This window comes from Wolffia australiana, chromosome 1 (genome assembly GCF_029677425.1).
Source record: "Wolffia australiana isolate 7733 chromosome 1, ASM2967742v1".
NCBI classification, from domain to species: Eukaryota; Viridiplantae; Streptophyta; class Magnoliopsida; order Alismatales; family Araceae; genus Wolffia; species Wolffia australiana.
The window spans coordinates 17,063,298-17,185,000 of record NC_135835.1 but is presented as its reverse complement, the minus strand read 5'-3'; the positions used below and the strand labels follow the sequence as shown (position 1 = coordinate 17,185,000).

At 39.1% G+C, this 121,703-nt stretch overlaps 9 protein-coding genes across 16 annotated transcripts; 5 read left to right on the top strand and 4 right to left on the bottom strand.

The window, feature by feature from the left end:
- Positions 1-17,055: 17,055 nt before the first annotated feature.
- On the top strand, positions 17,056-20,334 carry LOC144708977 (calcium-dependent protein kinase 34-like). The gene is made up of 8 exons (XM_078582439.1): positions 17,056-17,933; positions 18,546-18,689; positions 18,761-18,913; positions 19,032-19,144; positions 19,361-19,528; positions 19,736-19,863; positions 19,938-20,037; positions 20,121-20,334. The coding sequence occupies exons 1-8, from the start codon at positions 17,267-17,269 to the stop codon at positions 20,211-20,213; spliced, it is 1,566 nt and encodes a 521-aa protein (XP_078438565.1). The 5' UTR covers positions 17,056-17,266; the 3' UTR covers positions 20,214-20,334.
- A 2,708-nt stretch (positions 20,335-23,042) lies between these two features.
- On the top strand, positions 23,043-27,195 carry LOC144708960 (transcription factor TGA2.3-like). 2 transcript variants are annotated; one of them, XM_078582434.1, is made up of 12 exons: positions 23,043-23,336; positions 23,448-23,585; positions 23,804-23,907; positions 24,353-24,423; positions 24,514-24,711; positions 24,988-25,053; positions 25,149-25,208; positions 25,462-25,539; positions 25,630-25,681; positions 25,839-26,110; positions 26,177-26,425; positions 26,805-27,195. In XM_078582434.1, exons 2-12 carry the CDS (start codon positions 23,488-23,490, stop codon positions 26,949-26,951), a joined length of 1,395 nt encoding a protein of 464 aa, XP_078438560.1. In that variant the 5' UTR covers positions 23,043-23,336; positions 23,448-23,487; the 3' UTR covers positions 26,952-27,195. The 2 variants fall into 2 exon arrangements, with proteins under 2 accessions (XP_078438560.1, XP_078438552.1); XM_078582426.1 differs by having other exon boundaries at positions 23,044-23,336; positions 23,459-23,585.
- A 232-nt stretch (positions 27,196-27,427) lies between these two features.
- Positions 27,428-38,022, bottom strand: PYD2 (pyrimidine 2). Of its 2 annotated transcripts, none has more exons than XM_078582413.1 (14): positions 37,867-38,022; positions 35,466-35,617; positions 35,219-35,374; positions 33,615-33,675; positions 33,264-33,533; positions 32,967-33,178; positions 31,804-31,924; positions 29,269-29,356; positions 29,107-29,185; positions 28,723-28,810; positions 28,577-28,617; positions 28,431-28,483; positions 28,195-28,351; positions 27,428-27,741 (listed from the first exon to the last, which is right to left on the bottom strand). In XM_078582413.1, exons 2-14 carry the CDS (start codon positions 35,601-35,603, stop codon positions 27,556-27,558), a joined length of 1,650 nt encoding a protein of 549 aa, XP_078438539.1. In that variant the 5' UTR covers positions 35,604-35,617; positions 37,867-38,022; the 3' UTR covers positions 27,428-27,555. The 2 variants fall into 2 exon arrangements, with proteins under 2 accessions (XP_078438539.1, XP_078438543.1); XM_078582417.1 differs by having other exon boundaries at positions 33,624-33,675; positions 37,867-38,021.
- Positions 38,023-45,732: 7,710 nt separating this feature from the next.
- Positions 45,733-50,613, bottom strand: LOC144708930 (uncharacterized). Its single transcript, XM_078582383.1, has 5 exons — positions 50,476-50,613; positions 50,261-50,350; positions 49,130-49,755; positions 48,063-48,238; positions 45,733-46,383 (listed from the first exon to the last, which is right to left on the bottom strand). Exons 2-5 carry the CDS (start codon positions 50,286-50,288, stop codon positions 45,954-45,956), a joined length of 1,260 nt encoding a protein of 419 aa, XP_078438509.1. The 5' UTR covers positions 50,289-50,350; positions 50,476-50,613; the 3' UTR covers positions 45,733-45,953.
- A 1,951-nt stretch (positions 50,614-52,564) lies between these two features.
- Positions 52,565-54,833, bottom strand: LOC144708938 (Translin family protein). Of its 2 annotated transcripts, none has more exons than XM_078582393.1 (7): positions 54,653-54,833; positions 54,418-54,542; positions 54,099-54,178; positions 53,460-53,601; positions 53,215-53,364; positions 52,927-53,128; positions 52,565-52,754 (listed from the first exon to the last, which is right to left on the bottom strand). In XM_078582393.1, the coding sequence occupies exons 1-7, from the start codon at positions 54,816-54,818 to the stop codon at positions 52,654-52,656; spliced, it is 966 nt and encodes a 321-aa protein (XP_078438519.1). In that variant the 5' UTR covers positions 54,819-54,833; the 3' UTR covers positions 52,565-52,653. The 2 variants fall into 2 exon arrangements, with proteins under 2 accessions (XP_078438519.1, XP_078438527.1); XM_078582401.1 differs by having other exon boundaries at positions 54,676-54,809.
- Positions 54,834-72,278: 17,445 nt separating this feature from the next.
- On the top strand, positions 72,279-76,012 carry PRMT3 (protein arginine methyltransferase 3). 2 transcript variants are annotated; one of them, XR_013582901.1, is made up of 8 exons: positions 72,279-72,670; positions 72,828-73,304; positions 73,400-73,497; positions 73,639-73,717; positions 73,784-74,044; positions 74,119-74,286; positions 74,993-75,506; positions 75,848-76,012. XR_013582901.1 is itself a non-coding variant. In XM_078582371.1 (7 exons), the coding sequence occupies exons 1-7, from the start codon at positions 72,359-72,361 to the stop codon at positions 75,440-75,442; spliced, it is 1,845 nt and encodes a 614-aa protein (XP_078438497.1). In that variant the 5' UTR covers positions 72,279-72,358; the 3' UTR covers positions 75,443-75,613. The 2 variants fall into 2 exon arrangements, 1 of the variants encoding a protein (XP_078438497.1); XM_078582371.1 differs by lacking the exon at positions 75,848-76,012 and having other exon boundaries at positions 74,993-75,613.
- Positions 76,013-88,220: 12,208 nt separating this feature from the next.
- LOC144708908 (protein SEMI-ROLLED LEAF 2) lies at positions 88,221-93,795 on the top strand. The gene is made up of 19 exons (XM_078582366.1): positions 88,221-88,639; positions 88,777-88,851; positions 88,931-89,046; positions 89,152-89,266; positions 89,351-89,479; positions 89,578-89,625; positions 89,705-89,907; positions 90,129-90,325; positions 90,409-90,680; positions 90,754-90,900; positions 90,978-91,307; positions 91,398-91,547; positions 91,614-91,689; positions 91,775-91,896; positions 91,973-92,164; positions 92,708-92,848; positions 92,911-93,048; positions 93,139-93,342; positions 93,512-93,795. The coding sequence occupies exons 1-19, from the start codon at positions 88,517-88,519 to the stop codon at positions 93,629-93,631; spliced, it is 2,898 nt and encodes a 965-aa protein (XP_078438492.1). The 5' UTR covers positions 88,221-88,516; the 3' UTR covers positions 93,632-93,795.
- An 18,267-nt stretch (positions 93,796-112,062) lies between these two features.
- Positions 112,063-114,747, bottom strand: PPR596 (pentatricopeptide repeat 596). The gene is made up of 3 exons (XM_078582326.1): positions 114,588-114,747; positions 113,720-114,290; positions 112,063-113,465 (listed from the first exon to the last, which is right to left on the bottom strand). The coding sequence occupies exons 1-3, from the start codon at positions 114,623-114,625 to the stop codon at positions 112,218-112,220; spliced, it is 1,857 nt and encodes a 618-aa protein (XP_078438452.1). The 5' UTR covers positions 114,626-114,747; the 3' UTR covers positions 112,063-112,217.
- Positions 114,748-115,002: 255 nt separating this feature from the next.
- Positions 115,003-120,455, top strand: LOC144708884 (pre-mRNA-splicing factor). 4 transcript variants are annotated; one of them, XM_078582336.1, is made up of 7 exons: positions 115,003-115,146; positions 116,853-117,002; positions 117,822-118,337; positions 118,408-118,518; positions 119,721-119,812; positions 119,880-119,954; positions 120,040-120,455. In XM_078582336.1, the coding sequence occupies exons 2-7, from the start codon at positions 116,864-116,866 to the stop codon at positions 120,364-120,366; spliced, it is 1,260 nt and encodes a 419-aa protein (XP_078438462.1). In that variant the 5' UTR covers positions 115,003-115,146; positions 116,853-116,863; the 3' UTR covers positions 120,367-120,455. The 4 variants fall into 4 exon arrangements, with proteins under 4 accessions (XP_078438462.1, XP_078438471.1, XP_078438485.1 ...); XM_078582345.1 differs by having other exon boundaries at positions 119,883-119,954; positions 120,040-120,381; XM_078582359.1 differs by having other exon boundaries at positions 119,883-119,954; positions 120,068-120,331.
- The last annotated feature ends 1,248 nt before the right edge of the window (positions 120,456-121,703 follow it).

Genomic DNA, 121,703 nt, shown 5'->3' with positions numbered 1-121,703 from the left:
CTCCAGTATCCTCACTACCCTGGCCAGGGATTTTTCTACATCATTTTCCTTAAGTCAATCTCCTCTTATACCAAGGGTGAATGATCTTGTCTTGACCACTCAATCATCTCCGTGAGCTTCTTACTACATCCATGCTATGACTTGTTTGAATCCCATGATTAGAGGCTTTTAAGTGGTATTCAAACTGTAGTCGTCCATTCACGAGATGTCCTTGGCGTCTCAGGTTAGTGGATCACTTATAAAACCGTGTCATGAGTCAACCTGATTGACGTTTAGGTATAATACCATTTAGTGATTCCTACACATCAAGTTAGTGAAATATTTCTCCAAAGAGCACCCACTATCTGTCCTTAGTGTCGCCACACTAATAGCCACATGATTAGCTAGCGCTATTCTATCTGGATAATTCAGTGTCCGTCTCGACTATCCCTCAAAAAAGAATATTTAGAATACATGTTTAAGAAATAATGATCACTGTATTATGATCTCATCATAATTCACTATGTCATTGCATGTATTCATGGACTTCATTATAAACAACATATTGGAATAATAGTGAACATAAATATCTTATTCAATAAACTTAAATAAACATGGTGTTGTGATTGGCTTGACGACCACATAATATCCATCACAAAATTTGTCAAAATATCTTAATTTTAATATAATTACTTAAACATTAGTGCAACATAAATGCGTAGTATCATGATGATGATGGGGATACAACCGATTCCATGATATACTACAAACCTCTCCCTTCTTATCGCAAAAAGAAAATTGTTCTCTCTTTTCCGGCGATAATGGCAAAAAAGATATTTCCATTTCAACTTCTGCCACAAATGGAACTTTTTTTTGTAAATGATCGCTGTTATACAACTTTCAATCTGTCAATGAGCTCCTCATATATGACTTGTATCATGATCATTCCTATCTGTATATAAACATCACAATGTTCTTTTCTTGGTTTTATAATTTAATTAGAACACAATTTTTTCAAGAGGACACCCTATGTCAAAAAAGAGAACAAGGAAACCTTGAGCGAGAGCTTCAAACCTTTCGCAATATTATGATGGTCATCCTCCAATTGATAGAAATAATATCATGAGTTTATAAATTAAATGAATGATAATTATTAGGATAATACAAGAATATGATTAAGCTCATTTATTTGACAACCCTCACAATATGTGTGGCCCTTTCTAAATTATTACAAAATACCTCCTGAATCTTGGTGTGAGTGATTTGGAGACCATATAATCCCATCAACTTGGAGGTACTCACTAATTACCAAGACTCAGGGGGCATTATGACTTCATAATATTGCAAAAGATAATAAATATAAGATTTACTCTTATTCATGTGTGATGTTTATAATAAAGTTCAGTATAATAAATTCCAAATAACTTCATGAGTAAAAAAGTTTATTATTCATGTGTGCTACCTTTTGAACATTATAAACATCACACATGAATAATAATGAATATTAAAACCAAATACCTTCTGAGTCTTGGTAATTACTGAGCACCTCAAAGTTAATGGGATTATATGGTCTCCAAGTCAATCACACCTTCCACATCTCATTCAGACTTCATTAATAAATATATTATTCATTCTTATACACGTGTGATGTTTATAATGATGTCCAAGGATATGTGTAATGATGAGTGAATTATGATGAGATCATTGAACTTTGATTACTTATCTTTAAATAGGAATACTAAACATTCCTATTCATCTGATGTTTGAGAAGGACATAAAAATATACAATAGAATATCTGTTGTTAATCATATTATGAGGATTTTTTGTCCCTTAAACTATTTGTATAGAGACATGAGGGGGAGAAAATGTGGGTGCTTTAAGGAAATATTTCACTAAGTTAATCCTTATGAAGCCCTATATATTGTTTAGGGAATGGCACGTTCGGGACGTGATGCCTCGGACATGCGGGAATGGATGACGGAACATCCCACCATAGGGCATCACGTGTCCCATCATATACATAAAAAAACAGTCATGTTCCATTACACATCCCACCATAGGACATCCCGTCACATCCACATCACCGTGACGGTGCCACCATCATTGGTGACGTGAAAAAACCCTACATTAAAAAAAAATTGCAGGCTGCGATCTTGCGACAAACATTTTTTTGTAAGTTTTGCCTTGCAGAATCTTGTTGGCTACAGCTGGGTCTGGCTTATCGCCACCAGGAGGGCACCCCATCTCCCCCTTTGGACTGTAAGTTTCATGATTTCTTCTTGCTTTCCATCGAGATCTCCTTCGATTCCTCGTCAATTTACCTTGTGATTTTGTTTTTGACGTGATCAGCGGCAAGATTAGGTTCTTGAACAGTATTCCACTGAATATTGAATCTGAATTTTGTGATTGATTAGTCCCAATAGCTCGTGCTTTCCTTTTTATTCATGTTCGCATCAAGACTAGCTCCCAAACGGTATTTTGATGAAAATCAAAATTTAATTTTTGCGGTTTGATTTGGGGTTTTCACTTTTAACTTCTTCATTTCATCTCAAACTGAGCTGAAGCCTATTTCATTGGATTCAGAAGGCCAAACCTTTGAAAGCAACCCTAGATCGCAACATATCAATATAATCTCTGTTCTAAGGCAAGTTTTTTATTGTCTTCATCTAGCGTTCAGACCAAATGACTCCATGAATTTGTGTTGATGCTTCAGATATAATGGGTAAACATAGGACACATATCTCTTTTTCCCAAATAATTATTACTGTGTAATTTATTTATGATTTATAATTTTCAGTTTTCAATAGATTTATGACACATAATTGAGTTATATGGCTTGATTTATCTGGTTTTTTGTCATTTCATATTCATTTTTCTTATTGTAGTAAACCATAAGTTGGTATAATTGGAAAAATTAGAGTTGACAGATTCTTTTAGTATATTTGACGTACTTTATCTTCTTCTTGCATAAAACCTTATTTCATTGCTCATTTCGGTCATAACATAGCAACCGGTGTCATATTCTATTTATGCCTTAATTGTAGGATCATTATATGTTGCATTCTATTTGTGCTAATGGATTGCAAATGTTTTAAATGAGGCATATGATTTAGGGCATTGGGAGGGAAATAATATTCATGTGTTAAATTATCAATCTCATTATTTGTGTGATATACTCGACTAAGTATTATAATACTTCGTTTGATTAGAAATCTCTCTTTGAAGATGTTATCCCATTATGGCATTTTTAGTGCATAATATTAACTAAATAACAACATAATAGTGTCATCCTCATCTACATGCATCCATCAATTACTTCAATATCATAAGACTACTCGTGGTCAGAGCATATTATTTTCTTCAGATGTTCATATTCTGATGACATTGAGAGTCTGACACCTTTCTTCATAATTCACTGCAGATTACTTTACATTCAATTCATAATTTCTTGTTTTGATTCACCTAAAAGATAGTCAGTGCATTATCATTAAGGACAGAAGAAGACAATCTTCTCATATCAACTGCAACAAAGAATATGATTACTGGAATCATCATGGCTTTCGCACATCATTTTCCTCAGGAACATATTTCTTGTGTGTGTTTTTAATGGTCGTTACTGCAACTATTTTTTTACTTTTTATGGTTTACGTTACTTTCCAATAACCCAATCAGTAACTTACTTTTTAAAAATTTTCCAGAGTTGTCGTCCTTGCAGATGGGTGGATAGCATTTTCGCAGCTTTTCTCCCAGTGCATTTCTTGATGAGTGAACGTAGCATTTGAAGCAGTTTTGAAGGGTGCTATGCACCCATCTGCAAGGACAACTCTGGAAAGTTTAATTGAGGAAAGTCTTTGGATAAATGGCTAAAACTACTGAAAACAATTACAAAATTCTTTGAAAAATTTCTACAAATCTGGCATATGTGTTGATGTGAACATACTACGTGATAATTTTAAATATATACTTTACAAAACTGGCAAAATAACCAGTTAAATATCAAATTTAAACTTATTTTAATACATGGCCCAATCCTTTACTTTAGGTTCACCCAAGTTTCAAAATTATTTTAATGTTAATTAATATCAGAATGGGTCTCTGAATTTTTTATAATTTTTCTGGAAGTTTATTGATTTTTATGGATTTTTTTCCTCGAAGAAAAAGGTTTTAATGTAAAATAGATATACTTATCAAGAAAATAGGACATTACGATAATTTCTAAACTTAGTGATATAATTGTTAAAATTTCCTATGGTTTTTACTAGGTAAAATTTAGAGGACAGAAAATTTGAGGGATATATCTCCAATTATTTATAGGTGGCGTCGGTTTGCGCACGCAAAAAAATCAGGGACTTCTGTGCAAAATGCCTAAATATCAAAATGTTTTAAAACAATTATTTTTAAATGTATTTTCTGACCATTAAAACTATTCAAAAATAACCTCATGACCATCATCTGTGACGGTCATTCCGTCACGCCACGCATCTTGGGCACCCCGTCACCATCAAGTCCTCATCACGCCAAATTCATCATTTGTGACCGTCACCATCACGAACCCCTAAAACCATCACTGTCACCATCACGTCATCCATCACTTTTTTGTCACGGTGACGTGTGACGTGACGGATGACGCTCGCTGATCCCTAATATTTTTATGCAAGACTATCAGCCAAATCAATTCATGTCACAGTTGTGTAAGTGGTCCATTTATATGATTATCCAATGGCATCTTGTGGATGAACTATTGTTTTTTGACTATGACCTATGAATCTGTAGTCAAGAGAGTTAAAATAAGCTTATTTCAAGTGCATAAAGAATTTTATTTAGGTGATATTTAGTAAAAATGATATCATCTACTCTTGATCTAAGAGGAAAAAAATCAATGAAGACAATATAATGAAGCCTTTGCCGAGGCAGTAGAATTATCATAACATGAACTTTGTAATGATTTCCAAATCCATAAATACTAGACATGACGACCAATTAGGATTTAAAAGTTGACCACACCCTAAGCCATTCTAGGAGTGTCCCAAACATGAAGGATTGTATGTGCAATGTACCTAATGACAGATAAGTGTCATGAAAGAGCTGATTTGACCTCTTGTACCTTGATTCCTAACATGTAGCTTGACTCCTCATGTGCAGGGAAGGTTGTGATGTCTGGTCCAAATATTCGACCACGTGCAAATTTTTGGTCACAGGGGAAGCCCTGTTTGATGCCAAGTGCAAATTTGTGCAAAAAATTGTATACCACAAATTCACACAGTTGAAGGTCCATCATTGTGATTTTAAAAAAAAATTAAGTACATAAATATTTCAACAACCATAATTGGACGTCACCCCACATGGTTAAGGTAAATGTGAAATAAATTTCTTAATTTTGTAATTATTAGATAATAATATTAGTGTAAAGTCCAAGTTAGGGGCATTATGTTTAATATTGTGAGAACATTAGGTTTTGTGTGGGGTTGTGCGCGTCTAGTATTTTATAACTTTTTAATGAGTCAAAAACTAAATTTATAATCATTGGATTCCACCTCTAACTAGGTAACCATTATAATTTTATTCAAACTTTGGGTATTATGTTTAATATTTTAAGATTATTAAGTTTTATGGTTGGCTTGTAGTATTCTATAAATTTTTATGAGTCACAAATTAACTTTATAATTATTGGGTTCCATCTCTGATGCCAGACGTCATCAGTGACGTCGTCTAATGGGTAATAACCTACGGTAATGAAACTGCGTGATGTAGTGGCCCTAGGCAGGTGTACGTGCAGACCCTAACTCGTGGGATTTTATCGAGCTCCAACCTCTGGGACGGGTGATAAGCCGAAAATAGGGTTGGAATTTACGCAATTTTTAGCCCTTGTCGTTGTGAATTTTGGCTTATGCAATAAAATTTATAAAAACCCTACTTAAAATGTATAGTGATAAGTATGAGTGTCGTCCAAGGGAGGCAAGTAGGAAGTTCAATTTAATTTTCTTTTTGGTGTTTTAAATCCTAATTAGAGTGAATTTGATCTTCAATAAGGATCAAGTCACCCTAATTAGATGAGAATTTAGAGAGGGGGATAGAAGAGGTGAGAAGAGTAGAAGAATTAAGGGCTCAAAATTTGCTTCCGTGATCCTAATTAAAGGATCCGAGAAGTCAATTAGAGAGGTTTAAAGAGGGTTCTTAAAGTGAGTTTGGGTTATTTTTGCAAACAGATAATTCAGAACTAAAATGGGAAATTGAGTATCCTAAGAATTAAAACTAATTTTTTTTTAGAGTTTTCTTTTGGAATGCAATTGAATGCCCAGGTAAATTCCTTAATTTCTCCTCTCAATCCTAATCAGGGCTTGTACATGCCGCTCAAGCCAAGTGATTTAGAAATTCAGATCAGAATGGAGATGAAGAAACAAACAACTTAACCTATTTCATTCAAAATGCATAAAAGTTTGAATACAATGAAAAAAAAAAATACCAAAACTGTTGATCCAGGCTGGGACTCCTCTCTGTCTTGCAGCTGTGATGAAGCACCCTCCAGAATGAGCTCCCCCTCTCGAAATTCAGCTTTTATACCTAGGTCACATGGTGAAAATCACCATTTTACCCCTGTTTAGTATTTAATATTTATCTATCAATATAGATTAGATCTGAATGATCCAACCATACAGATAGAAAGAGGGGATCAAGACGAGCAAATCCATAAAAAAATCATCTCAATCGGACTTCAGGATCAAAAGTTATTAATAAATCAATTTTAACCAATTTTAGCCATTGGATTAAAGTTTGATTTATTTAATAATACACGCCATGACTTGTCGATAGCCCATTGGCTGCGACGTTTTAAATTCTTTTGGCGGGCGCTCTCTCGTGGCGCCACGTACCCCCTGCGAAAAAAAAAGAAAACATAAGAAAAATCGAAAGTGCGGAAAATGCATACGTATCGCTGTGCGCCTTTGCGTGCGTCTGGTCGCAGGAAGACCCGCTGAGAAGTCGCCACGTCACCCCCCGTGCGAGCGCTTCGCATGCGCCGCACGGGCGGTGAACTTACCGTCTGCACCTTCTCTTTCTTCAAAATCCATTCGATCCGCATCCGACGGCCACCGATGCGCCACGTCGCCCTCGCCAAGCTTCTTTCTGACTTTTTGCGCGAAACCCCTTACAAATCATTCTTTTGCAAATAAACGCCGCTCAAATGTATTTATACATATATCCTTTTTCGCCTTCTCTCTCCTCCGATTTTCTCTAAAATATTAAAACAATTAATAATGGAATTGCAATAAAACCCTGAATGATTTTAAATAGGATCTTTACGCCTGCAATAGCGACCGAGAGCCGTTTTCAGGGTCTTTTTGCAATGAAACGTTGCAAAAAGGCCCCGAAAAGTCTAGAAATTGTATAAATACATTTTTTCTCTTATAAATATGCCCTTTTTAATAGAATAAATGCATTTCTTCTTGAAATAAATCCCAAAAAAATCCTAAAAATTCGTTAAAAAATCTAGAAATTTCCAGAAAAATCACTGATTCATTCCCATGCTAATAAATGTCAAAATAAAATATTAAATATGCCATTTTGATCCCAAAATAATTATTTTGAGCTTCAACAAATCCTTAAAAATTCATATAATTAACATAAAATTAAGGAAAAATCAGAAATTACTTGAAAACATTATTTTCGTGTAAATGTATGATAACAACCCAATTTTAAGCTCTTTAAATGCATAAAATCATGCTAATAACATGAAATAAAGACCGAAATTAGGGTGTTATCAACGGGCGACCGTTGACAATGTCGGTGACCTCCTGACCCTCTTAGGAGCAACGAAAGTGACTATGGTGCCAAGTGAAATAATTCTATTGGCGATCACATGTAACGGACGGGCTCAACCCGTACCCGTGAACTCACTCAAGATGTAAATTTCAGAATATAAAATCTCACCTAATCTCGCCTGAGTGCAGTCGAGTGCAGCCAAAAATATACTGAAGAAGATAATATAACTAACGAGCGAGGAGAATGACGTAGCTTGTTGGTGGTGTCGCTCGTCGTCGATGTCTTCGTCGGTGCGAGGGCCAATGCGGACGTGTGCGGTGGGAGAGTGTCGGAGGTGGATAGATGTCATTTGACTAGCGGGGGGAGGCGGCAGAGAGGGCGACGTTGGAGGTCGTAGGCGAGGAGGAGAAAAAAGTGGCAATGAAGTGGCACGAGCGGACGGTTGAAGCTCGACATGTGTGCTCGTATCGGTGAGTCGATGCGGCCGGAGTTGTTGGATGGCGTTCGATGGTGCGATGCGGTCATTGCGTAAAGATCAGGCACGAGCAGTGGCAATGGCGGTGGCGATGACATTGGGTGCGGCGTGGGCGTAGAAGTGATAGTAGCTGTTGCAAGCGACGACATCATCGAATGTGAGCGGTGCGGGTTGTCGTGCGGGCGCGGAGTGCGCTGCAGTGGTGTGGGCGCCAGAAAAATGGCGCAAGGCACAAAGCAGACACAATCGTGGGCGCGCACGGGCACGAGCGCAAATGATGTGCAGCATGCTGGCTGCGGCGAGGCGGCGCATGCAGTGGCACGTGGATGGTGCAGGGCAGACAGCGACTCAGTAAAGGCATTGGTCGACACGGTTTGCAGGCAACAGTTGATGGCTGTGACATGGTCGAGCAGTCATGCAACGACTCGGCGGTGCACAACGGTGGCACTAGGGCATCAGTCTCACAGCAGTGCGCAGCCAACACGATGCGACACGAGGCACGTGCACTAAGAGTGATGCTGGGAGACGATCACGTATTATCGCATGGGCGGCGCGCGAAGCAACGCGTCATGCGTTGACTTGGAGTGGTAGTTGGTCGTCGCGAGCATGCCCGTGTCGGGTGACTAGACAACGCAGGCTTAGGGCACCCTCGACGGTGCAATCGACGGTGCTCGACAGGGCTACCGACAGTGTGGCTGGGGCAGCTGGTGGCGCTCACGGGAGCTCTGGGCGGTGTGACTTGCAGCAATTGACAGCGCTCGATGGGCGGCAGACAGTGCGACTAGGGAACTGGCGGTGCTCGGTCGGGTTAGGGATGGTGCGATTTGCGACAACCGGTAGTGTTTCCTCCTTCTATCACCTTCCCTTTCCTCTTCTCTCTCTTCTTCCCCTTCTCCTTTCTCTCCTCATTTGTTCGTGAGACCAAAGTGGAACAAAAGCTTTCAAAATGATAACATGGTCTAAATGGTTAGGGCACCATCGTGTCCCTTATATAGGGGCACGATGGCCCTTACCAAAGGCACACATTCCCTTGGTAAATGTCCTAGTGCCCTTACCACTGGGGTCTTATACATAGGGAACCCCCTTTGTTTTTAAAACAAAATAACAACAAAGACAACCATACTTGACGACACAAAAAACACAACACATGATGAACACAAATAGACACGACGGACATGGATATGACGACCACGAACACACAGACGTGATAAATGACAAACAGAACAGCACATGCCAGCAAAAATCAAAACATCTGAATGCGCGGACGTGCGTTCAGCTGGGGTATTTGAACCCGAGTGTTTTCACCTTCGCCTTGGCGTGCCGATCAGGCTGGACGCGAACCAGGGGGGCCGTCGATGATGATGATGGGGGCTCCGAAGACATCTCCAATGGAGTGGGCTGGCACGCTCCATCAATCTCTAATTATATAATAGTTGAAATGTTATTCAAACTTAGGGCATTATTTAATATTTTAAGCACATTAGGTTTTACGTAGGCTTGCAATATTCTATAAAATATTAATGAGTAAAACATTTGGAGATAATAGAAGTGAATGGTGAAATGTAGCTTAAGAAAACATTTGGAGATAAAGATGAATTATCTTGACGTGCCATCCAACAAAATAGAAAACATTTTTTAAAACATTCAACATACTAGAGCAAAGAAAAGAGGGTCATCCTAATCAACCCGTGGTCCTCTTCGCTATCTTCATCATCTTTCTTGCAATCCTTGTTGATATAGACATCCGCTCGCCACCAAGACTTCAATGTCATGAGAAGCTCGATGCTCTCAGATGTCAACCTTGATCACTTGTAGTTGATGATGGCATGTCTGGTAGAGAAAAATATCTGCTGTCATCTTTATTGCAGACCTGTCGCCGAGAATGAAAGAAATTCATTTTCAAACTACTGCTAATAATGTAGACATCTAACTCATGCATGAGATCAGCAGTCGGGGTATGCTCATTATCTGGCAGCCACTTGTCAAATGCTTCACTGAAAATAAAGATGTAGTTGTCCAAACCAGAAAAAACATCCAAAAGAAATTGAATCTGCCATGTTTTGATTATTGGTGACCCCATGTCTAGTTAAGAAATTCAGCACATAATGTATGACTTCATCCCGACAATCATGGGTCAATTAACTGTACCTTTATGGATGGATCAATGAGTGAAACAATGTTGAAGGCTGTTAGGTTAAAGAGGTACTGATCTAGATGAAGACAAGGATTTCACTCAACGTAAGACACATAATGGAATCATAACGACATCATTAAAATCATGAAATGAAGAATCTGTGCACGGATTGCATCTGTGATATCTTGGATCTCAGAGCGAGACGAGTCAAGCTGCTCAAGTGAGCAACCTCTAGATGTATCCATGTGATCCCCGTCACATCGAATCTTCTCCTTCACCCTTGCATACTCTGTTCACCCTCCATCGTCGTCCTTACATTGTCCTGACCACATCGAGAGTGGAGAGTAGGTATGGGGAGAAGGAAGAATATGGGGAAGGCCCTTGAACAGTTCTGGACTGGGTAAATTTCATTCAAGGCCTTCCCCTATTTATACTAAATGGATATTTTCATAAAAAACCCCAAAACTTAAGCATATATTCCAATGTCCAAGAGACATTTGGGTATGACCCTCTAGACCCATGTATCAGTCTAGTTAATAACTCCAATGGCCCAATAACCTTTATTGGCCTTCCAAATTAATTAACTATATCATCACGTAGATTAATTAATGTTGGATCGATTTAAGCCAATCGATAGTTGAGTCTCCAACACGTGGGGTGCCAAGCTACACCTCATGCTCTAGAAGATACAAAGGAGTCTAGTATAGTCCCTCCTTCACTTGACAATCCTAGGACGACTTAGGGTATTTCAATTGTTAAACCCTAATCGATCATCCGTGTTAGTTCTGACGTGTTTAGAAATCATCACTGCTTTTAACGAGGACTTGAGCGCATCGTCTTCCTTGAGCAGTCACTTCTTGTACCTAGGTTGGACGATCACATCTTAACCACTAAATCATCTTCATGAACATCTTGATGCACCCAAACTAAGATAGTTTAGAATCCCATTATTAGGGACTCGTAGGTCATAGTCAAAGTACAATTGTTCGTGCACTAAACATCTTTGGTGTCTTAGGTCTAAGGACCACTTACACAACCACGATGTGATTCAACCTGATTGACAATTTGGTACAATACCATCCGGGGATTCATACAGAACAATTCATTAAACTCTTTCCACTATAGAGCACCCACTATCTATCCTTAGTGTCTCCACATTGTTGGCTACAGGACTAGCCATACTCATCATATGAGTAAGGCCAGATAGTGTTATTCAATCAGGACACTTCAATGTACTTCTTGAGTATCCTTAGAATAGGAATATTTAGAACACATGATTAAATACTAGTGATCTCTGTATTACGATTTCAATATAAATTACTAAGTCTGAACATGTATTCATGGACTTCATTATAAGCGTCATATGTGCGCTATAATGAATATGTTCTATTAATGAACATGGAACGAGATATGGAATGTTTGATTGGCTTGTCGTCCACATATATTTCCATCAAAGGCATGGTTGCGAGTAAAGACGATTCCATATTTGGTCATCTTGGTCTTCATTGCTTGACAAGCATTGTAGATAGAAGTTTGTTGTCGTAATGATATGACATTGTTTACTTGAAACATGGTTGAATCTCGATACCCTAGATGACACTTAATGCCATATCTACAATGACTAAATATGCCATATCATCTGCCACTTCTCATCAACCAACATAGGTTTCTTCAACATATTTAATGCCATGTTGTCGAGAGCGTCCCTCTTCCCGATGCTTATAGACACCAGCAGTCAGTAAGTCATGGTAAGAGGGACTCATGAATACCACTAGGCTTTTGATGCCCTAGTAGGCGCGACGGTGGGCACAACGATAGGACATGTCGACAAGCACGACTGAGATTGCGGTTTTGGCTGCGGCTGTCGTGATGGCTGCGGCCGTGGACGGCGGTTGCTGGCGCGATCGCCATTGTTATGGCCGCGGTCTGCTGCTACGACTGCGGCTGTCGCAAGCTCAGCTTGCGGCTGTGGCCGTGGCTTACGGCGCTGACCAGCTGGACCACGAGTTGCGACCGCGGCTTGCAGCTGGGGCCCCGACAACCAGCGACGGGTGAGGCCGTGGCTGGCTGCTCGGCTGTGGCTGGATTGGTGGTACTGGCAATGGCGATGGCGCTCCGGCGAGGGCATGATGAAACCCTAATTTCCCTTCTCTCTACAAAGAGGCATTTCTGTAATTATCTCAAACTCTAAATCTAATAAAAAAACCTAAAATAAACTGGAAAAAACCAAGGGACTACATTTTTTAATCTTTTTCTTCCGTTTTTACGATGGGCACCCCCCCACCCCCTCTTATAGAAGAAACAGTGAAGAAGGCGCAAAAAGTTTAATAGATGGCCCTAATAAGTGAAAGCTCCACATACACGCCCATACACATGCTCGCACATGCACAAAATTGTAGGACCGTACCGGGGTCCTAACAGGTGCAAACAAAAACAAAAAATCTAGTGCATCAGATGATGGGGGAAGGCCCATACAAAGAGAGGGAAGAATAAATTAAATAGAAGTGCTCTAAGGCTCCCTGCCAATGGATTTAATTCCACGGGTTTGAAGGGATAGGATATCCTTATTTCCATCCTAGATCCACGTTCACTCCTTCTCATATTTGAAAAAAGGCCTTTCGAATTCAAATCATGGGTTAGTTCTACAATTCTTTCCTTTAGTTGACCCGGTCCTTAAGGAAGTTTGAATGGGCTTCTAGAGTGGGCTTCATGTGTATTAGGCCTATTCTTAGTATCTAGGAGATGGCTTGAGTTTGTCCTTTCCTCCCATTTGTATCCTAAATTCACCATTATATTTACCTAAGTCCTGTTTGTCAAATAAAAATTCAAGAAGATGTGAGAAATCCACTTGACTCAAAGGAGTAAACTGGGATTAGTCTCAAAAATCAATAATATATATAATAAAGCTTAGGAAAATAAACCATAAAATTTTCATTTATCCTTAAATGGTGAATAACGCTTGTGCAAATCAAAACATAAGTGGTTAAAAAGAAGAATACAAGTGTAATTTTCTTTATCTAATTTGTTGTTGTCAGATCCACGCCATGATTTTTCAGGCGTCCACTCTTATTCTTCCTTCTCTCCTTACCTCTTTTCACTCCTTACGGAAATCGAGCAACGTAATGATGACTATGGAAGGAAAACATACATCATCAAGATGGAGGAGATTTGATGTGATGGGGATTGTGTGGTTACATTAGGAGGCTGGAAACATGAACCACTTAATATGCATCGCTCTAGGATTTTAGGAATCATGAATTCTATCACACCAAGGTGATACGATCACCATGATTTAAAGATTCATTGAATTTTTTTCTCTATATTTTCTACATAAATAATCTTAGGTTTCGGCTCAATCTTCATTCTAGAACCCAACAATTTCAATAGAGTACCAAGTAGGATGATGGTTTTGAAGTACCAAATGTTGTATTTATTTTATGAATCATCATAACAAAATTTTGTATATGGGCTCATAGGGTAATGGAATATTATGTATGTAAATAAATGATTTCTTCAATAAAGTTCAGATTTATCTGGACAATGAAAACATCATAATTTTGAGGTCATTACCATATAGTGACGTTTGGAATAGTGAACTTTCTCCCTTATATAGTATTTTTAGCCAAATAAATATCAAAATTACAACGATATTATTATCATTATCACCAATTTTGTAATAAAGCAGGAAATGATGTTTCATTAAGGTACTATTCAATCATTTATTTTTTTGTTTTTATGATGATGACATGACATGGGTACACAATATTCCTATCTATGTATCAAAATTTAATTATATGAGTATGCATTTGATTTCTTATTTCAAAAGTTGATGATGCTCATACTAGTCTACCCAGATGATAAAATGCCTTAATTTTCTTTGCTATAATGTAATATGGGTATTTTTAAGTTAAAAGATATATTTATAATGTATCATCTGAGATTCTAAAGGCAAAAACATCTCAACTTCATGCCATTTATATTATTTATAAATGACATTCTAACAATGTATGAAGTCAATATTGAATAATAAAAAATATGAGTATTAAACACCATATCAAATAGCTTTTCACATTATATCCACGTCACACATACATTCCACGTTCTTTCTTTGGTATCATATTATTTATTGTCACCTAATTTTAGTTATGTGGACTTCAAAACACTATACACATTTTAAATTGAAATTTAATTCATGCGTGGGCAATATCAAAAATGTTCACTGGATTTTTTGTATATCGTGGTAGGACCTAAAAATATTTGTGATATGAAGCAATCAGATATATGAGAAGCCAAATGTTCATGTGTACGAGATAAATTATCTGATAAATTTCTCCGTGAATTGTCAAATGTTAAGCTAATATGGATGTACTTCATTTAATTATTGTCCCCAACTAATGGGCAATGTGTGACATTTCCCTCTCTCACTCTCTCCCTTTTTCTCTCTCTATCTGTCAATCTATCAATCTGTCTCTCCTATGTCTTTTACTTTGCTTTTTCTCTCTCCTCACTCAGCCACTTTCTTTGACTTTTCTCATCCACCTATTATTTCTCTCTTTCTATGGGCTCTGCCATTCTCTCAACCGCCCACCATTCTTGACTATAATTCTATTCTCCCCTTACTAATTCTTTCTCTTCCTCTCTTCTCTATAACTTCCAAATTTAACTTTTCTCAAAACTCCTCCCCCATAACTTTCTCCCACGATTTTCTTTTACATACACCATCAATCCCATGCTTTCTCTCTGCCACTTTCTCTTAAACCATCCACATTCAGTTAATTCTGTAACTTCACGTTTTCTTTCCCTTGAAGAACAATTTTAGCTTGAGTTTATTGGGAATTCTTATTTATTTGAGAAGAGTAATACTCCTTTGATTACGACAACTGAAGCGACTGTTGTGGCATCTCATCTTTGACAGCGATCAGTTCCTTGTGGGTTCCTCTTTCTCTTTCTTCCATACCTTATCTTCTTCCATCATCTTCTTCATTTGACCTTGACATCATTGACCATGCACCCATGTCTCACCCCCATATTCTCCATCTTGCCTCATTTTTATCCTTTATTCATATATGCATCCCATCTATCTTGTGGGTTCATTTTCAGCACTTCAATTCAACCCTTATCGTCATACACATGGACATCTTCTCTCGTCAACTTGATTCTTTCAACCCCTTTATATCCATTTCCCACACCTCCTTCTCTTCTCTTCTACACCCTTATGTGGACTACAAATCAATATCAATCAAGGCCATTCAACATCAGAACCGTCAAGCTATAGGCTCCCTTCTCCAAGCATTATTTTAACCCTTTAATTTTGAGATAATAGTTGGCTAACAAAAATTGTTGACTTCCTATAAGTGGTTGTGTGATCTTGTGAGTCCATTTGTGTTAAACTTTCATTGGGCAGTGTGAACATTCTACTTCCATTAATTTAGGGATATCATATTCATTTCCTGGTTTATCCTTTGTCTAAGTCCCTACCACACGGATCAAGTCCCCTTTGACAGGATTAAACCCATTCGGATCACCCTCACAGAATATTTTACTGTTATTGCTTTGCATTATTTAACATGCACAAAGTCCTGTTGTGTATCCCACATCACCAACATAATGGTACATTCAACCAAAATATATTTAGTTGATGACTTGGTATCTTGATGAGACTTCGATTCTCATCACGAATATTAGATGGGTTAGATGATTAGATCCCCTACGGTATCATCTGATCCGTCAATAAAGTATAAACCTTGAAATGCTGCTTCAAAAATTCAAGAAAAGTGCCTGGAACATTATTTTGACTATGGAAATTCATATCCTTGTCAAAATACCCAGAAAATTGGAAAAATGTCAGTAAACATGATTAATCTGCATGAACCTTACAAATTGTAGAATATTGAGTTTGATACAATGACATAGTACATAATTACCAAAACCTAAAGTAGAAGTCATTTCAAAATGTATTTTTCTTGGAGCTATAAAGAATATATATTTTATTGTCTTAAGCCATTAGACTAGGAGATATAAAAGCTGGGGACACTTGAGCTAGTGAGGATAAGCGGATGCGCGGTTACCCTTTTTTTAAGGTTTGATTGACCGTCTGGGAATTATTTATTACACGGTTGATTTTTCTAGTTTCGTTGAAGCTTCAACATTCGACAGCCTCCTTCGATAGATCCGAATTTTGGTTTGGAGTTCGTGAATGAAGAACAATTACAATCAACATTTTAGGTCGTGTTCTGCTGGAAAGCATTTAGTCAACACGTGATTAATGCACGATAACGTAACTGTGGGAAAATGAATTAGACTCCGGTTTAATCCTTCCTCAAAAGGTCCATTCAAATCTGTATCTGGACAACGTTTTAAGTCGATCTTCAACTCCGGGAAATTCGTTTCTCTGAATAAGACGGATTAATCATTTTATGAATGATTCATTATAAATCAGCCAAATCATTCCAAGAACACACGCAAATCCACCTTCCCAAACAACTTTTTTTCCTCGCCATACAGTCCTCAAATCTTGTTTCAGGAAAAAACTGTACGCCGATAGAGAGACAGGGAGATGAACTTCAACTCCGGGTATCATTCTTACATCGTATTTAAAAACAACTTCTCCTCCTTACCCATGAAGCGCAACAGGCAACAAGCAAGAACACGCAGGCCGTTCCTCTTCCCCTCGTAACCAGTAGTACCCATCGCATGCCATGCTGTCTTAGACCCGCAGCCAGCCTCGGCAACAAGAGAGACGACAAATAACGAAAGGAGAAACCGAAGCCGAGCTGTTCACAAACCAAGGAAAGAGAAAAGAAAAGAAGGGCCGAGCGCCATTATCGGAATTCCCTTAAATTTCTGACCATGCAGTAAGCTGCAGACCCCTCACGCCATCTCCAGCCGTCCCCTCTCCTCCCTCGCCGGCGCCTCCGTCATGGGCAACTGCTTCTCCCACGGCGCAAAGACGAGATCCTCCAAGACAACGAAGAAGCCCGACGAGCAGGCAGAAGGCTACTCCGCCAATGCACCGTCGTCGAACGCCGCCGGCTGCGGCCTTCCTCGGGCGGCGCCGGCGAAGAGCCCCGCCGCTGTCGGCCCCGTTCTCGGCCGTCCGATGGAGGATGTGCGGCAGACGTACACGATAGGGAAGGAGCTCGGGCGTGGGCAGTTCGGAGTAACCCACCATTGCATTCATCGCGCCACCGGCCAGCACTTCGCGTGCAAGACTATCGCCAAGAGAAAGCTCGTCAACAAGGAGGATATCGAAGACGTGAGGAGAGAGGTACAGATAATGCACCATTTAACGGGGCAGGCGAATATTGTGGAGCTGAAGGGGGCATACGAGGATAAACAGTCTGTGCATTTGGTCATGGAGTTGTGCGCTGGTGGGGAGTTGTTCGATCGGATTATCGCCAAAGGGCATTATACGGAGAGGGCCGCGGCGTCCTTGTTGAGAACCATCGTCCAGATTGTTCATACTTGTCATTCTATGGGCGTTATTCATCGCGATCTCAAGCCTGAGAATTTTCTGCTTCTTAGCGGCGACGAGGATGCCCCTCTCAAAGCCACCGACTTTGGCCTCTCCGTCTTCTTCAAGCAAGGTACGCCTCTATTTATATCTATCTCTCATTAACGGAATCTATTCATCTATCTACCTTTCCATCAGTGTGTGTGTATATTCACCTATCTATGTATCTAACTATCTCTGTCTATCTGCCTATCCATCTGTCAGCCTATCAATCTATCTATCTATTTATCGGTATGTCTGTTTACTGTCTATCTATCAGTCTATCTGTCTATCTATCGGTCTGTCTGTCTATCTATCTATCGGTCTGTCTGTCTTTCTATCTATCTGTCTGTCTTTCTATCTATCTATCTATCTATCTATCTATCTATCTATCTATCTATCTATCTATCTATCTATCTATCTATCTATCTATCTATCTATCTATCTATTAATCTATCTATCTATCTATCTATCCATCTATCTATCTATCTATCGATCTGTCTGTCTGTCTGTCAATCGATATATCTATCTATCTATCTATCTATCTATCTATCTATCTAGGTAGCTAGATACCTTTCCACCTAGCGATCTCTCTATCCATCTGTCTGTCTCTCTCTATATAGCTATCGATGTGTCTTTCTATGTATGCACGTAAGTAGGCATATATCCATCTCTTACCTATTGCATCTGGTTCAAACTCGGGTAGGTGAGGTGTTCAGGGACATTGTGGGGAGCGCGTATTACATAGCGCCGGAGGTACTAAAAAGAAAATATGGCCCGGAAGTCGACATCTGGAGCATAGGAGTGATGCTCTATATTCTCTTGAGCGGAGTTCCTCCTTTCTGGGCTGGTAAGCGCTCCGTTCTCTTGGCCAGAACTCCACAGAATCAAATCAACGGGCGATTGAATTAATCTTTACAGAATCGGAGCACGGAATTTTCAATGCGATTCTGAGAGGCCACGTCGATTTCAGCGGCGATCCTTGGCCCAACATCTCCCCCGGTGCTAAGGATTTGGTCAGGAAGATGCTCAACTCTGACCCCAAACAGCGTCTGACGGCCATCCAAGTTCTCAGTAATCCTCAAAAACTGCATTGCAATCTTTCTCTTTGATATGAAATTAGCGATCAATTCTTAGCAATACCCACATTTTCCCTTCAATTTTGATCTTTCAATGAGATGGGTCTGCGTAGATCACCCTTGGATCAGAGACGGAGAAGCCCCGGATACCCCTCTAGACAACGCTGTGCTGAGCAGGCTGAAGCAGTTCAGAGCCATGAACAAGTTCAAGAAAGTAGCTCTCAGGGTAAACTAATAAACCCTAAAGCTTGAATTTTTCCACGCGGAGCTTGCCTGAATGTTAAGATATCTTAACATGGTATCACCACACAATATGTAACGTTTGAGAATTGAGATCAACGTCCTACCTAAAAATGATTAGATGAGAAGTAGCAGTGACAACAGTGGTAAGAACTCAGATTATAACAGATGAAGTCTTGCTTATTTTTCATTGGTTTTGTAGGTCATAGCCGGGTGTTTATCAGAGGAAGAGATTCAAGGACTTAAAGAGATGTTCAAGGCGATGGACACTGACAACAGTGGCACCATCACCACAGAGGAGCTCCGGCAAGGGCTCTGCAAACAAGGAACAAAGCTGACAGATTACGAGGTCCTTCAGTTGATGGAAGCAGTAAGTTCTCCAGAACATAATTAGGGTTTTGCGTGCAAATCCCAGTTCAAAAAAAGGGAATTCATGCAAGTAAATTCGACAGTCTATTCAAATATTCAATAATACTTGACAATCCATGAAAATGAAAACTTAAGATCAAGTGAAAATATTAACAGATCAACATGTATGAATGAGAATGCAGTATATTATCGAATATGGTTCTTCCAGGCAGACGCGGATGGAAACGGGACGATCGATTACGACGAGTTCATCACGGCGACCATGCACATGAATCGGATGGACAGAGAAGAACATCTCTACACTGCATTTCAGTATTTTGACAAAGACAACAGCGGGTAAGAACAAATTTCTTTTTTCTAATCTCATCGATGAACTAATTGTTTTTTTTTGAATTTTTTTTAATTCCAAGGTACATAACGACGGAGGAGCTAGAACAGGCTCTGAAAGAGTTCGGAATGCACGACGGGAGAGATATCAAGGAAATATTGTCCGAAGTAGACGCCGACAACGTAAGATCACGTGTGATTATGGAAATTTGTCAGAAAAATGTATTTTTTTCTAATTTTAACGGTGTTGTTTGCGGTGGCGGCAGGACGGGAGGATCAACTACGATGAGTTCGTGGCTATGATGCGAAAGGGGAACCCTGAAGTAAACCCTAAGAAGAGGCGCGACATGTTCGTCTGATCCTTGAATCAGTGAAACAAGAACACGGGATGAACTTGATTCTCGATTAATCCCCTTACGTTCTCCTTTACGTTGTATAATTTGCGTAATCTCGTATGAAAAAATTAAGATCATTTTATGCCATGACGATTTTTTTAAAAATTCTTTGATTCGATTGAAGGGGAATCGCGTAGGAATTGCAATCAAACGAACTAACCCCCTGATGAGGGAGAGAGGGCCAGAGAGGGAAGGAGAGAGAGAGAGGCTGGGAGAGACGGAGAGCGAGAGAGCGAGGGAGAGAGGGAGGGACATAGAGAGAGAGGGAGAAAGGGAAGGACATAGAGAGAGAGAGAGAGAATGAGTGAGGGATGGACATCGAGAGAGAGAGAACGGGACATAGAGAGAGGGAGAAGGACAGGGAGGGGCGAAGAGAGAGAGAAGGAGATGGAGAGTGTGCGATAGGTAGAGGGAGAGAGAGAGGGAGCGAGAGGGAAAAGGATGGCCATAGAGAAGAGAGGGAGAGAGAGAAAGAGAAAGGAAAGGAGGGCCATAGAGAGAAAAAGAGAGGGAGATAGAGTGTGAGAAATAGAGGGAGAGAGAGATATGGAAAGGAGGGCCATAGAGAGAAAAAGAGAGGGAGATAAAGTGTGAGAAAGAGAGAGAGAGAGGAACGGAGGGCCATAGAGAGAAGAAAAGAAGATGGAAAGTGAGAGAGAGAGGGATAGAAGAGAGGGAGATGGAGAGAGTGTGAGAGGGATAGAAGAGAGGAATGGAGGAAGGGAATGAGATGGGGAGATAGAGAGAGTGTGAGAGGGATAGAAGAGAGGGATGGAGGGAGGGAATGATATGGGGAGATAGCGAGAGTGTTTGAGAGGGACCGAAGGAAATAGAGAGATTGTGCGTGAGAGGGACCGAGGGAATGAGGGAGATAAAGAGACAGAGAGAGGACGGAGGGAGGAGCGAGAGAGGGAGACAGAGAGAGGACGGAGGGAGGAGCGAGAGAGGGAGACAGAGAGAGAGGTAGAGGGAGAGAGAGAAAGAGAGAGAGGGAGACAAAGAGGGAGGGAGAGGGAGAAAGAGAGAGATGGAAACAGAGAGGGAGGGAGAGAGAGAGAAAGAGAGAGATGGAACAGAGAGGGAGGGAGAGAGAGAGAGAAAGAGAGAGAGGGAGACAGAGAGGGAGGGAGAGGGAGAAAGAGAGGGAGGGAAACAGAGAGGGAGGGAGAGAGAGAGAGAGAGAAAGAGAGAGATGGAGACAGAGAGGGAGGGAGAGGGAGAAAGAGAGGGATGGAAACAGAGAGGGAGGGGGAGAGAGAGAGAGAAAGAGAGGGAGAGAGAGAGAAAGGGAGGGAGAGAGAGAGAGAGAGAGATAGAGACAGAGAGAGAGGGGGAGAGAGAGAGAGAAAGAGAGAGATGGAGACAGAGAGGGAGGGAGAGGGAGAAAGAGAGGGATGGAAACAGAGAGGGAGGGGGAGAGAGAGAGAGAAAGAGAGAGATGGAGACAGAGAGGGAGGGAGAGGGAGAAAGAGAGGGATGGAAACAGAGAGGGAGGGGGAGAGAGAGAGAGAGAGAGAGAGAGGGAGAGGGAGGGGGAGGGAGAGGGAGAAAAAGAGGGATGGAAACAGAGAGGGAGGGAGAGAGAGAGAAAGAGAGAGATGGAGACAGAGAGGCAGGGGGAGAGAGAGGGAGAAAGAGAGAGATGGAAACAGAGAGGGAGAGAGAGAGAGAAAGAGAGAGATGGAACAGAGAGGGAGGGGGGGAGAGAGAGAAAGAGAGAGAAGTAGACAGAGAGGGAGGGAGAGGGAGGAGGAGAAGGAGGGAAACAGAGAGGGAGGGAGAGAGAGAGAGAGAGAGAAAAAGAGAGAGGGAGACAGAGGGAGGGAGAGGGAGAAAAAGAGGGATGGAAACAGAGAGGGAGGGAGAGAGAGAGAAAGAGAGAGATGGAGAGAGAGGGGGAGGGAGAGGGAGAAAGAGAGAGATAGAGAGAGAGAGGGAGGGAGAGGGAGAAAGAGAGATGGAGACAGAGAGGGAGGGAGAGGGAGAAAGAGAGAGATAGAGACAGAGAGGGAGGGAGAGGGAGAAAAGAGAGATGGAGACAGAGAGGGGGAGAGGGAGAAAGAGAGAGATGGAGACAGAGAGGGGGAGAGGGAGAAAGAGAGAGATGGAGACAGAGAGGGGGAGAGGGAGAAAGAGAGAGATGGAAACAGGGAGGGGGAGAGGGAGAAAGAGAGAGATGGAAACAGAGGAGGGATGGAGGGAGAGAGAGAGAGAGAGAGTGAGGGAGAGGGAGAGAGAGGGAGACAGAGGGGGAGGAAGAGGGAGAAAGAGAGAGATAGAGACAGAGACAGAGAGGGAGGGGGAAAAGAGAGAGAGAGAGAGAGAGAGAGAGAGAGAGAGAGAGAGAGATAGAGAGAGATAGAGACAGAGAGAGACAGAGACACAGAGAGGGAAAGAGAGAGAAAGGGGAGGGAAGAGAGAAAATGGGAAATGTGGTCAACGGGGTGGAGTTTTAGGCCACGCGCACCACGCGAAAGAAGAATAGTTGACACACGTTGACCAAACATAACTCGAGATTAAAACCCAAAACGGCAAAACCCATCAATTCCCCCGGCTTATTGATCCTCTAAAGGCTTAATCGGCCGCCACCTGTCCAAACTGGACGGCTCAGATTCCCCAGGATGGCGGCGCACGTGGCGCCTTCTCGGGCCCCACAGGATCTAGATAACGTAAGCCAGCTAAGCAATCGCTCTCAGCTCAACTGGGTTCTCGCCACGTGGCACGCCCAAGGGGAGATAAGGCAAAGAGGGTCAAAGCAGCGTGAGAGGCATTGAGAAGAGAGCTGGAGAGGCGACAAAGAGGTTGTCAGGATCTGGGCGCCAGAAAAATTGGATTTTTCTCATGATTATCGAGTCAAAATAGAAATTGGGGCGGCGGGTAGACATAAAAAAATAATTTGCCCCAACACCCAGCAGAAATTTTCAGAGATGGGTCGAGAGTTGACTATATTTTATACGATTTTGCTAGTTTTCTGCAATTTGTGGTAACGGGTTCGATCGGATCAAAGTCGGGAGAACGGGGGTGGAATAGGGCAGAGGTTGTTCTTCGTCTGTTCGTTCTGCTGGGGGCTTCTCATTGATTCTGCAGGTTAGGTTTCGATCTTTGAATGTTTGTCGAATAGGGTTTCTGGATTTTTTTTTCCTGTTCTTTCTGGATGATGGGTTGATTTTATCTTCGGGGGTTTTTTTATTTCTTGAGGCTTATTTCAGACATTTGGCGATTGTGGTGATGGTATTTGATGGGGAGTAGGAAGTCTGGGATCGCCGTGCAGGATGAGCGGGAAGTGGCAAGCCCCTTATCGAGTTTGGTCCCTCCAATCTCCGTTTTACCTGCTTCGTAAGTAGTTCATACCCGCTTTATTCGTTCTCTAATCGTTTCTTTTATTTTCTTTTCAATTTCTGCTCCAAATCAAACGCATTCGCGCTTGAGTTTGTGCTTTTTATCGCTGTTCTTGTGAAATACTGATTGTGTAGTTTGCAATATTTGTGAACGGATGTTGACCCAGATTTTGAAATTGATAATGTTTATTTGTATGTTTTTCTTGGTTTTATCAGTGGTTCAGAGGACCGAAGTATGCCCAGCTCTCATGTTCCTGACTTTGGAGCGCATGAACGAGCCCTTGGATTCGGTCTACAAAACCCTTGTAACATGAGCCGGGGTATGCTTTCTATGTTGGGATATTGTTGATGAGACTTCATCATCATCATCAATACAGTTTATCAAATGACCAATAATAGTGAGGAGAGGTTTTTTCAAACAAAAAAAATAGATTTTGATCTTCGTTACATTGTAATTCCCAGAGTCTTTCGCTCTATACATCTCAATAAAAGAGTTTTTTAAACTGAACTGTATTTATAGTTTGTCTCTTTAGAGTGGAATATATCCTCTGTTTCAATGGGCATCTGTTCGTTTCATTTAAATCTCTTGGGGAGCAAAATAAACTAAACAGGTGAAAAAAAAAACCTGTCTTTATCTTAAGGTGCAAGAAATGTTGTCTAATTATTACTACTTACATGACAGACAAGGTCGTTACAATTAGTTCTTTTGTGCATTTATGATTTTTCTTATAATCTTGAAATCTGATTTTTTGAATTTCTGCTCAGACATATTCAACTTGAAGTTTAGTGGGCAGTCGGCGGTCTCGAATGCCCTCGGATATGACGCCATGGGTAAAGTGAGTTTTTGAATTCCCCACTATTAATTAATTCTAAGGGGGATTTGGTGTTTCATGTTCTTAGTTTTTGTGATTTATATTAATTTCTAGGCGATACCTTCTCCTGATCCAACAACTCCAGACAGTAGGAGCAGATCTCTTTCCGCATCGCAACAAAAAGGGGTGCAGAGCTTTCCATCGTTGCCCGGCAATCAGTTTGAAAACTGGGGAGATTCCCCGGTGGCAGCTGAAAAGAGCCCAAGAACAGATACTTCGACTGATGTAGATACTGATGAGAGGAGCCAAGGGGTGAGACTTCTGTTATTTTAATTACTAAATTAATTCTTGAATTAATAAGTCATTCACAAACAATGTTTTATGATACGATCTTGAGTAACCACTGCGTTTTTTGGTTGTTGCTAACATATATTAAAGAGTACATTGGGCTTAAACTGAAACTGCCAAACGTTGATTTTGTTCTCTTACTTGGTCATCTTATCTTAATGAATCAAAACCCGTTCTTGAATGAATTTTTCTGTAACTTGTGCTCACTGTATACGTCTTTGTGGCTTAAAATATGAACAGAAAAATGCAATGGTGGCTGTGTCCGATTCTAGTGACAGATCGAAGGACAAGGCAGGGGATCAAAAAGTAATAGGCCTTGTTTGCTTCATTACTTTGGTTTTGATCAAGAAGGCTGCAGGCATCACATTATTTTCTTGTTTTTTTTTCTTTTTATATTTCAGACACTACGCAGGTTGGCTCAGAATCGCGAGGCTGCGAGGAAAAGCCGTTTAAGGAAGAAGGTATGATGCTCATTCGTCCTTCAGTAAGCACATCTAGGTGTACATAGATCATCATGCCTGAATGATGGTATCGCCATAGACATGATTTCTTGGCTGGTGACCAAATAAACTCTGATCATCGCAATTTTTATTAATCAGATTTTAAAAACTACCGTGGCTTCGATGTTTGTTGCATTTTTTTAATTGGGATTGTCTGTTCTTTCAGAAAGAATTTATTCGGTTTATATATCTATTTCCATTTTCATCTCTGAAGGCATACGTCCAGCAGCTGGAAAGCAGCAGGTTGAAGCTCAATCAAATTGAACAGGAGCTGCAAAGAGCTCGTCAGCAGGTCTTTACTCTACTATTCTTACAGGAATTTCATTTCTTTTATCTTGAGAAAAAAGAAGTTATCAAATTTCCTCCGATCCTCTTCATCCAGGGAATGTTCATTTCAAGCTCAGGAGATCAATCCCATTCAACCAACGCAAACGGTGCGCAGCTCACGCAACACTCAGAGAAGAATTATTAAAGAAGCATTATAAATTTGAATAATAATTTTTTTTTTGAAATTAAAAGAGGGAAGCCCACTCGAACTCGGTGGTCAACCCAATAAATTTGATTAATTATAAATTCACCACTTCCTTACAGGCGCCTTGACCTTCGACATGGAGTATGCCCGGTGGCTGGAGGAGCACAACCGCCAGATCAGCGAGCTGAGAGCCGCAGTCAATGCACATGCGAGCGACAACGACCTTCGCAGCATTCTCGACGCTGTTATGGCGCATTACGACGAGATCTTCAGGCTGAAAAGCGTCGCTGCAAAGGCTGATGTGTTCCACATTCTGTCAGGCATGTGGCAGACCCCTGCCGAACGGTGTTTCATGTGGCTGGGCGGCTTCCGGTCCTCTGAACTCCTCAAGGTTTGAGTCAACACTCGGTCTTGAGGCTTATAGAAGCTCCTAATATCTTGATTTTTCGGTGTTCAGCTTCTGGTGAGGCATTTGGAGCCGTTGACAGAGCAGCAGATGGCGGGCATCTGCAACCTGCAGCAGTCATCGCTTCAAGCCGAGGACGCGCTTTCGCAAGGCATGGATGCACTTCAGCAGTCGCTGGCTGAGACTCTGGCTTCTGGGTCCCTTGGCGCCGCTGGCTCTTCCGGCAACGTTGCCAATTACATGGGCCAGATGGCCATGGCTATGGGCAAGCTCGGAACTTTGGAAAACTTCCTCCGCCAGGTACCTCCAAAAACCCTAAACCATGAACCCTAAATCCAAAAACATACGTTGACCCATCGCGTTTTCTCTTAGTCGAATCGAACAAGCTTGAGGGGAGGCCTTTTGGATCAATTGATTTTTCTCCTGAGCATCCCCTCAAGCTTGTTCAGGAAGTCATCCGGTATTGATCAAAAAGATCTCCCCTCAAGCTTGTTCGATTCGACTAAGAGAAGACGCGATGGATCGAAGTATGTTTTACATTGATTTACATTCACGTACGATCTTCATCGTCCTTGAGGATTGGCGGATCCAACAAGTGAACAATAAATACGTAACCTCTCCACCCCTTTTGGCATCTTGGTGCAAACATTTCCTGAAATTGGGTTTGTATTCTTGGTAGGCGGACAATCTGAGACAACAAACGCTGCAGCAGATGCATCGGACGCTCACTATTCGGCAATCAGCACGTGCCCATCTGGCAATTAACGACTACTTCTCCCGCCTCCGGGCACTAAGCTCACTTTGGCTGGCCCGTCCTCGTGAGTGAAGGGTTTGGGGAGCTGAACCCACAACCAAGACCATCTTTCATGCCTCTTGATACATGAAGATCGTTCATTCATCCATCCCCCTTGGGCTTGTGTAACAACCGCAGAGAGTAGATGGTAGTCAGGGTATCAGAAGTGTTGGGGTGACATGCAATTATGATGAAATTTAACTTAATTGTTGGGGAAATCCCAGCTATGTAACAATCTTGCTCGTCTTGTTTTGCGATATGCATTCCCTTTACTAAATATTACAGGATGAAGGTGACCAGCATTTAAGATTTGATGCTTCGGCCGGCTTGATAGGCCACCCACGTCTGGTGATCCAATGATATAATTTTATAAAAAAAAGATAATTCCTGAACAATTTCCATGAAATTTGTATTGATGAAGATGTGAAAAAGTTAAGGAAACCTGAACAATAATGATACATTTTCGAGTTCCTCGCCATGAGATTTACAACTAGGTGGCTTGCCAATGATGATGCTTATCGGGAATATTTATTTCTATCGGTATTCAGTTTATGAAAACAAAGTAGTTCATCTTCAGCTTCCACGGCACCGCATTCTTATGAAAATAAATAAAGGATCTTTTTCAGTTTGCTGGCTACTAGTTATTGACACGTCGCACAGGAGCCCGAAGAGAAGACAGATAGTTCTCATCCATTTTCTTGAGACCATCGAAGAGATAACCAAAGGGTGGCATTTTTATATACCTACCAGAGCCCGGCTCTACCTTAAGCTCGCCATCTTCCCACACGATGCGCCCTTGTGAAATAGTGACCTCTACTTTTCCCTAAAAACAAAATTTACAAATTGTTGTCGTAGATCAGGCAGAAATATCCAAGCACAATATATGTTAGAATACTGAAGTAGCAGTGATTCAATAAAACTGAATAACTGTATTATTGAATCTTAATCAATTGCAGTAAAGCAGAACAGGTTTGATTTCAGGACTCAACCTTGGACTCCATTTTTTAAATAAAGATCAATATGCATAAGTTTTCTTTTGAAACATTGAAAGGGGCGATGGCCCGACGAGTCGGTGACCCTCCCAATCATTATGCATAAGTAATGCGAAATGAGTCATATGTTCAATCTAACGCTTGAAAATCAGATATTCCTTGTCAACTTTCATCCTTAACAGCAGAAAAACAAAATACCCATTTGGGATGAAATGACAGAAATATTGCTGGTGAGGATGGAGTTTGAAGAAAAGATGTACACTAACGGATTCGAGAGAGTTTACCTTGCCACTCTTGCCTTCATAGACATTAGTATCAGATCTGGAGTAGTGTGAGGCGGCTGAGATCTCAAAGCTAGAATTGGGGTTGAGTATGATTAAATCAGCATCAGAACCGGCTAGTATGGCTCCTTTTCTAGGATAGATGTTGAATATTCTAGCGCTTCAAGAGGAAAAGGGAAAAAAAGCATCAAGTATGGCGTAACTCAAGTGACATGAATCACATGGTGATGTATGAGTACCATTCAGTGCTTGTGATTTTAACGTAATCTGTAACTGAGATTTTACCCGTCTCCTGCATCATTAGATAATAATGGGCAGAGCTGATGGTTATTAGAAGAATTTCACTGATTGTGGGTGAAAAAATGTAGCCGTCGACGAGGCTTACCACCATAAGATCCCAAACCAGATGCATCCTTTCCTCAATTCCTAGCGATGTCACAGATGTAGGGGAGAAAAAATGACACAGAAGAACGAAAATAAACTCTTGAAAATATTTCAGTAGGATGATGAAGATAAGAGTAAACCACGCACCGTTCACACCATTGGGAATCTTGCGGAAGTCATCTTTACCAAAACCTTTCTGTGTGGAGTTGAAAGTACAGTGATCTGTTCCTACAAGCTGGAGAGTTGAAGCAAATACATTACAAACTTATTGAAGACATTACTAACTATTCAGTGGTGATGGATCCGATCTTATTCATAACTTATTAAATGAAAATTTAACTGAAAGGACATGCTTCCCTGCTTTCAAGAATGAAAACGAAACTTTGCATTGAAAATTACTTGACACAGAATAGGTCACCTTTAACTTAAATAATTCATGAATTTTTCTCGACGATTGATATATACTATCTTTACTTCCATCTAAAAACAAAAATGATATTTTCTTCAGTGCATAAGGTGTGGAGAAGAAACCTGGAGAGTTCCTGATGACAGGGCAGCTTGAAGAGCTTTATCGTGCCCAGATTTCCTGATTGGAGGGCTCATAACGTACCTGGATGGAAAACAACGTAGAGATGAGGTGATAAATGAGGGATAAGAGGGCATAGAAGTCTCACAAGGGATTTATTTTCTTACTTCGAGGCAGTTTTAAAGTCAGGATCCCACAACCACGAATCGTCAAGGATCAGTCCCGACACGACAGGTTCTCCGATCACTCTTTGCCCTGAAAAATTATAAATTTCAGGGAGTTCAATAGGTTTAATGCCTTGAAAGGAATAATAGAAAACGTGGAGAAATAAACATTTTCAGGACGAATAGATGCATAACTACATTTAAAGGTCAAAGAAAATCAACAGAATAGATAACGCTTAACAGAGCAAAATGTGAAAAAAGCAAAAATCGTGACAGCACTCGCAGCACTCTCAAAAAGGAGGGTTAATACTATTTAGTCGGGAAAGTTAATCGAGGGGAAATCACCAAAACGGTGTTGGATAAGCTTGAGATCATATTGATTGATCATTAAACTAGAAACAGTGAGTGAAAATTAGTTCATCATCCAAATCATCTTTTATGTAATGCGAATCAAGTTCACTGTTATTAATTCTTCATGTTGCACAGGATCATGTGTGATTCTAATCAAAAACTTGTTGCCACACAGCAAGTGAATAGATTTCTTCTAGAAGTACATCTTGAGAACTTCGAGAATTCCTTTGATCCATGTAACATCACATAATCCTTCTAGAATAGCTCGGAGTTATGTGTTGGCAGTTAATGGCTACACCTCCCCAATTCTCGGTCAGACAAGAGAATGTGATATGATCACCAACCCTCCCTCCGTTCCTTGACTGTCCCTCCATCCTCGAGTTTCCCCTTCCCCCCTTGTTTGTTCCTCAGAACTCAATGAACATGGGTTAACCTTTAGAAATACATTTTTTGGTACAGGCTGCCACGGTGTTCTACCAAATACCATGCACATACACCGACATTGTTGAAACAGAGTGCGACCCTTGTTTATTTTCTACAAATAAAATTTCTTCTGGAGAAAAGCATAAATCAAGTTCTAGGAGACTGTTTATTCGAAAAAATGCTCAAGTGTAACCTAGATACTTTAGATTTATTTCAATCTGCTCTAGATCAAAGGGGGTAACTCCATATAAATCCCTTCAATCTGTATTCCATGTAAAAATGCATTTTTAATGTCAAATTACTCAAAAACCAAGCCTCGTTAAGCTGTTATCACTGTAAGAATGCAAAAAAAATTAGCTTGGCAGCTAAAGCGAAAGTTTATATACTCCAATCCTCAACTAGGGATTATCGGGCCTCTCACCAAACCAAGGTGTTAACAAAGGGCCTACACAACATTTTTGAGGAAACATGTCCCTCGCCATACATCCCATTTTTTCGTATATACTTTTGTGTTACCGATGTATCTGTATATAATAAAATCTAAGAAATGAGAAACAAGAATGTGTTTATTTTCTCAATGAAGTATTCTGCTCTTTCGCATGGTATTGATATGATTCACAACAGGATCTGTCAGCGCTCTAATGTAAGAAGACAAGCCTGACTCACTATGGAGGCCCAAAGGCTCAATAACAAGACCTCTGCTTAAGTCCCTTCTACTCATGGAAGGGGCCAGAAGCCAGACATGAGTAGGCCACCTACCCTCCATTATTGTCACCTCTCCCTGGTCGTAACTCTCTCTTCCCCTTGCTCTGCAGCCAGAAAATCCAGCGACATTCCTCCAGCAATCTTTCCTCACAACCTGTTTTACCCGTTTTTCTCTCTTCAACTGCAGGAACATCTTTATTCTCTTCTTTACCCTCCTGAACTTCCAAATTCTCTTAGATCGTTGGACGTTCAATCCCATATTTGAGATTATTTTGGAAATCATTGAGCAAGAGTACAAAGTTACAATACATACCCATCTAAGTTGTATCAGGTATCAAGATAGTCAATCCCTCAGGTGCTCAAATCAGAAGGAAACATATATATCTGAAAAGAAGGTTGTCCCAATGGATGAGCCTTCTCTGTGCTTCACCAGGTCCGGGAGGAGTTGATAAAGGTATGACTGGACCAGATGAAACCCAATTGACAATTAGGAGATGGTACAACCCTAGTTGGACTTTAGAGAGAAATCATATGCTCATAAACCTACCGACATAAAAAAGAACTCATCCCAGCAAATATGATATCATAATCAGTCAAGTTTGCTGTGGATTGAACAGAAATTAAGTTGACCATTTATTTGGTACGTGAACTAGTAATATAAACCTAAGGATTCAACTAGGATGGTGCAGGATCCAATTGATGCTTGTGAAAGAAACCCTTGAGCTAAGGCAATTGATAAAGTGCCCCTTAAAATACGGGTTCTTAGTTCTAAAGCTGGTCCATTAATGAGACATTGTTCCATTCCTGTGCTGTTCCAATCCAGCTAGCCCCATCTCTCTAATCTCTTGCCCCTCTTCTATCCATACTTTTTTTCATCCCTCCTAAGTTGTTCCACAACCGACCCGATTCTTAAAAAACTTTATCCATTGGAATTCCAGAAGGAAATAACTGATTTACTCACATTTCCGATCGGAGTCTTATCAAAACCATTGACTACCATAAGTTCTGTGCCAGTATGAACATTTATAAATAAAGGATTTCGAAAAATACAAGACTGACCTGATTTTCGAGCCTTTGCTATCTCTTCCATGGCATCAATGCTCATGACATGAACTACGTATAATGGTGTATTCACAAATTTAGCCAAACGAATGGCCCTAGCAGTCGCCTCTCCTTCCAGCTGTAAGAGAAAAAAACATCAATGAAATATGAAGATAAATATATCGGAGAAACTCAAACCAAAACAGCCAAATACAATTATCTGATAAATGGTTGTTGAGGACAAATATCAAATGTATATAAAAAACTTAACGGAAAATATCATTAAAAAAGCATGTGCCGTTATTAAACAGAACCTGAAACTATATCACAGATGAGAGAGTCCTCTTTAAGTGATTTCAATACTTTGCATCAATTACAAAATAAATACCTATTATGTTTAGTACTTTGATAAGATTCTTGATTTTTTCCACTGAAAGAAACCAGAACCTCCAAGGAAGAATTCTTCTTGAAAACCTCGAATCGAACAAGATACCCTTGGATCAATGAAGAAAAAGTAGCTGAATGCGAGAATAGATGTCTAGAGAGAAGGTGGAGGAAGGAGGAACAGAAAATGAAAAGGAGACAATCAAGAGCAAGCCCGAATCAGTTCTTGCTCGTCAAGCGAGGAGGATCTCCCGCTGGCCTGATCACCAGAGCAACGTCCAAGAATTGATGACCCCCTTTCTTGGCTTCAGCCTTTATTTATATCCTTATTGTCCCGCTCTTTTTATTCAAATCTCCACACGTGCATCTATTAGATCGCACGTCTGACGTCTCTTCTCTTGTTCTTTCTTTGATATGTCTTCATGAAGCTCTTATCATACGTCAGGTACTTCTGTGGCATTGATTAATCATTTCTTGGTATTCCCATATATATTTTGAGTTGACCAACACTGGAATATTGATATTCTTTGAAAAATGAAAATTTGGAATCATCCTCTCTGTTTTAAGGAATTGATATGAGGCTTCCTCAAGTGATCGAATCTAATAAATTAGATTACACATGAAATGGCATGTTTATGATCTATGGAGGTTATTAATGGCCTTTGATCTCGTAAATATTTTTTTTGGAAAACATTTGGTCTCAAAAATTTAAGCCAAAAATGTTCAGATCAAGTGGTCTAATCAATGTAATGCTTTTTAGAAAGTATATGACATAAGGATATAAGTTGAGAATTTACCACGGGTGGCCTTGAAAGGGCATGCCCTTCTGGTCCTGAAATACCAAGTTCAATCATCTTTCTTTGCCCTTCAGCTACGGCGTCACCATTTTCAGCATGTACCATAGCCAGTGCGCCAAGAGACTTGCACTTTTCAAACCCTTGCAGGAGAAGCTCATCATGAATCATAAGTGAACCCTTGTATGCCATGAAAAATTTGAAAGAGTTGATCCCTTGAACAGGAAAAATGAGAAGTAAGAATCAGAAAGGAGTGATTAATTTTGACCAGAAAAAAAAATTGATGGAGAATGTAGGAACCTTTTTCCTTGACCATAGTCTCCATCTCTTTTGAAATAGCATCATCCCACTTTGTAATGGCCATGTGGAGGCCATAATCCATGACTGAGTTCCTCGTTTTCTTAACATATGCATCAAATCCAGCTGTCAGGTTCCCATTTACAGGTATAACAAAGTCAATATGCATGGTCGTTCCCCCTGCAAGTGCTGCTGCCTGGCCACTATAGAAGTCATCCACTGTTTCTGTTCCCATGAATTCCATGGCTAGGTGGGTGTGAGGGTCAATGCCACCTATAAATTCAAAAATTGATAAAGGAATCCTCGGTAAGAAACCAAAAACTAAGCTTTTTAATACCAATATTGTGTTATTACTTTTCTCACCCGGCATGACATACTTCCCCGAGGCATCAAGAACCGTCACATCACAAGGAGCCTAAATAAGATATTTAAATCCATAAGAAATTGGCTAAACCTCATAAACATTTGACACATCATAGTAAAAAAAAAATTAAGAAAGCCATTTCCCATATCAATGTAGACTCAGCTTCTAATGGAGAATATTTTAGACATAGATAAATATTTCTAGCCACTCTCTCTGGTCGTGGTCGTCATTTTCTGAGGTAATCTGATACAGTTCCCATTAGAGTATATGAGAAAAGAGAAAGAAGGGGGAGCCAAATAAAGAACATTGACCGGTCAACATGCACCTAGGGACCTGATGCCCCATGTGGTGCTGACATGGCCACTAACTCCCAGTCTTGACTGGGAGTGGTAAGGGAATAAATGATGCCTATTTTTTTTGAAATTAAAATGATGCCTATAAATAAGAGGTGAGACCTCAAAGAAAGGAGCGGCTGGCAGTTGACTTCTTGGAGGATGTGGGAGATCTTGGAGAGACCAGCTGTATGCAGCAAGGGTCTTCTGCCAACCAGAGGAGCTAGCTACAAGAGGACCGGCGTCCACTGGTATTTCTATAGAAGGATCTGGCTTGGAATTGCGATATTACTCTGTAAGTTACATTTCGTGATTGTTTTTCTTATCAATTCGATACAGATCCTATCACAATCCCGATCCTCCATAGATTGAACGCTAAGAGAGTGGATCTGATATAAGAGCGCTCCAAGAATTTCCAGAAATATCAGAAATCTTTGAGTCAGAGAGTTCAAGAATGGGAGAGATCAATGATAGAGTACACGGAGATTCAATGAGGAGGAATATGCCAAGACCAGCCAGATCGGGCGAGTCTTCCTCTGGACAGGGTAGATCTCCCATTCACCAGAGCATGGTGCACTGCAGTAAAAAAATCCACAAAGTGTCCTCACATTGTCGCCGTCCCCTCTTATTTATAGAGATCAATGTCTGCCTAGCTTTACTTATCACATGCTGCTTGAATCAAAACGTGTGGAATTTTCACGCTTCTTCCTTCACATATTAGTTAGAGGAAGAGTCATATTACAATGTCATCAAGAAGTAAGAATAAGCAGTGATTCAATATGGTTTTAGGTTTAGTACAGATGTCATCTTTACATTTTTAATATTTAATGATCATATTTGGGTAAAATGGAGATGATATATGATATTAATGGATGCATTATAAATATCATCTCTACAATTGATCTTGTACTATCAAAATGTTGGGAGAACGATGACTGAAGATTTATTCAAAAGTTGCAATTACTCTTTGAGAAAGCAAAATGGATGTAAACTAACTGACAGTACTCTTTGAGAAAGCAAGTCCATCACTTGTGGAGCTAATCATCACTACCACGAAAGCTTTTCAAGATTTGGTATAGTTAGGAATATTCTTAGACAAAGGAGTTTCACAAGAAAACATGGCAAAAATGTTGGAATTTGTAAAAAGATTAGCACTTTTTTCCATTTGTAACAGATTGATGAATTAAAATATGTAGATTCCTTAAGATTATGTGGGTATTAATGTTATCTAGTGGATAATTAATTTTGCTTCCTGTGCTTACCTCAATATTAGGTCTTACAGAGACAATTAAGCCATCTTCAATGTAGACGTCTGCTAGCTCCTGGTGATGGGCATTTACCACGGTACCTCCCTTTATTAGGATCTTAGATGGAGAAAAAGTTCCTGGATTTACATCCTGGGATTTGAGCTTGCAGAACTTCAAACACAAAGTCAGATCAAGTAAGAACTCAAGATTCATCATCATAGAATTGGCACATTGAATCTTAGATGTGTCACAAGCTGCTTACTCCATGGTCCTCACGTGTCTCCTTTGAATAAGTAGCCTGCATCATTATGGAAAGTACAATAAAGATGGTAATGAGGATACACGGGGAGAAATAACATTTCTCTTGGTAGTGACCAAACCGAAGTCTTGACAATGCCATAGCAAAATGGAAATCTGCAAGAGAGAAAGAACCGCACAGATGCATTAAAGGTCCTATGCTTGGATGCAATGAAACTATCAATTGCTTCCAAAAGTATATTTGGAGTTGACAGAAAATCTGCGTGAAAGCCAAAAGGAATAAAGCTATGAGAATACGCAATAATCTTCCCATCTTTTTAGGAAATTGACGAGCTTGAATGTCTTACATTAAACAGATAAACATCTTTTAAATAGTAAGAAAGAAAATCTCGCATTGCAGTGAACGTTCAATATCCAATGGGCATAATAAACCTCTTCTAGACAAAGATACTTCAGGATAAATGCAGATTATCACTTTCTAATGAGTATCACCAGTTCACCGTCTCAAAGGCCATAGACTATGGATCTCCTGGCATCATGTCAAGAAAGATAGGTTTCTGGAAAGATCTTAATGAAGATAAGAACATGGCGACTGCAGGGAACATAGGCACCTACTGGACCAAATGATTTGATACCTAAACTCTATACTGAAGCATTCACACAAGGCATTGTAGCATCGGAGAGCTGATAATTTAGTAAAAGACAATTTAACAGAAGGATACACAGAAAAAGAATCATTATTTATGTTTTCCTAAACATGCCGGGGATAAAGATAAAGAGCGACAATCTTCAGGCCACAGGGCGTCACAACTGGGGACTCCAGTTCACAGTTCCCATTACACATCTCAGCTGCCAGCCAGATCGTCTCCAGTACAACATCAACTAAAATATGGTGTAACAAGTGAAGGAGGCTTGCTAACTGCTAAATGTGTAGACATGCAACGCCCATGGAGTTTAAGAGAGAGCTTTTTTAGAGAATTTTCAGTATCTTGCCTTTATACAGCTTTCTTGTAGCAATTATATTAAACCAGTAAAATGGTAAGTTTCATAGTCTCAACAGACCCCATTTTTTGTGCAGAATATCAAAGGAATAGATGGGAGAAATAGGGGGGGATAGAGAAGGGAGAGAAATAAGGCAACAGAGAGAAAATGGGAGTCAACGTCTTGTCATTTTGCTTCGGGGTTAAAATATGTTAACACTACAAAACATACGAACGTGACTACATTAAAGTTATAATACAAGAAAACTATTAAAACGTTAGTCTCCCTGGACCTGGAACATAGAGGTCCCTCATGCTCAGCTTGGATAGAATAAACTTAAGTTGACTTTGAAGTAGAGCTTTGGTAAAGATATTGACGACTTTGTCAATGTAAAGACTGCCTAGTGAATGTCATGGTACGCCACTTCTAGATGCTTTGTAGGTTACTGGACTACAGGGTTATAGAACATAAAATTATATCAAAGTTAGATACAAGAGAGATTAACCCAGAAAGTTCACTAGCAGTATGAGCCATGGCTGAATCTCGGTTTCAACACTTGATCAAGAAATCACCTCTAGTTTTTTTCACTCCAAGTGACAAGGTTTCCACCAACATAGATGCAATAATCACTTCTAGATCGCTGATTTTCCAGAGAGACTTTGTATTCGGCATTTGAATATCGCAATAGGCAAAAGTGCCCAGGATTGGTGAAATGCAAACTGTTGCCAATGGAAGATTTGAGATAGCCAATAAGCTTCAGGAATATGTTCCATGAACTGACTCAAATGACCAACCACAAAGGTTATGTCCAGTCTACTGACTATCAAGGATCAGAGCTTCTCTACGGGTCAACATCGATATCCATCTTCATGTAATTGTCAGAATACTGAACAAAAGATCTCTCTTTGTGATAATAATTGTCATTTTAACTATCATTAATGTACACCCAATTTACCGTAGCACTCATTTTTTCTCTGGGCCAACAAATATCCGGATATCAACTCACGCTCGTTTTCAGTAGATAAATGGGTCAATTTCTCAACAACAGACATTTCTTTGGCAGCATCTTGCTTATCTTAGTCTATAAAAAATTTAACCAAAACCAAAGTTTGATTTTCCAAGTAGACATTAGTTTCGGCCAAATACTTTCTTATGGGCCAATTTTTTAAGTATCATCATGATTTATAACAAGCAGGTAAACATTATATACTCCGCCCTCACCGCCAGGGCAAGAAAATAGTAGACTATAATTTCTTTATCAATCGAAGCAGGGAGAAGGCAAACAAAAGATGGAGAAATCAACACGTTCACGCGGCATGAAGACAATCGCGGCAGCAACAAATCATACGTTCATGATAGTTTTGCAAGCCATCCATCCAATTCTCAAGATTATCTAAGAAAAGATCTATGAATTGCTCTTATACCTGAATCCAGCAAATGAGATGAACCGGAGTAGATCTTCCGAACCTTCGTTGAACGATTAACGCTTTGCGTGATTGAAAGACCAGAGCGCTTTATATGGGTAGGAAATACAGATCAACTCACAATTCAAAACTAGACTTGGTTTCCACATATATGGGAGTGGATAATTCAATTGATGTTAATGATGTTTTTAATATTGCATATGATACTTTAAATATATCCCTTTTCGTTGTTTTTGGATTTCACAAAAACAGTAATTATTGTAGCATGATATGTAATGTAAAATAATAAGGTATCACATTCCCCTTGTAAATAGGGTAAAAAGGTTTTTATTACAATAATATCAATACATGAATTAATTATTTGATTCAATATTACATTAATTGTTGTGATGAAAAATCATGTACTGATGAAATGATGTGGATCACTTGTGGTTATTAGCTCTGGCCTTTGTTATCATGCATAGTTTCGGAAATAAATGATGATTGAGTAATTATAGAGAGTTTGTTATGATGTCAAACATAGCTAGGTATGATTTCAGAATAAATAAATCCGGTAATTTATTAGGGAATACAATTTCATTAACCTTCGTTCATTATGGAATATAATTTCAGAAATAATTGATAATTTAGTCATTTTGAATGAGGTAAAAAATTTTAATTAAACCTTTTTATCATTTTTAGTGTATTGAACGTCAGAATTTGTCTATGTGAGTCTGTTGTGAACATTAAACTGGTTACTTTCACCAAGAAAAAGGGGGTTAATCCGTTCACTATAGAAACACTTTTGATTTTTTTAAGGTTTATCATATCTAGAGATATTGATATTATTGGATTTATTAACTAATATTGAATACTTTCTCTGAGTTATCAATATTAAATACTTCTCTTTGTTACATAAATGGATTAAAAATATTTCACCACTAAAAAAAAATTTAGAATTCAGAAACGGTAAATAACAGAAATATGCAAATAAAATAAATACAAAAAATGAAAATAACATAAACACATAAATACATAAATATGTAAATATGCAACTACATGCTTACAAAAAAATATAAATGTGGAAATACATGAACATTTAAATATGTAAATATATAGATATGTAGCTCTATGACTATGTAAATACATGAATTCAAATATAAATAAATAAATAAATTTTCACAAATACAGTTTTGTCTTTTGATTATGTAGTGAATCAATGACAAAAATGGAATCTTTACCTAGTACAATTATTTATTTATCTCTTTTAATTCATATTTTTCCGTAAATTTTGACTTTGATTTTTAAAATTTCAACATGCTTTTTTTCAGAACCATGTGACCAAGTTTATAGGCTTTACCAAACCAAAACGGATCTTTGACGCAACCGATGTTGTATCAAAGTTTAGGTATATGTATAGGTATTTGCCAAAAAAGATACAGAGACTAAAATTGTCATTCCCTAGTCACTTGGAGACCCTAGGGGCCCTGACCTCATCTTGGAGACTACCACTTTCAGCTATCAATCCATTTGCCAAAACAATCCTTCCCAGGCCCAAACCTTGCCTCAACAACCTGGCATGTCTACAGATTGACATCCCACTATGGGGATTGGCGCTCTAATGGAAATAGGATACCACTCCGGGGATTGGTATCCTATTTCCAGATATGTATACATGTTATAGAAACATGTTGGAAGCTTCATGGGAAATCTCAACTCAGCCATAGAAAAGCCTTCATCAATCTAACTCGTCATAGAACAGTATGGCAGTTTGCTCAAACCCAAGACATTATCCTTGGATCTATAGCTAGTGAAACTTCATCTGTCTAAGAGAGCTATGTAGTGCCATCAATAACTAGAGAACCCTTAGCAGAGTCATCCTTGGATCTAAAGCTATGTTAGGAACTGGGACATCTCCAAAAAAACTTATCCAATATCCTCACTACCCGGGCCAGGGATTTAGTTGCATCATCTTCTTTGAGTCATTCTCCTCTTATATCGAGGGTGAATGATCTCATCTTGACCGCTAAATCATCTTTGTGAGCTTGTTCCTGTATTCGAGGCATGACTTGTCTGAATCTCATGGTTAGAGACTTGGAAGTTCATTATTATTCCAGTGTGATGTTTATAATAAAGTTCATGAATACATACAGTGATCTAGTAAATTATGATGCTATCATAATATAGTGATTGCTAGTCTTTAAACATGTATTCTAACTATTCCTCTTTAATGGATAGTCGAGATGGACATCAACATATTCGGATAGAATAACACTATCTGATCCTAATTATACATTAAGAATGGTTGGTGGTGTGGCTATTAGTGTGGCGACACTGAGGAAAAATAATAGTTGCCCTTGGGAATAAGATTTCACTAAAGTGATCCGAAGAATCCCTGAATGGTATTATACCTAAATGTCAATCATGTTGATTCACATTATGGTTGTATACATGATCCATTGACCTGAGACACCAAGGACATCTCATGGATGGAAAACTACCTCATGGAGGTGAAGGATGGAGATTTAACATGGTGGTGTGATTTATATTTGCGGCCACATAATTTCTGTCACATGACTTTTGGGTTCTATGGCCTTGACTTGGTCGAAATGAAAGTAATTCATGCAGCGGAAGACAATGGAATTGAAACGGTATCTACAAAAGATGATTAAATCTCTAGGGCATGGATCAAATCTATGATTTCTTAGAGCATCAAGTGAAACGTGTTGAGATATGCAAATGTGCATCCTCCAAATGTTTTAACATGATCCCTAGCATGTCAAACGATCCTTCACCTCGACGAACTCTTTTTTATGCTTCATCCTCATTAGTACACTGTCCTAATCACATTAGGAATGGAGAGGAGTTATAAAAAGTAGGAGAAGGGGGAAGTCCCAAAACAATTCTGGCCTCGGTGAATTTCGTCTTGGGTCTTCCCCTATTTACACTAAGTGGGTATTTTTCATAAACCCTCCCCCCCTGAATTTAAGTATATATCTTCGGACATCCAAAGACCATTTTCATGTGACCCTCTGGACATGTATTAGTCTATTTAATGACTCTAGTGACCCACTAACCTTTATTAACCATCTAATAACCTATATCATCATACAAATTAACTAATTAATGATGGATTGATTTAACTCAATCGATAGGTTGAGTTTGTAGCCCGTGGGGTGCCAAGCTACAGCTCGTGCTCTAAAAGAGACAAATGAGTGTATAGAGACTCACTCATCAAACATGTCTATTATCCGTTACTGTGAACATATAGTCCCTCATCCACTTGATTCTCCTTGGATGACATAGGGTATGGTAAACTTTCAAACCTCAATCGGTGATGCAAGTTAGTACTAATGTATTCAGAAATCATCTAAGAAATCTGTGTTGACATTCCACTACATTGGCTAAAGACTTCCTTTTTATTCCTTGATATGTCTTCTATTGTAATGAGGGCAGATCTTGAGCACTCAATCATCTTCATGAACTTATTTCAAAATCTGAACTAAGATTGTTTAGAATTCCATAATTAGGAACTCGCCGGCCATAGTCAAAGTACAATCATCCGTCCACACAATGTCTATGGTGTCTCAGGTCTAAGGACCACTTACACACCTGTGATGTGACTCAAATTTATTGATATTTTGGTAAAACATCATTACAGGATTCATATGGATCAATTCAATGAAACTCTTTCTCATAAAGGGCACCCATTATCCATCCTTAGTGTCTCCACACTAATGGTTAGGGGATTGGCCATACTCATGATATGAGTGGGACTAGATAGTGATACTCTATATGGATACTTAGATGTCATTCTCAAAAATTCCCTCTTGAAAGGAGTATTTATAAAGCATGTTTTATGGCTTGTGATCTCTGTCTTATCATCTCATCATAACTTACCAAGTCAGATAATGTATTCACACACTTCATTATCAGTATCAACTGTGCATTATAATTAATACATCATATTAATGAACAATGAACCAGAAGCAGAATGTATGATAGGGTTGCCGGCCACTCATGTTTCCATCAATGACAACTTTATACAAACTAGTGTGGATGGATAGCATCAAGAGATGTTATTTTCATCAACTTGATGTTATCATACATGTTTCCTCAAGGATAGTAAACCATAAATTAGGGTAAATTTCCTCATTTATAGTGCCTAATTTATTTTAAAAAATTAGATTTGCATATTTCAAGAGATATAGATGGTACACATGCCTGCCACCAATCATTTCAGCCCAAAACTCATCGTCGATTAATAGATATCATGATATAAAGCTAGAAATCTAGGTCATTCAATTTTTCTCTCCTGGGATTGCTAACAAGACATGGAATCATTAGATTTCCCAAATATTTTGCATTGAAATGTGCACTTGATATTCCACTAATAATTCAATTATATGTGCCTCAGTTTTACAAAAATACATTAATTTGCATGCTTCATACACTTTTAATGCCAATCCCTATCAGACAATGTCACATATACCATCTGGTTAAGAAATACAAAGGGTATAAGTCATTATTAATTCCTGAATTAAAATAAATTTTATAATGTGTATGTACTGAGTATACCAGAGTAAGGGTTTAACCAAATATCTAGTTATTAATTAGATGATTTTTTCATGCGATTATATGTACATTTATATTTTTTATAGATTAAAACAAATTTTAACTTTGAGAGAAGTAATAGTTTCTTTTTTCACCTTATAGAATGGATGAAAGCCTAAATTATGTTTAGAATAATTTTGAAGATATTTTTGAGAAACTTTATTAAATATCTTAATGTTAATAGATCACATAATAACTACTTAAAATGACTAATGGAAAATTTTGGTAGAGGGCACTAGGGTTGCTCTTAGGAGCACTATGGACTAGGCATGACAGCGCTTGAAAATGTGTGGTAGATCTCCAGCTGTTAGGTTCAGTAAATATGCAATAACTTGATTTGTAGGAAAACTTTTTTAGCCCCGTTTGTGGTATTGGAAAGCCATAGATCTTGGCTATCACGTAACCAAGCCAAGAAAATTGAGTGTAGAAGGCCAGAACCTATGAGAATGCACAAACCTTTGTTGTCACTTCCTTTCGGGCTAAGGATGCACTCTTCTTCAGTTTCCTCCAAATATGGTGATCTGCTTCCCTTCTTCACTTAACCTAACACTCAAACAATGTGGATGAAAGGAACACTTCTGCACTCAAGACAATCAAACTAGCGCTTGGGACTGAAATTTTAGGGATATTTACAATGTGGGAGAATAGGGGTATAAATAGGGATCCCAGATTCTTGATGTGAAAACCTAGAATGTTGGCCAGGATTTGGTAATCTGGCGAGTCAATTTTTTGGCCCCCCTTATAGGAAAGAAACATCAACCACATATTAGAATTTCTCCTTGAAAATAGGCCGCTACTTTGATTCAGCTTAAGCTCCATTTGGGATCCGTATTCGGACTGCTCCATACTGGGCTTCATTGTGCTTTGGATCCCTCTCTTCTCTATCATTAATGTATCCTTAATATTCTAATTACCTAATTCCTGTAATATGATGAAACTCCAATGAAATCATGAGAAAAAATACCTGACTCAAAATAATGAAGTGGGGTTAGCTCAAATAGCATTAAACCCATTAGTTAGGACCAATTAAAAAACCGTGTTAATTTTGTTTTCAAGGTGAATAAGTGATAATTGGTGTGCACATTATTGATAAAAATAGTAAAATAAATCATAAAAACACACATGTATCACCACACATTTTATGCCATCACTAGTAAAAGGAGAAAATAGAGAACAATAATGGCACATTTAATGCGCCATTTTGCTGTTCAAACTCATTTTTCCACATCTTAGAGCCTTAAAAATAGGTTTATGCATTTATTGTAAAAAACGCCTTCTTTTCTATTGGCGATGACTTTTGTTTAGGTAAAATGTAATATAGAAAAAGGTGCCATAATTATTGGGTGTTGTTAATCATTGTTTGACATCAATCATTGGCTGTAATCCAGAACAATCAGAGCACAACACCTGGAATGGCAAATTAAATCAAATAAATTATATTTTTTAACCCACAAAAGTATTTAAATAATTGTCTTTATGATTTTAATTTCATAAAATAATAAAAAATAAAAAATATAATAACACCCTGAAATACTCAAATAATTCAAAATTTATACTTTTGGTTCTAAAATTATTTTATTTATGAAATTAGTCTTATAAAACCCTGTTAAAATACATTAAGGTAAAAAAAGTTCAGGTTTTCATTCAAACAATCTAATAATTAAATTTAAGATTTAATAATGTCCGTTTGTGATAATTTCAATTAAAATATGCACATAGATACGTGAAATTAGTATAAAAAATAACTTGTCATTTGATTGAAAATGACAAGTTTTTTGGGATGATAGAAAAAAAACCCACCCACTGATTGGACCAAAAAAAACTTCTTGAATGTGATGATCAATGTTCGAAATAGAGGTCAATAACTAAAGAAACAAACATAAGATGAGAGCATTATCACAAAAGGGACAAACTGGGAGAAAAGAACCACATGTGGAGTTGCATCTTCAACAAGCTTCTTCTCCATGATGCTATGCTGTCCGTCAGTTCACCTTGACTAGGAGGTGAATTCCTCCTTTTATTCCACTGTGTAAACTTATAGAGACTCCTTTCTCTTGAAAGTTATGACCTTCTAGAAGGATTTCTAGAATATTCTAGAATATTCTAGAAGAGTCTAGAAGTCTCCTTAGAAGTCTAGAACAGCCAAAAGCTTCTAGAAGATGTGGGAAGTTTCCAAAAAGTATACAATTTTCTAGAAGGGTCTAGAAGCTTCTAGAAGACTCTGACACTCCACCATTTTGAGTACCACAGTAGTGTAGCCTTGTGTACCATCGGCGAGATGACTTGTCATCACTTTCCCTCATTGGAATGGACTGAGAACAGTAGTTGTCATAATGCCTTGGTTGTTGATAACAAGTGTCCTCATATTTTATGAAAATATGTTCACATATTCATGCATGCTTTCTAGATTGATGTAATTTGCCTGCCATTGATATGGATCATAGTTCTTCAAAATGGTTTCAAAATGTCGAGGAAGTCCTTTATCACTCATCTGAGGAGACCCTCATCCCCTATTTTTGTTGTGGTCAAGATTCATAACTCTATTTGAAGGAATCAATAAATGTGTCTTAACGACCTGAATTATTCCAAGGATGCCTTGGTAGACTTGAAGGGATTGATTTGATGTAATCTTAAGGGATTTCTTTAATATCACTCATAACATTTAGAGGTATTTTATATTCGGTTAAATGATACTATGTCATTTATCATGCATAAAGTATTTTTATTTTTATCATCATTCCAATTAATATACTAACTTACAATGTCAGATGACCACTCTCATCTATGCCTCTTTGTTTAGTATGAAATTCTGAATATCTAACGAGTCATATTTTATATATATAAAAGATATTATAAGAAAACAGGTTGACCCAAGATATTACTCATTCGTCTCGAGAGAAGTGAATTAGATGAGAGAATAAAATATGATGGAGAGGTGAGATTAGTGGGAAAAATATCTTAGTCGAGGATTCAAAAATATATGGAATAAGTTGAGGGTGAAAAATATTTGAGATGGTGCAAGAAACATATAAATATTACTCCTAAGTGACAATTTCCATGTATGAACTAGTTCCAAACCTCACAATGAATTGATATACTTACATGCCAGTTCCACATAAATTACCGAGTCAGGATGGTGCTTCTTATCTTCCTTTGACCAATCTGATTTTCCAATTTGTGGGACTCAGATTCCAGTCCAAGGCCCATTCAACAAGTTGGAACCTCCATCTGTGGAACTTAGAAGCACCAAAGACAAAAATAGGAAAACAAACAAAAAAAAAAGCGAACAACCTTATATTACAGATTATTATTGGAGGATAACCAAGAGTCTGAGAAAAGCGCCAGAAGCATACATAGTCTCAACCCACATCTCCTCTTTCAAGAGGAAGTCAGCTAGTCAAAGGTTAGCCACAACCAAGTCTTCAGCAAAGAGACCAGATAAATTAGTGCTGGCTCACATACAAACTTAGATAAATTAGTGCCAAGGGGCCTACCTACGAGGACGCCCACTCGAAGTAGGGGCAGACGGCGCCACGGGCAGTGGTCCAGTTGCCGCAGCCAAAGAAGAAGCGCCCGTGCTTGGGCCCCGGCTTGCGGACCATGCGCTTGGAGCTGGTCACGCCGCAGAAGCAGTGGATACGTGACTCGGCGAAAGGGTGGAAAGGCGCAGCGTGGGGGAGAAGGGGAATTGGCGGTGGCTGAGGGCTGGCAGCGGCGGCGGCGGCAGCGGCGAGAGAGTCAGTGATGGCGAGGCGGGTGCCACGGCGCATGAGGAGGGCGAGGAGACGAGCCGTGTTGCGGGCGTCATCGAGGCCGCAGTGGGCCCTCCCCTCCCACACCAGGCCTGCCAGCTGCACTGCTTCCTTGAGGTTGCACCGCACCCCGCCGAACAGTTCCTGGAATGGCACCTTCAGGTTGATCCACCTGCATTGTCAGAGATGGTGGAGAGAGAGTCAGTACACTCAGTTGAAATAGGGATGGATGTAGGGAAGGATTGGAAAGAGAGGGAGAACGTTCATTGGAGGGTGGGAGAGAGAGAGAGAGAATTAATGTGAGTTTTGAGTGTAGGCAGAAAGAGTCAGTTCACTTGATGAGAGAATGGTACAGTCAGTGAAGTTGAAATGGCGATAAGGAGATAGAGAGTGGGCAGTTACGGTGGGGCATAGAACGAGATAGAAAATGCATATGAGACGATGTGTGTGAGAGAGAGTAAGAAACAATATGCGTTCATTGGATTGGAAAGAGAGGGAGAACGTTCATTGGAGGGAGGGGGAGAGAGAGAGAGAACTAATGTGAGTTTTGAGTGTAGGCAGAAAGACTCAGTTCACTTGATGAGAGAATGGTACAGTCAGTGAAGTTGAAATAGAGAGTGGGCAATTACGGTGAGGCATGGAACGAGATAGAAAATGCGTATGAGACATTGTGTGTGTGAGAGAGAGTGAGAAACAATATGCGTTCATTGGATTGGAAAGAGAGGGAGAACGTTCAATGGAGGGAGGTAGAGGGAGAGAGAACTAATGAGAGTTTTTGAGTGTAGGCAGAATGAGTCAGTTCACTTGATGAGAGAATGGTACAGTCGGTGAAGTTGAAATGGCGATAAGGAGATAGAGGGTGGGCAGTGACGGTGAGGCATGGAATGAGATAGAAAATGCGTATGAGACGATGTGTGCGAGAGAGAGAGAGTGAGAAACAATGAGTGTTCGACAAACTGCGACAAAGAGAGATTTTTGTGGTTTTGCAAGAGGGTGAGATGGAGAGAAATTACGTTGAGAATGAGAATGGACGTGAAATGGGTTAGTGTAATAGAGAATGAAATGGGTTAGTCTAACAGGGATCAGCGAATATTGTGAATAACCAAATTTCAGTTGAAAGGATATCTTTAGGAAGAATCAATGAGAGAGACGAAAGAGATAGAAAGAGATTGAGAGAGAGAGAATAAGAGTTGGGGATTTGCTAGAGGGATCGATATAGAGGCAGGTATGAAGAGGGACAAAACGTGAGAGTGGGAATGAATGTGAAATGGTTTAGTGAAAGAATGACTGAGACAGTGAGCGTGGGTTTTGAGAGAGAAAGAGGGCAAGATGATGTAGAGGATCCAGAAACGAGAGAAAAATAAAGTGGGATGCGAGGGAAAAGATAAAGAAAAGACAGAAAAAGAAAGTTAGTGACGGTATGAGGGAGAGAGGATACAGAAAAGAGGGAGAACGAAAAAGTTAATGATGGTATGAGAGAGAAAGGAAACAGAAAATAACGACAAAAAGAAATTTAGAAACGGTATGAGAGAGACAGGAAGGATACAGAAAATAGAGAAAAAGGCATTGTCGGTATGTGAGTAAGGGGGAGAAAACGAGAGAAGAGAGACAGATAGAGAGAGAGAAAGATATATAGAGAAATATAGATAGAGACGGAGAGAGTTAGAAACAGATAAAGAGAGAGGAAGAGAAAGATGGAGAGAAAGGAAGAGAGAGATCGACAGGAAAAGAGTGATAGATAGATAGATAGGAAGAGAAATATAGATAGATGGGTAAGTAGGTAGGTAGAGAGAGAGAGTCTCGGATCCTTTTGCCAAGCATTGCAATAGAGAAAAGAATTAGCAGCCTCACCGGTTGAAGTAGGGTGGCTTTCTGATCCTCTTAAGCCTGCACTCAGACTCCAGCATCACGCGGCAGTCCCAGCTAGACCAAGTCACTATGGCAAAATTCGTGTGCTTTATGCCCTTGTCTTCCAGCCACTTGTCATGCATAAATAGGGCTTCACCCAGCGGAACCCCTCGGTCAACCTGCACGAGGAAGTTTAAGCTCCCCGTAAAGTTTTTATTTTTTTTATGAAATCCATCCATGACTTAGTTGCGTAATAAATTGCCTGCATCTTAGAAAAGGAATGTAAGAACCCGCAGAGAACTTGGGCTGATTAATTTATCTTTAGACTTTTTAACTTAACGGGTTTTTGAAACAGGAAAAGGCAATATTTCGCTTAGGGAAAATTTTGGCTTTTCATATGCTATTGAGTCAAGATTTTGACACGCATGATTGTTTTTTTTAAACCGATTTCTCATCGAGTAGAATGAGAGCTGCATTAGAATCTAATTCAGGGTCTTCTTTATGACTGAAATATCCTTTTGCCGCAAATTGGATTAATCGCTAAAGCCGAATATCTATTTTTTTTTTGAAGAAAAAGCCAAATATGATAACACTTTCAACATCTTAGCCCTGGTTATGCGTGGTGTTCAACTTGGAACTTAAGATGGAAAAATTAACCTCATAAATTTCTGCACGACTTTGTAAGAATTATAGCTCGTATATGATAAAATTTATACAGCTCAATAAAACAAAAAACTAATAACCAACGAGAGCGTACTACAACTCACTCGAGATAGAAGCTACAGACAAAAACGACAAACTGGAAATGAGAGTTCTCTTTAACGTTCATCGCAGAGTAGTACAATTCGACTGAAAGGCGTAGCTACATTTCTTCATACCATGTATGGTTAACCTCTACAACAATTTTTGCAAATCTGGCAAACATTAATGGGAGATTTCTTCCTGAACTCAATAGAACAGCTTAAAAATATTATGGACAAAACTAGACATATGAAACAAGAAAAAATAATAACAAAAAACCACAAAAATTTCATTTCGGAGGAAAGTTCATAAAAGCGAAAAGGACGCACCTGAATTTGCTGAATACCAGTAAGCTCCTTGCAGAAATCAGTCAAGTTCTGATGATAAGCCGGTCGGACATAAGTTTGAAAAGAAGCTTCTAGTTGCCCAGTCATACTATTCACCAGCACAGAAGGAAACTCGATAATCTCTTGCGGGTGGGGATTGTTTTCCTTATCACAAGTTGCTTCGAAGTCTACTACCACAAAGTACTGAAATTCTTGAGCATTAAATACTTGAGGGTAACCTGGAATGTAAGCCCTTAGTGGAAAATACTGAGCCCTGTTCTCCAAGGGATACGGGTACCCTTGAGGCCCTGGGTAAAAGTGGTTCTCCAATGTAACCCAATGGCTTTGATCGAACTTCTGATACTCTGGATGGGTGTTTGGCCACAGAGAAAAATTATGATGATAAAATGGCCTATAATAATTGTCGTACGCAGGCAAAGAAGTTGCTCTTTTTGAAGCATTTTCGCATTCTGCAGTTTCACATGGCTGAAAATCAATCGCATATTTCAGATCAGGAAATACTCCAATGGTGGCCTTGACACTACTTTGCGCATCTCGTATAGTTGCGTACGGAGTTGCCTTGCTTTTAAATCCTCCTATAGATCCCTCATTAGTCTTCAGCCCCGATTCTGACAGATTAGGCAAACATGGCGCATAAATCAGAAACTATGGGATGCAAGAATGAGATGCAAAGTCCATAGAGAAAGTACGATTCAGAAGAATTAGCGACCAATTCCAGCACAATCCGAAAGATAATGCCTATGATTCAACATGACTATCATCAAAATAATAGTCGCGCCTATTTCCAGAAGATAAAGAATGACGAAGTCAGTTTCCAGCGTTCTTTTTACGAAGAAAATAGAAAAGCAATGAGATTTCATCCTGTTTAACCACCATCTCCATCCAATTTCTCGATCCACTACAATGGGATATTAAATCATATACTACTCATGTGACACCCGGAAAAAATCTGAAGCAAAAATACAAAATTCAAAAAAAAAATCATTCCCCGTCGTACAGCAACATGGAATCCGAGATAACAAATAAACACGTCATATCACGAAAAAAATACGAGAAACAACGAAGAAACAGAAAACCAGAAGCAGATTTCAAGAGATCCGGGAACACCCCTACCTTTCACATCCTGATCTGTTTTATCCATGGAGAAAAAGATGATTCGCTTCCCCGCCCCCGGAAATCAGATTTCCCGCCTCTTCTTCCAACCTGCCAAATCCCCGACATTGGCAGCACGAAAAATCCGGCATTCAGCGAAAATCAAACACCGATCGCAACAGATCAGCGAGCACAAACACATAAAAGATTCAAGAAAACCGGAAAAAAATTCTTACATGGACATGGAAGAGGAGGGAGAGGGCGGGTGATCGGCCTGACGAACTCGTCTCCGCTACAAGACAGCCTGACGAACTCCTCTCTCTCTTCCCAAAAAGGCTCCGTTACGGTGGGCCCCACCCCCACTCTAGTCTTATTATTATCTAGCCCCTCCGCACATATCCTATAGTTTCTTACCTAGGTAAAATGATTTAATCCGTGTGGGCCCGGTCTCAGCACACGTCAGCAGATCCAACCACTCACGTTCGCCCACGTCTCGAAGTGATCTGTTGCCGCGTCTCCGGTAACGGTCCGTTATCGCACCGAAACTTACGGATCCGGCGACGTGGAAGCCTCCGATTGGCGGGCGGTTACCAAATATCTCCCCCCTACGCGATATTTCGAATCAACGCTCCCGGACGGAAGACGAATGACGGTTAGGACGAACGACGGATGGCGATCGTAACGGATGCCGATTAAAATGGCTTTTAAGGACGGATGACGGGACCACCCCCCCCCCCAAATCAGGACGGATGACGAATCCGGATGGGACGGTTTTTCCGTCACAGGTAGAAAAAAACCGTCCTGTCCGTGAGGTTGGACGAAAACTGGGGCGGAAATTTGTCCCTAGACCAACGGACGGGACGGTTTTTTCGTCCAAATGGACGGAAGTCTCCGACGAAAAAACCGTCCCATCCGCGTCCCTGTACTGATTCCGGATGTCGGACAGGACTATCTTCGTCCCGCCCGTCCATCATCCACCTCCCGCGCGATCCAGAACTACACTGGTGCAGGGAAGCAGTCGGGACGGTTTTTTCGTCCCGGGACGGTTTTTTCGTCCCGGGACGAAAAAATCGTACCCTCCGCAAGGTTGGACAAAAACCAGGACGGAAATTTGTCCTGAGATGAACGGATGGGACGGTTTTCATCTACTTGGACGAAAAAACCGTCCCGTCCGGAGGTCTAAGACGAAAAAACTGTCCCGTCCGTGTTCCTGCACTGATTCCGGACGTTGGATGGGACAATCTTCATCCCGTCCCTTCATCGTCCACATCCCACACGATCCACAACGACACTAGTGCAGGAAAGCAGACGGGACGGTTTTTTCATCCCAGGACGAAAAAATCGTCCCGTCCGCAAGGTTGGACAAAAACCGGGACGGAACTTCGTCCAGAGACGAACAGACAGGACGGTTTTCGTCCACTCAGACGGAAAAACTATCCTGTCTGGAGGTCTCCGACAAAAAAACCATCCCGTCCATGTCCCTGCACTGATTCCGGACGTCGGACAGGACAATCTTCATCCCGTCCCGTCCATCGTCCACGTCCCGCACGATCCAGAACTACACTGGTGCGGGGAAGCTGGGACGAAAAAACCGTCTCGTCTGCAAGGTTGGAAGAAAAGCGGGACAGAAATTCGTCTCGAGACGAACGGAAGGGACGGTTTTCGTCCACTGGGAAGAAAAAACTGTCCCATCCGCATCCCTGCACTGATTCCGGACGTCGGACGGGACGATCTTCGTCCCGTCCCGTCCATCGTCCAAGTCCGGGACGATCCAGAACTATAGATGGCTAAACAATGGACGAGTATTATGACGACGATGGATGTTGACAACAGATGAACGACTACGACAGACAATGGACGATGATTAGGATGGACAACAGATGGCGATCAAGACAGATAATAATCAGGACAGACGGAGTGGGATGGGACGGCATCTTGGGCAGCCATCACTCATCTGTAATTGGACAGAAGGAAATCAGGCTAGTCATCCATCCGCAAATCATAGTCATTGGTCACAGGAGTCTAAAGTTTTGAATTTATTCCTTTGATGTGCGGAACGGATAACGGAACAAAAGGACGGTTGTTAACTTAGTGTAAATCACTGGCAACAGATGACAGAACAGAAGGCACTAAGGCTTTTGTCCCATTCCCGTTCCGCGGTCCAGACGACGACGGAACGGAAGATGGACAACGGAACAAACTGACAGTTGTAAACTTAGTGCAAATCACCGTCAACCGATGACAGAACAGAAGGCGCTAAGGCTTCAGCGCCATTCCCATTCTGATGTCCCGACGGATGAGTGATGACAGTTACGACAAGCCTAGTTTAGAATAATATAATATTGTTCCTTCCTTTTGAGTGCATGCATCTCTACTGTTTTAAAAATTAGGTAGTTCGAATAAAAAAAGGTTTTTTAGGATTCCAAGTCATCAATACCCGGGATGGGGAAGTTCTGGCCATCTGAGCCCAGCAGCGGAACGTACTCTGATCCTCTCACATGAACGCTGAACAAAGCTGCAGTCAATAAGGAATCATGAATTAGTTCGATGTCAAGATTAATTTCTTTTTTAAAGCATTTTCACGAATAATATAACATATATTGAAGAAAGATATGTCCTTTATAATTTTTATTCACGAATTATTTATTTTAGAACAGGAATAATAGATCCTTTTTAAAAGCACGTACCATTTTCAATCTTGACCATACTCTGAAACATTACTTCCATCTTCTTCTTCATCTCAGCGTTATCGTCCATTTTCGGAACAAGAAGGCTAAGTTCTCTGTAAATGTCTCGGACGAATCTGCAAATCTTCTCAGCATATTCAAGCTCCCCTTCAGATACTCGGCCAATGGCAAGCCTCATCAGTTCCCCAGTCAGATCCGCGATCTAAGACAAGTTCAGTCACATAAATTTTCCACAATAATACACTTTGATAGATAATGAAGGCGTATTAAGATGGTGATAAAACGTACTCCCAGGAGATAATCAAGGATATTAATCTGCAGAGGCTCTGCAGAAGGTTGGCTAAGAGATAGCAAGTTAGTGTTAATCTCATCAAGATTCAAGAGCGTTCCAGTCTTGCAAAATCTGCAAAAGGTGGCTGCTTCAACATACTCTTGAACCTGAGAAGATAAGAGGAAAAATGGGGATTCAGACTTAGGTAATCGGTGGAAATTAAATAGTTAATCAGTAATTCGGATTTCGGGTAGGACACTACAGCAGGAGAATATGATCTTCTAAGCTTCCAAAAGTCAGTTCCGTCCAACTCTTTCACAAGCTTTGACATGTACTGATCGGTCACAGCTGCCAAATCATTTTCAGCTTTCTCCACGACTTGTTCTTTGTTCTCTTTAGAGATTCTGCCAAGAAATTTCTAATATGCGTCAAAATATGTGTATGAGTACAAATTTGATAACTGTACAAGGGAATATTGCACATCTTAACACGGTGACTCTTAATAAATTGTACAGTTGGCAGCGAGTAAATGATATTTGTTTAGATTTTAAGTTTTCTCTCTCGCGGGAATTGCATTGATATGATCTCCAGAAGGATAAAAAACTAGTCATTTCATAGCACCTCATACCGAATGATCGTTTTGATTCAGTCTTCACGAACACAGCTATGAATGAATCAAATCGACTAGAAGGAACAATTCATGAAGGTGGACTTCATGACTTTGTTGGTGCTTAAAATGTCGAAAGATAGTGTCAGAAAATTATTTTCTGGCGCTTAAATGTGTACCTTAAGTAAATTTAGGACGATTTTTTTTAAAAGATCTCAAAAATATAACAAAGCAAATTATCAAATGTGACACGGTAGCTAATTATCAATGATTTGGTCAATGAGTTGAATCTACCTGTGAATCTGAAAGATGACTTTCTTGCTGTTTAGGGTGACATCCCGACTAGCCTTCACTATTCTCTCCCGCTTGTCATTCTGAAATAATAATTAACAGAGATTGCAACACGATATCAGCTTTCTGAAGTTTAAAATCACCTAACATCAATATAAAAACTTTTAAGAAGATAAATAATAAAGCAAGATCACAAGAAATTTAAGAAAAATTTTTCATAAAATCCAGGAAACTGTTCATGGATTTTTTTGAATCACCATCGACTCATTGACCAAAGAAGACATAACAAGAGGTAGAAGAAATAAGATAAATGGCCACCTACAAGGGCGTTAAGGCATTCCGCGTGCTTGGCGAACTCCTCTTTCATGGCCGAGTCCGACGAAGCGGTCACCGTCATCAAAGTCCGACGCTTCTTTCCCGGAATTTGTAGGACAGAGCTCTCAACAGCTAAAATAAACAAATACTGGATCAATTTCACAGCTGATTATGCAGTAAATGAGAAAACTAAACAGAAATCAACGGGAGAATGATGCAACAGAGATCATGAATAGCTCTACATCTACGAGACATTGATTTATACGCGATTGTAAACCGGGAGGCCTTATGGCCATCAGTGAGGCGATGACGAGCCTTTGGCGCCAACAACTGCTCGGCCCGAAGAACATCTCCTTTAAAGCAATTAAATTCACATCGGATAATACTTTTTCCATAAAAGCTTACCATATAAACCCTATATTAACAACTACACCTTCGGAAACTAATACTGCAATTTAAATGCTAAGGTTTCTAAACTCATGCGCCTTTGTTTATCTATTCAGGACTATAGTGCACGGACTCGGACGGGACGGTTTTTTCGTCCCAGTATGGAAAAATCAACCCGTCGACGAGATTGGAAGAAAATTGGGACGGAATTCATCCCGGGACGAACGGACGGGACGGTTTTCCTATTGTCCGATGAAAAAACCGTCCCGGCCAGAGGTCTCGGACTATGAACATTAAGGGATGGACGAAAATCCGTCGGATTCGCTTCCAACGGTTGAGATCTTGCCACGCGGTATCACTTAATCAATTCCTTGACATTTTGCATCAAAGTCCCTGCTTTTTGTGGGTTCAAACTGACGCTGCCCAAAAGTAATTGTACATATGTCCCTTTTTGCTTTCTCTCTACCCCATATTTCCCTAAAAGACTTAGAAAAGTAAATTAAAATTTTAAAACGTGTTTTTTTCTTCTGGGACAAGGGACGGGACAGTTTTACTCTGGGCGGGACGAAACTGGCAAAGTCGGGACGCAGACGTTTTTTTTTTTCCTTCAACGGACGAATCCCTGGATGGGACGGTTTGGACAAAGTTGAAATATCCGAATGCCGGACAGAACGATATTCGCCCTGTCCCGTCTATCGAGGTCTTAGCATAAAAGTAAGACTCAAGGCAAACTAGACTCTTAGTAGTTAGTCCCTCCCCCCAAGTCTTTAGACTCATAAATTGGAGTTAATTTATTTAATAAAAAACTAACTTTATGGTTTTTGGGGTTTTGTGGGCTTGATGGAAATATATGTGGTCAGAAAGTCAATCACACATTTCATATCTTGTTGCATGCTCATTAATAGAATATATTTATAATAGTGCATGTATAATGCTTCTAATGAAGTCCACGAATGCATGATCGAACTGAGTTAATTATAATGAGATTGTACTTCAGATATCATTAGTCTCTAAGCATGTGTTCTAAATATTCCAATTTGAAGTGTACTCAAAAAGGACATCAAAGTATCCCAATAGAATAGCTTGATATATCCTCATTCATATGATGAGTATGATGTGTATGAATCCCTGAATATAGCCATTAGTGTGGATACTCTAAGGATAGATAACGGTTGCTGTTTTGTGGAAGGAATTCACTCAATTGATACGTACAAATCCCTGAATGGTATTTGATGGCGCACGCCATTGAAGATTGTCAACGACGTCATCCACGCCGCCTGCCACCGTCGTCGAAGATCAGGTGAAATCGCTCGATTTATCGCGTTTTATTTTTCGTCATTCTTTCTCGTGTTTTATATTTTTCCCATTCTCGTCGTCGTGTTTTCGTTGTTGGCAGCGTGTCATGTACGTCCGCATTTTCGTCGTCATGGGAAGGGGCCTTCCTTTTCCCCTTTTCCTTGTTTATTTTAAATTCCCCATCCCTTCTTTGTGTAATGGGGGCCCCCAATGGACCAACTTTCTTTGTTTTGTTAACCCACCGGGGGGAGACCAGGAAAAGAACTAAGGGAATATCGTGTGTTTGTTTGTCTTGGTCTCCCTCTCTCGATTTGAGAAGAATAGAGAGGGAGGAGGAGGAGAACGATGGAGCAGAAGAGAGAAAGGGGAAGGTCGGGGATGAGAAGGATGACGAAGGGAAAGACAAACCCTCTCCCTGATTTGCGAACAACCCCCTCCCCCCTCCTAGCATTTCTCCACCCGCCTCAAGGGACACCGTCCAGCCGCTGGTTCAGTACCGCGGTCATCGGCGAAATTCCACCACGGGGCAGATTTTGCGTCAGATTTCCTGGCAGATTGGTGATGAATTTGGTTCATGAACCTAAGCATTATTGTGAATTCTGACTATGAGCAAAGATACGGTGTTCACCGTTCATTCTGGGCGCCGACGGAAGAATTGGGAACTCGAGCTGCCCCACGACCATCGGCGAAAGAATTATCGGGCGGATTGCCATGACTCTGATCAGCGGGAGAGCAGTGCGGTGACTTCCCCCTTCGGTAGCAGCGACCCCAGCTACTTCTGGCTCCCGAAGTTCTCAATTTGGGGCCCCGAAGTCTTTGCGGTGAATTTGATTCCAGCCGGTGTTCCAGCTCGTCCAGCCGAGGTTCTTGACACTGATCGCAGCATTTTCATCCCCTCTGACAATATTTCTGAATGGTTGAATTCTCCAATGCGTGACTGATGAGGCTCGATACTGGACTGCGTAGTCAATCGTCCACCGCGTGACCATGGATGTCCCTGTCCCAAGCAAGAAGGGCTAGCATCTGGGCCTTGACCATGGGTGGTGGATCTCTTGTGCCGCCGTGTGCTCGGCCGTCCAGGATGATTGTGGGACTCGTTCAATCCGTTTTATCGAAGCTCCCGCATCAAATTTGCTCATTGAGCCGCATCAAATACTACGTGTAGGCTCATTGAGCATGCCGCATCTCTCCGGCATGCTCGTTTACTGACCTTTTACAGTATACGTTCGTCTCAACTCCACCGCGCTCAGGCTAGGTAGGTGAGAGAGACAAATTGAGAGAAAACTATGATTATGTGAGTGTCTTACCGGTACGGGCGACACGATCCGTTATGTGCGAGCCCTAGGGATAGATTCTGTTTGGCCATAGACGCCTTCGTCGCACCGACGATGTTCGAGGGGCCATCGTCATCGTCACTAGGCGACCCCGTCCAAGCTTGGAGCTCGGCGCCTCCCTCGAGTCAGAGCCTGCACGTACGACACGTAGGGCACTCATTTTGGCACATCGTAGTTACATCGATCCGTTAGGGTTACCCGTCAAACGATGACACTGTCGTTGTTCGATACCACTACCCATTATCGGCACCGAGCCATCATACTCGGTGTCGACCGGACGGCATCCTAGACGACGTCCCACATCAGTATTCTACCAAACTTTCAATCAGGTTGATTCACAACACGGTAGTGTAAATGGTCTTTTGACATGCGACACCGAAGAACTCTTGTAGACAGACAATTATATTTTTACTATGACCTACGAGTTCCCAATAATGGAATTCTAAATAGTCTTAGTTTAAGGACATAAAGAAGTCTATGATGATGATTAAATAATCAAGATGGGATCATCCTTCCTCACAATAAGAGGAGACAGCTCGAATAATACAATGTGATGAAGTCTATGCCAAGGTAGTGAAATATCGTAGACGTGTTCTTCGACGATTTCTAAGCACATTGGTGCTAACTCGGATGACTGATTAGGGTTTGAAAGCTTACCGTATCCTAAGTCATTCTATGGGCATCAAGAGTATCATGGACTATCCCTACAAAGTAACCAATGACATATAAGTTTCATGATTGAATCTCTATACACTTAGTTGTATCTTTTAAAGCATGAGTTGTAGCTTAGCACTCCACAGGCTACAGACTCAACCTAGCAATTTTGTTAAATTGAACTGACATTAATTAATCTATATGATGATATAGCTAGTTGATTTGGGCGCCGATAAAGGTTATAGGGCCATTAGAGTCATTAACTAGATTAATACATGGGCCTCGAGGGTCACACAAAAATGGTTAGGAGTTTAAGTTGTACTTTAGGTTCGGAGTTTTTTTATGAAAGGTACCAACTAAGTTTAATAGTATAATTCCATAAATGAAACTCACTCATTTCATAATTGTTAAGGGCCCTTCCTATTCTCCATCTCCCCATATATGCTCTCCATTTTTCTAAGATCGAGGTGGCATAACGACAACGGATGGTGTGGAGCTTATCATAGTGATGAAGGAGATCCAACATGACATGGACGCCGTGGACATGTCTAGATGCTACACACATGGTCAGATCTATACAACTCACTCAATGATCCAATAAATCAGAAAGGTGATTTGTGTCTAGGTGATTTGTTTCAAAAATTTTTTGGTGACATTCCAATGCCATTAACAGTCTCATATTATGAATTTAAGCTAAGTTTTCATCCAGATCAAGGACATAGAACCCAAAAAAAAAAATTTTAGAATAAAAATCATAGAAATCCAACCAAATAAAACCAAGAGACAAGAGATAAGCATATCACCATTTGTGAGACTGACTCCGCTCTCATTTTGTTTTGTAGAAGAGTACCTTCAAGCCTTTCGCATTTCCAGTCTCTAGAAGCATCCACAGAGTCACTAGAACAATGGGTATCATCTTGAATTTCAACTATCCTCGAATATCTAGTCGATCTTCCGGCCATCAAGTTTATACAAATTTATGTAGCAAGCAAGCTAGTCGTGCATATTCATCAATACAATATATTCATTATGATATATGTGTGACGCTCGTATATATTTCCATCAATACACAATTCAACCAAGTTAATTATGATGAGACCATAAGATGGATATCGCTTGTCTTTATGCATGTATTGTAAATATTCTTAATCTAAGGATGCTCGAGAATGTCATAAAAAATTAGGATATATTAGTATCATTCAGTCATGTTAATATGGTGAGAATGGCAATCACATTGCCATTGGTGAAGAGATATGTTGGACAAAAATGGGTGCTCTTTAGTAAAATAGTTAATGGAACTGTTCAGCATGAATCCTAAGGTGAAGTTGATTCATGTTATAATTGTCTAAGTAGTCCTTAGCCTTAGTTGGAGTGGACTGAGTCATTGATAAACCTAATATTGGTGTGGTAATATGTCGTTGTTTAGGCTTTTAGACTTATGTGATAAAATTTATAATATCCCTTAATCACTAAATACTATGTACAGAGAAAGCAAGGGGTCTAACCACAAGGAGGCACTTTGAAAGAACTTTTATCCAATTTCAATCAAATTAATTCATTCTTAAATTAATTTTGCATTTAATGGGCCTTGATTGTCTTTAATCTTATTTTGTAATTAATCAAAATTAAGCAAAAGCTTAATTGTGATCTTAATATTTTCAGCCAAGACACTCTAGATAGGATAATTTTGATTCTTGAATCAGATTAATTCAGATTATCAATATTTAAATCAATCTGATTTATCAACACAATTTTTTATGTATTAAAATTGAGAATTTATAATCAAGAAGGGGGATTTTGAAATTGGGCTTGAAGATGGACGAATTTTTTAATGAAGTTTTGGATTTAAGTTTTTTATATATTGAATTGAATTTTCAAACAATCAATTTCTATATCTGGACAGAGAAATTGGACGGATTAATCTACAGAGATAAAGTAGAAGAATTTGGGGGAAAATCAATTTAAGATGAAATTTGACCCTAATCTAAAGACCTAAGATGCAATTTGAGATAGAAATAAATATAGAGCTGGGAATTAAGAGCCATATATTGAATCAAAATAAAATTTTAATACTAATCATCATTTAAATCAACTTCAAGCGCATGTACATTTCCCCCATGCCTTGGCATTTTAAAATCATTCAGTAAGAAGAAGTTCAAAAAATGAAGAAGAAAGTTACAACTTTAAAGATTGAACCAAGATCTGTCGACTTCACAAGCAGCACCTTTGTCCTTCCTGGCCAATTTCTTTGGGGATAACTTCCTCGGTGAATTTCATCTACTTCTCAACTTCTATTTCAAGATCCAACTATATGGATTGTAAAGGGTGAAAAGACAAACCTACCCTCAAAATTTGAGCGTGCTCGGACGGTTAGATCTCAAGATATCGCCATTTTACTGGCAGATAATCATGTCCATTAGATTTTTATCTCTCCTCCACACGGATAGAAAATGGCACTTTCTGATTCGCCGAGGCTCTTTCCTTGTTTTCTCCAACCCTCGGACCACGCACTGCCACATCTTAGTGTGCGAAAAACAATGAAATAATTGGCATTAAAGAGAGAGAGAGAGAGAGAGAGAGAGAAAGATTATACATTTTTAACGGCTGGAAATGCGCCACGTCGTCGCGTTAGCTTCAGTTTGAATAAGAAAAGCAAATAAAGGCGAGCTTACCATTTTTAATAAATGTACACATAATATCGAGTCGCCGAGTGTATTTATTGCACGGGGTTACTCTTTGTGTATTAATTACACAAAATTCCAAACGCGAAAAAGAACAAGACTTACCTTTTCTTCTCGAGCTTCCCACGCCATGTAATAACAACAACAGTGATTGGTTAATTATGGCATCGCGCATCATGATGCCATAATTAGCCTACGATGAATGCTTGAATTTCCTACAGCAAATGATTGGCGCAGCCAATCATTCGCCTGAAATTTTGAGGGAATGACGTGGAAGCCACCTAATTTAATAAAAAATGATTTTTTTAATGTGACAATATTATGTTACTTCTAGAAATTATTTATTGGCTATATAATTGTCAGAAAAAAATATGGAAAAAATCTAGAAAAATTAGTAAAGGCATTAATGACCTCTATCCAAGTATTTTATGCCCTGTAAAAAATATTTCTTCAATGCACTAAGGTAAAATGACACGTAAAAAATATTTAAAATTAAAAACTATCATAAAAGCATAGTGAAAGTCATTTATGTCCATTTACTTATGATAACAAGCAAATACGACTACTAAAACACATATATGTAATGTAATATTCATCAATTTCACATTATAATTTAGAAGTTATCTGACATTCACAAAGATGATTTAGTGGTGAAGATATGATCGCTTGCCCTTGGTATAAGAGGTGATATATCAAAGAATATGATATGATAAAGTCCTTGACCAATGTAGTGGAATATTAGAGAATGCCTATTTAATAAAATTTTAATGCATTAGTTTAACTATTGACCATACCCTAACTCATTCAAGGATCATCAAGATAATGAGGGACTTTAGGTACTTGGAAAAAAAAACAATAAGGTTTAATGAGAGAGCCATTATACTTCTTTAGAACTTTTAAAGCATGATTGTAGCTTGACATGTCACAAGTTGGAAGCTCTACCTATTGGTTGGGTTAAATTTATCATTGATCAATTAATATATATTAATGTAGTTAATTAATGGGTTGATTAATAGGTGTTGTTGGAAACTAGAGTTTATTACAAGACTGGTACATGAGGCTAGCGGGTCACAAAAAAAAAACTGTATTTTGGACGTTTGAAGATATACTTACAATTTATGATTTTTATAGAAAATGTCATCAAGTATTATAAATAGAGGGGGCTCTAAATAAAATTCATTCATTATAGAACTATTCATGCGCCCAACCTTATTGTCTCTTTTATCCATGGCTTCCCTCCACTCACGATGAGATCAGAACATCATAACAACGACGATGAAGCAATAATGAGAATAGTCAAGATGGGTGAGGAGATTTGCTGAGTTGGGGATTGTGTGGATATGCATAGAGACTAGACACATGAACAACTCAACGTGTCACTCGACGAACAAAAATTTACATCCTATGTGCACTAAGATGAATGGATCTTTGTGTCTTAACAACATATTACAAATCCATTTTCTCAATCTTATGATGTATGAATATGTTAAGTTTCATCTCAACCACCACTCAGATATCAATACAAGTCTCACTATATGGGGAAATTATGATAAGAAAATAAGGCGAGGGGCTAATACATATGACTGACACGGCACTTTAAATGGGTGCCTCCTTTATCTCTACTTAATGTGGGAATTTTCTTAAAGTCCATACAACTTAAATATACACATAAACATCAATAGATCTTTTGCGAGTGACCCTATAGGCATATGTGTCAATCTAGTTAATAAATTTAATAACCTAATAACATTTATCAGCCAACCTTGTTAATTAATTTAATAAATTTATTTATTAATTAAGTAAGATAAATTTAACCCATCAATAGGTCAAGTTTACATTCTAATCCAGCATTCTAGTTAGTACTAATTCCTTCTCCAATATCTCCGCTATTGTGGCTAGGGAGTTAGTTATTCTTGTTCTTTGAGTTAATCTCATATACAGAAGGTACACAGTCCATATTATCCACTCAATCGTCTTTGCATGCTTCTTTTTATATTTGGGTGGAGACTTATTTGAATCTTGTGATCAGGGACTCTTAAGTCATAATGAAAATATAACTGCGTAGACTTATTTGTATCTTGTGATCATGGACTCTAAAGTCATAATAAAAATATAACTGTGTAGACTTATTTGTATCTTGTGATCATGGACTCTAAAGTCATAATAAAAGTATAATTGCACATCCATAAGATGTCACTGGTGTATCAATTAGTATGATAACTTTTTGATCGTAACATGAATGTGCCTAGTTGATGTTTGGGTATAGTATGATGAACATTATGTGGCCGTTGAGCAAATCACACTACCATGTTTTGTTTAATTTCTTAGAAATAAATATTTATTTATTATTATTCCCATGTAATGCTATAACGAAGACCATGAGTATTTGTAATGACCTAGTGAATTATGATGAGATTATAATACAATGATCACGGGTCTTTAAAGACATGCTCTAAATATTCATATTTGATGGATAATTGAGATGGACATCAAAGTATCTTGATAGAATAATACTATTTGATCCTACTTGTGTATTAAGTATGACTGATTTTATAGTCATTGGTGTGAATATACTAAGGACAGATGGTGGGTGCTCTTCCGATAAAGAGTTCGCTGAATTGCACTATATCAAATCCATGAATGGTATTAACTAGATTCATGTTACGGTTGTTTAAGTGATGCGTTGACATAAGACACCAAGGACATCCTCTGGAGGGACAACTATGCTTACGAGTCTCTGATGATCTAATCATAATAATTGATAAAACATAAATTGTTGGGTTATTTTGGGAAATTTACACTCGTTTATGCATTAAAATGTTTATAAATGTGTGTTATCAACCTTAATGATTAATCCTATTTTCAGATTGATATTCTGATTGTATTTTTGAAGGATTTTGTCAAAATCATATTCCTAAAGAACTTGATTTTTATTAAGAATATATTTTTATGAATTTTTCAACCTTATATTCACGGAGATGTGAATTTTTTAAGTCAAACAATAAATTTCCTATATTTTTGGACTTATTATTTATTTTGTTATGATTCATCAATAATTTCGCCTTGACCACATGTTGCCATTAAATTTATCGAATGGCAACCAATCACGAGTATTTGCAGTGATTAGATGTGCTAATCATTACAAAAAGGTACACTTACGACATCGTGAATAGTGGTGCCATAATGCACCAATCATTATTTGACAATTTCTATATATTTTATTCATAGGGGCGATGTGGACCATGTTGGGTTCAAGTGGTATTGATCTCGATGAACATATTGATTCCATGCATCGGAAGACTTATAATGGAATCATAATGGCATCAACAAAAATATGAAACAAATCATGTGTGCACGGATCACATCCGTGATTAGGGAAGGACACGGTTTGGCTGAAGTTTGGTCAGACCGGACTGAATTGGGCCATCGGCCAGTCTTTTTAGGGCTGACCGAACCTTCCGGCCTCAGTCTGGTTCGCACGCAGAACAGGACCGAGGACCAACCATCTCCCTCTCCCTCTCACCCTCTCTCCACTCTCGCTCTCTTTCTCTCGCCCTCTCTCACTCTTTCCCTCTCATTCTCTCATCCTCTCTCTCTCCCCCCCTCTCTCTCATCCTCTCTCCCTTTCTCATGTCCATTCTCCCTCTTCCTCTCTCCCTTTATTATGTTAATTCTCTCCCTCTCTCTCTCGATCGTTCTCTCTCCCTCTCTCCCACTCGTTTTCTCTCTCCTCCCTCTCTCCATCCCTCTATTCCAGTCTCACTCTCCCTCTTGTCCGCTCTCCCTCCCTCCCTCCCTCCCTCCAGTCCTCCCATCCTCTCAACCACTCTCACTCTCTCCCTCTCACTTTCTTTCACTTTATTTCTCTCTCCTCTCTCTTGTTCATTCTCTCCCCCTCTCTCCTGATCATTTTCTCACCCTCTCTCCCCCTCTTTATCTTGCCATTACTCCCGCTCATTCTCTCGTCCTCTCTCTCGCTCGTTCTCTCACCCTCTCTCCCCCTCTCTCCCTCTCTCTGTCTCCCTCTGTTCTGGTCTCACTCTCCCTCTCCTTTGCTCTCCCTCCCTCCCTCCTTCCCTCTCGCCCTCTCGCCCTCTCGCCCTCTCGCCCTCTCGCCCTCTCGCCCTCTCGCCCTCTCGCCCTCTCTCCCACTCTCACTCTCTCCCTCTCGTCTCCCTCTCTCAAGGCCCTCTTTCTCTCGCCCTCTCTCCCTCTCTCTCACCCTCTCTCCCGCTCTCTTGCTCTCCCTCTCCTCCTCTTTCCCTGTTTCTCACCCTCATGTTCTCTCTCCCACTTTCACTCTCCCGTTCTCTCCCTCTCGTTCTCTCTCTCTTGCACACCCTCTCTTTCGTTCTCCCTCTCTCCATGTCGCCTGCTTCATCTTCCTCTCTACCTATTGAACCCTCGGCCTCTTGCAGTCTCTACCTATTGAACTCTCTCCCTCTTGCTGCTCACTCTCCCTCTCTCCCACTTGCACTCTCTCCCTATTGCTCTCTCTCCCTCTCGCTTGCTCCGTCTTGTACTCTCTCCCTCTCTCCCTCTTGTACTCTCTTTACCTACTCCCTCTCTCCCTCTTGTACTATCATTCTTTTTGGGGTCTATCGGTCTTGATGTAGCTGAAGAAATCAAAACGATTTATAACATAAGACTTTAGCAAAATCGTAACGATATCGATAAAACCATTAAAATGAATTAACTCCGCATGGATTGCATCCGTGATTTCTTGGACCCTCAAGCGAGACAAGTCGAGCTGCTAAAGTGTGCAACCTCTAAAAATATCTACGCAGTCCTCGACAAATGGGATCTCCTCCTTCTCATTGACGAGCCCCGTTCAATCTATGTTGTTGTCATTATGCCATCTTGATCGCATCGCAAGTGGAGAGAAGTCAAGGGGAGAATGGAGAAGAAGGCAAAGGCCCCTAAAAAATATGGAATGGGTGAATTTTATTTAGGGATTTCTCCTATTTATACTAAGTGGGTATTTTTCATAAAACTCCTAAAACTTAAATATATCTTCCGACGCTCAAAAGACCATTTATGTGTGACCATCGAGGCCCATGTATCGACATATTTAATGACTCTAATGTCCCAATAACCTTTATTGGCCTTCTAAATTAATTAACTATATCATCAAATAGATCAATTCACATCAAATTGATTTAACCCAATCGATAGGTTGAGTCTCCAACGCGTGGGATGCCAAGCTACACCTTGTGCTCTAGAAGATAAAAGGAGTGTGTATACACTTACTCATTGAACCTGTTCATCATTGGTTACCATGTATATATAGTCCCTCGTTCACTTCATGCATCTAGGATGACTTAGGGTATGGTCAACTGTCAAACCCTAATTGATCATCCGAGTTAGTCCTGATGCATCCCGAAATCATTGGAGAACTCTTCTCTGATATTTCACTACCTTGGCCAAGGACTTCATCGCATCGTCTTCCTTGGACTGTCACCGCTTATACCGAGGGTGGACGATCCCATCTTGACCACTCAAATTGTCTTCGTGAAATTCTTAATGCACCCGAACTAAGAATATTTAGAATCCCATGATAGGGATATGTAGGTAATCGTCAAAGTACAACTATATGTCCACAAGACGTCTTTGGTGTCTCAGGTCTAAGGACCACTTACACAACCGTGACGTGAATCAACCTGATTGACAGTTCGGTATAATACCATTCTGGGATTCGTACGGATCAATTCAGTGAACTCTTTTCACTAAAGAGCACCCATTATCTATCCTTAGTGTCTCCACACTAATGGATTTGAGACCAGTATTACGATCTCTGTATTACGATCTTGAAAGGAGCTTAAAAACTAGTGATCTCCGTATTATGATCTCATCATAATTCACTAAGCTAGATCGTGTATTCATAGACTACATTATAAGAATCTCACATGCACTATATTGAATATGTTGTATTAATGAACATGGAATATGTGATTGGCTTGCTGACTACATATATTTCTATCACTTCTTACCCGCTCCCTCTCTCCCTCTCTCCCTCTGTCACTCTTGTACTCTCTCTCTCTATATCGCCCTCTCACTCTCTCACTGTCTTACTCTCTCCCATTGATATTCTATTGCACAATCTCAGACTCACTATCTCACGCTTTCATTCTAACACTCTTTCTCTCTTGAATTATTTTCCTCTTTTTCTCTCTCCTTCTCTCTCTCTCATACTCTACATGCGACATTAGGTGCACTGAGACGACGACCACGCCAACTTAACATGGACTTTCACATTGACTAGTCAACATTAGTGTCTTGAGATCATACCAGACCGAGACAGGACTAAGACCGAGATTGGAACAAACTTCAAGTCTAGGTTAAGGTTTTTTGGTAAAATCAGACCACGACTGGACCGTGTCCTTCCCTATTCCTGATTCTATAGATCCTTGAGTGATTTATGTGCAAGTACTCATATGTGCACGCTCTAGACGTATCCACACGACCTTTGGCATGTCAAATCTCCTCCATCATGATGAGCTCTGTTAAACCTCTATCGTCAACGTTCCGTCGACTCGATCACATTAAGAATGGGGATGACTATGGGGAGAAGGGAGAAGAAAGAGATGGCCCTAAAAAATTCTGGGATGAGTGAATTTCATTCGTGGCCTTCCCCTATTTATACTTGGTTGGTATGTTTCATAAGAACCCCAAAACTTAAGTATATCTTCCAATGTCGAAAATACCATTTGTGTGAGATGCTCTGAGCCCACGTATCCATCTTCTTAACAACTCCAACAGCCAAACAACATTCATTAGCCTTCTAAATTAATTAACTATATCATCATATAGACTAATTAATGTCAGATCAATTTAACCTAATCGATAGGTTGAGTATCCAACACATGGGGTGCCAAGCTACACCTCGTGTTCTAGAAGATACAAAGGACTGTGTATCCACTCACTCATAGAACTTGTTTGTCATCAGCTACTGTGTATGTATAATCCCTTATCCACTTGACGCTCAAATGATGATATAGGGTATGGTCAATTAGCAACCCCAATTAGTAATCTGAGTTAGTACCGATACATTTTTTAAGAACTCTTCTTTGAAATTTCATTTTCGGGGCCAAGGACTTCATCGCGCCATCTTCCTTGAGATGTCATTTCTTATATTTAAGGTAAACAACCCCATTTTGACTAATAAATCATCTTTATGATCTTTTTGATGCACCCTAACTACGATTGTTTAGAATCCCACGATAGGGAGCACTTACAACTATTCATCCATAATATGTCTTTGGTGTCTCAAGTCTAAGGAGCACTTACAACTGAATCAAATTGATTAACAGTTTGGTTTAATACCATTTAGGGATTCATACGGATCAATTCATTGAACTCTTTCCACTAAAGAGCCGTCAATATCTATCCTTAGTGTCTCCGCACAAATGTGTACAATACTGACTATACTCATCATATAAGTGAGGGTAGATAGTGTTATTCCATTCATAATAATATTTCAAACCTTTTTGTTTTTTCCTTCTATAGGTATATGTGGTATTTTTAGAGAGAGTGATCATAGAAGACGAGATGATCATGTCAATTATTAATGACAATAGATTTGACAACTTAACCAAAAATGGAAAAAGAGGAAGTATCAACGCTGACGACATGGAGAGAGAAACAATGGACGATTAGGATTGCTCCAACTTTAAAGCTCAATATCTTGCGATCCACAAGCACAATTGAGCTGAAGTTGTTAGTGATGTTTTTTCTTCACCATTCTTTCTATTTGTACCTCTGATCTATAAATAGAGGCATGCATCACTATCAAATTCATTCTTAAAATTGCTTCCTACTCATGCGGGATGATTGAAAAGATAATGAGTTTCTGAGATCCATCAAGTCTGTTCCTAGTGTCCTTGATCTTGGAAGAAGCAATAGAGAAGAGGGGACCTTACCTGCACTCACAAATTGCTGGGTAGAACGTAAGGATCTACGATATGTATACTTGCATTACGTTGTTCTTTCTTGCCATCGTTGTTAGCTTAGATTAATTTTAGTACCATGTCTCATCATCACATCACATCACATCACATCCATAAGTCCTCTATATAATGTCTTTCCACCTTCATATTATTGTCTTATCATTAACTTACTTGTCATTCACCACATTCGACTCGTTCTCTACCTTACTCCCGTCATTCTTTGTGTCATCGTCAATTATTTCTTGCATTCACTCAACCTTCCCAAATGTTAATTATCGTTATCTACTAACTACTCTCATTAACTTAATATCACTGTCTCGAATCACATTTTCTCATCACTCGATTTTGTAATTGGTATGTATCTCATCTCATCCCAATAATCACTATGTTAATAATATTAAATCTTTAATCATTGTTCTCTTGGGGGACGGTCCATACTCATCACTATCTAAGATTACTAAGTGAGTACATATTCATATTTTATTGAATAATCTCAAAAATACCAACAAAGAGTTAAAACACCAATTTTGAGCTTATCAATAATTATTAACTCATATATAATAAGACGTACATGATAACACACAAATTCAGTGGTAAAATGATATAAATATGTGTTATCTGGGGGTAGTAAAGTGATCTAAATGCATACTCTCATATGGAATTATCATATATCTACATTAGAACCACTTATTGAGCACTAAATCAAAATGAAGTCAATGTGGTGAGTATATGATTTTTCTGATTTTCTATGGGTATTCTTCCATAACTTTTTGTTATCAGAATATATTTAAATATTTGTCAAAATACTTATTTGGGTCTAAATATTTTAGATGATAGGTTTCAGCAGGAGATTGGACAATTTTGGAGGGAAATTCAGAGAAAGAAGAGCCAAAACGAGCACAGAATACGAAGAGGCGGAGGAGAGAGAAAATGATGAAATATGGAGACAGCCCACTTCAAACCCTCATATCTCGCATATCCACCATTGGATCAAGCTCAAATTTTGATGGCGGATTTTTCACTTCATCTACTTTCAATCCAATAGTGGAAATTACCAGCAAATTCCTAGAATATTTTTAATGAAGGGACGGCCAAGGGCAAAAGGGAAATTGACTTTACCCTTTCACCCAAGGTACATAAGCCCTTTTTTTCTCTCTCTCTATGACCATTCTCGAGTCTTCCATCCACAGCTGAGCAGACAGAGGAGGAAGTTCTTGGATCAAACAAGGCTCTGAATTTGTTTCATTGCATTTTCTGGTCTTGATTTCTTGATTGCATTCTTCTAAATCGCCTTGGCTTGGGCGAAATGTTCTGGCCCTTTCTAGGAGTTGAATCTGATTTTTCTTGAGATGAAGGTTGAGCCCTTAAAACAAAAATTAACTAAAAATTAGATAGATTTCATTTTCTTTTAGTTTAAAAATTAGACCGCTCCTAAAAACCCTTAAGAAAAATTGAATTAGCTCCTATATAGATTATCATTCTTACTTAGATCATCTTATTCACTACCCTATTTCTGATTTCTTGATCTTGATTTCAATATCAAGAAACCTAAATAGATATCTCATAAGCACAATCCTCATTTCTTTTCCCCTATCCTGAGTTTCTTGATCTTCTTGATAAGATCAAGAAATCCAGATAAGAATCACTCATCCTATTATATCCTCTATATTTCTCTCCCGAATTCAGCTCAAAATCCACTTATCATATTGAACATCTCATTTACCTACTAAGCCTCTCTTGGACGACCCCCGATATTCACACTATATATCTAAGTATTGGGGTAAATTTATTAATTGAGTTGCATAATCTGAATTGTACAATGACAGTAATCAAGGCATCTTAATTACCAAAAAAAAATCAGCTTATCAGTACACATATATGATTGAGGGGTCAAGACATTATTATGTGCTATTGGTATAAGAGAAGATTGACTCAAAGAAGACGATAAAGTTAAATCTGTGGCTACGGTAGTAAGGGTACAAGAGAAGACATGCTCCAATGAACCCCATTACCCATTAGTATTAACTGATTGCCAGAATAATGTTCGTCGATTAACCATACCCTAAGTCATTCGAGAGTCTAAAGGATACAAAGGATTTTAAATATGCTGAAGATGAAAGTTCCATGAAAGAATATAATCACTTATACTTATCTTCTGGAGCATGAGGTGTAGCTTAATCTATTGATTGTGTCAAATTGATAATTAGTTAATTAATGTTTATATTAATATAGTTAATTAATAAGGTTGACTAATTATTATTATCAGGGCATCAAAGTTATTAAGGAGAATGATAAATAGGGCATTGACGGATATACTTTATGGAAGGGATTTCTGTGGAAAAACCCGAAGTACAAATAAGGGAGGGTCACCCAGTTTAGGCACCAAAGCCAGACAAAGGTGGGCCTTCCCTTCTTAATGTTCTCCCTTCAACTTAGAGGAGTGTCCTCATGGTGAGAATATCTAGATGAGCTTCAAGAAGAGTTTGAGAAGGTGAAGTGTCATTTAGAATTATTGATAGTTTAACATTTAGGTTCAAGCATGAATAGTGGTTGGAACGCATTTTCCCACTTATCTGTATAAACATGCCATCGGTAATGATTCTAGTACGATGCTACAAATTTGCAAGCTAATCATAAGTAATAGTGGTTTTGATTTTTTATTTTTTATGCTCCGCTCCTTCTAAACAATCTCACCTCAATTGTTCAGATGAAAAGCTATGAAATAAATGATTTGTGTTGACTTCATAACATGTTGATTCATCTTCACTTCCAATCTTACTCCTAAACTCACCCGTTGTGCTCGTAATATCCCACTTACTAGTATCAAATACCAATAATGCATAGAAAATGACATCTGGATATCCCGAAACCATCATCTTAGATCCTGATGTTGATAAAGGCAGATACCATACTTTCCCCTTTCGATGTCCATATCAGCATCTGTCCCTATATCGGCATTCGGACAGGCAAACATTAGTCATTAACATTTTGACGAAGCTTTTGTCGCAGTCATCTGGACGCTCAGAAACTAATTACCAAATAAAGTTCCGTATCGTCTTGGAGGTGGACAATAGATTGGACGGGACGAAGTTCGACCCATCATATGTCCCAATTTTGGAGTTTTGTCTAAATCGTCGCATCCAGGGTTCGTCCTGTCCCATTTCTGTTCGTCCACGTCCCGTCCCGTCGAAGAAATTCTTGTCCCGTCTAACGTCCGGGGATGAAACAGGGCATGCGTCAGCATTAGACCACCTAAAAATTGACACGCGGTGCAGCAAGTGTGTCGAGCAAGTGGACCTGTCATGCGCATACTATACTCCTACAGGACGAAATAACCGTCCAGTTCCCCGTCCAAGGCCCAAACGGGTCGGCAATTCCTTCCATGGACGAAGCAATCGTCCCATCCGGGGACGGGCGGATGATTCTTAGTCCCGTCAATCGTCCAAAGTCCTGGACGGGACTATTTTTTCGTCCACGGACGAAATTACCGTCCCGTCCGCATCCTTGCACTATAAATTCCAAAGTCAAGACAACATTTTTAATGTCATCGTCTTCGTCAACGTTAACAAGAAGAAAAAGCCAATTCTGAGGTTTTTGTAGGGTTTATCATTCCCAACAAGAACAGGGTTTTACGTTCTGGCGAGAGAGCCATGGCGGCGTGGGAATCCAGCGGCGTTGATCGCCATGTGCTATCAGAGAAGATGACACTGCTCGGCGAAGGCTCCCAAGATGAGGATGAAGATGAAGAAGAACAGGTGGAAGCTTGGGATGATTGGGCGGCGGATGAAGATGACCCAGAATCTAGTTTTCTTTGCCTGTTCTGTGAGGCGGTGTTTCAATCCAACGACGCCGTTTTTGCTCATTGTTGTGCGGAGCATTCCTTTGATTTCAACGAAATCAAGAAAAATCTGAAATTGGACTTCTATGGTTGTGTCAAGCTCATCAATTACATCAGAACCCAGGTTCGATTGCTGGATTTTTCAACTTCCAACTCTTCTTTGTCAATGTCAGAGTTCACTACCTTCGGGATTATTTTTTTGGAACCTTATATAACTTGATCAGTAGACTGATTAGCGCTATTTTAGTCGCTTTTTTATTCTATCATCTCTTTTTTTTCAGGTTTCAAAGAACAGAAGTTGGAGTTGGGATAGTTCTATGGAGTGGAACGATGATATTTACTTGAAACCTTTCATGCCTGATGACGCACTTCTTGAAAGTTTGTTCTTTGATGACAATGAAGAAGAGATATCTAACATCGTAGATAAACAAGATCTAATGAGGGAGCTTATGTGCGGAGAATCTATCTCCCGTATTGATAACATCGACGAAGCAATGGGTTTTCTATCTTTCGACGATGATCCTGTGAATGTGGACGAAGTTAAAGTAGATCAGGCAACGTCAGGAAATGGTTTTACGGATAGCCGTGTTCAAGAAACAGAGATTCAAGGAGAAGGAAAATCTCAGATTTCTTTCAAAGAAAAGCGAAGTGGCGTTCATTTTAGTAATGCTTCTGCTAGGAACATTAAGACTGTCAATGAAGATTATTTTGGATCATACAGTTCCTTTGGTATTCATAGAGAGATGATCAGTGACAAGGTATTTCTCTCGTAATTCATGACATAGGGACCTTTTTTCTTGGTGAGTTATTTTGAATATCTTTCATTAATTTGAATCTATGATATCACTTGCAGGTGAGAACTGAGACTTATAGAGATGCAATGTTGAACAACCCTGCTCTAATGAATGGGGCCACTGTTATGGATGTCGGTTGTGGGACTGGAATTCTCAGGTAAAGTGTCTTTTCTTGTCAAAGAAAATATTTTTGTCTTATTTTCTGACAACGTCAGTGTCTTTTGGGAAGAAATTCAATATTGTCTGTTATTTTGTCAATATTTTGTTTGGATTACCATATTTTGCTCATTTTCTTCAGTCTCTTTGCTGCTCAAGCTGGGGCATCTACGGTGGTGGCTGTTGATGCAAGTAAAAAGATGACTGAAGTGGCGACACAGGTATACTTGTTTTATTTTTTTTACTTCTTTAATTCTTTTACTAAAATTTTTCGATTCTCCCTCCAGATTTTCAAAGACAATGGCATATTTTTAGAGAGAAGTCACAATGGAGATCCCAGTGCCCGTAATGGAATCATCAGTGTTGTGCGAGGTATGATTGAGGACCTTGATTCTGTTATGAACATCCCTCCCAATAGTGTCGATGTATTGGTGAGCGAATGGATGGGATACTGCCTCTTATATGAGTCAATGCTCAGTTCTGTTATTTATGCTCGAGATCGATGGTTAAAGCCCGGTGGCGCTATTCTCCCTGACATTGCTACCATTGTAGGTTCTTTACACCATATATTTTATCTTAGTTATATTCATGGTCTTTATATAATGGATAAATGTTCTTTTAGTTTGTGGCTGGATTCGGGAAAGGTGCGACAAGTTATCCCTTCTGGGAAGATGTATATGGTTTTGATATGTCAACAATTGGGAGGGAAGTTTTACAGGATGCTGCAAAGTTTCCTATTGTCGATGTTATTGACAGTCATGATATTGTGACAGAAACCGCCACACTGAAGGTTTGTGCGTGCTTTCCTGCATAGTTTACTGCTTTAATTTCGGGCCACTGATAAAATTTCCAAAGTATTTTAAACTTTTCCGCCTTGCCCTTGTTAACAAGGTTTACTTAGGACTATAAAACAGAATCGCTACCCTCCTTAACAAGTATCCACTTTATGGTCCGTCCTATCTTGATTACGTTGAAAATGACGATGAGGGACTGTTGATTTATAGTCAACGACATCAACTTCAACAGGCCTTAATGTTGTTGTCATCGTCAACTAGGACTGAAGATGATGATGAGGTTGTCGAATTTTAAAAATATAATTTTGTGAAGCGATGGTTGTCGTTGACCAACATCTTCAACCATCTGTGATACCCTGTCATCGCAACTTAGCATGTCTACATCATTCTCAACCACCCTAAAATTCATCAACATCAACGAGGATCAAAGATGTTGAGGCTCGTAAGTGCCAAACGCTAATCCAGATTATCACGAAATGTTTCTTTCTACCTGACTTTTCATGCTTGAAATGGAGCACAATTTAAAGTTATGAAATAAGAATCCTCTAGGCAGTCAATAAATATATATATTGTCCGAATGTGTAAATGAATATTTTCAAAGAAGGGCCCTCTTACCTAAAATCGTTTGCTGTGGCTACGGCTTTTTTAACCTAACGATATGAACTATTGTAATTATTCTTTGTGCTGCATCTTGTGATTCAGTCATTCGACTTGGCAACAATGAAGCGAGAGGAGATGGATTTCACTTCCGAGATCGAGTTACGGCCAAAGAATAATTTACTTAAAACCCTTGTGGATCCAAAATATGGAGGCAGTTGGTGTTATGGAGTAGTCTTATGGTTTGACACACCCTTCAGTAGTAGATTTTGCAAGGAGAAGGAGTACACCCTGTCTACCTCTCCATACTCTCCAAGGACCCATTGGTTTCAAACCATCTTCACGTTCACTGAACCAATTGCATTGGCCTACGATGCCGCTGTTGACTCGTCAGCGCCCGTTGGCACGGAAAGGAGCCCCGCTTCCAAGATTGTTTCACGCATGAGTATTGCAAGGGCCATGACGCATCGAAGCATAGATATTTCCTTGGAGGTCACAGCTGTCAGTTCGGATGGCCAGCGACGGACCTTACCAGTGCAGATATTTAACTTGTGATGTGGCTTTCTTCGTCTTTTCAATCTGCCTGGGGTAGATATTTTAGTCTGCGATAAAGCTTCAGGTACTCCATCCTCGTCATTTCTTCTTATTTGTTTCTGACTTGGTCATAAATTGGTATGTAAGGGATATTCTTATTCAAGTAAAAATGAAGTGGATACGTTCAAAGCTTATTGATTATCATATTTAATCTAATAAGAGTACTTGAAAGTAACATGTTGATGACAAACTTTATGTATCCCTCTGTCTTGCTCCCTGTCTTTACTACTCCCAATTTTTCTCTTATCAAAGTTCCATAAGATTTGGTATATGTTTCTGCCTTTCAAGCCATGCATGGTGACTGAGTTGATTTAGACCTTAGTTTCAAATGGAGATTTGAAAGGGGTTTTCTCATTTGTGTTACAGTTCTAATTGAAACTTGCTCAATGTGATTTCATCAAGAAAGAGGATCTGAGAACAAGTCATATTGACTTGGCTGAGCGTGCGTATGTACTGAGACTTGGCTGAATTCCTTTTTGTTTAACTTCTAGGATGAATTCTTATTGACTTTGATTCTGTCGTCTGCCAATACTTAATTTAGCCACATAGTCTGACCGCATTGTGTGTGATGATTTTCATTCAATCAACTTTTTGACCTACTTAAATAAATCACGAAAGTATTTACTCTTGGTATCTGGAAACTCGTAGGCAAGAAAATAGACTATGGATGGAGTTAAATATGCTTTGGAAAGAGAGTGATTTATGTTTTGGAAACACGGGAGGAAGATTATGTAAAAAGATTAATGGAATGTCATGATATGCAATAAATGAAGCCAGCTTGTTGTCCTTAAAGCAAAATAAATATCATGTCCTTGTTGGTAGGGGAGGTCCAAATGTGAGAACAAAAATATTTAGTACGTTTGTGCGGTGCGGTGCGAATTTCGCACACTGCACCGCACAAGATATTCTTACTGAACTTCACCCAAGGAAATAAGCCAATCAAGACCTCAAGAGATTCACCTATGAATGTGGCTCATGATATCTTTAGGCATGAAGAGCAAACATTAGGGTGAGATGTGGTTCATGTTCAGCTCTTAATAATTGTCATTTCACAAGTATGCACTCTGACATTGAGGTAAAACCCCTCAAGACATCCTTGACTTCTTTAGTTCAAGTCTTTTGTTGCTTAAGATATCACCATTTCAATATAAGATGGTGCTGTATAATTTGATCAACTTGCCCATGATGCTTACTTAGAATAATTAGAATAATTTTTCTTGATGAGATAATATAGCGAGGTTGTGTATAGGAAGCTGATAACACACATTTTTAATAGGCTAACATCACCATATTTACTTGTTTTACTGTATTAAATTGATTAAATATATGCGAGTTATAAATCCTAAAACGATTAAAAATATTTTTATAATTATATTTTGAATTTTAATTGTTTTTAATGGCTTTTATGACACTAAATTTGGAAAGGACATAATTTTTTGAGTCAGAATATAAACTTTCTAGAATTTTTGGCATTATATTTGAAGAGATATCATTATTAACTTTAAAATATATGTTTCTAACATTTTTTGAAAAAAACGGAGGGCCTAGAATGTTCAAATTTCAATTCACGAGATCTGATGATCTAGGAGTTTCTGGTCGAAGTTATGAGTGGAACTTCCTTTTTCCGGCCTCTTTCTATCCATACAATTGGATCTATAAACATGGCCTCATATTTTTGTAAAAATTATCTTTGATCTCGCTTCCTTCTAGAGGGGTTATTGAAAGAGTGAGATTTTGAAGGTCCATAAATGGTGTTCTATGTGTCTTGAGTGATTGGGGAATATCAATAGAGAACTGGATAGTTCATCTACATCAGGAAAATGCCTTCATCTTGGTGGAACATATGGATCTAAGGCTAGTCTCTTGTCTTACATTGGATTTTATCCTTCATATCCCTTTAGTTAGATCTATATCCTTATTTTTATCATCTTAGTCTCATCACCATCTTCCATTATCTTACCCTACCGCAACTACCTTTGATCTCAATCTCAATCTTGTCATCTTCATCTCAAATAAAAACCCTAATCATCTATTGCATCATCCTCTTCTCCATCTCACAACCAACTATTCATCCTTCCATCCCATACAAAAGTTATACCATTATCATTTCTTGTTCTACCATTCTATTTCACCATCATTCATCCACAGCCACTCACATCCATTCGCCCATCTCACCATTCTATCTTATTATTCATCTTCTACATCCATCATCACTTCACGTCTTCATCTATCTCAGTCTCTCGTTTCTATTTGATATATCCACATCTTCCTATTTATTCGTGATATTATTATCCATGTCATCTTTATTACACACTTATTATCACCTTCTCACCACTTCTTATTAATCACATCACTATCTCCTATTTTGTATCTCCCCTCATCCTTCTTGAGTCATCATTTAAAGAGTATTTAAACCGTAATATCCATTCTCCATGGGAAAACCTTAGCTATCATTTACTTGTCAAATTATTTTATGAGTAAAGTTTAATAATTTATTATTGATTAACTCAAATATTAACGACGAATTAACACCCGTTCATTAGAAGCTACAATTGAAGATCCTTACCCTTAGTTTTTTATCCAAAGACGGTATTTGGTATTATTTATTAACTTAATTTACACCCTTAGTGCAGTCTAGATAAACATATAATATAATGGAAAAGTATATGTTAGATTGGTAAAACCTTGTTCAATGTAGTTTGAATTTGTAGGCATAGAATTTCTGTATACATGCCTAAAATATGAGAATATACCATATAGTTAAGAAATATATAGTTTTGGAGTTAAATTTATGAAATTAATTCCTTGTATCTTCAAGTTTATGAGGGTCAATGGCTCATACCAGCCTAAAATATTGAGAATGTGCATTTTGATGTCTTGAATCGTTGGTAGATTTTGATATTTATATTTATTTGGCTGCTCATATGAAGGGAGTAGTCTAGATGGAGTGAACTTTTAACTATTTATTATGGATAAAATATTGGAATAATTATTAATAAAATATCACCACTTTAATAAAATATTTCTCGACGATCAGTTTAACCGAATCAACAGGTTGAATTACCAGCTAGCAAGTTGATGAGATATGCAGTGTGCTCTGAAGATATAAATGAGTACATCAATTCTCTAATGGAATCTTTACCATCATTAGTTTTTGTGCATATATAATTCCTTCATGTACATGATACTCTAAAATGAGTTAGCACATGGTGAACCATAAAATCATAATGGATCACTCTAATTAGTACTAATGCTTGTTATAAATCATCAAATAACACATTTTCTTCTTATACAACCATGGAAATGAATTTAGGTACATCTTCTTGCCTAAGTCAATCTCTTTTTTTATCGAGGATGGACAATCTCACCTTGAGCACACAATCACCTTGGTAGACTTCTTGATATATGTGACCTTGGACTGATATGAATCTTGTGTTTAGGGATCCAACCATCTATCCACAATATGTCTTTTATGTCTCATGTTTGTTGATCACTTAAAAAGTTACATGAATGAATCTTATTGATGTTTGGTATCAAATTTTCATACATATAAATTTATTGAACTCTTCCCCAAACAATACCCACTATATATGCTTAGTGCCTACTTGGGAATACTAAGAAAATTGGATGTGTCTTTAAACACATTTTCTCTTAGCCTACAAAGGGTAATTTTAAGATATTTTTTATACATATACTAGGGTATTCATAGATATAAGGGCATGTATGGATAGAGAGAAGAGAGATAATTCAATCCTCAAAATTTCAGCTGAAAACTTCTCATGTGTTGTTGTATATTTCACTCTAAAGTTGGATGAATATTAGTTGTATGATTCTCTCATCCATTGTCTATATCATGGATTACTGTTGGGTTCTAGTGGATTGATCTGGATGAACATGATGATTCCATGTAGCAGAAGACTTAAATAGAATTGTAACGACAACTACAAAAACACAAAATGAATCACCTTAACACTTGTTGCACATGTAACTATTTTGATCATGGAGAAAATCGTGTGAAGCTTCTCATGTGTGTAGCTTGTAGATTTACCCACGCAGACCATGGCACATAAAATCTCCTCTTTTTCTTTCAACCTCCATCGTTGTCATTATGTCATCCTGATCACATTGGAAAGGGAAAGGAGCCATGGGAAGAAGGAAGAAAGGGAAGGCCCTTGAAATTTTTTGGACTGGGTGAATTTCGTTCAAGGCCTTCCTCTATTTATAGTAAGTGGGTATTTTTCATAAACACTCTAAACTTAAGTATATCTTCCGACATCCAAAAGACCATTTGCATATGACCCTCTAGGCCCATGGATCAGCCTAGTTAACAACTCTAACAACCCAATAACCTTTACTGGGCTTCCAAAATAATTATCATTATATGGATTAATTAATATTAGATTGATGTAACCTAATCAATAGGTTGAGTCTCCAATTCCTAAGGCGCCAAGCTACACCTTATGCTCTAGAATATACAAAGGAGTGTGTATTGACTCACTCATGGAACATGTTCTTCATTCTTACTGTGTATACAAAGTCCTACTTCCACTTGACACTCCTTGGATGACTTGGGGTATGGTCAACTATCCAACCCTAATTGGTCATCTGAGTTAGTACTGATGTATTCAGAAATCATAAGGTGACATTTCTTTAATATTTCATTGCCTTGGCCAATGACTTCATTGCATCATCTTTCTCAAACTATCTCCGCTTATATTGAGGGCTGAAGATTTCATGTTGACCAGTCAATCATCTTCGTGAACTTTTTGGTGCACTCAAACTAAGAATATTTAGAATCTCATGATTCGACTCATAGGTAATAGTCAAAGTTCGATTGTCTATCCATAAAATTTCTTTGGTGTCTCAGGTCTAATGATCACTTACATAACCATGGAATTAATCAATCTGATTTAGAGTTTTGTGTAATACCATTCAGGAATTCATAGAGATCAATTTGGTGGACGATTTGTACAAAAGAGCACCCACTATCTATCCTTAATGTCTCCACACTAATAGCTACATGACCGACCATACTAAATATATTCTATAAAGAACATGGGATGATATATGGAATGTTTGATTAGCGTTTTGGCCACATATATTTCCGTGAGAAATAAGATTTACATGGGGACGAATTTTTTAAAAAAACAAATTTCAACTTTAGAGAGAAAATAGGTTAATAAATATAGAGAGACAAAGTCGAGGAAACTAGGGGAAAAAACTTTTTGGAGGGATTTGAAACAATCTGGGAGTCTAAGATATAGATAGAGATAAAAAATAAGATAGATTAAGTTTTATGGATTTAACTGTAATCTTGAGTGAAAGCACTGCTCTAAACCTTAATATGTTTAATGGCATGCAAATTTCCCCCATGCCTTGGAATTTCTGAGACTTTCAAGAAGGAAATCAAAATTAAGAGTAAATTTTTAATTTGAATTCAAGAGACCATAAATTGTCACCTCCAGAAGGTGATGTGTCTTTCCTAGAAAATTAGGGTTGGGCCAAGCTTTTCTTTCTTGGCCTTTTTTAACAAGAGGCCAAACATTTGTGCAACTTGAATGATCAAGTATCAATATCATTCATTCTCCTTGTTGGTCATCTTGGTTTCATTTTTATTTTATAAGTGGGTCTAGACAAATGTTAGATTGAGTTTCGAGCTCTGATGTAGACGCATCCACAACACTATCCTTAACTCTACCTACAAAACTTCACTTTAAACTTTATTATTTTTTCTTGGCCCGACCAAAAAGAAAGTCAGGCTATCAATCATGTTATTCCTCTTTTTTATTTCATATGTTCTTCTTTCTCAATAACTCTTTGAATATGAAACTTTAGAAAACATTTTTAAATACTAGTGATTTTTATTTTATGACATTATAATAGCTTGCTTAGGCATTTCATATATTCATGGACGTTTGAATTAAATGAATATTTGATATCAATGAATATTGAACAAGATGTGAAATATAATGCATATGTAATGCTCATATTTCCATAAAAATATGTTTCTGTAAAATATAATAAATATGTAATTGGTTTTCATAGAAATGTTATCATAGCATATAAGTATGGTTCTATATTATTTTTTACTAGAGACTGATGAACTCAAATTTAGGGTAAAGTTACATCATCGTTGGATTTGAGTTTAATCAATAAAATTTATACAAGGATAATGACAAATTAACATAAACTTAAACTTGACATAGATGTGTGATTGGCTTGACGGTAACATAATATCCATCAAATCCTTCCAGTCCCATTCTTTTTGAAAACCATCCCGTCCAGAGGTGGTTGGAATGGATAGATGATCATTCATGAATCTCTTGAGACACTAATCCAGGAAATTATGAAGAGATTTGAGGTGTAGAGGACTACATCAATTTCTAGAGGGCATACATTTGTCCAACTTGAGAAGACGTATTCAATAAATCAACTAGTAAAATACTCAATCTGGGCAAGATGGTACAATCACTGTGTGTTTTCATTTTCATTTCAATATTTTGATTTAGTTCATATTCATTACACTACATGGATATCATCTCTCAGCATAACTGTGGTTGAAAATAAGTTTTTTCCTTAGGTTGAGGAGCTGTTTTATGCTATCTGTTGTAACCTCTTCCACCTACACTTTTCTACCAATGGTGACTATGTGATAGTTATGAGTATCATGCTGTTTTCATATATTTTATATGCTTATTTTGTTTGAAATGGCCATAAATTTATTGTTGATGTATTGCACTTTCAAAATGAATTCCCTATGTTTATTGATTTGATGGTAATTGAACATATTCTTATGGCATTACTTTCATGAATTACATAATTTTAAAATTCATAAAATATTTATTCATAAAATTACTTTAGGGATTTATCATAGTTTTAAAATGATGTTTTGATATTTGTAATTTTTTGGTATATTTATGGAATTCTTTGATGTAAAATTCACAAAGAAAATAATTTTAAAAGTAAAAATATAAATTTTAATTTATTTAGACATTTTTGTTACTTTTTTGACTTTTCAAGCCAATAATTGTGTTCCACGTTGGCAATCTGCCACACACATAGGATGAGAGAGAAAATCGGATGGACCATATTACTCCAAATTGAAATGATGACATATAATTATCAGTAAGGAGTTTTGGGCCGAAGGTTTGTGAATAGTTCCATAGTTCCATCTTCTATCTATCCACCATCTTAGACATATAAATATAACCTACCAATCCTTATAAAAAGGCACCCTTGGATTTTGTTCCTAATTACGCTTATCAAAGTGGTTTGTTCATTCAAAATCTCATTTTGCTTTGTTCATGTACTCCACGAATGGAGGATTGAAGGATTGACATTCACATCAAGAAATGTGAAGAAAAAGCATCAACCAACCTCTAGGGTACGTGATGACTAGGTTAATGTGACCTTCATCTTTTTTCTACTAACATTTTTGTCCCGTTTCATAGTTTATCATCACTGATAGCCTAGGTTTCTACTATCATGCATGCCGCCTCCAACTCCGTCGTTGGTTGCCAACATGTGTCTGCCCCCATCTCTGTCTCCATTGGCAATAGTAAAATCAACATTGCTTGCCCCCCATCGTTGGCATGTATATGTGACCATCTGTATCATAATCAGCGGTGGTGTTTTGTTCATCTGCTTCACCCCACTCACGTCATCATTGCCAATCGCTACCCAATGCTTCCCAGGCGCCGTAATTAGAATTACTCAGTACTTTGAACTATAAATTTGTATAATTTTAAAAATATTGTATTATAAATTTTGTATAAATTACTGTTTTATGAATTTTCTATAAATATTTTTAATTAATTTTCTTCATTAAGCTATATTTAATTCTTAAAATAAATACAAAAATATAGAAATCAAGATAAATTTTGCTTATTCGACCCTTAGTTGCTCTACGATCATAAGGAAAATCATGAATATTGTTGTATTTAACCTTAGTTTCTGGTTCATCATTATGGAAATGTTAGGTCTTCTAGAAACTACATACTTTGTCGATTCCTTCTCTCCATTGTGATATATGCCTCCACCTATGCCTACCTATTTTACCCCTTTATCCACATTAAGTGGGGGGGGGGGATCATTTTTGGGGCTTGGGTAGGTTACGTGTGATTTTAGTGGGAGGATTCTTGTTTGTTTTTGTTTTTAGGCATGGACAGATTCACTAGTTTCTTTCCAATTTAAGTACACTTCAAGTGATCTCCATTCAGAATAATCAATAATAAGTTGGATATATATATGTATCCATACTGAACTTATGTAATCCATTGTATCAGTTCAAGCTACACTTATTGGGTTTAGTTCTAAATTAATTTAATGAGGGGTGAATTTGACAGAACACTTATCAAATAAAAAAACACTTCATATGAGCTCATGAAATCAGTCGGCAGGATAGGTAAGTGTAGAGACTTATTTTATTACAATTGTTCAACGAACATAATTATAACTTTACCCAAAGTGGATTGAGTCACATATTGCCTATTTTATGGTAAAGTCCTTGGTCCCACGTAACACACACTTGGCAGATCAAGATGACTCAAGAGATCCTACTGGTTTCACGAGGCCTCTTGATTTCAGAAAACTAGTAGAGAGAGAGAGAGAGAGAGAGAGAGAGAGAGAGAGAGAGAGAGAGAGAGAGAGAGAGAGAGAGAGAGAGAGAGAGAGAGAGAGAGAGAGAGAGAGAGGTCATTTTCTCTTCCTCTTGGACAGCAAAAAGCAAGGAGAATATTTTCCCATTCATGGCGAGAATCCATGAAAAAAGTTAAAACGACATGCCCTCATAATTAGGGCACCCATGTCATGATTTGGCATGTGTGGAAGGGATCTCCCTCTCTCTCTAGGCCTCTATCCCCCCTCTATTGGACACTAATTTATTCATCCATATTGTTTTTTTCCCCTTAAACCTAGTGATGCTGTGCGCTGGCCCAATTAATCCCAGGCAACTTATTAATCAGTGGACCAATCACTATCACTATGAATTCATATTAAATGCAAAACAAGTCAAAGCAGGCATCGTCATCCTTCTCTCCTTTTCTCTGGGGAAAATTTATTAGGACAGTAGTGGCGGCCTACTCCTTGTCCCCTGTACTTGAAACGCGGAGAAAATCCAAACGGGCAGATGGCAGAGAATAAAGGCCAGAAAATATCGATTTTCCGTCGGTGTTTTCTTCTTCTTCTGCTGCTGTTCTTCATCCTCATCCAACACCTACTTCTTGCCACCAATCAAACCCCACCATTTTCTCTCTCTCTCTCTCTGCCTATTAATGTCACCCTTCATGTGGGTCTCTCTCTCTCTCTCTCTCTCTCTCTCTCTATCTCTCTTTCTTTTACTCTCTCTATATATCTCTTTCTATCTCTCTTTCTCAATTTGTTTTTCTTTCTCTCTCTCTCCATCTCTTTCTATATCTCTCTTTTACTATCTTTCTCTCTATATATATCTATCTATCTCTTTCTATCTCTCTTTCTCAATTTGTCTTTCTTTCTCTCTCTCCATCTCTTTCTATATCTCTCTTTTACTATCTTTCTCTCTATATATATCTATCTATCTCTTTCTATCTCTCTTTCTATCTCTCTTTCTCAATTTGTCTTTCTTTCTCTCTCTCTCCATCTCTTTCTATATCTCTCTTTTACTATCTTTCTCTCTATATATATCTATCTCTCTTTCTCAATTTGTTTTTCTTTCTCTCTCTCTCCATCTCTTTCTATATCTCTCTTTTACTATCTTTCTCTCTCTATATATCTATCTATCTTTTTCTATCTCTCTTTCTCAATTTGTCTTTCTTTCTCTCTCTCTCCATCTCTTTCTATATCTCTTTTTTTTTCTCTCTCTCTCTATATCTCTCTATCTCTCTTTCTCTCTTTGTGTCTCTCTTTCTATCTCTTTGTATCTCTCGTTGTCTCTCTTTCTCTCTTTGTGTCTCTCTTTGTATCTCTCGTTGTCTGTCTTTCTCTCTCTCTCTCTCTTGTTCTCTCTCACACATTCTCTCTCTATCTCTTCTTTCTCTCTTTCACTCTTTCTTTCTCTTTTTCTCTCTCTATCTCTTTCGATCTCTTTCTCTCTGTCTGTTTCTTTTTCTCTGTCTCTCTTTTGAGTGGGTGTGGACTAGTGAACTGAAATCAATGATCAATGATTACGTATAATAAACAAATATTTCTCTTCATGGACGAAATAGAGGGGGGGAGGAGAGAGAGATCATCTTTTTACCTTCCCTGGAAATCAAGATGCTTTCACATGGGTTTCCTTCTCCCTCTGTCTATCACTATCTCTCTCTCTATATATATATTCCCTTCTGTCATTTTTCAATCCATCTCTCATTATCTCTCTCTTCTCTTCTTCTCTATCTATCCCTCTTCTCTCCATCTATCTTTATCAATACAGATGCTTTCAAATGGGACTCATATCTTTATCTCTCTCTCCCTCTTTCTCTTTCTATCTCTGTTTTCTCCATCTCTTTCTCTCTCTTTTTCTCTCTATCTCTCTTTTCTCCGTCTCTTTCTTTCTCTACCTCTCTATCTTTTCTCCATCTCTTTCTATATTTATCTCTCTATCTCTTTTATCCATCTCATTCTCTCTCTACCTCTCTATCTCGCTTTTCTCCATCTCTTTCTCTCTCTAACTCTCTCTTCTCTCTCTCTCTCTCTCAATCTCCCTCTCTTTCTCTCTCAATCTCCCTTTCTTTTCTCCATCTCTTTCTATCTCTATCTCTCTCTTCTCTCTATTTTTCTCAATCTCCCTCTCTTTTCTCCATTTCTTTCTCTCTCTACTTCTCTATCTCTCTTTTCTCCGTCTCTTTCTCTCTCTACCTCTCTATCTCTCTTTTCTCCATCTCTTTCTCTCTCTACCTCTCTATCTCTCTTTTCTCCATCTCTTTCTATCTCTATCTCTCTCTTCTCTCTTTATCTCAATCTCCCTCTCTTTTCTCCATTTCTTTCTCTCTCTACTTCTCTATCTCTCTTTTCTCCGTCTCTTTCTCTCTCTACCTCTCTATCTCTCTTTCTCCATCTCTTTCTCTCTACCTCTCTATCTCTCTTTTCTCCATCTCTTTCTTCTCCATTTCTTTCTCTCTCTACTTCTCTATCTCTCTCTTTCTCCGTCTCTTTCTCTCTCTACCTCTCTATCTCTCTTTTCTCCATCTCTTTCTCTCTACCTCTCTATCTCTCTTTCTCCATCTCTTTCTATCTCTATCTCTCTCTTCTCTCTTTATCTCAATCTCCTCTCTTTTCTCCATTTCTTTCTCTCTCTACTTCTCTATCCCTCTTCCCTCCGTCTCTTTCTCTCTCTACCTCTCTATCTCTCTTTTCTCCATCTCTTTCTCTCTCTACCTCTCTATCTCTCTTTTCTCCATCTCTTTCTATCTCTATCTCTCTCTTCTCTCTTTATCTCAATCTCCCTCTCTTTTCTCCATTTCTTTCTCTCTCTACTTCTCTATCTCTCTTTTCTCCGTCTCTTTCTCTCTCTACCTCTCTATCTCTCTTTTCTCCATCTCTTTCTCTCTCTACCTCTCTATCTCTCTTTTCTCCATCTCTTTCTATCTCTATCTCTCTCTTCTCTCTCTTTATCTCAATCTCCCTCTCTTTTCTCCATTTCTTTCTCTCTCTACCTCTCTATCTCTCTTTTCTCCATCTCTTTCTCTCTCTACCTCTCTATCTCTCTTTTCTCCATCTCTTTCTCTCTCTATCTCTCTCTTCTCTCTCTTTATCTCAATCTCCCTCTCTTTTCTCCATTTCTTTCTCTCTCTACCTCTCTATCTCTCTTTTCTCCATCTCTTTCTCTCTCTAACTCTCTATCTCTCTTTTCTCCATCTCTTTCTCTCTCTAACTCTCTATCTCTATTTTCTCCATCTCTTTCTCTCTCTACCTCTCTATCTCTGTTTTCTCCCTCTCTTTCTCTATTTTCTCCATCTCTTTCTCTCTCTACCTCTCTATCTCTGTTTTCTCCATCTCTTTCTCTGTCTACCTCCCAATCTCTATTTTTTCCATCTCTTTCTCTCTCTACCTCTCAATCTCTATTTTCTCCATCTCTTTCTCTCTCTAACTCTCAATCTCTGTTTCTCCATCTCTTTCTCGCTCTAACTCTCTCTTCTCTTTCTCTCCATCTCTTTCTCGCTCTAACTCTCTCTTCTCTTTCTCTCTATCTCAATCTCCCTCTCTTTTCTCCATCTCTTTCTCGCTCGAACTCTCTCTTCTCTCTCTCTATCTCAATCTCCCTCTCTTTTCTCCATCTCTTTCTATCTCACCTCTCTCCTCTCTCTCTATGTCCATCTCTTTCTCTTTTCTCCATCTCTTTCTATCTCTATCTCTATCTCAATCTCCCTCTCTTTTCTCCATCTATTTCTCTTTCTTTCTCTACCTCTCTATCTCTCTTCTCTCCATCTCTTTCTCTCTCTACCTCTCTTCTCTCCATCTCTTTCTCTCTCTACCTCTCTTTTCTCCATCTCTTTCGCTTTCTCTCTCTATCTCTCTATCTCTCTTTTCTCCATCTCTTTCTCTCTCCATTCTGGTCTCTCTATGTCAGTCTCCCTCTCTCTATCTATCTCTGTCTCAATATCTCTCCCTCTATATGTCTCTCAACTCCCTCTATCTATCTCTCTTATTCTATATCTATCTCTCTTCTCTCAATAGTCTCTCTCTACACAGTATAGACTAGACAGCGAGTGAATTAAAAATATAAAATCGACCCTTAAAGATTACTTTTTTAGACAAACCATATAAATACTTCGATGTTCTTGAGCACTCGAAAGTGAAAAAAAAACTGTCTTTCTCTGACAGATCTGCGCTCTCCGAAGTCCAAAGTCGAAAATCGAAAGAAAGAGCAGCAGACAGTACGTAGATTCAGGGCCGTTCTTCTTCTCGAGGCCGAACAGTAGTTCAATCTCTCCTGTTCATCATGTTCGTGGCGTTTTTCACTCCACAAATTGCAGTCGAGATCTCCCCGCGATTCAAGTACATTGCTTTCTTCTTCTTCTCCGGTCCGTAGTCGCAGTTGCATAGATTTGGGTCTAGGGTTTGTTCTTCGTTCTTGCGGGGATGGGGTTCATCTCGAGGAAAGTTCTTCCGGCGTGCGTGTGCTGCCCGGCTCTTCGACCCAGTTCTCAGAAGCCCGTCAAGCGTTACAAGAAGCTCCTGGCGGAGATTTTCCCCAAGAATCTCGTGAGTTGATCCGGGCGAATGAGATCTAATCTCCCCTCTGTTTTTTTCTTCTGGAAAATCGTCGGTTTTTGTTTCTTTGTTGACATTGTTATTTGACGATTTACTTGGATTTTTTTTTTCTTTGTTGGGTTGTTTAGGAAGCTCCATTGAATGATCGAAAGATACTCAAGCTGTGCGAGTATGCAGAGCGTAATCCTCTCCGTCTGCCCAAGGTTTTACCCCGAGATAAAATGGGAAGAAATTTAGGAAGTTTTTGTTAGAAACTAACTTTTAACTGTTATTTATTTATAGATTGCGAAATTCCTCGAGCAAAGGACGTACAAAGAACTGCGATGCGAGCATATTAATTTCATCAAGGTTATCGCGGAAACCTACTGTAAACTGCTCTGTGTATGCAAGGAGCAGATGTAAGCCCTCCTCAATGCTGAAAATTTCAACGAATTTTCTCTTGTTTTGGAATTTTTTTGTTTTGCTTGACGTTTCGTTAAAAAATATTGTGCTACTTGAAACAGGGCTTACTTTGCTGTTAGTCTTCTGAACTTAATCGGCGAACTTTTGGATATCAAACGCGTAGAAACCGTGCACATAATCGGATGTGAAACTCTGACAACTTTCATTTTCAGCCAAGTGAGTTCGTTTGAGCCGCTGAATTTATTTATTTACTCTTTCTTTCGCTGAAGATTTTTTCTCTAATATTTGATTTTTGAGCAGGTTGATGGAACGTATGCGCACGCGATTGAAAATCTTACTCGTAGAGTGTGTCAAATAGCCAAAGAGGGAAATGATGAGGATTCTGCTCGCCGTTTGAAGGCATCCAGCCTGGAGTGCCTCTCTGCAATGGTCGCTATCTCGCTTCCATTGATTCTGATAATTAGTTTGACCCATTAATAAGTATCATTTCTAAAACGTGGAAATTCCTATTTGTTTATTTATTCAAGGTGTGGTTCATGCGCGAGTTTTCTCACCTGTTTGCTGGTTTTGATGAGGTAAATATCATTATGATGCTATTTAATGATTTTTTTTGTGATTACAAAAATTTTCAACTCCATGGACATTGCTTTCCAGATTGTCGTCGTTGCTTTGGACAATTATGAATCAGCTCGATCTGTTGAAGACGGTGGAAATCAACAGCTTCCTCATCGTATCTGGGTCAATGAAGTTGTTCGATCTGAACAAAGGGCGGGAGTCGTTAATGATTTTAATTCGAACAATTCAACCATCCTCAGGAGGCCGAGAACCGGGATCAGAGATGCGTCAATTCTGACTAGGTTTGAATTAAAAAACGACATGCCTGAATCAAAATTCCTGGTTTCATAACTATTTAAATTTTGTTTGATGGATTTCTTAGCAGCGAACAATAATTGTTATGGGTATTTAATTTTTTCTATGATTTCGAATTATTTCTTCCCACCTGCTTCCAAAAGATAAGAACTAATTCCTTAACCATTCTTAAATATTGCTAATTTTTCAATAATTAATCCTCATTCAGGGAGGAGGTGGAAAAGCCGGGGGTATGGGCTCAAATATGCATGCAAAAGATAGTAGAAGTGGCAAAGGAAATTTCTACGATGAGGCGTATTCTCGAACCTATGCTCCTCTACTTTGACTCTCGGAAGCAGTGGATTCCTGATCATGGCCTTTCAACACTGGTTCTGTCTGATATTTCTCACTGGATCAATGGCTCAGGTGGTTCATCTTGATTTTATAAGCATTAATAATTCATACGCGGTTGATTCAAGAAATATCTACCTTTGATTTATTTCTTCCAGGGAAGGAACATGCAGTGATAACGGCTGTCGTTCGCCACTTAGATCACAAGAATGTGTCGCATAATCTGAAACTTAAGTCTGAGATTATCAAGATATCGGCAGGGTTAATTCAGCAACAAAGATCAATGAACGTCATCCCTGAAATCGGAGTGGTCGCAGATCTCTGTAGGCATTTGAGGAAGAGCCTTCAGGTCACGAGTGATGAAGAATCTGCGTTGAACTCTGCGCTTCAGAGTTCCATTCAAAGCTGTTTGGTCGAGATAGTCAAAGGAGTAAGTAAAGTGTAACTTTCCCTTGTATCCTAAAAAATTAATCTTGGTCGGCTAATAATTTCCAACTTATCAGATCAATGACGCTCAGCCATTGTTTGAAATGATGGCCTTAAGCCTAGAGGAGCTGCCTTCAGTTGCAGCAGCCTCAAGGGCGACGATTGGATCCCTACTCCTGCTCTCTCACATTATCTCTCTAACGGTTGGCCCTGGTTCGGAGATGGTAAGATCATCATGAAAAGTCCTATTTATCTTTTTTTTTCTTTCGATTGGAGTTTTTCTAACTCGTGTTGTATACAGCTGGCCTTTCCAGAAGCTCTTCTGTTTCAGTTATTGAAAGCGATGCTTCATCCTGATCCTGAGACTCGCGTGGGAACTCATCAGATATTCTCGATCCTCCTTGTTCGAAACTTTAGCCATCAGAAGCAAGATTCTCTCTGCGAGACAAGGGAATGGCAGGCAAAAACTGGCGCTTTTGCTTCTGCCGCTGCTCTTCTCGAGAAACTCCGCCAGGAGAAAGGATCCCCACCGGCAGATGAGTCTTTGAAGGAGAAAGAAACAATTGAAGAAGAACATGACAGCTGTGTGAATCAGAAGAGCTCTTCAAATTTTGGCCAAATTTCATCCAAAGTATGCGTTATCAAGGCTTTTCCTTTTTAAAAAATAGATCTTTTTTGTTTTCTCATAATTTTTCGTTGTTTTTAATGTGTAATGATGCAGGAAACGAGTATCACGATTTTAAGCGAGGAGCAGACGAGTCAGCTGCTCGCCGTTTTCTGGATACAGGCAAATCAAGAGGACAATTTACCCTGCAACTTTGAAGCCATAGCCCATTCTTTTAGTTTAACTCTTTTGTCCTCCCGTTTAAAGGTGATAAATGGAATTGTGGTTTTACTCAGATCTTGGGTTTTTATTAAAGTATTATGTTTCTTCCAGAGTTTTAGCCACACAGTACTCGTGAAATTCTTCCAGCTCCCTTTGTCTCTTCGAAAACTCTCTCTCGAGTCGAAAGGTAAATAATTGGTTCTGTAATTCTGCATTTCTCTATGGTTTTCTTAAAAAATTAATACCTTTTGACATGGGTAAATAAATTGCAGGATTCTCTCCAGCCCACCTGCGGTCGATTTTTAGTTTGTCCACTGCCATGCTCGGCTTTGTGGCAAAGATTTACCAAGTTCATGAGTTGACCGAGTTTTTGAACCGCTTGAAATTCACTTATGTGAGTAAAGCCATTGGTTATAAAATCAAATCATCTTAAACATCGACCCTTAGAACTTTCATTCTCTGTCATCCAGGACGACCCCTATCTTGACATCAGCGATGAGTTCCAGATTCAGGTGAAGCTGACGGCCAACAGTAGACAGTATAACTCAGACAGTGACCAGAGGGCCGCAGCCGCCTCTCTCTCCATCCTGAGAAAGTCAACAGAGGAATGTGAAGAAACTCTGCGACCCATCTTGGTTCAGGCTCTCTCAAGTCTAACTGACGTAAGAAAATCTTAACCAGTCTCGTCTTTCCCCAGTAGAGTTTGGCCTAAATCAACAGTCATCTCAATGGGAGCAACCATTGTTGACGATAATTATGATGATGATGAATTTTGGATGATTGGTGGTTGATGCCGTCAATGTCAACCATGTCAATGTCATTGATACTTTTTAAACAGCAGACACCAAGAATGGACATAGACATGGTCGTTCTGTCCTGTTCATTTTAAACGTAGAAAAAATTCGCACAGAAGAACCGCACAGGGCCTTGTTCTTTGTTCTGTTCTTTTTTTTTTCAAAAATGAACAAAATTCGCACATTCACACAAAATTAGAACAAAATTCGCACAAAGCAAACAAACGAACCGCACACGGGTCTGTGCGATGTTCTGTTCGACTTTTTTTGTTCTGTTTGGAAAACCGAACAGAACTACCATGTCTAAATGGACAGTGGTAGTAATCAACATCATCGTCGGAACATGCCAAATCATGTTTCCTGTTTTGACAATTGGGCTGCTGCTGACCACGTTGACTTTGATATTGCCAGCTGGGTGTTGACTTTCTGACCAAGCTGCTCTCAGAGGCCTTCACACCATATGATGAGCTCCTCTTCGGTCCAAAATCTATATTTGATTGGGTGCGCATGCCGGAAGTGGCTCTATCAGAAGAGTCATTCACCTTTGAAGAGGTGGGCCGACTTTCTCCTTGCGTTGACTTTTCAGAACCGTTGCTCACCCGTTGACTTCTCAGGATTTCTCAAGGCCCTCCTCGGTGGGCGGTGACGTCACCAGTGCGTCGCCAATGGCCGACTATGCACGCTTCATTTCCAAGAAGAACAGCCTCCCATCCTTGCCCCAAGTCATTAGCGTGGGGCAGCTTCTGGAGTCGGTACTGATTCTTCTTTCTCTCTCTAGATTTTCTGCATCTCCCCTCTCTGTCTCCGGTTTGGTGAATTATTTTGTTGTGGGTTCGAACCAGGCGCTCCAGGTGGCAGGCCAGGTGGGGGGGGCCTATGTGTCTACCTCGCCGCTTCCGTACGGGACCATGGCTCGCCAGTGTGAGGCCCTCGGCATGGGCACCAGGAAGAAGTTCTCTCACTGGCTGGGTAACAGCGACGAACTGGAACCAGAGAGGCAACTACCCTCCCTCAATAGCTTCAATCCTCTCTTCATTGGTAAAGAGGTAACAAGTTGCCAAACATCACTCTCTCTCTCTCTCTATTCATATATCTATCTATCCATCCATCCATTCGTCTGGCTGTCCGTTCCTCCCTCCATTCATCCATCCGTCCGTCCGTCCATTCCTCTCTGACTATTGTTGCATGATGACGCCCGGTTGTTATTTGTGGCAGAGGAGTAATTTGAGCCTTGACATGGATGAAGAAGAGTTCTCACGATCAGACCCATGCTTAGCTCTGCGCCTGCCCCCGGCGAGCCCGTTTGATAATTTCTGGAAGGCGGCTCGTTTCTAAGCAAGTATTTTCGTAAGTAGTCAGCATGTGTAGTCGCTGAGCCTTCCGTTGTGGGAGCTCTGACCAGTCTCCTGTCTCCAGACTAACTGGCCCTTTTAAGATTATGTTTATCACTGAACTTCTTGGATGGAACATAACCAGAATTGTCCAGATTTCTGTGATTATTGCCCAGCCCTCTCTACTGCTCGCTCTTTCTCTCTGTCTCTCTCACTCTTGCTTGGTATCTCTCTATCTTTCTCTCTTCCTCCATATATCTCTCTTTCTATTTCTCTATCTCTATCACTGTCACATGTTATCTCTCCATGTATCTCTCTTGATCCTTCTATCTCTCTAGCACTCTTTTTATCATTATCCTTCTCTTATCTCTATCTCTGTCCATTGTTTTTACACTCTATCTCTCTATCACTCTTTCACTCGTTATCTTTCTTTTTATCTCTGTGGCTTGCTTTTTTTCTCACTCCTGCTCCTTATCTCCCCGTATCTCACTCGCCCATAATATCTTTCTCTCTCTCTCTCTTGTTATCTCTCTGTATGATGATTTCATGCATTCACATTTCATTCTTATGATGATAATCAGGTTCCTAAATGTTTGAATCAGAAAGTTTCATTTGTTTTATCTAAATGTACATAATTTCTTTATTGAATTTTATGGAAAGTAAATCCAATGAAGAAAATTGAAAGTACAGTGGTTATGTGAGGAGGCATTTGCCCTTGCACGTATAGATATCATATTTGTTCATAGGTTCCCACGTATGATAAAGTTTATGAAAACTTGTATGAAAGATATACTTGAAAAGGTGAAAAACACTTGACAATAAAGAAAATTCAAGAAAAATATAAAAAGAAAAACTTGAAAATCCAATTTAAAATAAATTATAAATGAATTTTAAATTTAAATTTAAAATAAATGATAGTTACCTTAATAAATGAAATTCACGTCATCACAGTCCCTCATGAGTCATCTTGCTAACTTGTGCATACAACTCAAATCAATTAATGATTATATGCGTCCATGGTAGCATGATCTAAATTAGAGAACATAGGCAACAATCTACCTTCTCACTCGCTTAATTACCAAATGTGGAACTCAATAAATGAAATTTATATAAATGATCAAATGCTTCTTAACATGGAACAATGCGAATGTCCTAATAAGCATCATCCTTGACTCCCAATTTCCAATTTTTCTAGAATGCACCTACTAAATGTTCATCATGCATTACCATGTTGTATGATAGATGATTGTTCCTCAATTTAAGTGCACATCCAGCTTTTTCGTATTTTTTTCCACCAAGAAAATATTTTCATAAGAAGTAATTAATGTGGATCTTTACATTCATATATTTAGCTTCATCACATTTGGACAAAATAGCTTTTAAATATTTAAGATGTCAGATTTATTAGACATGTCTCTGGTGTTTTGTACAAGGTTTCTGAAAAAGAATTTGAATTAGACTATTCAGTGTTTTGTTATATTTTTAAAGGAAAATCATGGTGCTGGGTGAAATCGGTCGGGCTGTGATAACACAAAAAGTATTGGGTTTGAAATTGACATATTTTTATGTGTTGAAATAGTTATATATGTGTCATATCATGTTTAAAATGATTACACAGATTTTTTAGAGTGAAACTCTAATTTTTGCGGATTTAATGGTATTTTTAATTATTTTTCTGACATCATATTCTTAAAGAAGTTAAATTTATAGTTCACAATATATTTTTATGACTTTTTTTTAAAAGTACATTCATGGATATACGAATTCCCTAAGTTGGAGTATATATATATTATATGTAATGACTTAATATTCAATTTATAAATATTAATTAATATATTTCAGGTCATATAATCATGCTTACCATGTTATCGTTCGATTCGATCGAATGACAACCAATCAAGAGTTTCGACAATGATTTTCTCCACATTGCAAAAATGTGTCATTATGGCATCACGATTTTCTCTAGATTTGCGATGCCATGGTACCAAATCATTGTTGACAAAATCTTATTTTTTTATTCACGTGGACCAACAAAAAAATGCCAGATTTAAATCACAATAAATGAGATTTGAAGATCTAGAAAAAAATGTTAAATAGATCATTTTAAAAAGATCAAAACTTGTGGCTGTACATGTGGTGCGCATGTGTACCACCAGAATTGATTAGAAAAAGAGAATGATGCTGATGTGTCACACGGAAATGCGTCGCCGCGTCATGAAATCCTTGGGAATATTTTCCTTTTTATGACACAAATGACACACTACAACATGTCATTCAATAGAAAAGAGAAAAAGGAATAAACAAAAAAAAGACTTTTTTCTTCTTCCTCCGACATTCTAGGAGCAAGCTATTACAGAAGGATGAGGCGATCGTGCCAATTATTAAATAATTTTCTAAAGAACACCCTCATCTTCAATGGAAAATTTGGAAGAGACAACGATGATGAAGAGGAAAAAGAAAAATGGACGACCAGGATTGCCCCAATTTTAGCTCAATCGACCTTATGGATCGTCAACTTTGAAGTTGCTTTGATTTGATCTCTAAATAGAGGAGCGGATCCTTGTCAAATTTATCCATAATGTTTCTTCCAACACTTGTGGACTGATTGAGAGCTAGTGATTTTTTGAGATCCATCAATTTTGTTCCTGGTGTGTGAAAAAAAGGCAACATATAAGAGGGTTACAATCATGAACTTGGTAGAGCATAATGAAACACAAGGATCTATAGTAAGTATCATCACATTATATTGGTTATTCTTGGCATCACCGTTAGGTTACAACCATTTCAATTTCACATTCTACCATCACATTACGTCCTTATACCCTCCAATCATGTCTTACCACTTTCATGATGATGTATCATTGTCGTCTCACTTATAATTCCTCTATCACGATTCATTCTTTTCATCACTTGGATCCCATGTATTTGATGGAAATATATGTGGCCGACAAGCCACTCACACATTCCATATCTCATTCGATGTTCATTAATAGAACATATGCATCATACTACAAGTGTGACGCTTATATTGAAGTCCATGAATATATGGTCAGACTTAGTGAAGTATGATCATATCTTAATATGGCGATCACTAGTCTAAGTATGTGTTCTAAATATTCATATTCAATGAATACTCAAGAAGTACATGAAAGTATCATGATAGAATAACACTATATAACCTCAATTGTATGATAAGTATGGTCAGTCACGTAGCCATTAGTGTTGAGACACTAAGGGTAGATAATGGGTGTTCTTTAGTGGAAAGAGTTCACTGAATTGATCTATACGAATCCCTAATTGTACGTGGTCCTTAGATCTGAGACACCAAATATGTATTGTGGACAGACAATTGCACTTTGACTATGACCTATGAGTCTCCAATCATGGGATTCTAAATATTCTTGGTTTGGGTGCATCAAGAAGTTCACGAAGATAGTTCAGTAGTCAAGATGGGATCATATACCCTTAGTGTAAAAGCATAAAGCTCAAGGAAGACTACAGAATGAAGTCCTTTACCAAGGTAGTGAAATATTAGAGATAGGGAATGACACGTACGGGACGTGACGGGACGGACGACGATGTATGACAAACAGTGACGTGATGAATAGTTCATCACGTCATCATCTCGTCACACGTCCAAGGGGTCTAGAAAAAAAACCGTCGCGTACCCGTCATGCGTCCCTACTTCCTCGTTCTATCACGTCACCGTCACCATGACGCCGTCACTGTCATCGGTGATGAAAATAGTATAACTATTTTACAATGGTACTTCTAAGTTCACAATCACTCTCTGCCAAGTTCTTCTTGATGGAAATATATGTGGCCGGCAAGCCAATCACACATTCCACATCTTGTTCCATATTCATTATAGTGCACGTGTGATGCTTATAATGAAGTCCATGAATACATGATCGGACTTGGTGAATTATGATGAGATCGTAATACGGAGATCACTAGTCTTTAAGCATGTGTTCTAAATATTCCTATTCAAAGGATACGTGAGAAGGACATCGAAGTATCCGGATAGAATAGCACTATCTAGGCTCACTCATATGATGAGTATGGCCGGTCCCGTAGCCATTAGTGTGGAGACACTAAGGATAGATAGTGGGTGCTCTTTAGTGAAAAGAGTTCACTGAATTGATCCGTACGAATCCCAGAATGGTATTATACCGAACTGTCAATCAGGTTGATTCACGTCACGGTTGTGTAAGTGGTCCTTAGACCTGAGACACCAAAGACGTCTTGTGGACGGACGGTTGTATTTTGGCTATGGCCAATGAGCATCTAATCATGGGATTCTAAACGGTCTTAGTTCGGGTACATCAAGAAGTTCTCAAAGAGGATTGAGTGGTCAAGATGGGATCGTCCACCCTTTGTATAAGAGGTGACAGTTCAAGGAAGACAATGCGATGAAGTCCTTGGCCAAGGCAGTGAAATATCGAAGAAGAGTTCTTCGATGATTTCTAAATGCATCAGTACTAACTTGGATGATCGATTAGGTTTTGAAAGTTGACCATACCCTAAGTCATCCAAGGAGCGTCAAGAGGACGAGGGATTATAAATACACGGTAATTGATGACGAACAAGTTCCATGAGAGAGTCAATACACACTCCTTTGTATCTTCTAGAACACGAGGTATAGCTTGGCACCCCACGTGTTGGAGACTAGACCTATCGATTGGGTTAAATCGATCCGACATTAACTAATCTATATGTTGATATAGTTAATTAATTTGGAAGGCCGATAAAGGTTATTGGGCCACTAGAGTCGTTAACTAGACTGATATATGGGCGTAAAGGGTCACATGCAAATGGTATTTTGAACGTCAGAAGATATACTTAAGTTTTGGGGGTTTTTATGAAAAAGACCCACTTAGTATAAATAGGGGAAGGTTTTGAACAAAATTCACCCAGGCCAGAATTGTTCAGGGGCCTTTCCCCTTCTTCTCCACTCTCCCCACACCCCCTCTCCATCCCTGATGTGATCGGGACGACGTAACGACGCCGACGGAGAAAGAACAGGGCTCGTCAACGAGGAGGAGATCCGACGCGCCGAGGACCGCATGGATACGTCTACAGGCTACACACTTGAGCAGCGTGACTCGTCTCGCTGCGGGATCGAAGAAATCACAAATGAGATTCGTACAAAGGTACTTCGTTTTAATGTTTTTATCGATGCCATTCGATTCGCAAAAAGTCTTCCGCTGCATGTCGTTTTGATTTCTTCACCCATATCTAGGCCTCTAGAACCCAACAGTAAGTGCACCGCCCCTGCAGTGGATACAAAGATACACACATCAGAGAAAACGTGGCCAAAGCTGATTGGATACAACAGTAAGTGCACCGCCCCTTTTGCATTGATGCATGAATGAGATGTGGACGTTGTAATCGCTTATTGTTGTGTATCTCGGGCATAGATTCGCCGTAAATATCCCAATTTACACACGAACCCCACTCGTCCACGCACGGTGCCCAGATGAAATGCATGTGGCAGTCATATCTTGGTGGGATGCTTGGTGTGCCTCCGCTGCCATGAGCTGAACATCGTCCTCTTTTGCGTTGGTGCATGAACGAGATGTGAACTTTGTCGTCGCTTATTGTTGTGTATCTCGAGCATAGAGTCACCGTAAATATCTCAATTTACACACAGATCTCACTCTTTCAAGCACGTAGCAGAGAGGAAATCCGTGGGATAATCATTCCTTGGCGACACGCTGGGTGTGCCCCCAATTCCGTAAGTGCGTTTTGAAACATATTTCTTTTATTTTTCTCTTTCTTTTTTATTTTAGGACAGGCGTACGTGGAGCGCTCAGAGAGGAGGTGCCAAAAGGTATTAAATTTAGCCATTCAATCAGCAATCGACACACGATTGCATGTATTGAAAACATTTAATTAAATAAATGAATATTGATCCAACGGCTCTGATTGGTCAATATTCATTTATTAATAAATTTTAATCCTGAAGTCAGATTGAGCTCAGATTTTATGGGTTTGCTTGTCTCGACCTCCTCTTTTTACCCTAATAAAATGGTAAAAATGACCATTTTACCCCTAATAAGAAATAAGTTTTATCCATTGATGTAGGCTTGATCTAAATGATTTTATTGGATCATTCGGATCAAGCCTAAATCAATGGATACAAATTAATTACTTATTAGGGGTAAAATGATAATTTTTATCATTTAACCAAAGTATAAAATCAGAAATTCAAATTGAGAAGTTCATTCTAAAAGGGGATCTTTCACAGCTTCAAGACAGAGGAAAACCATCCTGGATCATATGAATTTGGTATTTTTTACTTCATTGTACTTGTATTTTAATTTTAGTGTAATTGGATCATGTGTTAGTGAATTTCTTTGTTGTTCTTCTTGATCTTAGTCTGAAACTCTAAATCGTTTGTCTTGAGCGGCATGTACAAGCCCTTACGAGGATTAAGAGGAGTGATTATTGAATTTATCTAACCATTCCACTTGCACTTAATCGTAATGGCATCAACAAAATCATGAAATGAATCACCTCAGCACAGATGGCATATGTGATTCCTTTGATCCTCAAATGACTCATGTGGAGTTACTCATGCGTGCAGCACCTAGAAGTATCCACAAAATCCTCAACATGTCAAATCCATTCCTTCACTTTGACAAGCTCTTTTCATCCTCCATTTACACCATCCCAATGGCATCGGGAATGGTGAAGAGCTATGGGAAGAAGGGAGAAGAAGGGGACATGCCCTAAACAATTCTGAACTGGGTGAATGTTGTTCAAAGCATTCCCCTTATTGGATTCTACAGGCCTTGATTTGAATGAACATGATCATTCCATGCAACGGAAGACTTAAACAGAATCGTAACGACATCAACAAAATATGAAACCAATCGTATGTGCATGAATCACATTCGTGATTTCTTAGAACCTAGAGTGAGACGAGTTGAACTGCTCATGTATGCAGGCTCTAGACATATCCACACAGTCCATGGCATGAAGAAACTCCTCCTTCAACTTGATGAGTTGTGTTCTACCTCCATCGTCATTGTTATGCCATCCCAATTGCATTGGGAGTGGAGTGGAGGAGTGGGAATACAAGAGAAGAAGGGGAAGGCCCCTGAAAAATTCTGGCCTGGGTGAATTTTGTTCAAGGCCTTCTCTTATTTATACGAAGTGGGTATTTTTCATAAAGCTCCCAAAACTTAAGAATATCTTCCAAGGTCCAAAAACCATTTGTGTATGAGCCTCTAGGCCCATGTGGCAGTTTAGTTAACGACTCCAACCGTCCAATAATCTTTATTGGCCTTATAAATTAATTAATTATATCATCATATAAATTATCGATTTAATCATATCGATACATTGAGTCTCAAACCCATGAGGGGCCAAGCTATGCCTCGGGATCTAGAAGATACAAAAGATTGTGTATTGACTAACTCATGAAATTTGTTCCTCATCGTTTGTCGTTTATGTATAGTCCCTCATCCACTTGATTCTTTGAGGATAACTTAGGATTTAGCCTACTGTTAAACCCTAATTGGTCATCTGAGTTAGTATTGATGTGTTCATAAATCATTAGAGAACTCTTCTCTAATTAGGGAACATCAAGCGTCATCTGTCACGTCACACATCACCGTGACGGACAGGTGACTGATGACGTGATGGTGACAGTTTTTAGGGCTGGTGACGGTGACGGTGATGGGTGACGAAGATGGCATGATGGTGACATGACGGTGACGAGGAGCGTGACATGACAGAATGGTTGTCATGGATGACGGTCATGACCATTTTTAATACATTTTAATAAATAATTTATTGGTAGAAAATTATGACTATATTTAATTTAAGAAATAATTTCTTAACGGAAAAACCAAGGATTTAGTGACGTTTGTCTGAAAAATTTTTGATAGTCAATTTATTGACAGAAAACTGTAAATAAAATTAATTTCATAATTAATTTCTTGACGGAAAAATGTAGGATCGAGCTGCAAAAAAATTGTCCATATTTATTAATTTCATAATTAATTAATAATTAATTTTCCGACGACGATCGAGCTGCAAAAAAATTGTCCAATACAGTTACCTTTAGCAGAAGTAAATAAAGACACAAAAATTGAAGAGTAGTACCTTACACTAGTCTTTGTCGTCAGAAAAGTCATTCACACTATCTCCTTCACACATTTGGGCATTTTAGGCACGTAACCAACACTTGACTGTGGCCAGGAGCTCGATGCTTTCAGCAATGAGACGTGCCCACTTGAAAGTGACGGCTACATGTCCTGTAGAGAGTAAACATTCTGCTGGGGCACTGGTTGCACATACTAAGAGAAACTCTTGCGCAAGGGTAGAAAGTCATGGGTAGGTTCGTGCGCCAATGCATGCCCACCATCCTAGTGTTGTCTGTGTGTCCTTCCTCTCCATTGACTATAGATACGTTTCCAATTCCTCTCCTGAAAATGGTACTCGTCGCTCTTTCTGCCTAGCTGGCGCTATGCCATTGATGAGTTCTGTGAGCCAAACATCATCCTTGGGTTCGTCACCAATTATGTCTGGGTCACCATGCAGGGGCATAAGTCAGCAGACAAATGCCAATGCATCCTGAAAGCCACTAGGATTGAGTGATGCTCCCTTGTTGAAAGGGTCAAGAATTGCTGCTGTTGTTGTCACACGATTCTTTGAAATCATCGTCTCATATTTCAACACCTTGCCCTCCATGCTCTCACAAGCTTTACGGATGGACGCAATTTGAGCAGCGGTCATCTTTCTTCCCGATGTGAATATTGTAGACATATCAAACTTGAGCAAGATTGCGTTGACATGTCGCATCAGCGCCTTCAAAATGCCGATGGTTTCCATGACTCTCGCTGTCTTTGAGCTACTAACATAGTTTGTCGTCCTGTAAAATGGCCCTAGAATGTCTTGGAAGTCGGCCAACATTTTCCACTCTTCACGTGATAGTCTCATGTCTTTATATGTTACCGACAAGATTTTTAAAGCCATAAAATCTATGACTTCTCGCTTCTCCAACGCCGCATGCAATATGTCATGCGTACTGTTCCACCGCATTGGGCAGTCTAATGGGATTTGGTTGTGATTCTTCTGCATGTCTTTGCACATTTTCACATACTGTTTTTTTCGTTGTTGTGTCAATGCTCGGATGCTTGTCACTAAGTGCCTAAGATGGGCAATCGCGTCCCTTAGGACATGGCCCTTGTCATGAATGATCATTTTATGCATGACTTGCCACATCCTCTCGCATGGCATCCAAATCATCTATATCAATGTCGTAATTAGGATCATACTCTGCATCTGTTGCGCAGTTGTCTGCATTCCTAGGAGGAGGTGTTCATCGATACACGTAATGATTTCAATGTAGCCTGGACAATGATGTTCAGCACGTGGGCAGTGCACGGGACATATCAGTCCTCTGTGAAACGGTCATTCACCAGCTTGAGCTTCTTTGCGATCAGTGCTATCATCTGCATGTTACTTGACGCATTTTCCGTAGTGATAGATCCAACTTGCATGCTTAAAAGGTTAATTTTTCAATAAGGTAATACGAACCAAAATGCAGCCAGACGGGATGTCGTCGAGCTTCGTCTTCAACCCAAAATCTTCCAATACTTGTAGCATTATTGTGCTCATATTCTTGCCATCGTGCTTCCCCACTAGGTCATGAATAGCAAGTACACGTTCGCATAATTCCCAACGGTTGTTCACCCAATGAACCGTGATGTCGAGAAGACCGCACAAATTCTCAACGGTCCATGCATCCACCGTTAGTGAGATTTTGGGGACATTTGCCAATAAATCTACAAGCGTCCCCTTCATGGTCCCGTGTAGCATACACGTTGCAGCCTTATTGCCTTCGAACCTGGCGGGTCAACTGTCGCCTCCTCAACGTACTTCCACATAATCTTGAACCCCACATTGTCCACAATGGCCCATGGGGACTCCATGAGGCAAATAAAATGTGCTTTGATCTCCTTTGTCTTCTCCAGCGTCTTCATGATGACACCACCCTGTCATACGCCTCAATCATTGTCTGTTGATTGATATTAGTGCCCTTCAGCTTGTTGTATGCTCTGCCATGGCTGAACTCCAAGTGCCTCCAAAATATGTTTGTCGACCCATCTTTTCGCCGCTTCAACCTATTCCGCAATGGGTCAACTTTTTGGTCACGGCATAGTAGGCACACCCATATGCCTGACCTAACCTTCGTGAAATATCACAATATTTCAGCCTTCCCTTTGCGTCTGGGATGTGACGGCCCTACCATCTGTAGAGGGGTTTCTTGAACATCCTCTTCTGATTACTCTACTGCCAAGTCAACACACATGTCGCCAATTGGGGTTTCCATCAGCGATTGTGTCGTAGAGAATCGGTGGAAAATCTCATTTCGTCAAATTCAAAAATCAACCCATTCAATGGATAAATCTCCATGAAATTAACAAGAAGATACTATGAACATTAGAAACAACACGTGCAACTATTAGAGCTACGCTAACATCACATGAGGACAATCCTAAATGAGATTTGGCATAAATATTTTTAAATATTCTCAAGACTCTGAATATATGAAGAACGTAACCCTCACTCTAATCTCCAAAGGAATCACAGAAATGCAAACATGTATATAATCACTGGTTCATATCACAAAATAGACATCATAAATGTGGAGCTATGTGTGTAATTATTGCCTTCATCCCTACCTCATTTACAGAGCACCCAAAGTTTGACATTAAAACTGTTGTACTATGAATGGTCAATCGAGCAGAATGTCAGAATTTTCGGTCTTCAAATGACCTCTCCTTCCTTGATGAGATTGATAGAAAGAGGGATGTTTGATTTGGAGGAGTGAGAAACAAACGTAAATAAATTAATATTTCTAAAGTCTGAGCTCTGAAGTATTAGTAAGTACATTGATAGATGGAAAATGATGAATCAAGTCAGTAACAAAAAATTGCATGTCCATTGTGGATATAAATATCCTGTTAGATAATCAATCAATCATACAAGATGGCTAAAAAATGCACATGTTTACAATCAGGTAGACATGAAGATAGGGAGAGCAGAGAGAGATAGATAAATGGGGAGATCAGAGAGGGATGGAGATAGGGAGATAGAGAATTTGAAATAGGAAGATAGAAAAATTGAGATAGGGAGATAGAGAAATATGGAGAGCAGAGAGTGACCGAGATAGGGAGATGGAGTGATCGAGATAGGGAGATAGAGAATTTGAGATAGGAAGAAAGAAAAATAGGGAGAGAAGAGAGGGATGAAATAGGGAGATGGAGTGATCGAGATAGGGAGATAGAGAAATAGGAAGGGCAGAGAGTGATCGAGAAATAGAAAGATAGAGATTTTGAAATAGGGAGATAAATAAATAGGGATATCAATGAGGGATTGAGATAGGGAGATAGAGATTTTGAGACAGGGAAATAGATAAATAGGAAGAGCAAAGAGTGATTGAGAAATAGAAAGATAGAGATTTTGAGATAGGGAGATAGATAAATAGGGAGATCAGTGAGGGATTGAGATAGAGAGCTAGAGAATTTGAGATAGGGATATAGATAAATAGGGAGAGAAGAGGGCGATGGAGATAGGGAGATGGAGTGATCGAGATAGGGAGATAGTGAAATAGGGAGAGCAGAGAGGGATCGAGATAGGGACATAGAAAATTTGAGATAGGGAGATAGAGAAATAGGGGGAGCAGAGAGTGATCGAGAAATAGTAAGATAGAGATTTTGAGATTGGGAGATTAGAGAGGGATTGAGATAGGGAGATAGAGAATTTGAGATAGGGAGAAAGAGAAATAGGGAGAGCAGAGAGGGATGGAGATACGGAGATGGAGTGATCGAGATAGGGAGATAGAGAAATAGGAAGAGAAAAGAGTGATAGAGAAATAGAAAGATAGAGATTTTGAGATAGGGAGATAGATAAATAGGGAGATCAGAGAGGGATGGAGATAGGGAGATGGAGTGATTGAGATAGGGAGATACAGAAATAAGAAGAGCAAAGAGTGATTGAGAAATAGAAAGATAGAGATAGAGATGCAATGATCGTTTCTTCAGTGAAGTGTACGATCGGATATAGCATGGGCTAGAATCGGGAAAAAAAATTTTGCACAACTCACCGAGAGAACGAGGAAGAAGATCAACGTGAAGGAGAATTTTCGGAGTTCTCCTTCACGAATTGCCAAAGAAAAAGGAGAGAAACGGGGCTTCCGAGTTCTGAATTGGACTTTGACTTCGACTTAACGGGGCTCTGACTCAGAGAAGTTAGACCTTAGAAGTGTTGGGTTCTAGAGGCCTAGATATGGGTGAAGAAATCAAAACGACATGCAGCGGAAGACTTTTTGCGAATCGAATGGCATCGATAAAAACATTAAAACGAAGTACCTTTGTACGAATCTCATTTGTGATTTCTTGATCCATGGCGAGGCAGTCACGCTGCTCAAGTGTGTAGCCTGTAGACGTATCCATGCGGTCCTCGGCGCGTCGGATCTCCTCCTCGTTGACGAGCCCTGTTCTTTCTCCGTCGGCGTCGTTACGTCGTCCCGATCACATCAGGGATGGAGAGGGGGTGTGGGGAGAGTGGAGAAGAAGGGGAAAGGCCCCTGAACAATTCTGGCCTGGGTGAATTTTGTTCAAAACCTTCCCCTATTTATACTAAGTGGGTCTTTTTCATAAAAACCCCCAAAACTTAAGTATATCTTCTGACGTTCAAAATACCATTTGCATGTGACCCTTTACTCCCATATATCAGTCTAGTTAACGACTCTAGTGGCCCAATAACCTTTATCGGCCTTCCAAATTAATTAACTATATCAACATATAGATTAGTTAATGTCGGATCGATTTAACCCAATCGATAGGTCTAGTCTCCAACATGTGGGGTGCCAAGCTATACCTCGTGTTCTAGAAGATACAAAGGAGTGTGTATTGACTCTCTCATGGAACTTGTTCGTCATCAATTACCGTGTATTTATAATCCCTCGTCCTCTTGACGCTCCTTGGATGACTTAGGGTATGGTCAACTGTCAAAACCTAATCGATCATCCAAGTTAGTACTGATGCATTTAGAAATCATCGAAGAACTCTTCTTCGATATTTCACTGCCTTGGCCAAGGACTTCATCGCATTGTCTTCCTTGAACTGTCACCTCTTATACAAAGGGTGGACGATCCCATCTTGACCACTCAATCCTCTTTGAGAACTTCTTGATGTACCCGAACTAAGACCGTTTAGAATCCCATGATTAGATGCTCATTGGCCATAGCCAAAATACAACCGTCCGTCCACAAGACGTCTTTGGTGTCTCAGGTCTAAGGACCACTTACACAACCGTGACGTGAATCAACCTGATTGACAGTTCGGTATAATACCATTCTGGGATTCGTACGAATCAATTCAGTGAACTCTTTTCACTAAAGAGCACCCACTATCTATCCTTAGTGTCTCCACACTAATGGCTACGGGACCGGCCATACTCATCATATGAGTGAGCCTAGATAGTGCTATTCTATCCGGATACTTCGATGTCCTTCTCACGTATCCTTTGAATAGGAATATTTAGAACACATGCTTAAAGACTAGTGATCTCCGTATTACGATCTCATCATAATTCACCAAGTCCGATCATGTATTCATGGACTTCATTATAAGCATCACACGTGCACTATAATGAATATGTTCTATTAATGAATATGGAATGAGATGTGGAATGTATAATTGGCTTATCGGCCACATATATTTCCAATCACTTACCGCCCTCCAACGATGCATATATGTATCGCATTTAAGACATCAGATTCTCTTCTGACGATCGAGATTTGGCCATGTAGGCCCACAAAATTGCTTTCTTGGATTTTTGCACCAAAGCCCATGCTTTTATTCGCGCACCCCACCCGACGCCGCCTAAAGGTAATTGTACATATGCCCCTCTGCTTTCTCTCTCCTCTACATTTCCCTAAAAACATAGAAAAACCCCGATTGATTTTATATACACTTTGAAAATATTTTTTTTGGATTTTTACACATGCAATGCACGAGTGAGAGTTGTTTTAAGGGCATATTTGCAACCAAAATGTCAGAAAAGTCCCTCCGCCTTTAGAAATTGATTTAAACTACCATATTTTTATAATTATATCATTTTTCCATTTAAAAATTCATTTCTTCCTCGAATAAATTCCCAAAAAATCAATAAATTCCATAAAATCCAGTAATTCATTTCCACATTAATTAACATTCAAATTAATTTTTAAACGTGCCATTTCTATTTCAATAAATTTATTCTGAGCTTAAATAAATTCCATAAAATTCATGAATTAACAGAAAATTAGGGTAAATTCAGAATTCACTCAGAATATTAATTAACATATTAGTGTATGATAACAACCTTATTTTAAACTCTTTAAATGCATAAAATTTTATGAATTACTCAAATTAAGAACATAATTTAGTGTATTATCAAGTAGTACTTATTCAATCTTTCTCTAGATTATTAATCTTATATCTTATTAAAAACTTTCAAAATTGTTCCAATGTATATCATTCTCTCTTCCATCATACAGTACTTTAAATAAATTTCATTATCCCACTTATTCGTTACCTCCAATATCTATAAAGAATATTAATCCTTGACATAATAAAAATATTATTTTATAGATATTTTACCTCTACCTTTCTTTAGTTTTTCCTCACACTACTGATAATTACTTATTATCATATATCATCCTAACTTCTACCTTACTATTACTACATATTTCTCATTAGATGTCTCCTACCTTATGACAAGCATCTCATTATTCTAACTTCATCAGTTATTATATTATATACTTAACACATCTTATTACTCACCTTATCATGACAGTCCCTCTGGAGATGACTTAACTCACCACCACACATATTTGAATGAGATTAGACAATTAAAAAATTGATTTTATATTAGTTGAATTAAATTGATGACATTAAAACTAATACCCTCATTTGACTCCATCACCATGCACACTATGTCAATGTGTTTTGCCTTTTTTCTAAGAAAATGTCTTTCACTGACAGGGTGACATGTATAAGTGAAAAATTGAAGGGATGACATGGCCACACAAATTCTTGAGCCACGCCAGACCTTTATTTATTTTCTACAATCAGTTGTTGCGACTAATGCATGCAATCTTTATTGACTTTTCCACTTGAAAAAAGGCATAAAAATTAATTCTTTTATTTTCAGTCTCCGTGCACATTTATTGTGACTTAAATCACTAATTGTTTCTATTTCTCCGTGTCACTTTTCACAATTATTAGGCAATCACTTATTGATTTCCATTTGATGCATCAAATGTTGACACATGGCAGCGGAAATAAAATGCTAAAAATCCTTTAAAATCCGAATAAAATGAATTTTTAACCCAAAACAATATAAATAAACATACCTTTTGACTTATAAAAATTTATTGATGTGAATTTAATGTTCCAAACTCATGAAAAATTATGACTCAAAATATATTTTATTTCAGAATATGTTGAAAATTTCCATTAAAACATAAAAAACCCACAAAACTCAAAAAAGAATCTTCAAAATATCACGCTGAAAAATTAATTTGATCATTTAAGCTTGATAACACACATGTTATTTATATTAATGCATAATACATGTAAATTGGATGGAACTAACCCGATAATTTTCATGTTATCAATGGCGAGTTGACGGTGGCAGGGTAGAGTGTGCGGTTGTAAAGACCAATGAGTGGCAGAGGAAGAGGAAGGAGCAGCTGCCAGAGGGGAGAAAAGGAGAAAATACTGTAAGGGAGATATCACATAGAGGAGGAGAGCTTAGTAGGGGAGATATCGAGAGTGGAGTAGTCAGCGAATGAGAATAAGAAAGAGATTAGTGTTTTCCAAATTAACCAAAAAGTAGGGTTTCTTCAATAGAGACCTGTATCTAACTTATAAATAAGAACTTAGGAAGGGTGGGAAGGGCATTCAAGCAAGATAGGATGTGCCTTACCTACTTTTAAGAAGCGTTACCTGATTGTAGCCACATTCATACTATGCCACTTATGCATGAGAGTAAGGATTCACTTGTGCAGTTCCAAAAGACTTACCTCCCATATCAGTATCTATATCCTTGCTCTAGGAACAAGCTTTACCAATGGACCCAGGTATGTTTTTGAATTGTATTATTGAATGTGTTTCACTCTGAGGATAAAAATACTAGCCTCTTTAGATTATATTGAGTTTTATATCATTTTAGATGCCTTAAATAGGAACATTTATTAATTAAATTATAAATTCAAGAAAAGCAATAAATTAAAAACTCTCTCTTTGTATAAAAAATTGATGTTGTCTCCAAAGAACTTTAAATTGTGGTGCTTTCATGTAGTAGTGGTGAAAAATGTCACATAATTGATTTTCTCCTTATCAAGATTGGATCACATCATTTCCTGTCAAAAAAGCAGGATATACATAATTTATATGGTTATCTCTCTTCTAAAGGTTTATAGAAACATTTTTACCTGTGGTTTTCACTGCACTCAATCAGTTTCTGTTGTATCTTTATATAATATTTGTGTCCTTTATATTTCCTATTATTTCTATATCTTTTTGGGACAAACCTGGAAAAGTATTGGGAGATAAAAAGATCACTGACAAGAGAAGAATAAGCTTACCTCAGTTTTGAACGAGAAAATCAGTTATTGCGTAAAAGAATATTTGTCTCCAAAAACTGAGAAAAAATAATAACTTAAAACTGGCTTTCCTTACTCAAAGAATATAATTTATCCGATCTCTAATTAGTCTATTTATACTTCATTTTTTCGAAGACTACATTGAATATGTATTATGAAAACATAATTCAAAATACTATCTGTTAAGTCATCAAGTTATATGTTGATTTTTCTCTTTACGGGTATATTGCTTGTTTTTTCTTTTAGTTTTTCTCCGAATAATTTGTGGAACATATTGACTCAACCATATGAATACAAATTAAAATTTATGTATACTAAATGTGTGGATAAACTGAAACAAAAGATGTTGAAAAGATTGGAAGGATAATTGAGATGAATTAAAGCCAACTTTAGGAATAAGCTGAGTGAACCTTATTTGTGCGTTGAAGTTTTGTATGGTCTTGGGAACATCATTAGTGGAGGAAAAAGAAGAAAAAAGAGAATTTAGTGAACTGGAAGAAGAGCCCATTGAAGGCAAAGAGAGGTTTTGTGCTGAAAAGAGCCCTAATGAGTCAAATCCAGTAGAGATAGCATCTCTATTTTTTAACTCTGTAAATTAGTTAATGAGGCTCTTGAATGAAAGCAGAGAACAATAGGACAGGACTAGTGCTTTGCAAGAACCTATAAATATTGTCTACTCCATCCCCTCTTACCAGTAACCTAGTTATATTTCATACCTATATTTAGTCTATTAAGTAAAGTAGAATATGAGAAGAAGAAAACCAAGGACACTGAAAGTCACTAAAATGTTACGACTAAAAGATGACAACTTACACAACATTATTTAGAATGTGTCACACATGCATCTAGTCAGGAAAATTGACAGTCGCCGAGGAATATTGTCAAATTTCATAATTTTTTATATGATATTTCATAGTATAAAGTATATAAATGACATTCTGAAACATGTATTGTGTGTTGACCTTTTTAATATTTTGTAATTGAATGACTAAACAACAAAATCAATGATGTCATCCTGTATCGTCTTCTTTGAAGAAATTTCCCATTAGCTATGTACAGAAATAAAATAAAAATCTCATCTCATTTTTGCTCGAAATCCCCATTAAAATTGCACTTTCTTTAAATGAGAAAGTGCAAGAATTTTTCACATTTCTATGTCAATATATAAATTTCCAACCAATCCTCCAAGGAGAACACAGAGATGATTTAACCCTTATCTCAGTTCATCAAATCAATTTCAGTAACTCTCTTTAAAGTTAACTCAATTGAACCAAATATAATTATCTATTCAAAGTCAATTCAACTTCCCTTTACTCTGTCTTGATTCGAAATCAAATGGATCACTATAAGAATAACCTCAAGCCATTAAATCAGAACCTCCAATCAATTTTTAAATTTCAATCGACAAATCAATTTAACAATTCTATTTCCAAGTATCTTCCTTCAATCCGACCTCCCGTTTTTCACTCTGTTAATATTGGTTTATAAAGTATAAACCACCACCGCTATCTGATAGGACTTTAAGCACGAGGAAATTAAGAAGGAAAAGTAATACATAACTAATTAATTATTCAACTCTGAGAATGATACTAGCAAATTGTGGAAATTATACTTTGGAAGAGTTTCTAATTTGACAAAAAAAGAGTAAATCATACGTATACTTGAACTTACCTTTCAGACGCTTGAAAAATGACTCTCTTTAAAACAAGCATCCCATCTACTCCTAAATCACAGAACGGCCAGATCTTTAGGAATACGGATGATCAAAAATAAAGACCGGAGACAGCCAGATAATACCAGAACCCACACAAAAATCCGATAATATCCGAGACACAGGCACGGCAGTATCCATAATTTTGTGGTGAGAAATAAGCTAACCGGCAAACAGGGTCAATCACATTCCTTCTTAACTCCCTCAGTCGAGAAAGTCCGAAATCCCCGTCTTCCTAAACGCGTCGACCGTCACCAGCTGGGCAGCCACCACCTTATTGGGAAAGATCTTATCTGCCTTCATCCTCTCCCTGAAACCATAAGCCGGCATATTCGCCTTAGCATAAGCCTGCAGCAGCACCTGATACTGTTTCATCCTTCCCGAATACCCACTCTGTCTCAACCTGAGAAACATCTTCTCTGCATTGTGCACATCTCCTCTCTTAGCATAAACCTCCATGATAGCCATGTAGGAGCTGTACAAGGGCTTCACATTCTTCTGCTGAACAGCCTTCTGTAGCATCGAGTCCGCCTTCTCGACCTCGCCCGCCCTCACGTAAAGCCTGACGAGAGCGTCCCACGTCAACGGCCCGATCCCACATCCACTGTCGGCCATCCTCTTCGCCAGCTCCTTCCCCTTCACCAAGAGATTCTGCTCGGCGTAGACCTTAAGCAGCGCATTATAGTACTTCGAAGACAGCTTCTCAAACTTGCCGTGCATCTTCTCGAACACTGCCTCGGCCTTGTCGACGCACCCCAGTTTTCCGAAGGCTTCGATGGCAGCCAAGCACTCCTCGAACCGTGGGCTGGTCTCACAAACCTTCCATATCCTCTCGACATCGTCGTCGCGGCCAAGAGACGCGTATAGAGAGAGAAGAGGCTGGCAGGCTGCCCGGTTTCCTTCAATGTTTTCTCCTTCCATGGCATTCAGAATTTCAGTTGCTTTTTCTTTCTGCCCAGAGAGGAGATAATGCTTTGCTACCATGGCTTGGATTGTCAAGTCAACTTCCAAGCCATCATTCTTCATAGTCTCCACTATCTTCTCCATGCCCTCAATGTCTTTGCCTGAGCCTTTTGTATCTATAAGCAGCTTGTAAGTAAAGACCGACGGCTTCACATTTTCCTTCTCCATCATCAGCAACACGTCGGCGATTTTCTTCCGGTCAAGCCTCTTGTAGAGGAGCAACAGCTGGTTGCAGGCGAAGGCGCTGACCGTAAAATCTAAGTCCCTCATCTTGTTGAACACCTCTTCTGCCTTGTTAACTTTCAAGGAGGCGACGCAATTGGCCAAGAGGGTTCGGTAGAGTAACTCAGTTTTGAATGCTTCAGGGACTTTCTCGATAAATTTCTCGGCTCGGGGGAGGCCGTGGACTTTCGCTGTTAGGTCTAGCCGGGAAGCGTAGTCGCTTTCTCCAAACTCAATGAGCTTGTTCACTTCCAGCCACTCGTAAAACTGAAATTAACAGATTAATAAATGTGAAATTAAAACCCACTAGTGATAGTTAATGAAGATCGACTCGCCGCAGTTTGCAATATCAGAGATGAGGTTTAGAACTTTTGGGTTTTATGGTTTTAGGATTTCAAGCCGGGTTTACAGTTTAGGATCACTTGAATTAGCCTGTTAATCATAAATTATCACCAAGAATCTCATCAAGGTCAGAGCAAGAATTATCATTGCAAAAAGAAGAATGAACATGAAATGGTTACCTGCAAGGCTTTCAAGTAGAAACGCCTTCTGCGAAGAAAAAGAATTGTTGGGAAGACATCAGCTTGCTCGATGGAATTCCCTTTGCTGATCCACTGATCGAGGGCGCCCTTTATAGAAGTTCTAGGAGCATCCATGATGACCCTCACAAGCGGAGAAACAGCAGTCTTCTTCAAAGAAGACTTCTCAACATCTTTTTCAATCTCTGCATCTGAAATCTCAAGCGCGTCTTCGTGAACTTGAAGAGATTCTTCATCGGAGAGAACTTCTGAAACCTCCAAATCAGAAGCAGAGTGTTCAAAGGCCTCTGTGCTAACAATTTTCTCATCTTCCAGCTCAGAAAATCCATCGATCGAGTCTTCTTCGCCATTACCCGTCTTCTCCCCAACCACAGAAGAAAGATTTCTAATTCCCATTAAAGATTTCCCTGATCTTTTTTGGGAGCATCGCAAACAGCGACAACTCGAAGAGCAATCGCGCCTACAATCGCAATCTCCGACGTGAGAACAGTTGAATGAGCTGTTCAAGAACGTATTGGCGTAATGACTTATCCCGCGGCTGTACGCATGGATCCTGAAAAAATAGCCACTCATGATCACGAAAACATATCAAAGATCGCATTATTCAACTTGAATCTGTAAAAAACAAGGAAAGACAGACTTCCAGACGGAACAAAACCTACAAGAAACACAAAAAAAAAAAGGTAGTAAAAGGACGGAGAAGTAGAACTAAAATGAAAGTTCCGATGATTTTACATGTAAAAACAGCAAAAACTTAACTTGATAGGCTGGAGGAAAATACAAAACACGATCGAAACTGAACGAAGAAGAAATGAAGAAGATTAAGATAGCAACAGATGCAAAGGATCACCGTTTAGCGGGATTTATAGCTCGGCGGAGAGCCCACATGTTGAAAAACCTGATTTACTCGAGGAAAAGAGCAGGCGAAATCGCACACGACTCAGAGAAGCTGGAATCTTCGCTGAGCGCAAGGTTGACAGCGAAGAAACTGAAATCCCTTAAACCCTAAAACCCCTCGAACGATGAAGAACACTACCAGGCCTACTAAATGGGCTTATTCTTATTCCAGGCCCATTATCCTTCCTGTACGGACGACGATCCGTCCCGTTATCCGTTCCGCTCTCCGTCCCGCTATCCGTCTCGTTATCCTTCCGTTCTCCGTCTCCTCTCGTTCTCGCCATCTCCGAACCTTACGATCAAGTATCAACGGCTACTTAAGATCTTAAAAATAATTAAGTAGCATTAGAGGCCACGTGTCGGTTTCTTGAGTAGTTAAAAATATAACGTTGATATTCTTTTACTCGGAAGGTCAAGATGAACAGCTAGGGTTTGTGGAGGATCGGGGGAAGAGCGGGTGATCGGCAGTGTAGAACGCTCCCATCGATTCAGCTAAGATTTACGTATTGAAGGTAATCTTGTTTTGTTGAAATTCGCAATTGTGCCGAGCATTTGTTCAACTTTTTTTCCAATCGCGTTTGTGCATTCCTGCTTATCCGTGGTCATTAATTATCTATTCCGAAAGTTTTACTTTCGTTCGAGATATAGAACGCTTTCATCGATTAGCTAAGCTTAACGTAGTGAAGGTTATCTTGTTTTGTTGAAATTTCTAATTAGGCCGAACATTTGTTCATCTTTTTTGCGTTTGCGTTTGTGCTTTTCGGCTTATCTGTCGTCATTTGAGATGTGATAATCCCGTCTTCTTTTTCTGCGGGGTTGGAATTCTGTAGTCGATCAGGGTGTTGTTTATGTCAAAGTATTATGTGTGATAAATATGCGCAATTAGCACGACGTTCGTCTCTCTGTGGAATTCGTCCTCACCACACCTATGAATCATTTTCAAGTCGAAATACGGTTCCTTTTCACCTTTCGTTAATATTTTTCTCCTTCTCTCGCCTGATGTAGAGTGGATGTAAATTCTGTCTGTTTCTTTCAAAACTTATCTTAGGACTGTAATTCGATTTTCTCCTCTTTGCGAGGAGAAGCTCCTCCATTTGGTTGATAAAAACTAGTCGTCTCTCAGTCCTTCGCTGCCTGAATTACGATTTTATCGCGGACTCTCTTAGGTAGCCCGATGTTGAATTTTTTAGTATTTTATCTTTTGGCCAATTGATTTTCAGCATTACTGGCTTAAGAATTTTTAATTCAAAACGGAAAGGAACGTGGCATTGCATTCATTGATTAGAGGACAACGATGGAGCAATGAAAAATTGTGTCAATTGCTAGGGAGAGCAGCCGTTGACTCCAGAAATCTGATTTTTTTTCTTACCCCGTAGTCTTTTTCCTAGATCACTGAAGATTTTTTTGATGTTCCAGTTGTTATATCAACATCTAAGATATCGGTTGTCGAGAACCAAGAAGTTGTCATCATTTTTTCTTCTTCTTCATTTTCACGGTTCCTACACTGCAGTCATGTACTTTTTATGGTAGAAGCATTCGGCTTATGGACTGATAATTGGCGTTTGTTGCAATTTTTCTTGACATAATTTTTAATGAGGCGTAGTGTGCTTCTCAAATCTATGATTTATGGTACTTGGGGTGTGGGAACTGGCATCTTCCTAAATTGCTTATCTTGATTTCTTGGTCAGCTGATTTATTTTTTCCCTCAAAAATATATATTTAAATTACTAGCGATGTAACCTTATTTATTTTCATTAAAAGAAATAACCTCATTTATTTTCGTTAGTTTTGAGAAGGTCGACCCACAAATTCATGGACACTTTGCTCTAAAAAAAAATTCCCCACGCGCAATGGAGATCAACTTTTTTATAGAACTTGACGTGGAGCATTAAAGCACTGAATTGAATATAATTTTAAGTGTGTTGATTGTTAAGTACTCCTAACTTACCGGAGCTCTTCTCGTCCCGTGATATTTTTTTCATTTCAAATGACAATGATGCGGAAGAGCATGGTCTAAATTTGTCTTTTTCGTTTAGAATGTTTTCTGTAATCTTAGTCTAGTCTTTTTTCGATGGAAAAAAGTTCTGCTCTTTTTTCTCTGGAAATTTTAGGTAACTGTTTTCATTTGGATCTTTTACGCTCTTCTGTTCTTAATATGCTTTTGATGTCTAGTTATCTTTTAAAACTTATTGTAGTAAAATATATCTTAACAATACAGGTACTATTTGAATGGATTCTGACTTACGAGTTCAGCCAGTTGATATCTCAGACTCCAAGACGTCCTTCCGTAAGCCGTTGAATGATACCGCACGTAGAAAGTATCGCTGTCATTCACCTGATAGAGGGTCAGATTCTTCTTTTTCTGATGGTAAGTGGTATTTGACTGAGGTTCACACATATTTATGGGTCTCACCTTCGAGGATTTTTTTTTCCGTTTATGTCTGGTAACTTTTTCTTTCTTCTTCTTCCTGCTATCTCAGATCATTCAATTTTCAACGGTTTCTTGTTTAGTTTCTGAACCGTCTTCAACTTGAAGAGAGAAGATATGTATGATAGATGTCAATGTGATTTTCTTTATTAGTATTTTTTTGGGAAGTATGGTTAACCTGTTAAAAAGTTTCTTTTTGGGGTGTTAAATAGAATTTCATGGTCTTGTTCCCCTTGGTTACTTGGTTATTCCGATTTCTTAGAAACCTTTGTAGTCGTTTCTTCTTTGTGGACTAGTAAATTTTTACAGTTTCGTCTTTCTTCCACTTAATTATATACGGAAGTTGATGGCTATAACGAGTATTTTTACAAGTATTAAAATTGTCTGCTCTTGGCTGATCAAAGGAGAGATAGGTAGCAGGATTATTACACTTTGACCTAAACCCCCAAATATATCAGGGAGTGTCATTTTAACCCTGAAGTTGGTGGTTCCAAGGATTAGTTCACCAAGTATGAAAATACAGAAGATGAAGTTTTACTATGTCACCGAGTTAGTAATTTAAACTTCGGAAATTGATGGTTCTGCGAGTATTTTAAGCATGAAAATAATTAAAAGGTCATAGTCTTCAATTCTCCAGTCAAGTTGAAGAATTTATCTTTTGAAATCATTTTCCAATTATGTCCCTGTGTATTTTCACTTGCATTATTCGGTAATCACCCTATTTTCTCTCGTATTGACTTTACCTGTCAACAAGTGCAGGCAGCCCTAGTCCGATACGCGAGAAGGGCAACAGCAAAGCCAGAGACGAAAGTAAACAACTGGACAGAACTAAGTCGAGGGACCAACGAGAGGGAAATGAACGGGGAAGAACTTCTATCAGATCCGATCGACCCGGTCATTTCACTGATAAGAACTTGGAGTCTGAGAAGCGATCCAGAGATTTTAAATCTGATCACCGGTCTCACAGAAGTGACCATCAAAGACATGGCGACAGATATCCGCCATCTGATCGAGGTCTGTCTGGACGGAAATATGATGAAAAAGCACGCAGAGGTGATGACAAGAACATGATGCATGATCGGCAGAGAAAGCCAGAATTCTATGAGCGAGAACGCAGTGCTTTGAATGACGTAGAAATCGATGATGTTGATCGCAGAAGGAAACATGCTAGTAAAGATTATGTTAAACACAAGGATAGTAGATTTGATATTGCGGGAGATTCCTATGCCAAGAAACCGAGAGCGGCTCTTTGTGAAAAGCCCCTTGAAGAAGAGGGTAAGTTTCCATTTGCTACGATATTTTATTTTTAATTTCTCATCTTTCCTGAAACGATGGTATTGTGTAGGCGTTAGAGGATCTCCAGGAAAGCCCAGCGCTTCATCGAGTGTGCAGGTTGATATTACCCAAGAAGACATCAATGCGGCAAGGGCTGCAGCCATAAAGGCAGCAGAATTAGGTAACCCATCATTATTCTTTTGCATATTTGTTGTCTCAAAGAGTTAGTTCTTTGAGATTTTTTTTTTAGAAATAGGGAAGAGCACCAGAAAAGAGTGATCAACTTGATGCTACTAAAATACGACAGTAAATACTTTGGATGACCAAATCCCCACCCTCCCGCCTTCACTCCCTTCTAAACCAATATGAAACGAGACTCTCAACATCATGAAGAACACTGTCCGTGAAGGCTGTCCACTTCTTACAAACCATCTCTTGAGACCTTCTAGCATGTAGAATTGTTAGCGGTCGCCTCATCAGTGGTGCTTGAGACTGTCCAGCATTTAGAAGAAAAAAACCTCACGAATATTGAATTAGGGTCTAGTATAAATACCTGTTACAAGGGTTGAGTCCATTATGGGATAACTCATTAGTGGGCATCGAATAAGAGAGGCATTGAGCTGGTATGGGCTGGTACTATAGTTCCGGATCGTCCCGGACGTGGACGATGGACGGGACAGGACGAATTTCGTCCCGCCCGACGTCCAGAGTAAGTTCAGGGACGAATGGGACGGTTTTTCGTCACGTCCAGTTCTTCCGGGACGAATTTCGTCCTGTCAGACGTCCAGAGTATGTTCAGGGACGAAGGATGGGACGGTTTTTCGTCATGTCCAGTGCTTCCGGGACGAATTTTCCTCCCGGACAAAAAACCCATTTTATATTTGTTATTAATATGGATTTTTTTCAAGTTTTTTAGGGAATTACTGAGGAGATAGAACTCAAAGGGACTTATGTACAATTATTTGTGAGTGGCGTCCATTCTCATGCACGTAAAAATACAGGGACTTTGATGCAAATTGTCATTGCAATGCCACATGGCAACATCTCAACCGTCGGATGTGAACCCAGCGGTTTTCCGTCCAGATTCGTCTGTCCATCGTCTGAGACCTCTGGACAGACGGTTTTTTCGTCCCACGGGACAAAAACCGTCCCGTCCGGTGGTCCCTGGGATGGATTTTCGTCCCAAAATTCGTCAGTATCCTTGGATGGGACGATATTTTCGTCCCCAGACAAAAAAATTGTCCGGTCCACGCCCCTGCACTATAGCTGGTACAATAATAGCCCAATACCAGGCTACAAAGACAAAGAGGGTAAAGTAGAAGCATTTGTCTAACAAGAATATTTTGGAGAGCGCTAAAGTCAAGGCTGTTCGGGCAAGCGCAGTTAACAAGAATCTCACTGGTGGCGGCGTCTTGTCTGCGGCCCAAAAGAAGAAGCTGCTCTGGGGGAACAAGAAGAACGAGTCAACCGAAGAGGTACGTCAAACCTGTTTCATTTAGTTAGTCAATTGTTTGCATTGACCATTGACCTGGATTACGCCAGCAGAAGTCCGGTAACCGCTGGGATATCCCTGTGTTCTCGGACCGGGAGAGGCAGGAGAAGTTCAACAAGCTCATGGTGAGCCATCTAAATCTTGCCCTCATATACATGAATTAGAGTAGATTTTTTTTTAGTTAAACTTGTTACTGACACAGTTTTTTAGAACCTGAGATCGCCTTGGCCGTCTGTAGGGTGTGAAGGGGGAGACGAAGTCAACAAGCCATGGTCGACCCGACGAGAAGGATGTGAGTCTCCGAGCCGACAAGGAGAAGGAGCTACAGATGGACCTGGAGAAGCAGTACACCGCTGGCCTCCGCCGCCGCGACGGCAGGACTGTGGGCCTCGGTCTGTGACCTGTATCACGTCCCGACTGGCTAACTTCCCTTGTTCTGGATCAATAGTCCTATTGTCGGTTTATACATTTTCTCCTATAAGGAAGTGGTGCTTTACTTTGCCGTCTCCTGGTTTCCACTTATGGTCATTCCATTGATCTGGTCAACAGACTGATCAAAGGTCGTCAATCTGATCAACGGACTGATCAGATGTGGGCAATCTGATCAACAGACTGATCGTGATCTCATTCAATTGGATTGCGGTCCTCTGAAGGAACCAGTCGGGGACGGAAGATAAGTGACACATATATATGTATATACACATTTAATTTTGCTAACTGTTTTTGCAGAGATCTGTTAGGAAACCATTCGTGTCGCTTCACTAATCGCGTAGGAAGTTAAAGCGACAAGGGGCCCCACCTAATATAAAGGAAGGGGAAAACTGAGATTAGGGCATGCTGAAGTATTTTGAAGAAAGGTCCCTTTGGAAGGGGAAGCTCCCCGAAGTGATGAGCCATTGAATATTGCCTCGTGTGAACTTGGTGTTTGTTTTGGTTTGTGGGATTATTCCCTCTTGTCCTTCTGGTTCTTCTTCAGTCTCAGCAGGTCTCTAACAAAATCATGGCTTAAAAGAGGAGTGAAAGAAAAGTTGGACTGGGTGAAGTCTCTTGGGAAAGCCATCCTAGTGTTTTGCAGTCCCGACCCTGATGTCGAGCCAGATGCTGTATTGGATAATCCGACATATGTATTTACCAATCTATCTTGATATCGGCATCCGTCTTTGTCTCAGTGGTTGGATGTCAATATTGGTTATTGAAAGGATGAGGTCATTATGGAGGTGGCTCTATCACAACTTCAATATATAGAGGAGCATTATCCTAGATCAACCCTATTAGGTGATTTCTATTTCCTTGTATTTGAATTTTAGTGTGATTTGGAGTGTTTGTCAGTGTAATTTGTGATTTTTCCTTTTGATCTTGGTCTGCATTTCTAAATCGCTTGGCATGAACAGCATGTACAAGCTCTTACGGGGATTGAGAGGAGAGATTGTGAAATTTACCTAGCTATTCCATTTGAACATTTAAAAAAATTATAAAAGTATAATTTCTAGGAAATAATAGATTGCCTTTATCAGCTAATAGTTAGTGAATTTTGTCACCAATTTCTCAAAATCATACTAAACCCAAATCATATTTTATTCTTATCCCTCTGATTGACCCCTTTGATCCTTTTTATTTGATCAAATGAGTCAATCTAGAGCTCCTTCTTCTATTATTCCCATCTTTTCTCCCCCTTTCCAAACTCTCCATATAATTAGGGTTATTTGATCTTCATTTAAGATTAAATTAACTCTAATTAGGGTCGAATTATTCGAGCAGATCACTAATTGAATACCTTACTAGCTTCCCTTGGATGACACACATAGTTATCACTAAATATATTAAGTTAGGGTTTTATAAAATTTATTGTATAAGCTAAAATCAACAACGATAAG

Coding starts and splice junctions, on each gene's coding strand:
- PYD2 (XM_078582413.1), bottom strand. CDS start 35,603: ATGGCATTGTCAAGACTTCGGTTTGGTCACTACCAAGAGAAATGTTAT. Junction 33,179..33,263: donor GACTATGGTCAAGGAAAAAG/GTTCCTACATTC, acceptor TTCCTGTTCAAG/GGATCAACTCTTTCAAATTT. Junction 31,925..32,966: donor CCCTTTCAAGGCCACCCGTG/GTAAATTCTCAA, acceptor TTTCTCTTACAG/CTGGAAGGAGAGGCGACTGC.
- LOC144708938 (XM_078582393.1), bottom strand. CDS start 54,818: ATGGTAAGCTTTTATGGAAAAAGTATTATCCGATGTGAATTTAATTGC. Junction 54,543..54,652: donor TAAATCAATGTCTCGTAGAT/GTAGAGCTATTC, acceptor TGTTTATTTTAG/CTGTTGAGAGCTCTGTCCTA. Junction 53,602..54,098: donor GTCATCTTTCAGATTCACAG/GTAGATTCAACT, acceptor ATTTCTTGGCAG/AATCTCTAAAGAGAACAAAG.
- LOC144708960 (XM_078582434.1), top strand. CDS start 23,488: ATGGGGAGTAGGAAGTCTGGGATCGCCGTGCAGGATGAGCGGGAAGTG. Junction 24,712..24,987: donor CTGATGAGAGGAGCCAAGGG/GTGAGACTTCTG, acceptor AAATATGAACAG/AAAAATGCAATGGTGGCTGT. Junction 26,111..26,176: donor GGTCCTCTGAACTCCTCAAG/GTTTGAGTCAAC, acceptor TTCGGTGTTCAG/CTTCTGGTGAGGCATTTGGA.
- LOC144708908 (XM_078582366.1), top strand. CDS start 88,517: ATGGGGTTCATCTCGAGGAAAGTTCTTCCGGCGTGCGTGTGCTGCCCG. Junction 89,908..90,128: donor GATGCGTCAATTCTGACTAG/GTTTGAATTAAA, acceptor ATCCTCATTCAG/GGAGGAGGTGGAAAAGCCGG. Junction 90,326..90,408: donor TCACTGGATCAATGGCTCAG/GTGGTTCATCTT, acceptor TATTTCTTCCAG/GGAAGGAACATGCAGTGATA.
- LOC144708977 (XM_078582439.1), top strand. CDS start 17,267: ATGGGCAACTGCTTCTCCCACGGCGCAAAGACGAGATCCTCCAAGACA. Junction 17,934..18,545: donor CTCCGTCTTCTTCAAGCAAG/GTACGCCTCTAT, acceptor AAACTCGGGTAG/GTGAGGTGTTCAGGGACATT. Junction 20,038..20,120: donor CCGAAGTAGACGCCGACAAC/GTAAGATCACGT, acceptor CGGTGGCGGCAG/GACGGGAGGATCAACTACGA.
- LOC144708930 (XM_078582383.1), bottom strand. CDS start 50,288: ATGGATAAAACAGATCAGGATGTGAAAG. Junction 49,756..50,260: donor AACAGATCAGGATGTGAAAG/GTAGGGGTGTTC, acceptor CTAATCTGTCAG/AATCGGGGCTGAAGACTAAT. Junction 46,384..48,062: donor AAGCCACCCTACTTCAACCG/GTGAGGCTGCTA, acceptor CTGACAATGCAG/GTGGATCAACCTGAAGGTGC.
- PPR596 (XM_078582326.1), bottom strand. CDS start 114,625: ATGTGGGCTCTCCGCCGAGCTATAAATCCCGCTAAACG. Junction 114,291..114,587: donor GCTATAAATCCCGCTAAACG/GTGATCCTTTGC, acceptor CTATTTTTTCAG/GATCCATGCGTACAGCCGCG. Junction 113,466..113,719: donor TCTACTTGAAAGCCTTGCAG/GTAACCATTTCA, acceptor TGTTAATTTCAG/TTTTACGAGTGGCTGGAAGT.
- PRMT3 (XM_078582371.1), top strand. CDS start 72,359: ATGGCGGCGTGGGAATCCAGCGGCGTTGATCGCCATGTGCTATCAGAG. Junction 73,305..73,399: donor GAGAGATGATCAGTGACAAG/GTATTTCTCTCG, acceptor TATCACTTGCAG/GTGAGAACTGAGACTTATAG. Junction 74,287..74,992: donor CAGAAACCGCCACACTGAAG/GTTTGTGCGTGC, acceptor CTTGTGATTCAG/TCATTCGACTTGGCAACAAT.
- LOC144708884 (XM_078582336.1), top strand. CDS start 116,864: ATGGATTCTGACTTACGAGTTCAGCCAGTTGATATCTCAGACTCCAAG. Junction 117,003..117,821: donor AGATTCTTCTTTTTCTGATG/GTAAGTGGTATT, acceptor CAACAAGTGCAG/GCAGCCCTAGTCCGATACGC. Junction 118,519..119,720: donor CATAAAGGCAGCAGAATTAG/GTAACCCATCAT, acceptor GGGCAAGCGCAG/TTAACAAGAATCTCACTGGT.